This window comes from Rhinoraja longicauda, chromosome 5, assembly GCF_053455715.1.
Source record: "Rhinoraja longicauda isolate Sanriku21f chromosome 5, sRhiLon1.1, whole genome shotgun sequence".
NCBI classification, from domain to species: domain Eukaryota; kingdom Metazoa; phylum Chordata; class Chondrichthyes; order Rajiformes; family Arhynchobatidae; genus Rhinoraja; species Rhinoraja longicauda.
The window spans coordinates 68,800,762-68,934,865 of NC_135957.1; the positions used below are offsets into that span (position 1 = coordinate 68,800,762).

General features: G+C 41.3%; 2 protein-coding genes across 2 annotated transcripts; one reads left to right on the forward strand and one right to left on the reverse strand.

The window, feature by feature from the left end:
• Positions 1-20,748: 20,748 nt before the first annotated feature.
• Positions 20,749-67,949, reverse strand: eif2b4 (eukaryotic translation initiation factor 2B, subunit 4 delta). Its single transcript, XM_078399720.1, has 13 exons — positions 67,833-67,949; positions 63,775-63,806; positions 54,740-54,878; positions 52,438-52,614; positions 51,332-51,414; positions 49,232-49,323; positions 44,635-44,749; positions 40,394-40,470; positions 39,435-39,537; positions 30,795-30,922; positions 26,905-27,079; positions 24,296-24,476; positions 20,749-23,565 (listed from the first exon to the last, which is right to left on the reverse strand). The coding sequence occupies exons 1-13, from the start codon at positions 67,906-67,908 to the stop codon at positions 23,366-23,368; spliced, it is 1,578 nt and encodes a 525-aa protein (XP_078255846.1). The 5' UTR covers positions 67,909-67,949; the 3' UTR covers positions 20,749-23,365.
• A 7,201-nt stretch (positions 67,950-75,150) lies between these two features.
• On the forward strand, positions 75,151-119,633 carry snx17 (sorting nexin 17). The gene is made up of 15 exons (XM_078399721.1): positions 75,151-75,300; positions 83,585-83,659; positions 84,882-84,999; positions 86,215-86,279; positions 88,705-88,815; positions 93,784-93,874; positions 94,875-94,962; positions 99,872-99,941; positions 100,566-100,658; positions 101,007-101,210; positions 103,729-103,848; positions 107,107-107,184; positions 108,185-108,259; positions 111,072-111,113; positions 113,142-119,633. Exons 1-15 carry the CDS (start codon positions 75,241-75,243, stop codon positions 113,259-113,261), a joined length of 1,410 nt encoding a protein of 469 aa, XP_078255847.1. The 5' UTR covers positions 75,151-75,240; the 3' UTR covers positions 113,262-119,633.
• Positions 119,634-134,104: the final 14,471 nt, after the last annotated feature.

The following is a 134,104-nucleotide window of genomic DNA, read 5'->3' on the forward strand; positions in this document are numbered from 1 at the left end:
ATTGAGCAATTTATATGTGCTGGCCTTTTATGTGAAAATCCATGTATCTTACGTGATTCTAAGTTCCTGTTACCAAAGTATAACTTAAATTACCACATAATGTGAAAAATTAAAGAAGTAGATTACTTCATAAAGTACAGTTACACTACAGTTATTAATATGCCTATTACGCAAAGCTCCAGGGCTAACATGGTTTTCATTATGATTTTATAGGATGTTAGAACTGCTTTTAATTCCCGTTCTTTTCAAAGATGTTTAGTGAAATCGGTGTAAAAGGGTGTTTTTCCAAGTAAATTTAACCAAGAAATCATTGCTGAATTTTGAAAAAAATTAATTTCATTGATTAATGTACATGCTTCTATAATGCAAATTTTGGATTTATTTAAGAATTGAGTCCAAACATTTATGGATAATTCTTAGCAGTCTGAATCGTTGAATGTAGTCATTCTGAGAAATATCTTTATATCAAACTGAATATAAAATTAGAAAAACAAAAAACAGAGTCTGTTTTGGATAGCTTCAAAGCAGTATTCTCAAATGGATTAGTATCAAATGTAATGATTGCTACATTTTACTCATGACCAGAGCACTAGCAAATGGAAACTTATCCTGATATGTGGGACATGATGTATATTGGGATGACCAATAAGGCTGGGAAATATACAATGAATGGTGGGGACCATTGAAAAGTGGTGAATATGTGGAATTCATTGCCACAGACAGCTGCGGAGGCTGGCTTTGAGTATTTTTAAAGCAGTGAGTGGCAGTTTGAAGAAGGGTCTCGACCCGAAACGTCACCCATTCCTTCATTCCAGAGATGCTGCCTGGCCCGCTGAATTACTCCAGCTTTTTGTGACTATTGACAGGTTCTTGATTAGTAAGGGTGGCAAAGGTTACGAAGAAAAGGCAGGAGAATGGGGTTGAGAGGGAAAGATAGATCAGCTATGATTGAATGGCGGAGTGGACTCAATGGGCCGATTAGCTTAATTCTGCTTTTATGACTTATGAACGTATTGTGGAACATAGGACGCATATTGTACAATCCCATAAATCCCTGAAGATTGAGGCACAGTTAAATAAGTTGGTGTAAAAGGCACACAGGAGACTTGCCATCATTAGTTTAGTTTAGTTTTCTTTAGTTAGTTTAGTTTATTGTCACGTGTACTGAGATATAGTGAAAAGCTTTTGTTGCATGCTAACCAATCAGCAGAAAGATAATACAGTACATGATCACAATTCAGCCATCCACAGTGTTGCAGATCAGAGTAAAGATTTAAATGAGTGAAGTGATTGTCATGCATGATTGTAGATCTACTTCTGGAGACTAGCACACAAAGAGTTGCCTGGCTTGGGTGCCATCTTGGATCAGTTGGCACATACAGTATAAGAAAAGGGAGGTTGTGAGGAGAAAATACATAAAATGTTGGCAACAATAGAGTAGTGTGTGTAGTTCTGTTCACCACACTGCAGGAAGGATGTATTTGCACTGGAGAGAGTGCAGAGGAGATTCACCAGGACATTGCCTTGGATGGAATGTTTCAGTTATGAGCAGAGACCAAGCAGGCTGGGCCTGTTTACTTTGGAGAAGAGGAAGCAGAGGGGAGACCTGCCGGAGGTATAAAAAAAAATGAGGGGAAAATGTAGGTCAAATAATTAGAAGCCTCTCAACAAAGCAGAGTTGTATAAAAGCAAAGGACATAGATTGAACCTAAGGATGAAGAATTTGAGAAGATATGTAAGGAAGATTTGTGGTTTTCTCCGAGAGGATGCTTCGATTCAAGAAATCACAAATTAAGCGGTGGTGATGGCAAGTACTCTCACAAGATTTATAAAGTAATTAAGTTGCTAAGGCAATTAAGGTTATGGGCCAAGTGCTGCAAAATGGGATTATTACTGGTGTGTGCTCAATGGTCATTACAGTCATGGTGAACTAAAGCCCCTACTGCTGTATTATATGATTCCATAACAATTTCAACAGGACTGAGACTCCTGAAAATGTGAGTAAGAGCTGGATGTTGTGATCATTAGAGTTTCAATGCTTTGTTCTAACAATTAGGATATTTTGTGTGACTTTAGAAATCAATCCCAGACAACGCATCGAGTTAACAGGATGTTAATATTTTATGCCCTTGACAAATATTTGTGATTGCACCCATTTTTGTAAATCACCTTATAATATTTAGGAGTGTGCAATCTAGGTTTGACGATCTCTAAAAGATTGTGATCCCAAAGATAATTTATTTTAGTCTGAGGTTCTGCCATGGAATGTTAATATATGAAGGCTCAATAAACTTATGTTAAGTTCCTTTCTTAGCTATTTTAATATTGTTTTTAACTGATTTGGACCAACCCTGTTTTGTGTGATGGTGAAAGAACTAGCAGCCTCTGGTTTTTATTTCCATGGAATTCAACAGATTGACAATTGAGATGTAAATTAGCCTCTGACGACCATATTATAAAAATAAGGTCAGGATCTTTCCCATATTTTATATTAATTAATACCTCCACTAGATGGGAGGAGAGAAATTTGAACAACTGTATTAAACTTAAATACATTAACATCCTCTGGCTGAATTTCAGGCCCTTTCCCTTATAAACTATTACTGGAGTTATTGGTTTCTAAAAATATATATTTAAAATGAACCATTGCATTGATGGAAAGCAACAATGTTCCGAACACAATAAATTGGATTCAATTGTCATTGTGACAGAAAGTGATGTTGAAGATATAGTTAAAATTAATTATATTTGTTCTATGTTTCCATTGTGATTCTCAAATAATTTGCTTAAGAGAATGCATGCATTGTTCAGTATGTTTCTCGGGGGAACTATTATAGCAAGATTGAGCATGGCAAAGATACAGCAATGTGGAACAAGAGGTACGATGTGACTGCTAGATCCATTGATGTACTGTATATCATTTGGATTTCGACAGCTTCTATTACAGATATATCCTCCAGCAGTCATAAACCAAGCTGGTTGATAATTGAGGAAAGTATGGCGAAACCATTTGGTCCTTTGTGCCTTACTTTGTAAATCAATGCTATTTGGAAAGCTGCATAATCCAATTTTATATATTGCATGCAAACTCTTTTAAAGAATATAATTATCTCATAGGTTGCAGATTTAGTCTGGCATGAGACAATTCAAAATGGTGATATAGATTGGATGTTTTTCAATAGACTAACAGCAATGTAAAGATAGAAGAAGCATTTGTAATATTAATGGTCTTTATACTGTAGAAATTACATTTGAAGACAACCTGTGCACCACTCAAAATAAAATATTTATGAATTTTTAAAAGGAAATTGTATTCTGTCTAAAATTTATGAGTATTTTGTGAACAGAAACATTAAACTTACGTAAATATGTAACCATTCTATTGGCCTAAGGTTCTAAATATCATTATTTTGAAAAATACAGCAAAATGTTCTCTAGACCTAAATCAACACAGTTTAAATTATTACATTATGCACATTGGAAAAGGCACGACATATGGTTACAGATTGCCTGATAATACATTACCAGCTGTGTTGTGATGTCCATACAATAAAATTCAATATTTTCTTCACACCCAATTATTGAACCTCAGCCAAGGTGACAGGATACAAAGCAGTAACTGTTCACAGTCTGCTGTTTTAGGAAGGAAAACCACTAACAAAGATTTTGCTACTCTACACCCTCCAGTGACCGGACCATAGAAACATAGAAACATAGATGCAGGAGTAGGCCATTCGGCCCTTCAAGCCAGCACCACCATTCAATATGATTATGACTGATTATCTAAAATCAGTACCTCTTTCCTGCTTTTTCCCCATATCCCTTGATTCCTTTAGCCCTTCGAACTAAATCTCTCTCTTGCAAAACATCCAGTGAATTGGCCTCCACTGCCTTTTGTGTCGTTCCACAGATTCACAACTCTCTGGGTGAAAAAGTTTTTCCTCATCTCAGTCCTAAATGGCCTACCCCTTATACTTAAAACTGTGACCCAGGTTCTGGACTCCCCCAACATCGGGATTTTTTTTCCTGTATCTAGCCTGTCCAATCCTTTAAGAATTTTATATGTTTCTATAAGATCCCCTCTCATCGTTCTAAATTCCAGTGAATACAAGCCGTCGATCTATTCTTTCATCATATGTCAGTCCCACCATCCCGGGAATTAACCTGGTGAACCTACGCTGCACTTCCTCAATACCAATAATGTCCTTCCTCAAATTAGGAGACCAAAATTGCACACAATACTCCAGGTGTGGTCTCACCAGGGCCCTGTACAACTGCAGTAGGACCTTTCTTGCTCCTAAACTCAAATCCTCTCGCAATGAAGGCCAACATGCCATTAGCTTTCTTCACTGCCTGCTGTACCTACATGCATACTTTCGGTGACTGATGTATAAGCACACCCAGGTCTCGTTGCACCTCCCCTTTTTCTAATCGGACACCATGCAGATAATAATCTGCCTTCCTGTTCTAGCCATCAAAGTGGATAACCTCACATTTATCCACATTATACTGCAACTGCCATGCATCTGCCCACTCACTCAACCTATCCAAGTCACCCTGCAACCTCATAGCATCCTCATCGCAGCTCACACTGCCACCCAGCTTTGTGTCATCCACAAACTTGGAGATGTCACAGTTAATTTCCTTGTCCAAATCGTTAATGTATATTTTAAATAACTGGGGTCCCAGCCTTGCGGCACCCCACTAGTCACTGCCGGTCATTCTGAAAAGGCCCCGTTAATCCCAATTCTTTGCTTCCTGTCTGCCAACCAGTTCTCTATCCATGTTCTCTATCCTACCCCCAATATCATGTGCTCTAATTTTGCACACTAATTTCTTGTGTGGGACCTTGTCAAAGGCTTTTTGAAAGTCCAGATGCAACACATCCACTGGCTCTCCCTTATCCATTTGACTTGTTACATCCTCAAAAAATTCCAGAAGATTAGTCAAGCGTGATTTTCATAAATCCATGCTGACATTGACCGGTCCTGTCACTGCTTTCTAAATACGCTGCTATAACATTTTTAATATTCGACTCAAGCATCTTCCCCACTACTGATGTATAACTAGTCTATAATTCCCTGTTTTCTCTCTCCCTCCTTTCTTAAAAAGTGGAGTTACATTGGCTACCCAGTCCACAGGAACTGATCCAGTGTCGAGAGAACATTGGAAAATGATCACCAATGCATCCACGATTTCTAGAGCCACCACCTTGAGTACTCTGGGATGCAGACCATCAGGCCCTGAGGATTTATCTGCCTTCAATCCAAACAGTTTATCTAACACCATTTCCTGATTAATGTGGATTCCCTTCAGTTCCTCCCTCCCGCTAGATCCTCGGTCCCCTAGTATTTCTGGGAGATTGGTTCTATCTTCCTTAGTGAAGACAGAACCAAAGTACTCGTTTAACTGTTCTACCATTTCCATGTTTCCCATTATAAATTCACCTGTCTCTGATTGTAAGGGACCTACATTTGGCTCCACTAATCTTTTCCTTTTTACATATCTAAAGAAGATTTTACAGTCAGTTTTCTTTCATGACCAAAAATAGGGGTTCAGCTATGATTGCCTCATGTGAGATAACTTCTTGCACACTTTGACAAGGCTTGCACATTTTTTTTAAAAACACCATTTAAATGACAAGCTGCAGAGTTTGGGGCAACTCTAAATTTGTACCCCAATATAGAGTCATAGTCATGGAGTCATACTGCTTGGAAGCAAGCCTTTCAGCCCAACTTGCCCACACCGTTCACATGTCCCACCTACACTCGTCCCACTGCCTGCGTTTGGCCCATGTACTGCAATATCTTCAAGAAATGGATTCCAAAAAAGAAAGTTGGAGAAAATAGTAACTGAAAGCTAAGTCTAATCTCTTCTCTTGGCAGCGTGAAGGATTGATGTGTGAGCTCATTTCATGCACTGTGCACTCTGCTGTGACACTTTTGGTACACCTGTACTGCCACACATGCATGGCTCCTGATTGTGATACATATATTTACATTTTCAATTGTTTAAGCAGTCAGGTATCAAAATGTGCCTGTCAAACTCTCATTAACAATAAATTGCTCATGACACCTTGGTTATTGCATATTCCATGCACACACTGTGGTGTAGAATTATAAATAAAAGTTGTGCTTTTTCAACCCATGTGAAATAAATTGATATCAGAATCTTGTTTAGAGATACAGCATGGGAACAGGCCCTTCGGCCCTCTGAGTCTGCACCGGCCAAGAACCACCCGTTCATAGTAGATCTATCCTGCACACTAGGGGCAATTTATCGAAGCCAATTAACCTAAATACCTGCATGTCTTTGAAGTGTGGGAGAAAACCGGAGCACGTGAGGAAAACACACAGAATCATAGAGAGAAGGTGCAAATTCCACACAGACAGCACCAGTAGTCAGGATCGAACCCGAGTCTCTGGCGCTGTGAGGCTGCAGCTCTACCCCCTGCGCCACTGTGGGTGATGAAATCTCATCCAAAAGACTTGTTTTATTTGGATGACAATAAAGGTAATTCTGATTCTGATTCTGATTCTGATTATATATAATCTGGCAAAGTTTTCTATCTTAAACTTGCGCCTTTCTTTTTCATTCAGTGGTTGACAATTTAGCTTGGTAGTCATAGTGTTTTCAAACTTTTATTTTAAATTTCCAGCTTTGGTTTTTTTTTCAGTTTAATCCACTGAAGTCTCAGTCGAGCCATCAGAGAGACAAAGTTGGCAATGGACCATCCTAATAATAAGTAAAGAACATAGAACAGTACAGCATAGGAATAGGCCTCAGGCCCACAATTGCTGTGCCGACCATGATGTCTAATTAAATTAATCCCATCTGCCTGAATATATGCATATCCCTCCATTCCCTGCATTTGTATTTGCTTCCACCATATTCCCAGGTGGTCTATTCTAGGCACCTACCACTCTTTGCAGCAAGATAAAACAACCTCACAGATCTCCTTTAAACTTTCCTCCTCTCACCTTAAACAACTGCCTTCAAATGTTTGATAATTGGCAGTAACCACACTATTTATGCCTCATAATGTCATGAAAATTCTATCAGGTCTCCCCTCAGCCACCGACTCTCCAGAGCAAATAATCCAAATTTGTCCAATGTCTCCTCACAGCTAATACTTTTTAATCCAGGCAAAATCCAAGTGAAGAAGGATCTGAAGAAGTGTCCCATCCTGAATTGTCACCTGTGCATTCCAGCGAAATTTATGGTTAGCCATGTACATGTGATGTTTCTGAAGAAAGGTCCCAAACCAAAACATCACTTATCTGTGTTCTCCAGAGTTGCTACCTGACCCATTGAGTCACTCCAACACTTTGTGTCTTTTTTTTGTAAAGCAGCATCTGCAGTTCCTTGTATCTAATGTTTTGTCCTGTCAGTTCACATGATGATAGTATTAAAGCCACAACCTTACTTCTATTTAAGTAAAATAGAAGCACTTTCAACACGCCCAATTGAGGCAGTTGACATATATGTCCTTAACAAACATCCACCATCATTTGCTATTAAAGAACATTTTCTTGGCAGTCAAAAGACTTAGAGGCTGTGTTTTGAATTATACTATTTTTGTCAACAATATGGAGAATAAAATACAATTTTTTTAGTAAACCTTCTGCAGTTCCTTGTGTTAATGTCCTGGTGAATCTCTCGTGCGTCCTCTCCAAATTCTCCACATCCTTCCTGCAATGCAGTGAACTGCACAGAATATTTAAAATGTGACCCAACCAAAGTTTTATACAGCTGCAACATGACTTCATGGCTTTTATACACAACGCCCAGACTGCTGAAGTTGAACTTACCATATACCTTCTTCAACATCCTATCTACATATATCAAAAATCTTCTAACCCACCACTCTATCTCCAGGTCCCTCAGGTCGGCTGACTTGGGGCTTCTGACTATCCCGTGGTCTAGGCTTAAACTCAGTGGTGACCGCGCTTTTGCGGTTGCAGCTCCTAGACTGTGGAACAGCATCCCTCTCCCCATCAGAACTGCCCCCTCCATCGAATCCTTTAAGTCCAGGCTCAAAACCTATTTCTACTCCCTAGCGTTTGAGGCCATCTGAGGGGGCGCTGTGAATTGTTTATGTATGTGCTGTTATGTTTGTGTGCCATTGTATGTTCGTTCTTAGTACCTGAACTGATGTACCGCACTTTGGTCAACGTGGGTTGTTTTTAAATGTGCTATACAAATAAAATTGACTTGACTTGATATAACCACTTGTCCTGTTGCCACTTTCAGGGAGCTATGAACTTGCAGCCAAAGATTCTTCTGTATATCAATACACCCTAAGGCTCTTGCCATTTCATGTATCCTTTCCCCTTACAATTGATCTCCCAAAATGCAACACCTCACACTTAAAAGAAGGGAAAATTAATGAGAGCAGTACCTCAAACTTGTTCCTGCCTAACAGGAGCAAACCTGTTCCTGAGTACAGGAACAAAGAAGTCCTTCTGCAGTTGTATAGGGCCCTGGTGAGACCACATCTGGAGTATTGTGTGCAGTTTTGGTCTCCTAATTTGAGGAAGGACATCCTTGCTATTGAGGTTCACGAGGTTAATCCCTGGGGTGGAGGGACTGTCATATGAGGAAAGATTGGAAAGACTAGGCTTGTATTCACTGGAGTTTAGAAGGATGAGAGGGGATCTTATAGAGATGTGTAACATTATAAAAGGACTAGACAAGCTAGATGCAGAAAAAAATGTTCCCAATGTTGGGGGAGTCCGGAACCAGGGGACACAGTCTAAGAATAAAGGGGAGGCCATTTAAAACTGAGGTGAGAAGAAACTTTTTCACCCAGAGATTTGTGAATTTGTGGAATTCTCTGCCACAGAAGGCAGTGAAGACCAATTCACTGGATGAATTTAAAAGAGAGATAGGTAGAGCTCTAGGGGCTAGTGGAATCAAGGGATATGGGGAGAAGGCAGGCACAGGTTACTGATTGTAGATGATCAGCCATGATCACAACGAATGGCGGTGCTGGCTCAAAGGGCCAAATGGCCTCCTCCTGCATCTATTTTCTATGTTTCTAACTCTGGAAGGTAGGTGAGTAGATCTGACTGTGTCCTGATGTGGGAGTATCTAAGTCCATCTGAGTGCTCTTGACTCCAAGCGCCATTCAAAAACATTTTCCACTTCTGTGGCATTTTTAATGTGACAATTAAAAAACAAAAGTTGACAATATACAATTTCAAATCATGAAATCCAGCTTCATAAAGGTGCAATATTACCAGCCAAGAAGAACAAGGTTAAAAGCCACAGCTATAACTAACTTAGGCGTCTAGGAAGTTCAGGAAGAAGAATATGAAGCTGTGAAATATTTTCAAGACTTTCAACTCCAAGCATCTTTTCTTTACTCAGTGATTCAGGGTAACGTCATGCTGATGCTATTCGATTAAAAACAATGAACCCCACAGCATGTCCCTCAGAGCCCTGCAGCATGAAAAATGCCACATACAAATTGGCTGACCTGATTATAAGGAGTCACCCTGTTACGAGCATCTGTCAGATACGGAATTGCTAACTGGGCTATAGTTTAGTTTAGATTAGTTTAGAGATACAGCGCGGAAACAGGCCCTTCGGCCCACCGAGTCTGCACCGACCGGCGATCCCCGCATATTAACACTATCCTACACACATTAGGGACAATTTACACATACACCAAGCCAATTAGCCTACATACCTGTACGTCTTTGAAATGTGGGAGGAAACCGAAGATCTCAGAGAAAACCCACGTGATCACGGGAGAACGTACAAACTCCGTACAGACAGCACCGTTAGTTGGGATCGAACCCGGGTCTCCGGCGCTGTAAGCTTTGTAAGGCAGCAACTCTACCGCTTTGCCACCATGGCCGCCCTCAGTCTTGCAATGGTATACACACACAAAACTAAGCTTTAAAGCACATGAATCATCTCATCTAAACAGTTGCTGGTAAATTCAGCATTCGTAAAGTGTTCCAAGCTTTGATGGGAGCTGTCTCTAGCCTCACAGACGAGCTCTCTGTTGAACATAGTACAGGTCAGGTTCAGGCACAAAAAACCCTTGTTCAATGCAGCCATAATATTTATTACAGGACAACTATGAAGGGCATTAAAGCCAGGTGAACACACGCCATCATTTTCACTTTCAAGGGCAATCAATAGAAGGGGATTTTTAAGAAACGGATTTATTTAACAGAAAGTTTGCAGTTAGTCAAATAATATGGAATAAAAATATGTACTATAAAGGAACCTACATTGAAATGCTAATTATAATTATTTTTAAATGGAAATAAAGTGATGCAATAATTTATTAAAGAATGGATAATTTAAGAATTTAAATTAAACAATATGTAGACGACATCATCTTAAGAAATAATTGAATTAATTGACCACGACAGTTGAATGACCCTGACCCTGACAGTCCTTTCAGGTGAGGCAGAGGTTCACTTGCACCTCTACCAACCTCATCTACTGTATCCGCTGTTCCAGGTGTGGACTCCTATATATCGAGACCAAACACAGGCTCGGTGATCGTTTCACTGAACACCTCCGTTCTGACTGCCTAGATGATCTCCCAGTTGCTAAACACTTTAACTCCCCCTCCCATTCCCTTACTGACCTTTCTGTCTTGGGCCACCTCCACTGTCAGAGTGAGGCCCAACGCAAATTGGAGGAACAGCACCTCATATTTCGCTTGGGCAGCTTACAACCCAGCAGTATGAATAATGACCTCTTGGGCAGCTTACAATCCACCTACCTACCAAATAGTTAACATTTCAGGTCCAGGACTGTAAGTGAGCCAGGGAAAGTTGATGGATATCAGTCACAGAGCATTTTATTGGCAACAATCATAATTCAGTTAGATTAAGCATGGTTATGTATGAAGATAAACTATTGTTATTAGGCCTTTAACTGCCTTAAACTGTTGCAAATAAATTATGTTGCAAAAACAATTGTTGACAATGTTATTACTTTAATCAAGCTAACTTCAAGAACGCACTTGTTAGATACCATCTCCTGTCCCATGCAGGGTATTAATACTGCTACACCAACATCAAGTACGCCCATTGCTCCAACTCTTGCCCCCATTTTGACCAGTCTCTTCATCTGCTGGTGCTTTTCCTGTTGGCTTACAGAAGGAAATACGTTGACAACTGCATTCTGACAAAGTCAATCGGGATGTATTGTAACAAGAAACCTTAGGCAGATCGGCAGATTCATTCTCTGCTCAAGTCCAAATCTAGGACTTACAAGAAGGATGTTCACCTACTGTACGAGAAAGCTAAGTATGAAAGAGACACAAGAACTGCAGATGCTGGAATCTTGAAAGAAAAACACCAAGTGCTAGAGTAACTCAGCGGGCCAGCCAACATCTGTGGAGGGAATGAATAGGTGACGTTTCAGGTCAGGCCACCTCTTCAGTCCGAAAAAGGGTTTCAACCCGTAAACGTCACCCATTCCTTCTCTCCAGAGATGCTGCCTGTCCCACTGAGTTACTCCAACTTTTTATGTCTCACTTCTTCAGATTTCAGATGTAATCTCTGCAAGGCTACCAAGGACGCCAGGGGAGGATTTCAAAACAAACTGAAGGCTCGATTCCAATTAATCTGATGTCAGACGACTGTGGAAGGGCCTGAATACCATCACAGACTCCACAGCAAAATCAGAGATGGTCTCTGACAATGACACACTTCTACCAGGTGAGGTCAATGCCTTTTGTACTCACCTTCATGTGAACAAGGAATTTCATTATACCCTTGTGTGTATGACAATAAACTGATCTATCTGACAAATATCTCAGGATGTTTAAGAAGATAACTGCAGATGCTGGTACAAATCGAAGGTATTTATTCACAAAATGCTGGAGTAACTCAGCAGGTCAGGCAGCATCTCGGGAGAGAAGGAATGGGTGACGTTTCGGGTCGAGACCCTTGATGTTTTCTACACTGGGGCAGCTGGGTCATGAATACTCCCAATACAGTAAATGCCTACTCACTAATAACATATAAAATAAGCATTACTTTATTATTGTTTTCTTTATACTCCAGTACCTGTAAAAGAAGTCCACCATGGGAAATGTTTTGAATATTCAAACCTCCCGAAAAGCGGTTGGTGCTGGTTTCTTATATTCCTTGAAAAAAATGTGCACATTATTCACTAAAAAAAAGGTATTAAAGGATCGCTGGGAGGCACCGGAACCAAAGGAGATACAGAAAAAAAAAGAAGCAGAGTTTTCAATGTCAAATATCCTATTTTTATGCTGTAACAATCCATAACTTTGCTACTTACTTTAGAATTAGCTGCATCAACACACAAAGCAAGGAAATCTATCAGTGTGGTTATAATGACTTCATTCCCAGAGCCCTATTTAAAATAGTAAATGCACAGATTATCTCTGAAATATGACATTTATGACCTGATATAAAATTATTTGAACAAGTTCTGAATTGCTATTTGGCATAAATCAGGTCTTCCTCAGCAGGTGGTTAAATCTGAATGTTAGAGCATACATTCTCAGAAAAATAGACTTAAACTGCCAAATATGTTTCTCCTTACCTTTCCCCCGAGGAGGTGCTTGTTGGGCAATTTGATTGACAAAACTTCCCCCCACACACCCAACATTTTGATTGTGCCATTTTGCCTGCTTTTCTCTCAGTTTTTGTAAGAAATGGGACTTTCTCTCCTGTAACGGTGAATCAACCCATTGTCTGCTCGGCCTCAAAACCACTTGGATGCACAAATTACAGTTCTTTCCCTCAGTTCACAACCTGTTTCTGAGAAGAAAACACAAAGTTCTGAAGGAACTCAGCAGGTCAGGCAGCATCTGTGGAGGGGATGGATGGACGAGGTTTGGGTTGGGATCCTTCTTCATACTGATAGGAGTAGAGAGGAGAGCCGGAAAAGAGAGGTAGGAGCAGGACACAGCCTGGCAAGTGATAGGTGAATGCAGGAGAGGGGGGGGGGGTTCAGTGAAGTGGCAAGGGCTCGAGGTGAAAGGGGACAAAAGGATGTCAGGGCGGCACGGACTTGGAGGGCCGAAAAGGCCTGTTTCCGGCTGTATATATATGATGATGATATGAAGAAGAGAAGAGGAAGAGTGAATTGTGTGGACAGAGAAAGGGATGGGTGGAAAGGGACGGGGAGGTGAAAGTGGGGGGATAAAAGGGAGATGGGTGACTCGGGGATGGCAGACGGGTGTACGAAGGAGAGGAAAATCGGTTTATTAATTTATTTAAAAGCCTTTCGATACCACGCAGAATGCTAGGTTAGAAATTTCAGTCAATGTCCGTTTATCACAAATTACATTCTCTTGCGGCAAGTTTGGCTACAGTTTCAAGCTCTTTGCAATGTTCCGATGTTATAGAGGGTACAATATAAATCCAAGTTCTTTTGTACTTTCCTTGCTTAAACATTCTTCTTTATTTCCAGAAAAATAACAATATGAACGTCAAACTGGCATTAACATTTGAAAAGAATCCGCTTTAACAAAGTTAATGAACCTGAAGTGTTATTAATCCACTGTTCTTTACTCAAGAACATTGAGTGCTGAAACAGTAAATGCATGAACCATATTTTTTTGTTCTTTGGAATTCCAAGTTCTTTGGAATCAGATATTATATCAAAGGAATGATAAGTGGAATTGTAATAATACCAGACCAAAAGTGAATAATAAATCCTGAAATTATGGAGTAGTTAGGAATGGAATATCTAAAGGTTTCAGCGTGAAAGTTTCAATGCAAGGTAAATATTTCCTGATTGGCATCATGTAAATTGTGATGTATATTGCTGTTCTGCAATGGAATATCTTGTGTTTACCACTTATTTAAATGATTTGGACATGCTTAGTGAAGGTACAGCAAAATTAGTGGCAAAACTATATGTGAGGAAGATTGCAAGAGGTCATGGGAGAACATAGGGTGACATGGTGGCGCAGCGGTTAAGTTGCTGCCTTGCAGCGCCAGAGACCCGATTTCAATCCCGACTACAGGTGCTGTCTGTACAGAGTTTGTACATTCTCCCCATGGACAGATGATGTTTCACAAATCGATACAATGGTTCCTGGCTTTTCATCGGGTTGAAACATTGTCTATCCATTTCGTTCCCCAGATGCTGCCTGACCCGAGTTACTCCAGCTCTTTGCATTCATGAAAGAAGTGCTATAAAATAAAGATTTTGCATCACTCCCTTTCCTACAGGATTCTTCCAATTCATGAATTAAGGTCAGTCGCAGTAATAATGAGCAGTCTGCAGCTAGAAACCTCAAATACATTCTGGACAGGGTTACTACCACAGGCCCTCATCTGCCATTACTCAAATTGCTGAGCTAGCAGATTTCTAAATACTCCATTGATTGATTATTTTATAAGTTGGTCATGCATTGTGGATAATTCATTCCAGCTTTGTCCTGATTTTGGTTTAAAGCTCTCATTTCTGTCCACTGTTGTCATTTCCGCAAGAGTACTTCTGTTCCAAGATGAATGGCAGTACTATAATGTTGCCACTTGGGGGCAAAACTCTACTAACATTTCACTTTGTTACACCAACTAGGAATTGCAGACAGAACACACCTTGGCACTAAGATAGACACAAAAAGCTGGAGTAACTCAGCTGATCAGACAGCATCTTGGAGAAGAGGAATAGGTGACGTTTCGGGAAAAGAGACTGGGTGGGAACGATTATTGCAGCTTCATTTAATTCAAAAGCGAGGGGAGTTGCAATTTTGATCAATAAAACATTACCAATCAAAATACAAAATACAATTATTGATCCTGCGGGAAGATATGTGATTATACATTGCCAACTCTTTTCGGAATTATGGACCTTGATGAATATTTATGCACCAAATGAAAATGATATAAAATTTATATAAGAAACATTTTTGAATCTGGCCGATGCCCACGATAAAATACTAATAGGTGGAGACTTTAATTTTTGTTTAGACCCAGTTTTAGATAGATCAGTTAGGACAGTTACAAAAACTAAAATAGCAAAATTAACTTTGTCATTGATGAAAGATTTAAATCTAACCGATATATGGAGAAGACTTAACCCAAGAGAAAGAGATTATTCTTTTTACTCATATAGACATAAAACTTATTCGAGGATTGATCTCTTTTTATTATCAACAAACATACAGGACAGAGTGAAAAATGTTGAATATAAAGCAAGAATATTATCAGATCACTCCCCTTTAACAATGTCAATGGTAATGATGGATAAAGAGGAAATGACTTATAGATGGAGATTTAATTCAACATTATTAAATCGAGAAGATTTTTGTGAGTTTATGAGAAGACATATTCAATTTTTTTTAGATACAAATTCCAACTCAGTTGATGATAAATTTGTTATATGGGATGCAATGAAAGCATATTTGAGAGGACAGATAATAAGTTATACTTCCAAAATTAAGAAAGAATATATGGCCGAAGTAGAGCAATTGGAGAAAGAAATTACAAAATTAGAAAAAGAATCTCAAAGGTATGTAACGGAAGAGAAACGAAGACAACTTATCAATAAGAAGTTACAATATAATACATTACAGACATACCGAACAGAAAAAGCAATTATGAGAACTAAACAGAGGTACTATGAGTTAGGAGAGAGATCACATAAGGTCCTTGCCTGGCAGTTGAAAGCCGAACAGTCTTCGAGAACGATTAACGCCATTAGAATAAATACAAATAAAATTACTTATAAACCTTTAGAAATTAATGAAACCTTTAAAAAAAAATATTCTGAACTATATCAGTCAGAACCTCCCAGAGTCTTTTACGACAGCGATTTTAACAGTAATACCAAAAAAAGATAGGGACCCTTTAAAACCAACATCATATAGACCTATATCTTTGCTGAATACAGATTATAAAATAGTAGCAAAAATTTTATCTAATAGATTGTCTAAGTATTTACCAAAATTAGTACATATGGATCAAACTGGATTTATTAAAAATAGACATTCTGCAGATAACGTAACTAGGTTACTTAGTATAATGCATTTGGCACAAAAGAGGAATGAAATAAGTGTAGCAGTAGCTTTGGATGCAGAAAAAGCATTTGATAGGTTAGAGTGGGATTTTTTATATAAAGTATTGGAAAAATATGGGTTAGGAACAACTTTTATAAACTGGATTAAAACTCTAAATGTGAATCCCAAAGCTAAAGTAGTGACAAATGGCCAAATTTCAACACCGTTTCAATTAAAAAGGTCAACTAGACAAGGATGCCCATTATCACCTGCTTTATTTGTCCTGGCTATAGAACCGTTAGATGAACTAATTAGAACTGACCCAGATATTAAGGGTTTTAAAGTCAATCAGGAAGAATTTAAGATTTACTTATTTGCAGATGATGTTTTGATATACTTAACAAAACCATTAGATTTGTTGCGCAAACTATCTTTTAGATTAGAAGAATATGGAAAAATATCAGGTTATAAAATAAATTGGGATAAAAGTGAAATTCTACCCCTTACTAAAGGAGATTACACTCAATGTCGATTACTAACCCAATTTAGATGGCCATTAATTGGTATAAAGTATTTAGGTATAAGAATTGATAATGATATGAAAAACTTATATAAATTAAATTATTTATTATTACTAAGAAAAATAAAAGAAGACCTTGATAAATGGATGACATTACCAATAACATTAATAGGAAGAGTTAATGCCGTTAAAATGAATATATTTCCGAAGTTACAATATTTATTCCAAACATTACCAATACAAGTACCACAGAAGTTTTTTCAAGAGTTAAATAAATATGTGCGGAAATTTCTCTGGAAAGGTAAGATGTCAAGAATATCGTTGGAAAAATTGACATGGAAGTTTGATTCAGGAGGATTACAACTTCCGAACTTTAAGAATTATTATAAAGCAAACCAACTGAGATTTATTGCATCTCTTTTTGAAGAAAAAAACCCGGCATGGACAAGAATAGAACTAGACAAAATAGGAGAAAATATACCAGAAGACTTTATATATAAATGGGAACCTAAATTGATACGGGGACTGAAAAAATCTCCATTATTAAAATACTTGATCGGATTATGGAATAAGGTAAATTTTGAGGATGAAACAAAAAAATCTTTATTAGGAAAGACTACTTTGATTCAAAATAGATTGATACCTTTTACAATGGATAATCAGCTTCTATATAGGTGGCATCAAAAAGGGATTAGATATATAGGTGATTGCTTTGAAAAAGGTATATTGATGTCATTTGAACAATTGAAAAATAAATATCATATATCAAATAATTCTCTTTTCTGTTACTTTCAATTAAGAGCTTATTTAAAAGATAAATTGGGTCAAACAATGTTATTGCCGAAATCTAAGGAAATTGAAAACCTAATTCAAAAAGGACAAATTAAAAATTTTACTTCTATTATATATAATCTAATTCAAAAAAAGGACCCTAAACAAGGAATTCATATATCAAGGCGAAAATAGGAAACGGATTTGAATATTAATATTGATGGAACAAATTGGTCAAAACTATGCCTTGACAGTATGAAAAATACAATAAATGTTCGGTTTAGACTAGTACAATATAACTTTCTGCATCAATTATATATCACACCACAAAAATTAAAGAGAATAAATTCAAGTTTATCTGACCAATGTTTTCGGTGCAATCAAGAAATTGGTACTTTTTTTCATTCTACTTGGTCCTGTTCAAAAATACAACCTTTTTGGACAAATTTAAGAAGTTTTCTAGAACAGATTATCGGAATACAACTTCCATACAACCCAAGATTTTTGTTATTGGGTGATGTTGAAGGAATAAGACCACAACTTAAAATGAATAAATATATCAGAAAGAATTGATAAAAATCGCATTAGCAGTAGCCAAAAAAACTATCGCAGTTACTTGGAAATCAGATTCCTATTTAAGTATGGACCTTTGGAATAATGAAATTTCTAACTGTATCCCACTTGAAAAAATTACTTATAACTTAAGGAACAAATATATACTTTTTAAAATATCTGGCGTCCTTATCTACAAAAGAGGGGCCTATATATATAGAAGAATTGTTCATATTCTCAATGGTTCTTTTGGGAGAGATGTACATATATATGCAGTTCATTCTGTTTGGAATTCCATGGGGCGTGTGCAGGACCCCCAACACCCAGGCAATCTTTAATCTTTTTTTCTTTTCTTCTTTTTTCTTATTTGGGGTTAGTATAAGGGGGGTGGGGGGAAGGGTGGGAGGGCTTGTTTTCTAAAAAGTTCTGTAAAAATAAAAATAAATTAAAAAAAAAATTTAATAAAATTTTAAAAAAGACCCTTTTTCAGACTTCGACCCGAAGTGTCACCTATTCTTCTTCTTCTCCTGTCTATCTTTGGTATAAACCAGCATCTGCAGTTCTTTTTCTCCTGAGTCTATCTTCGGTATAAACCAGCATCTGCAGTTCCTTCCAACACATCTTGGCACTTTTCAACACAAATTGAAGCAATCAGCTTTTCAACACTAATTGATGCAATGGCTCCTGGTCTCTTGTAGGTCAGGTCAGATGTAAATCACATTTATTCTATGAACTACATACCTGTTATTTTGTATTAAAATTTACATTATTCACTATACATTAGGCGGGGAGCCTGCGGACTTAACATCGTGCACCTCGCGATCCCTTGGTTAGGGATCGACTTCGGGAGCTCCAACCGCAGGAGCTTCGACCGCCCCGATCGCAGGAGCTGCGATCGCCCCGACGCGAGAGCTGCAATCGCCAGCTGCTGGAGCTTCGGCTGCTCCGACCGTCGGAGAAAAGGAGGGAAGACGATAATACGTTATTGCCTTCCATCACAGTGCGCTGTGGTGGATCTTTGTTAATTTTTATGTAGTTTTGTGTCTAGTTGCTTTTTTGGCAAATCTAATTATTTGTATGTTTTTACATACTTGGCTAATAAATTAATTACAATACAATACAATATATGGAATGAGCTGCCAGAGAAAGTAGTTAAGACAGGTACCATAACAATATTAAAAAGAAATTGGACAGTTACATAGATAGATAGATTTAGAAGGATGAGGGCCTATTAAAGGCAGATGGAATTAGCGTAGATGGGGCATTTTGGTCAGCATGGACAAGTTGGACCAAAGGGCCTGCTTCCACACTGTATGCCTCTATGATTATTAATATTTTTCATAATAAAACAATTTATAACTTTTGGTTAATTTACCTTGGATTGTACTGGTGGTGGTAAAGATGATGATGGAGATAGTGTCAAAACTGCATTTGTTTCCCAGTTTCAGAAGTCAGAGACATATAGCGTGGAAATAAGCCCATCGTTCCAACTTGCCCACACCGGCCAACATGTCCCATCTGCACTTGTCCCACCTGCATGCGTTTGACCTATATCCCACTAAACCTATCCTATCCGTGTACCTGTCTAAATGTTTCTTAAATGTTTCGATAGTACCTGCCTTATCTATCTCCTCCGGCAGTTTGTTCCATATACCCACCACCCTTTGTGTAAAAAGGTTACCCCTCAGGTTCCTATTAAATCTTTCCCCCCTCGCCTTAAACCTTTGTCCTCTGGTTCTCTGGATGATCCTGGTCTTGTGCTGGATGATCCCGGTCTTTCCCATGAATAACAACAGTTTAGGTGACAGTCATCTCAAATAATGTTGTCGAGGGAGTTACAGGAATGAAGGATCAACCAAGTCCTGGTGTTGCATGATTTATAAGTGATGTGTTATATTTCTGTGCAGGTTCTGCTCAGGGGAAGAGATTGTAGGCTAACTAAAATGGAAACTAGTGGAAATGATATACTGGTGAATACGGCAGACCTCTGAAAACTTCAGAAAGGCTTTAGTGCAAAGTTCATGTTAATCATTCTGAATGAAATACACAGCTTTAATCATGTGATCAAATGAGGCCATTCTGCCCATCGAGTCTACTCCGCCTTCAATCATGGCTGATTTATCTTCCCCTCTCAACCCCATTCTCCTGCCTTTTTCCCTATAACCTTTGGCACCCTTACTAATCAAGAATCTGTCCATCTCCGCTTTAAAATTACCCGATGACGGCCTCCACAGCCATCTGTGGCAATGAATTCCCCAGATTCACCACCCTCTGATTAAAGAAATTCCTCCTTATCTTCATAAAGGTGCGTCCTTTTATTCCAACAAAACATGAAAGCCTCCATGGAAATCTCCACTGCTATTGAAAACATGGTTGCCATCTGCTGGAGGAACCCTCTACCTGCAACCAGTTATCGATAAAGGCAATTGTGTTAACCTTTAATTCAAAAAGTTAACTTGACTTGCAGCATCAAAAATATTGCCAATGCAGGTATTTCAGACAACTCATCTCTTAATAGTGAATTGATTGATTGCACCTCTCTTTCTCTCAAATGATTGAAGTGCAAGAGAAAAATGAAAGGAAAAAATGAACAATTTGGAGAGAAAAAATTACCAGTTTAAATTTTTTTTAAAGTAACTTGGGGAAAGGTGCTCTTCCATTTTCACATTGTCTTTTTAAGTTAATAACATTCTTTTAGCATGCAGCATAAATTTTCCTAAAATAGACAAGGCAACTCAATATATTAGCTGCTGTTAAACCAATCAGTAATACATAATCAGTGAGCATATGGTCTCTACATTCAACTTTACATCTGTATTTTAGCCTCCATATTGTTGATAAAAATAGTGGCATTCAAAGCACAGCATGAATGCCAAGAAAATGTTCTTCAATAGAAAATGATGGGTGATGTTTGTTAAGAACATAAACATGTGAACTGCCTCAATTGAACATATTGAAGGTGCTTTTATTTTACTTAAATGGAAGCAAAATTGTGGCTGAAATACTATCAATATAGAACTGACAGGCTAAAACATTAGATAAAAGGAATTGCAGATGCAGCTTTACCAAAAAAGTCACAAAGTGCTGGAGTAACTTAACAGACCAGGCAGCATCTCTGAAGAACACAGATAAGTCGCATTTCGGGCTGGGACCCTTCTTCAAAAACATTACATGTATATGGCTAAGCAAAAAAATGGCTAAAATTTTGCAGATTGAGAGTAAAATGGCAAATCCAATACACTGTTATTTCTCCGCACAATTCATAGATGTGATCAGAAATATCTAAGCATTTCCCATAGAACATAAGGAACACCGACAGCTCTTGCCTGAGTGGTGAGAATGAATGTTTTCAATCATTAACAGATGATGGGAACATGACTGGAGAATGCTTGTTAATAGCACATTTGTCTCAAATAAACTATAAACAGTCACAGCATCTAATAGAGTTGAGAGCAATTTATTGTAATGGCGAGTCCATCTTCTAAATCACTATTTATCTTGCCTGTATTCTTTGCAACTCTCCAAAACAGCTGCCTACTTTTGTGCTTTCACAAAGTTCCAATAAAACATTTATCTCTATTTCTTTTGAAAGCTGTAATAGTGTTATAGCGTGGAAACACTCTTCAGCCCAACTTGCCCACACCGACCAACATGTCTCACCTACTCGTTCCGCCTGCCAGCGTTTGGCCCATATCCCTCTAAAAATGTCGTATCCATGTACCTGTCTAATTGTTTCTTAAATGTTGCAATAGTCTCGGCCTAAACTACCTCCTCTGGCAGGTCATTCCATGCACCCACTATGTAAAATAGTTACCCCTCAGATTCCTATTAAATATTTCCCCCTCACCTGAAACATACTTCCTCTAGTTCTCGATTCCCCTACTCTGGGCAAGAAATTCTTTGCGCCTATCCGATCATGATTTTATCCACCTCTATAAGATCACCCCTCATTCTCCTGCACTCAACCTCTATATAGCTCATACCCTCGAGTCCTGGTAAGATCCTCGTAAAGCATTCCACTTTCACAAGTGAACATTACACACAATGTTTCAAATTTCACATGCAATAAAACTTTTAATTTCACACGCGTGTTTCATAGACATACATAGTTTCGGACTTTGTTGGTGCCAAACGAGCAGATCTTCCAGATTAATCGGATTTATCAACCGCACCCTTAATACAAAAACTTTTAATTCACCTTTTTGAGAATTTACAGTGAATTCGGTGAACTGAAAGGGAGTGCAGGAAATGTCACCCGATGAGGCAGGCAGCAAACTTTGGCATATGTTTTAATTTTGTTTGCAGTATCGGCACTTTCAAACTCTAACCATCCCTTTTCACTCTATCCTCTTGAGAATATTCCCTATCTGCACCAATGACTGAATCTGCTGATAGAGCCCATCATTTTTCATACCATAGCTATCTATCTATCTATTTATATATATATATGAGAGTTTTACAAATCGCAAATCGAAACTAAAACTCTCATCTTGTATATTTGTGGGTTAGTGGATATACTTGTTTTGTGGGTTTGTGGATATATTTGTTCCCGAAATACAACCGAAACAGCTCAACAATTTTAGGCCCACCTTACTGACCATTGGCCTACGGTTCAAATGGTTATATTTTAAAAGTTATTCACTTTTTAAACTTTAAAAATCACTTTTTAAACTTTAATAAATCCCTTTGCCACTTGCCCTTCACTTGCCCTGCGCAGCAATACCCCCGTGTTCTACGTCATAAAGGGAACCCAACGGGTCAGCGCCTGTGCAGTTGGGGCCAGTTGATCTAATACTTAAGATGGCCGCCTGATCTGCACGTGCGCTCAAAGCTTGCTAGTTGTCTGCCGGGGCTTCTTCCCGCTCAAAGTAACGGCCGTCGCCGTCGTGCTGCCGCAGCAGGAGAGGTTTGCACCCCACGGGTCGCTCTGGATGCCGCGATGGCCGCCCGGGGGCCAGGGTCAATGGCTCCCTCTCCCCTTTCCTCTCCCCCCTCGCCTGCCCCTGGCCCTGGGGGGAGGGGGGGGGTTCGCAGGAGAGGTTAGGACTCAATGACTCCACACCCGTCTAGTATTATCTTAAAGCCCTCTTCGATTTGCAAATCTTTATTCGATACGATGTACTTTAACTAATAAATCTTGGAATGTTTTCCTGTACTGTAGATATCTGAGAAGAGCAAGATTTTGTTGATGTAATGTACTATGGGGCTGTCACTCACCTTGTGCAAATTTCTCAAACCTCCCTGTGGGCAAGTTGCAAAGTCACATTGTTGGTATTGTTGAGGCACGTCTCCAGTCTGTACTCTCACCCAGAGAGCAGTGATTTTATCCTCAACCCAAAGAAGAGGTTCTTTCGTATGGGTTGGGAAAAAAAAAGTCATTTGGGACAGAAGTATGTTGAAATAAATATCTTCAGTTCGACAAACTCCTTAATCATCGTGTCTCATTTCACAGAAGCACACAAGAATGAACCAAATTATTATGTTTTTTATTACATGCCAGGGAAAATGTGAAAACACTGGAACCATCGTCATCGCTTTTCACCGGACGGTTTCACAAAGTCCTAATATTCCTCGTTCTTTACTCGCAGTACTACTGGAACTGAAGTGCAGGGGATCATTCCCAAGTCTGTGATTACCAAATCAACAAAATCAGGCGATGTCACGTCGTATACCAAGTTAAGAAGGCGCAATTTGGGATTTGCCTGCCAATCCTGAAGAGGAGTTCTTCCACGTCGGGTCACCAAAAGATCATCAGGGTCATCTGCAAAAGACCATTTTGAAAACTTGCAGTAATTGTTAACTACAAGTAATTGTATTTCAGCAGTCATTAAGCATTTTCAGATACCCAGAGTTCATGAAAAGCATTGCATTGCAAGTCAGTCATCTGGGTCCATCAGCTGATTCAGTCATTGATGCAAAAAGGGAATATTCTCAAGAGGATTGTGAGCAAATGGGTGGGGTTAACACAAGAATATCTGATTGCCACAATGTTTTTTCATATAAAATAATTATTTGAAGAAAAACACATTTTATCCTACTTATAATATATTTCATTGTAGGCACATAATCTTGTCTAGGTACAATTGTCGTTGATAGCACTGAGGTGGATTACTTAATATTTTTGTAAAAAATTAAGCATATGCTGATGTTACAAAATCAAACTTCACAGAGCTGGCAATAGTGAAAAAAAACCTTTGAAGTCACGTTTCAACCAAGTATCAATTTTTTAGTATTGCTCTCACTTTCAATAGGGACAACTGGATTTGGTGGGCAGAGGACGGCAAGTACGTTTCATGCCTTTAAGAAAATGGGTGCAATACATTGAATACAATGGGTGAAGAAATGGATTGAAAAGGTAGAAAGGAAAGACCCTTCAGCCCACAGGTCTGTGCCAAACATGAAAAACTGTCTATCCTACATTCTCACAATATGAAGTTCAGCAATGATGCTTTTTAAGTCTCCTCATTTAAAATAATAGATTAAAAACTTACCCAGTTCATTCGATACAAATGAATCTGTTTGAACTCTTTCACAAAACTTGTGTGTTTCACAGCATACCAGGACTGGTACATTGAATGCTTTTGCCACAAGAGCTATTTGTGATGTTCCCACACGTGACATCACATAACCATTAGCAAGAAGGGCATGGGCTCCCAAGAACACCTTAGAAACCTGTGTAAAAAAATGCAATGAATAGCTTAAAGGAAAAAAAATAATAATAATCGTCTCAATTAATTGATGCCAGTAAGGCAAGAACTTGTTGGCACTATTTAAACCCTGTACTAACTTTATCAACCACAGAAAAATGGGCACCCACATGAACGATACAATTTCTCTTGTATTTTCCAGACTGTGTAATGCATTTAATGTTGACAATAGACAATAGGTGCAGGAGTAGGCCATTTGGCCCTTCGAGCCAGCACCGCCATTCAATGTGATCATGGCTGATCATTCTCAATCAGTACCCCGTTCCTGCTTTCTCCCCATACCCCCTGACCGCTATCCTTAAGAGCTCTATCTAGCTCTCTCTTGAATGTATTCAGAGAATTGGCCTCCATTGCCCTCTGAGGCAGAGAATTCCACAGATTCACAACTCTCTGACTGAAAAAGTTTTTCCTCATCTCTGTTCTAAATGGCCTACCCCTTATTCTTAAACTGTGGCCCCTGGTTCTGGACTCCCCCAACATTGGGAACGTGTTTTCTGCCTCTAATGTGTCCAACCCCGTAATAATCTTATACGTTTCGATAAGATCCCCTCTCATCCTTCTAAATTCCAGTGTATACAAGCCTAGTCGCTCCAGTCTTTCAACATATGACAGTCCCACCATTCCGGGAATTAACCTAGTAAACCTACGCTGCACGCCCTCAATAGCAAGAATATCCTTCCTCAAATTTGGAGACCAAAACTGCACACAGTACTCCAGGTGCGGTCTCACTAGGGCCCTGTACAACTGCAGAAGGACCTCTTTGCTCCTATACTCAACTCCTCTTGTTATGAAGGCCAACATTCCATTGGCTTTCTTCACTGCCTGCTGTACCTGCATGCTTCTTTTCAGTGACTGATGCACTAGGACACCCAGATCACGTTGTACGTCCCCTTTTCCTAACTTGACACCATTCAGATAATAATCTGCCTTCCTATTCTTACCACCAAAGTGGATAACCTCACACCTATCCACATTAAACTGTATCTGCCAAGCATCCGCCCACTCACACAACCTGTCCAAGTCACCCTGCAACCTCTTAGCATCTTCCTCACAGTTCACACTGCCACCCAGCTTTGTATCATCTGCAAATTTGCTAATGGTACTTTTAATCCCTTCATCCAAATAGCTGCGGTCCCAACACCGAGCCTTGCAGTACCCCACTAGTCACTGCCTGCCATTCTGAAAGGGACCCATTTATCCCCACTCTTTGCTTTTTGTCTGTCAACCAACTTTCTATCCATGTCAGTACCCTACCTCCAATACCATGTGCTCTAATTTTGCCCACCAATCTCCTATGTGGGACCTTGTCGAAGGCTTTCTGAAAGTCGAGGTACACCACATCCACCGGCTCTCCCCTGTCAATTTTCCTAGTTACATCCTCAAAAAATTCCAGTAGATTAGTCAAGCATGATTTCCCCTTCGTAAATCCATGCTGACTCGGAACGATCCTGTTACTGCTATCCAAATGCTCCGCAATTTCGTCTTTTATAATTGACTCCAGCATCTTCCCCACCACTGATGTCAGATCACTGAAAGTCAATTCAGCAATACTGAGATCTAAAGTAAAGTTAAGGAGAAGAATACTAAATGCTCTCTTTGCTTGTCTTTCTTGCTCCAGCTCCATTTGTTTCAGGTCTTCTGACTTCCAATTATATCTTTCAGTGGATCAGTTGTAATTCTGTGTTTTTCCGTTATGCTTTCTGCACTCTTAACATTCCATTTTTCACAAGTCCATCTCTTCTTACTTGAATCATATACATATTTTTATAAATGTATTCTATCTTTTTGCCGGTATTCCTTTTTTTAGCTCGTTGCATTTCTCACTGCTGGAAAAGAAGCATTACCAAACATGCACTAATATCTTTCTCAGATTTGAAATCGCAACCAACTGCACCTTAATATTTTTCCCTCAGAAAACTACACAACAGATAGAGCCCGAGAAAACTCCTCAGAAGCTAACTATGGAGAATTTAAATATGTTCACCTATAGATCCAATTTGCTGGTTATGCAGCTAAAAATATTTCACTGACCTAGGCTAAGTAAAATAGAGGAAACTGTGTTTCGAGTTACTTCTGTTTCATAACACAATTAACCTCCTGGCCTATAGTGTCAGTAAATGAAAAAATTCTAAAAACTGCAAATGCTAAAAATTTGCAAACAAAAATGCTGAGTGGTCTCAGCGTTTTTCTAGTTTTGATCCTTTAGTATCAGCTACATAACTTAAATACAATGGGAATCCCTCTTATATTTATTTATTTTGTAGAGTTGTTTGTGTTCTACTACTTTTGCCTATGTTCACATGTATTAATAATTCAATTTTCCAAACAGGATTTTTATAATAAGACAGCCATTTCTTAACGATAAATAGATAGCAAAGAATTTAATAGCGCACCTCAGGCAGAATATAGGACACAGCACCAATAAGAACATAGGTGCAGTGAATCCCATTCTTTACTAGTCTCCGGAGTGTCTCTCTTCCTTCTAGTTTAGGCCTGCTGTCCACCACTACTACCTTGAACTTTTTCCGCTTGTGGGCATCACAAAGGATGGAGGTTACTAACGAAGAACTGAGAAAAGAAAATGAACTTTTTAAAAAGGGATCACAAAATGCTGGAGTAACTCAGCGGGTCAGGCAGCATCTCTGGAGAGAAGGAATCGAGACCCTTCTTCAGACTGATTTAAATATGTTCAGCTATAGATCCAATTTGCTGGTTATCCAGCTAAAAATATTTCACTGACCTAGGCTAAGTAAAATAGAGGAAACTGTGTTTTGAGTCACATCCGTTTCATAACACAATTAACCTCCTGGTCAGTAAATGAAAAATTTCTAAAAACTGCAAATGCTAAAAATTTGCAAACAAAAATGCTAAGTGTTCTCCGCGTTTAACTTGCCGCTCATTAAAAAGGGAAATCATTTACATTGTTTTGCAATTTACATCTCAGTGACACAAAGGAACATAAGAAACAGCCATGATGGCCCAAATGGCTTTCCTCTATGCTGTTTGATTCTATCATTCATGCTTCCATTTTTCAGCAAGTGTAATAAACTTCAGTCAAATCAAGTGTTGTCATTCAATACTCCTATTTTGTGCAGCAAAACCTCCTCAAGTCACACATCATTTCCCCCATGGAGGCAGCCCTTCTCCAAAAATGCAACTACCTCCCAGGTTGTTGGTGCTACTTTCATTAACATTTTTGGACAGTGAGAGAGGAACATGGTGGATTCTAATATGTTCGAAAATATTAAATGAGCAAATGTATTTAAAGCATTTAAATGTATTTAAATGTATTTAAAATGAGTAAATGAGCAAATGTCTGAAGAAGGGTCTCGACCCAAAACGTCACCCATTCCTTCTCTCCTGAGATGCTGCCTGACCTGCTGAGTTACTCCAGCATTTTGTGAATAAATATATTTAAAGAGTAGTTAACCATTAGAACATAGAACAGTGCAGCACAGGAACAGATCCAGAGCAGGTAATTTCAAAACCCTTCGGGGCCAGCCTGCAACACATACCTTCAAGGTCGGCAGAGAAGCGGCAGGTGAAGGAGCGAGTGCGGGGATTGGCTGCAGAAGTTAAAGCCTTGGTGAGTTTTTGCCAGAGCGGGTCATTTAAAAACCGGTAACCAAATTTCTAAATGAGCTAATTGGTTAATTGAACAGTAAGTAAAAGTAGGGCTTGCTCTAGGGGGAGCAGCCTGTTGGGGAGTGGCCTTGTTGTGGTGAAGTGCCTTGGTGGGTAAAGTGCAAGTCTTTGGCTCAAGTCTTAAGTGCCTTGGTGAGTAAAGTGTGAGTCTTTGGCGAGGAGGCTGAGGCAAGGAGGCTGAGGCAATTTTGTCTCGAAATTTGTGATTTTTTTGTCCACTTAAGAAATGGCAGGCAAGTTGGTACAGTGTGTTTCTTGCAGGATGTGGGAAGTCAGGGACACCGTTAGTGCTTCTCACAACTACACCTGCAGAAATTGTGTCCAGCTGCAGCTCTTGAATGAACGTGTTGGGGAACTGGAGTAGCAGCTGGATGACCTCAGGGCCAGCAGGAAAACGAGTGTTTACTTTTGTATGCGAATAGAAGGAGCTTGACGTTGATTCTGTACCGTACTGGGAGCCAGTGGAGAGAGGCCAGAATCGGGGTGATGGGGTTCCTTTTACGCGTTTTCGACCAATTGCAGGCGGGACAGGGATGATTGGCTGATCCCAGTGTATAGGGAGTTGCAGTAGTCTAGGCGGGAGGAAATGAATGCGTGGATGATTTTTCAAGATTGTCAAATTGGAGGAATTGTTTGATTTTAGCTATGGTACGAAGCTGGAAGAAACTGGCTTTTACCAGAATTGACGTTTGTCAAACTTTAATGCAGAGTCAAATATCACGCCAAGGTTTTTGACATGCGGTTTGACTAGGAAGGATAGGCTTCCAAGGCTCCCTGTTATCATTTTGATGGAGTCGGGGGGGGGGGGGGGGGGGGGGGAATAGGATGACCTCAGACCTGCTCTCGTTTAGTTGAAGGAAGTTCTGTGCCATCCAACATTTTATGTCCTCAAGGCAGTGCATGAGGCTGATGAAATTTGACTGGTTGTTTGGTTTCAGGGGGAGATAAAGCTGTGTGTCATCCGCATAGCAGTGGAAAGAAATGCCGTGCCTTTGAATGATTTGGCCGAGGGGTTGCATGTACAGAGAGAAGAGAATGGGGTGGAGCCTTGTGGAACCCCGCAGGAGAGGCTAGCTGGGGAAGAGGAAAAATTGCATATGTTGATGGAGAAACTCCTATTTTTGAGGTAGGAAACGAACCAGCTCAGGGCAGTGCCATCAACGCCAACCCCGTACCGGAGACGGTCAATTAGGATGGTGTGGTCCACTGTATCGAACGCTGTGCTGAGGTCGAGAAGGAGCAAGATTGCACAGTCGCCAGTGTTGATGGCGAGAAGCAGGTCGTTGTGTACCTTCAACAAGGCAGACTCTGTGCTGTAGTGGGCCCTGAAACCTGACTGGAAACTTTCCAGGATGGTATTTTGGTGTAGTAAGGCAGTAGTTGATTTGGAATTACCGTTTCAAGGACTTTTGACAGGAATGGTAGTTTGGAAATGGGTCTGTAGTTGCTAGGCAAGGTGGGGTCTAGGTTAGGTTTTTTTCAGGATGGGCTGGACCACCGCGTGCTTGAAACAAGTTGGAACGGTGCCAGTGGCCAGAGAACTGTTGATGATAGAGAGGATGCTGGTGATATAGGCCGGTGAGCTTAACATCTGTCGTTGGTAAGTTACTGGAGAGTATTCTGAGGGATAGGTTCTACAGGCAATTGGATGGGCAAGGGCTGATTACAGATAGTCAGAGGACATAGGTTCAAGGTAAAGGGGAAAAGATTTAATAGGAATCCGAGGGGTAACATTTTCACACAAAGGGTGGTGGGAGTATGGAACAAGCTGCCAGAGGAGGTAGTTGAGGCTGGGACTATTCCATCATTTAAGAAACAGTTAGACAGGTACATGGATAGGACTGGTTTGGAGGGATATGGACCAAACAATAGACAATAGGTGGAGGAGGCCATTCGGCCCTTCGAGCCAGCACCGCCATTCAATGTGATCATGGCTGATCATTCTCAATCAGTACCCCGTTCCTGCCTTCTCTCGATATCCCCTGACTCCGCTATCCTTAAGAGCTCTATCCAGCTCTCTCTTGAATGCATTCAGAGAATTCGCCTCCACTGCCTTCTGAGGCAGAGAACTCCACAGATTCACAACTCTCTGACTGAAAAAGTTTTTCCTCATCTCAGTTCTAATTGGCCTACCCCTTATTCTTAAACTGTGGCCCCTTGTTCTGGACTCCCCCAACATTGGGAACATGTTTCCTGCCTCTAACGTGTCCAACCCCTTAATAATCTTATACGTTTCGATAAGATCTCCTCTCATCCTTCTAAACTCCAGTGTATACAAGCCTAGTCGCTCCAGTCTTTCAACATATGACAGTCCCGCCATTCCGGGAATTAACCTAGTAAACCTACGCTGCACGCCCTCAATAGCAAGAATTGAAGAACGAAGGCAAGTGGGACGAGTGTGGCTGGGACAGTGTTGGCCGGTGTGGGCAAGTTGGGGCGAAGGGCCTGTTTCCACACTGTATCACTCTATGACAGCAAATCGAGTAAAACTGACCTATTTCTGTACATAACCAGTTTGGTTTTCATTTTCCGTGGGGAGGAGAGGAAGGTGGGGTGGATAATACTTTCTGTAGCTGCTATAACATTTCTAGAACAACACTGAACATGGGCAAATGTTTTAGTACTTATTGTAACTTACCATGCGTACACCAGAATGACATCACCTTCATTAATCTTCTCAAAAGCAGATTTTGATATAGCTTCCGCAGCCAAATGAATCTTCTCCTTTACATATTTATCTATACATTCAAACAATATGGCTTTTGCCTAGAAGTAATACAGGAGGTCATGTTGTAGACAGATTGGAAGAAATAATTATCCTTACATCAAAACTGAAGCAATAAATCCTCATGAATTGCCAATTAAAGCAAATAGAAGGATGTGCATTATGTCCAGATCCTCTTTCAAAAAGGTCAAAAGCAAACAATAATGTAGAAACAAGGAATTGCTGATGGTGATTTACAAAAAAGGACACAAAGTGCTGTAGTTACACAGTGGGTCAGGCAGCTTCCCTGAAGAACGTAGTTAGGCAAATTTCCCGCTTCAGGACCCTTCAGACTCCTGAAACTTTGCCTATCGATGTTCTCCAGAGATGCTGCCTAACTGAGTTACTCCAGCATTTTGAGTCCGTTTTCAGACAAGAATAAGCTTTTAAACAACTCATTGTTCTAGATTTAACTAAAATGATGCAGCATACATAGAATACATTGTGGGATCCTAAATTATGACACCAAGTCATAACAGGGTAATGCAGAATGAGCCCAGGAAAAATACTAGAGGTAGAACTATCCCAAATACAAGTGCGCTCTTGAAAATATGTTCCAATCAAAGGAGGAATCAATAAACAAGATGAATCAGTTAATCCGGTGCGGTAGTAAGAGAAACTTGCTACTTTCATGCATTCCATCTTATTTAAGTGGAATATATTTAGTATGAACTCGTCCTACCAGATCCATACAATTTGACCAAATATTGGCTGCTTGACAACCAAAATACATCATGTGAACGCATGCACAAAACTGATTAAATCAGCCCAGTAGTGAGCTTGTCTGCTCACGTATCTGCAATGACCTTTCCAAAACAGAGCCATGAATCTGCCTGTGTCAAAGGGTTTTAAAAACTTTATATAAACAAATTAGGGAAGTCAAGCAAACATATTTATCCGATGAAAGCTTCCTGTGCATAAGCAAATCCACCCATCTAATTCCATCCCCAAGGCCAGAAAATGATGGATTGGCGTCAGCATGGACATCTGACAACAGAAAGTTCTGCCAAGTCATCCCATTGAAAATACCACAGTCAATAGGGATGGAGAGAGATCTGCGATAGCAACTGGGTGGTGCCAAAATGAGTGGGAAAAGTGTTTAAATATATATTTATGTGTGTGTGTGTGTGTGTGTATATATATATATACAGAATGAGCCCAGGGAACATACAAATAGAACTATCCCTAATACAAGTGCTCAGTGTATGTGTATATAATATATATGTATATATATACGAGCACACACGCATGCACACAGATACAGAATAGCACAGCAGTTCAGCCCACAATTGAACGTGACCTGGGTTCAATTCTATCCTTCAGCGCTGTTCATGTGGAGTTTACACTTTTTCTGTGACCACATGGATCCATCCAGTACGCTCCAGTTTCCTGCCACATGCCATAGATGTACCAGTAGGTTAATTGTGTAGGAAAATAACTGCAGATGCTGGTACCAATCAAAGGTATCACAAAATGCTGGAGTAACTCAGCAGGTCAGGCAGCATCTCAAGAGAGAAGGAATAGGTAACGTTTCCGCTCGAGACCCTTCTTCAGACTGATGTCAGGGGGGGCGGGACAAAGAAAGGATATAGGTGGAGACAGGAAGACAGAGAGAACTGAGAAGTGGGGAGGGGAATAGAGGGACAGAGGAACTATCTAAAGTTGGAGAAGTCAATGTTCATACCGCTGGGCTGTAAGCTGCCCAAGCGAAATATGAGGGTGCTGTTCCTCCAATTTCCGGTGGGCCTCACTATGGCACTGGAGGAGGCCCATGACAGAAAGGTCAGACTGGGAGTAGGAGGGGGAGTTGAAGTGCCAGAGTGGGAGGGGGAGTTGAAGTGTCCGACTGGGAGTGGGAGGGGGAGTGGAAGTGTTTCAGACTGGGAGTGGGAGGGGGAAGTTGAAGTGTTTCAGACTGGGAGGGCGAGACCAAACTCAGGCTCAGCCATCGTTTCGCTCAACACCTTCACTCAGTCCGCCTTAACCAACCTGACCTCCCGGTAGCTGAGCACTTCAACTCCCCCTCCCATTCTTTCTTTGTCCCGCCCCCCCCCCCGACATCAGTCTGAAGAAGGGTCTCCACCCGAAACGTCACCCATTCCTTCTCTCCTGAGATGCTGCCTGGCCTGCTGAGTTACTCCAGCATTTTGTGATACCAGTAGGTTAATTGGCCACTCTGAATTACCACAAGCATAAGTGGTGAATACTAAGAGAATCAGGGTGAGCTAGTACACATGTGAAAGAGAACAAGTTACAAGTTAGTAAGTGTCTGAAGAAGGGTCTCAAACCAAAAAGTCATCTATTCCTTTTCTCCAGAGATGATGTCTGACCCACTGAGTTACTCCAACTTTTCGTGTCTATCTTCGGTGTAAACCAGCAATGGTAGTTCCTTCCTACAGCTAATAAGTGTAGGAATTGGATTACTCTGAGAGCTGGATTAAACTCAAATGGCCAAATACATAGAAGATAGGTGCAGGAGTAGGCCATTCGGCCCTTCGAGCCAGCACCGCCATTCAATGAGATCATGGCTATTTATCCACAATCAGTACCCCGTTCCTGCCTTCTCCCCATATCCCTTGATTCCGCTCGACCTAAGAGCTCTATCTAACTCTCTTTTGAATGCATCCTGTGAATCGGTCTCCACTGCCTTCTGAGGCAGAGAATTAAACAAATTCACAATGCTCTGGGTGAAAAGGTTTTTCCTCCTCTCAGTTCTAAATGGCCTACTCCTTATTCTTAAACTGTGACCCCTGGTTCTGGACTCCCCCTACATCGGGAACATGTTTCCTGCATCCAGTGTGTCCAATCCCTTAATAATTTTATGTGTTTCTATAAGATCCCCTCTCATCCTTCTAAATTCCTATGAATAGAAGCCCAGTCGTTCCATTCTTTCATCATATGACAGTCCCGCCATCCCGGGAATTAACCTCGTGAACCTATGCTGCACTCCCTCAATAGCAAGAATGTCCTTCCTCAAATTGGGAGACCAAAACTGCACACAATACTGCAGATGTGGTCTCACCAGGGCCCTGTACAACTGCAGAAGGACCTCTTTGCTCCTATACTCAAATCCTCTCGTGATGAAGGCCAACATGCCATTCGCTTTCTGCATGTACCTGCATGCTTACTTTCAGTGACTGATGTGCAGACACCCAGTCGTTGCACTTCCCCTTTTCCTAACCTGACACCATTCAGATAATAATCTACCTTCTTGTTCTTGCCACCAAAGTGGATAACCTCACATTTATTCACATTATACTGCATTTGCCATGCATCTGCCCACTCACACAACCTATCCAAGTCACCCTGCATCCTCATAGCATCCGCTTCACAGTTCACACTGCCACCCAGCTTTGTGTCATCTGCAAATTTGCTAATGTTACTTTTAATTCCGTCATCTAAATCATTTATATATATTGTAAAAAGCTGCGGTCCCAGCACCGAGCCTTGCGGCACCCCACTAATCACTACCTGCCATTTTGAAAGGGACACGTTAATTCCTACTCTCTGTTTCCTGTCTGCCAACCAATTTTCTATCCATGTCAATATCCAATACCCTATCTGAAAGTCCAGATACACTGGCTCTCCCTTATCCATTTTACTTGTTACATCCACAAAAAATTCCAGAAGATTAATCAAGCAAGATTTCCCCTTCGTAAATCCATGCTGACTTGGACCGATCCTGTTACTAGTATCCAAATGCGCCGCTGTTACATCTTTAATAATTGACTCTAGCATCTTCCCCATCACTGATGTCAGGCTAACTGGTCTATAATTCCCTGCTTTCTCTCTCCCTCCTTTCTTAAAAAGTGGGATAACATTAGCTACCCTCCAATCCACAGGAACTGATCCAGTATCTATAGAACATTGGAAAATGATCATCAATGCGTCCACAATTTCTAGAGCGACCTCCTTCGAGTACCCTGGGATGCAGTCCACCAGGCCCTGGGGATTTATCATCCTTCAGTTTCATCAGTCTACCCAACTTCATTTCCTGACTCATGTGAATTTCCTTCAGTTCCTTCATCACCCTAGATCTTCTGTCCCCTAGTACATTTGGGACATTGCTTCTGTCTTCAATAAGGAAGACACAAACAAAGTACTTGTTCAACTCGTCTGCCATTTCCTTATTCCCCATAATAAATTCACCTGTTGCTGTCTTTATGGGACCCACATTTGTCTTAACTAATCTTTTTCTTTTCACATACCTAAAGAAGCTTTTACTATCCTCCTTTATATTCTTGGCTAGCTTACCTTCGTACTTTCAGGTTTTCTCCCCATATTGCCTTTTTAGTTACCTTCTGTTGTTCTTTAAAAGTTTCCCAATACTCTGGCTTCCCGCTCATCTTTGCTATGTTGTACGTCTTCTCTTTTAGTTTTATACTGTCCTTGACTTCCCTTGTCACCTACGGTTGCCTCTTACTCCCCTTAGAATCTTTCCTCCTCTTTGGAATGAAATGATCCTTCATCTTCTGGATTATTCCCAGAAATTCCTGCCATTGCTGTTCCACCGCCATCGCTGCTAGGATCCTTTTCCAGTCGACTTTGGCCAGATCCTCCCTCATGCCTTCATTGACCCCTTTGTTCAACTGCAATACTGATGCTTCTGATTTTACCTTCTCCCTCTCAAATTGCAGGTTAAATCTTATCATATTATGGTCACTACCTCCGAATGGTTCCTTTACCTTGAGTTCCCTTATCAAATCCGGTTCATTAGACAACACTAAATCCAGAATTGCCTTCTCCCTGGTTGGCTCCAGTGCAAGCTGCTCTAAGAATCCATCTCGGAGGCACTCTACAAACTCCCTTTCTCGGGGTCCAGGACCAACCTAATTTTTCCAGTCTACCTGCATATTGAAATCTCCCATAACCACCGTAGCATTACCTTTGTTACATGCCAATTTTAACTCCTGATGCAACTTGCACCCTATATCCAGGCTACTGTTTGGGGGCCTGTAGATAACTCCCATTCGGGTCTTTTTGCCCTTACAATTTCTCAGTTCTATCCACAATGACTCTACATCTTCTGATTCTATGTCACCCCTCGCAAAGGACCGAATTTCATTCCTTACCAACAGAGCCACCCCACCCCCTCTGCCTTTTCGAGGAATGATCTCCTTTTATATAAAGAAATACTTTCTGGTCACCGGCTGCAGTTTTTAAATGCTCATATTAATACTAAAAATTACTTTAGTAAAAAACTAAAGTAGGTAAGAAATGAATATTTGAACATCCCGATCAGACACCTGTTTGAGACTTAAGGGCCTGTCCCAGTTGGGCGATTTTTAAGGCGACTGCCGGCGACTAGGCTGTCGCCGCACGTTCGCCGCGGTGTCCCCGGCATGATCGTGAGTAGTGTCCAATGAGACTTAGCAGATCTCGGGTGGTCGCGGAAAATTGATCGTGTTCTAAATTTTTTGGCGACAGCTGGCTTGTCACCAATGATCGTAGCTTGTCGTGGGCGCTGTCGCAGGTTGTTGCCAGGTGTGGTAGGTTGTCGCCAGTGCTGAGGACAGATGAATTTCATTGGCGACTACCAACGTCAACCAGTGACAGGTACCAGGATCAGGAGAAGATAAGTTGCGACAGGAACTGTCAAAACCCGTCCACAGAAGTTCAGCTGCAACAGCCAGCTGTGGAATGGGGGCGGAGACCGCGATGCTGTCAAAGGGGGGCGGACCTAACCATACCGACAGCAAGGTCCGGCCAGACCACTTTTTAGGTTTATTTTGTAATTGTTTGAAGTTTAAAAAAAAAAGATTTTTGCGTGTAGTTATCCACCTTTCATAGGAATATAGTTTGTTTGAATAAAGTAGATTTTGGACATTTAAAAAAAAAAATTGGGAGTCTGAAGTTATTGCATTTCTATGGCATCTTTTTCAAATATTCTAGTTTCATCTATTTTGACCAATGAAATAAACACTGACACAGGCATTGCACTGCTTTTAAAAGAGAACTCTTTTCATTTATTTAGATCAATGAAGCAAACACAAAGACAAGCAATTCACTGCATTGAAAGGCAAAGTCTTTTCATTTATTTCCATCATTGAAACAAAACCAACAAAACCAATGCACTGCATCAAAAAATAAACTCTTTTGGGAGGGTGTGGGGGGCACTGAAAAGGGGCTTGGGTTGTGGTCTTTTGGGGGCTCTCTTCCTGGAGTGGTGGACCTCTGCTTGTGGAGTGGGCTGTTTGCTGCTGGTCTTCAGGTAATGTCATTCTGCCATGGTACGCTGCCTAGTTCGGAGTTACTAACAAACCCCGAGAAGGTAGATTGGCAATGACAGCATCTTTGATCCGTGTCTTGATCTTTTGTGGAACGAATTGAGCAGAGGTTCCCAAAGCTTTTCATTAAAGTAGCACAGTGGCGTGTGTGTGCAGAATGTGAAGAGATATGCTGTTGTGGACATCGTGTTCTTAAATGGGACAGACTCGATCTAGTCTACGTATTTCCATCTGACGACACCAAATCACCCCACTCTCAATATTCACTGTGCCTCCAAGGGCCCGTGTACATAAAACCGAAGCAAATGCCGAGGCGCGTTTAGTTATAACTGCTCGGCAAAATCCAAACTTTCACAATTTAGAGCATGTCCACGGGCCTATATGATATTTATATATCATTTATTTCATATCCGTTTTTCATATCCTTTTAAAAAATTCTGCCAGTCTTCTTTTAACTTCACGACAACCCAATACTTCTCGAAATGTATGATTAATGGTCAGATCACTTAAACTAATCGGCGGGGAGAACCCAAATGCAGAAGGGACAAGTACCAGTAAAATTAACAACCAAAGTCGGAGCATTAGACGGATGCCAAGTAAAGCGAGAGGTTATTTGGAATCAGGGGACTGCTAATCCCAAATACTTGCAGGTTTGTAGGTCAATGTGCATCTGTAAAATTGCTCCTAGTGTTGGCAATGGATGGGAAAGTGGGGTAACATATAACCGATGTGAATGGGTGATCGAGTGTCGGCGCGGACCCGGTGGGCCGAAGTGTCTGTCCCCATGATGTAGCTTTTAATCATTCAATCAATCTGCAGGGGGAGGGCAGATGGGGGGGGGGGCGGAGAAGCGATGTATCGGCGGTGTCTTTCACTGCCACAAAGTCTGTGATTTTCACCTCTTAAATGTAAAACCCAAGTGGTCATTAGTGAATTTCCACCGAGCCATGAAGCGATGTGGCTTGATGCTGCTGAACCTCACTCGTTGAGACATTCACCACTTAAACGGGGCGTCCACTTGCCATGGCAGATCCCGCTATCCAAGAAACTCGTTGTGTATTCATCTTGTCCCCCGCACCGCAAATTCAGCACTGCCCTGTCTTACACTCAATCCATAAACTTTTTTTTTGTAATGGGAAAATCAGAGTTATTGCATTTAAAAAACAAATTGACCTAGCTGCCAAAGAATGTGTAAACAAAATAAAACTGAAGTGTGACTTTTTAATCTTCAGTTGGCATTAAGGGTGCTATAGGAACTTGTAAGACGGGCAGAAAAAAAAGATGTGTCCAGGGCCATATGTTTACTTCGAATGTGCGAAATTCTAAATGGCAAAACATTTAACAGCATCTTTGGCACATAATTACACGGAGTGTTTAAGTGCAGATTGACGTCGGTTGTCATAGTCCCTGTCGTAGTGGACGTCCTGGGTCGCGAAGACTGGGTTGCCGGTTGTCGGCAGCTTGCCGTCACCTAGGTGGTAGGTTGTCGTAGCTTGTCGTGGGCATTGTCGTGGTCATTGTCGTAGACATTGTCGTCGGGTAAAGAAAATTTAAGGTTTTCGGCGATCTGCTACGACTTTGACAGTCGCCGGCAGTCGCCTTAAAAATCGCGTAACTGGGAAAGGCCCTTTAAGCAATCCTTTTTCTTTCCCTCAGCAACATAACACATGTTGGAACACATTTGCTTCAGCAAAATTTTTCTCCAATGACATTTGGGTAATGATTTTTTCCTTCCTATTCAAAGCAAATGTCAATTGCCCACAAGCTAAAACATGTAGGTTGCAAAGCTGTACTCTTTTGATAAAGTAGCCTAATTGGAGGGTTTCAGCATTTAAATAGTATTAAGCATTGATGCATGTGGATATGTAGGGAATGGAGGGGCATGGATCATGTGCAAGCAGATGAGATTACTTTATTATGGCATCTTGTTTGGCACAGGCTTGTTCCTGCACTGTACTTTTCTGTGTTCTATTTCTATATAAACAAGATAATAATTCTGCATGTTCACATTGTGAAAATACATTGAGGATTGGCAACTAGATTTATTTTTGACTCGAATAAATAAGTCTTGAAAAGTCGAACTGGACATAGAATCAATACTTAATGAATTCTCGACCCGAAACGTCATCTATTCCTTGTCTCCAGATACATCTTATGAGTTGAGACTTTTTCTCTGCTGAAAAGTTAAATTCCATTCATAATCTGTCTTAAGTCCAATCAGCATTTCTGAAATTGAAAGTACCTCTGCTTTTCCTCTAAAAATAAATGTGTAAAGTAATATTCTCACCTCATCTTCTCTCTTGCTTCCGGCAATATTTGAGATTTCCTTTTTTATGAACTTTATAGCATTGCCCATACTTGCTGAGAGTGATCGACACTGATTCAAAAAACTTGAAGAGAAAAACACATAATCAACAAACAAAAAACTTAAACTATTAATTTTCAACGAAGATTATGCTGGCTAGTATGCCCCCCTCCCCCCACCACCCTACGGCTCCACAATTCACAACTCTTGAATGTTTTTGGCTCACACCTTCTGTTTTTTTCATCTCTAGCCTTTGTCCAACCATCTGCCTATCAAAATCCCCACTCCATGCATTCCTGTGTTCACCTGCTATGCTTTGTCCCACCTCTCCTCTCTTCCAGCTTTCTTCCCCTCCCACATCAGTCTGAAGAAGGGCCCCGATTCGAAACGTTCATGTCCTCCAGGAATGCTGCCTGAACCACTAAATTACTCCAGCAGGTCAGGCAGCATCTCAGGAGAGAAGGAATGGGTGACATTTCGGGCCTGACCTGCTGAGTTACTCCAGCATTTTGTGAATAAGTTACTCCAGCAATTTGTGTCTGTCTTTTTTTACAAAGCAGCGCCTGCAGTTCCTTGTTTCTAATATTAATGAATGCACCTAATTCTCCCCTCCTGTTCCCCTTCTACTTACATTCCTTCTTCTAGCATCACAATTCGCAACTCTTCAATCCTTTCATACCATACCTTGTCTTTTCATCTCTGGCCTTTGTCCAACCATCTCCCTATCAAAACCTCCCTCACCTGTATCCACCTATTTCTTGCCAGGATTTGTCCAGCCCCTCCTCTCTTCTAGTTTTCTTACCCTCATCCTCCACCTCAATCAGTCTGAAGAAGGGTCCCAAACAGAAACATAATTTATTCGTGTTCTCCAAAGATGCTGCCTGACCCGCTGAGTAACCCAACACTCTGTCTCTTTTAATGAGTATTCAATAAAGAAATACCTGATGTACGGTTTGAGTTTATTGACCAAATCTCTGGACAACTCTTCATTGGGTGGAGTTGAGTAATCATGGATAACCTGAAGAAAGGCAGCAAAAGCTAGTCACTAATTGTATTTGAAAAATAACACCAAATACAAGAAAAACACAAATAGCCAACTAGTTTTATCAAGATAATGCAGACCCGCCCCCCTCATTTTGTTTGTTCTAGATACACAGAATTTGATAATATATTGATCTAAACTCAAAGTGTTGCTCTGCTCTGGTACTGTTCACAGATGAAATGTTATCAAACGTTGGATGGAACAAAAATGCCACAGCAAATAGCTGCATATTTTGAAAGTCACACTGGTGGGTCTCTTGTCTTCAGCAAATGATAACCACAAGATCATAGCAACAATATAAATTCAAATACTGTGTGGATATAGTCAATGCTTTTACTAATTTTACCCCAAATAAAAAATAATATGGTTTCACATCAATAGTTTTGTTCTCTTCTGTAATTTAATCTCCCTGTGTACCACTATAATAGATTTATTTTTAAACTGCAGATGCTGAATATCTGAAACAAAAACAGAAAATGATGGAATCATTCATCAGGTCAAATCAGCATTCTATGGAAAGAAAAATCAAATCTACATATTTCTAATAATGCGTCTTCGACCTGGGAAAGTAAGAAAATTAGTTTATTTTACATTTTGGAAAGGGTGGGGGTGTGATAATTCGCACACAGGAGGAGGCCAGAATTGTCATGGTAATATGTTGTTTATGAAGCCATCTGGCTGATAACTTAGTGAAGGCAATTTAAAAAAGAGAGAAAAAGAAGGGCTTATAAAAAGCAAGACAGACTTGTTACAGAGAATTGAATCTAAAACAAGAATGTTAGAAAAGCTTAACAGATGGGATAGTGCTTGTGGAGAGAGACAAAATGATAATATACCAGTTGGATAACTTGACCGGTTCTGACATGCTGGGTCTGTAAAATTATTGCATTCCATCTCAAGTCCCGAGGGCTGAAACAATGTGTTGTTGGAGTAACAGAGGAGGCCAAAGACGGAAGAGATTCGAGTTGGTGTGGGATGGCGAATTAAAGTGACAGCCAACTTAAAATTTCAGTGTTGTCCCCGAGGACTGAATGCAGGTACTTTTTTCCCCCCAATGTGCTCTTTGTTTCTACAGTGTAGATGAGGACAGGAGCGCTAATTGTAATAAAGTAAATTGGAAGTGTGTGAGTCGCTGTTGTCTTATCCATCACGCCTCTACCCTCTCTGCAACTCAAAACTTTTTTTTTTGCACTTGACCAGTTCAGATGAATAGCGTTTGACCAAAAGCAACAAAAGCTTTTCACTGTACCTCGGTGCACGAGACAATAAACTAAACTGAACTGAACTGACCTGAAACATTAACTCAATTTCTCTTTCCAACCCGTCAAATGCTTCCAGCATTTTCTATTTTTATTCCCTTTGAACTAATTTGTTCCTTCAGTTTTAATCCTTCGTCATCAAATCTACTGACAGGATACATAGTTATTTGAAGAAGTGATCTCAATAACACACGGCATTCTGCCACCTTTTATGACTCCTCCGTTTTCCTGGGGCCTTAACTCTGCCACAAAATATTTTAAAGACTGCATCAAAGCTCATCCATTCGGGTGCTCTTCTTCCCAGAGCTTCTAACCTCAGATTTGCCATCCTGTGGAGCTTCGTTTGAGCTGCGTCTCAAAATAAATAAGCAAATCTCTTCTGGTCGATTGAACATTTTAGTTTATTTCAGTTCAAGTGAATCATTTTCTTACCACACTGCTAGGTGTACTATTTCCCTTGTCCATTTCCTTAATTTCTAGCACAATACACTTCCAATTCCCTCTGTAACTCTCGTCATTTTAGCACCTCAGGCCATTATTGTCTATACCTTAGTATAATTACAACCCCTCAACACCTCAAAATCTGGGCTGTCGTTTTCTTTACTGAAGAACTGCCCAACCATTTTCCATTCATTACTACCTTCCTTCATTTCCCCGAACTCGCTCTTATCTTGAAGATCTTCTTTTCACATCAGTCATATATTTCAAATAATGAGAACTTAAATAGATGTCAAACTATCATTTTGCAGTGTATTTTACTCTGGTTTCACTTCAGGCCTTTTCTGATGCTACCGTGATGCATGTGGTCTGTACTTATTCTGATCTGGAAAAATTCAACACTCTCTCTCCCCCTCTCACACAAACACACCCTTCCAAGATTTCTTGTACTGTACCTCTCACTGAAATTTATTACAGACACATTGATATCTAAAACCAAATAGAATATGTCCCAATCGTTTACTCTATCTTGCATAACAGAGCTTCCAAAATTATTATATACTTAAAATATCTACCAAAGTTTCCCTGCTACAGTGAACAACTCTCATTTTTTGGTTTTATTAATATGCCAAATATGACTTTCACCTTTCAGTTTCAAAGAAAAACCTGGTGTCCTTCTCCTTGGTTTTGTTTCTTTTTAGAACTCCAGAAAGTTCATACTAATATTTTTAACTTTAAGGAAATTAGTGCATGGCACAATCCAGAGTGTTGGACTTGTAAATCAATGTCCGAGCAAAAAACAATACTTTCTGTAGAGGAAAGGATGATGCTGGTTTAATACAAATTGACACAATCTCCTTAACAAAATTTTAAAAATTGCAATTGAAGTGACAGTAATCCACGAAAGTAATATAAACAAAATTCTCATCCAAACATCCCAAGAGCAAAGCATGGAAAATGGAAATGTTGAGAATGTAAATATGCTGTTAAAATGGCACAGATGGAGCTCTGCAATAAATTTGCCAAATAAAAGAGGAAATATGGCATTGCAAGAGTTTACCACAGGACTGAAAGAGTTCTGCTCAGCAGCACACAAGTTCAAGCACAAAAACTTAAACTATCCCATCACAGAAAGTTACTCATAGAGATGAAAAGTTAAAACTGCAGACAAACACAAACTGCACCATACTTTTGGTGGTCTCCTTTCTGTGGGTTGCAAAGCCATTGTATACCTATTGTACAGCTATTCCATCCTGCACTCAAATTCACTTGCACCCTCTCCGACATCTCCCTACTGTTTCTGGATCTCACCGTCTCCATCACAGGAGACAAACTATTGACCGACATCCACTACAAACCTACTGATTCCCATAGCTATCTAGACTACACTTCTTCCCACCCTGCTTCCTGTAAAGAATCTATCCCCTACTCCCAATTCCTCCGTCTATGCCGCATCTGCACCCAGGATGAGGTTTTCCATACTGGATTATCAGAGATGTCCTCATTCTTTAGGAAATGGGGGTTCCTCTCTTCCATTATAGATGAGGCTTTTACTAGGGTCTCCTCAATATCCCACAGTTCCACTCTTGCTCCCCCTCCCCCCATTCGCAACAAGGACAGAGTCCCCCCTGTCTTCACTTTCCACCCCTTCAGCCGTCACATACAGCATATAATCCTCCAACACTTTTGCCACCTCCAATGGGATCCCACAACTGGCCACATCTTCCCATCTCCACCCCTTCACAACAGAGACCGTTCCCTCCGCAACTCCCTGGTTAACGCATCCCTTCCCACCCAAACCACCTCCTCCCCAGGCACTTTCCCCTGCAACCGCAGGAGATGCAACACCTGTCCCGTTACCTCCCCCTCAATTCTATCCAAGGACCCTACAGTCTTTTTACGTGAGGCAGAGGTTCACTTGCACTTCCTCCAACCTCATTTACTGTATCCGCTGTTCCAGGTGTCAACTTCTGAACTTCGGCGAGACCAAGTGCAGGCTCGGCGATCATTTTGCTAAACACCTCCCCTCAGTCTGCCTTAACTTACCTGATCTCCCGGTTGCACAGCACTTCAACTCCCCCTCCCATTCCCAATCTGACCTTTCTGTCCTAGGCCTCCTCCATTGTCAGAGTGAGGCCCGGCACAAATTGGAGGAACAACACCTCATATTTCACTTGGGTACCTTACACCCCAGCGGTATGAACAATGACTTCTCCAATTTCAAATAGCCCTTGCTTTCCCTCTCTCTACATCCCCTCCTCCTTCCCAGTTTCCCACCAGTCTTACTGTCTCCGACTACATTCTATATCTGTCCTGCCCACTACCCTGACACCAGTCTGAAGAAGGGTCTCGAACCAAAACGTCACCCATTCCTTCTCACCAGATATGCTGTCTGTCCCACTGAGTTACTCCAGCATTTTGTGTCTACCTTTGTATTCCATACCTGCTTAAAAGCATGTAGCAATGCTATACATCGTGCATTCGATCCTGTGATAATGCCTTGAGAGTACTGCAATCCTAGACGCACAATAGCAGGATGAAGCACAGTTGAAGGCGTGCTACACAGGATCAAAGAAAAATTAGATGCATAAGTGTTTTATGTATATGAATCGCAATATATTAAGGAAATGAGCCAAAGGCTCAATACTAACAGAAACAGTACACTTGTGTAAGTCAATTACTAAATTGTTTGTTCAAATGAGCTAAGTACCAACCCATCCAGATGAAGTAATAAAATATAGTGTTAATTTACAAATGCACCAGTGTCATTATAAACTACAATGCCCTCCATAACGTTTGGAACAAAGACCCATCATTTATTTATTTGCCTCTGTACTCCACAATTTGAGATTTGTAATAGAAGTTAATCACCTGTGGTGAAAGTGCACATTGTCAGATTTTATTAAAGGGTATTTTTATACATTTTGGTTTCACCATGTAGAAATTACAGCTGTGTTTATACATAGTTCCTCCATTTCAGGGCACCATAATGTTTGGGACACATGGCTTCACAGGTGTTTGTAATTGCTCAGGTGTGTTTCATTGCCTCCTTAATGCAGGTATAAGAGAGCTCTCAGCACCTAGTCTTTCCTCCAGTCTTTCCATCACCTTTGGAAACTTTTATTTCTGTTTATCAACATGTGGACCAAAGTTGTGCCAATGAAAGTCAAATAAACCATTATAAGACCGAAAAACAAGAATAAAACTGTTAGAGACATCAACCAAACCCCCGCTTACCAAAATCAACTGTTTGGAACATCATCAAGAAGAAAGAGAGCACTGGTGAGCTTACTAATCGCAAAGGCACTGACAGGCCAAGGAAGACCTCCACAGCTGATGACAGAAGAATTCTCTCCAAAATAAAGAAAAATCCCCAAACGCTTGTCCGACAGATCAGAAACACTCTTCAGGAGTCAGGTGTGGATTTGTCAATGACCACTGTCCACAGAAGACTTCATGAACAGAAATACAGAGTCTACACTGCAAGATACAAACCACTAGTTAGCTGCAAAAATAGGATGGCCAGGTTACAGTTTACCAGGAAGTACTTAAAAGAGCAACCACAGTTCTGGAAAAAGGTCTAGTGGACAGATGAGACAAAGATTAACTTATATCAGAGTGATGGCAAGAGCAAAGTATGGAAGAGAGAAGGAACTGCCCAAGATCCAAAGCATACCAGCTCATCTGTGAAACACGGTGGTGGCCCGGGCATGTATGGCTGCTGAAGGTACTGGCTCATCTTCATTGATGATACAACTGCTGATGGTAGTAGCATAATGAATTCTGAAGTGTATAGACCAGGGGTGTCAAACTCATTTCAGGTCACGGGCTGGAATGGGCAAAATGCAACTTCATGTGGGCCGGATCAGTTGTGCACGCACGAACGCACGCGTGCGTGCTCCCACAGCTTTTGTTGCCTTCATTTTTTTCAACCTGCTCTCATGTGTCTCAGTCTCTGCTATAACTACAAAGTGTTGCACTTTACGAATTTTGTTTCTTATGAAAAAGAATGCCTAGTAAGCATTACTTTTATGATCAGTCTGAAGAAGGGTCTCGACCCGAAACGTCACCCATTCCTTCTCTCCCGAGATGCTGCCTGACCTGCTGAGTTACTCCAGCATTTTGTAAATAATTACTTTTATGATTAGTATCTACACCCTAGATAGAGTGGATGTGCAAGTAATGTTTCCGGTAATAGGAGCGTTTAGGGCCAGAGGTCACAGCATCAGAATAAAAGATCATACGTTCAAAATGGAGATGAGGAGGAATGGATGGTAAATCTGTGGAATTCATTGCTAGAAACAGCGGTGGAGGCCAGAACATTGGGTATTTTTGAGGCAGAGATTGATAGGTCTTGATTAGATTACAGGGAAAAAGAAGACAATAGAATGTGGTTGAGAGAGAAAATAGATCAGCCATGGTTGAATGGCAAAGTAGACTTGATGGGCTAAATGGCCTAATTCTGTTCCCCTGTCTTATAGTCTTCCTACAGTGTTTATGTTTTGCCCACCATGGGCTGGCTGGGTGGTGAACAGCCAAACAGCAGCTACCTGGCATGGTGAAAGATGGTCTGTCCATCATCTCACCTGAAGGCCCTGCTCCCCATCCTTCTCCTTCTTTCTTCCTTCCCCTCACATCCTCTCCCCTCACCTTTCATGTCCTTCTCTACCCTCACCTTCATCTACCCTCTCCCTTTCCTCAGCCTATCCCTTCTCTCATCCCCACTTCCTTCCTTCCTAATCCCCGACTCCCCTCCCTTACCTCATCCTCTCTCTTTCCTTATCTCATCCCTATCCCCTCCCTTCCGTCATCCATAAACACCATTCCTTCTCTCATCTGCTCCCTTACTCACCCCCTCCCTCTCTACTTCCTTTCTTTACCACCTACACTCCCACTCCCCTCCCTTGACACCCTCTCTTCCCCTCCTCAGACCCTAAACACCCTCCCTTCCCTCATCTGCTCCCCCTCCCCTTCCTTTACCACCACCTTCTCCCTTCCCTTCCCTATTCCCGCATACCTACCAGCACGTCTTCCCACCTAACCTTAACCCAAATCCAGAGCCCCCACCCTGGAGAGCAGCTCAGATTTTGGATCGCTGGCTGTGGCCCCATTCATAGTGCAGCGACTTCCCACCCACTCACCTGGGTCTCAGGTACATGGTGGCGGTCTCCGTGGCGGCAGCCCAGGCACTTCCCCGGTGTACACAACAACGCTGAGACTCCCCACCTTCCCCAGCGCCGGCCCCTTCCCGAGAGAGGGCGGCGAGAGAGAGAGAGAAGCGAGACAGAGAGAGAGAGAGCAGAGAGAGAGAGAGCAGCGCGAGAGAGAGCGGCGAGAGAGAGAGAGAGCAGCAAGAGAGAGAGAGGCGAGAGAGAGAGAGAGCGGCGAGAGAGAGAGAGAGAGCGGCGAGAGAGAGAGAGAGCGGCGAGAGAGAGAGAGCGGCGAGAGAGCGGCGAGAGAGAGAGAGCGGCGAGAGAGAGAGCGGCGAGAGAGAGAGAGAGCGGCGAGAGAGAGAGCGGCGAGAGAGAGAGCGGCGAGAGAGAGAGAGGCGAGAGAGAGAGCGGCGAGAGAGAGAGAGCGGCGAGAGAGAGAGAGCGGCGAGAGAGAGAGAGAGCGGCGAGAGAGCGGCGAGAGAGAGAGAGAGCGGCGAGAGAGAGAGAGCGGCGAGAGAGAGAGAGCGGCGAGAGAGAGAGAGCGGCGAGAGAGAGAGAGAGTGGCGAGAGAGAGAGAGAGAGAGCGGCGAGAGAGAGGCGAGAGAGCGGCGAGAGAGAGAGAGAGCGGCGAGAGAGAGAGAGCGGCGAGAGCGGCGAGAGAGAGAGCGGCGAGAGAGAGAGAGCGGCGAGAGAGTGCGGCGAGAGAGAGCGGCGAGAGAGAGAGAGCGGCGAGAGAGAGAGAGAGAGAGCGGCGAGAGAGAGCGGCGAGAGAGAGAGAGCGGCGAGAGAGAGTGTGGCTGCCGTACAGATATATAATAAATGGTCGCGAATATACTCTTTTCCCGCCCAAGTCAGCCAGTAGTTTGACACCCCTGGTGTAGACACATCCTATCTGCTCAAGTTCAAACAAATGCCTCAAAACTCATTGGCCGGCGGTTCATTCTACAGCAAGACAATGATCCCAAACATACTGCTAAAGCAACAAAGGAGTTTTCAAAGCTAAAAAATGGTCAATTCTTGAGTGGCCAAGTCAATCACCCGATCTGAACCCAATTGAGAATGCCTTTTATATGCTGAAGAGAAACTGAAGGGGACTAGCCCCCAAAACATGCATAAGCTAAAGATGGTTGCAATACAAGCCTGGCAGAGCATCACCAGAGAAGACACCCAGCAACTGGTGATGTCCATGAATCGCAGACTTCATTGCATGCAAAGGATATGCAATAAAATGCTTACATGACATCGCTGTGTCCCAAACATCATGGTACACTGAAATGGGGGGACTGTGTATAAACACTGCTGTAATTTCTACATGGTGAAACCAAAATGTATAAAAACTGCCTTTATTAAAATCTGACAATGTGCACTTTAAGCACATGTGATTTTTTTTTTCTATCACAAATCTCAAATCGTGGAGTACAGAGGCAAATAAATAAATGATGGGTCTTTGTCTCAAACATTATGGAGGGCACTGTAGAAATCCTCAAGACTATTCTTTTTAATTTCTTTCATGAAGCTACTAGAACCTACTAGATCGTCATAGTGATAGATCAACCTGCCACCTTTTCCATGCATACCAAGTTATGTACAAACAGAACTGGAAAGGACTAATATAGGACTGTATTGTCAGTGGATATTCCTGTGCTTGCATCCCCAAACAATATGTTATATTATTTATAAAAATACAACTTTCCAAATGGAAAAATAATCTTTACTTGTTATAATTAATATTATTATAAACTATGATCCATAAAAAGGACATTTCTAGTGGATAGAAATAGCTGTCACAATATATATGTCAGTAAATACATCATGGCTACAACTTAATTGAAGTAATTTCTAATACCACATTCAGCCATACAACCAATATATTAAAACAAATCTTACGTTAATTGTTGGGTTAGTGGCATTTTGCGGCTGTACTGGTGCAAATGTAAAAACAGACCAACTTTATTTCCATAATCTTGCCTCAGTGGAACCTGTAAATAAATGGAAGAAATACTTTTATATCCATTTATAACGTCAACATATTTGTGATACCTGCTAATCAAATCACCACCAAAGAACATTGAACAGGATATCACAGGTAACTCGCCTGTACTTCCTAATAATGCTCACTGATCTTTTATTTCTACCTCAGAGAGCAGACTGTGTCTTCATTTACCATTTCATTTTGGAAAAATAACACTCTTTCAGATGCTGCACTTCATAAGATCATAAGTGATAGGTGTAGAATTAGGCCATTCAACCCATCATACCTACTCTGCCATTCAATCATGGCTGATCTATCTCTCCCTCCTAACCCATTCTCCTGCCTTCTCCCTCTTCCACCCATACTAATTAAGAATTTATCTCTGCCTTAAATATATCCACTGCCTTTGCCTCTGCAGCCTTCTGTGGCAAAGAATTCCAGATTCACCACCCTCTGTCTAGAGAAATTCCTACTCATCTCCTTCCTAAAAGAACGACCTTTAATTCTACGGCGATTACCTCTGGCCCTAGACTCTCCCACTAGTGGAAACATCCTCTCCACAACCACTCTATCCAAGGCTTTCACTAGTCTGTACGTTTCAATGAGGTCCCTTCCCCCTCATTCTTCTAAACTCCAGCGAATATAGGCCCAGTGCCATCAAACGTTCATCATACGTCAAGCTCATCACTTGAGTGCCAACCAAAGATTTTTGTGTCCAAACTTTCAGGGTGGGACTTGAATCTACAAACACTGGTTCAAAGTCAAGTCTGCCCCAAAATGTTCTAGAATTGACCTTGAATTTCAAACTATTTACATGGAATACCAAACCCTGTGCACCTTAAATATGGACTTTTTGTTCCAAAATCCCTGCAAATTACATAAGTATTCTATAACATGACTTTCATTCTGATAAAATCTGAGAAAGTAAGATCATAACACCAGATAACTGGACAAAAATCATTGTCGTTTTGCTGCACTAACCCATTGAAACATTTCAAATACATTTGGCGGGGAGAGGGACGAGGGAAACATTAATTGAAATAGCTATGCCCTAACTATACCTGAGAATATTGTACATGAAGACATGAATTCTATTCTCTTATGATTAGAGGGAGGTCTAAAACAACTAGCTCTGCAAGGTTAGGGAATCCCTGATCAATTATTATCAGTCAAATAAGTGAAAAGGGCAAAAAGTAAAAACAAAATAACTACATATTACATCATTGTAGTAAATATTATTGAGTAGTCAAAGAAACAACACCTATTTTTGAATCTTGTTTTCATCCTCGACACTTTCCCTCACACCTAAAATCAGCAAAAAGATTCCCTTGCCTACCTTTCTGCTGACCTACCATGAAACACAATGGTTTATCTTTTGCTATTTCCAGCATAAGCCGTTTGATGCCATAACTAAAGACATCTTCCTTTTTCCCTTCTGGTTTTCTGAGGGGACAGTTTCCCCCTTCAACATACTAGCTGGCTCCTGATTATCATATTTCCCTCCATTCCCTTGTTGCTACAAGTCCACCCAAACTAACGCTTACATAATATACATATGGTCTCCCCATTTTAAATTAAAGGGCTGAAAAGCTGATGAAAAATCATGTCAGTAGTCTTCATCATCTGGGTGGCGCAGAGCCTGGAAAGATGCCAACACCAACAACGGAGAGGTCATCACAGACCCCAGAGTGAAACCACCGGGATTTGACCTCCATCGCAAGCAATGGCTAACCCTGTGCAGCCCATCACCTGCACAAGTGGGGAAGCTTGCGACTGGGAAGATCCACACCAGGCCATCCCACACGTCGTGAATGACTGCTCACTGAGGCTTTTCTCTGGTGGCATCAAGGCCATCCATCCAGCAACTGATGCTGCCCTGGCCTGGATGTCTAGCCTTGACCTACGACTTTAGGCTGTGCACTCCATACCCAAGAAGAAATTTAATAACCGAAATACAGTTGTATATAAGTTGTATATAAGGAACACTGGATTCAAACAAAATATTGAAAAGATACCTGTTGCCGTTCCAATTTTTTGGCCAACTTTTTAAGAGCCGCGGGGTCATCTGCCTGAACATAATCTGGGAGTCGCTTTACTACTACAGAAAAAGAACACAGCTTTTTCATTGCTCAGGACAATGACAACCACAATTATATAAAACAGTAAAATATACACTAGGTTTTCAATTTCTTCTTTTACAACCTCAAAACAAACTCATTGTATTCTCTGGTATCATATAATAGTCAATTAAAATAAAGTTTTCATCATAATGGCAGAACATAATATAAATCTCAGGTCTGAATTAAAAGCCATAAACATTTCATCTTCCACGTTTTATCATGGTCAGTTCAGAACTCTCAGAAGCACATTGGCTTTTAACTACATATGAAACATGTTTTATAGGAGTACAAGGCAGAAATAATATGTTGCTTATTGTGCATGGCTTGTATTAATAACCAAAACAGTTAATGAGGCTAACTACCTAATGTTATATGATAGTAAAGATATTGACATTCTGGCAGAGACCCAATAGACCACCTGGCCTCTTCCTGCGACATGTTTTTTGATTTCAACATATCATATCAGGATCATGTTGCCTCCATCACAGTGAGGGGGTGTTTGGAGTCACTGTGATGGACGTTTGTGTTGGGGCTATGTGTCTTGTGTTCTTTTTTTTCTATGACTGCTATGTAGTTTCGTTCGGTACTTCGGTACCGAATGACAAATAAAGCTCTGTTATACTGTTATATATATACAGCGCGGAAACAGGCCTTTTCGGCCCACCAAGTCCGCGCCGCCCAGCGATCCCCGCACATTAACACTATCCTACACACACTAGGGACAATTTTTTACATTTACCCAGTCAAATTAACCTACATACCCGTACGTCTTTGGAGTGTACGGAGTCTTTGGAGTCTTTGGAGAGAGCTTTACAGCAGATAAGTGCAAATTGGAATGGAACGGCTCAATTCTCAAGCTATTCAGCAGTAATTGATAAACAAGGCACAATGGTGACAGTGTAACTTGTTCCGATGTTAGCAGAAAGTTTGCAATGATCTAATTTCTACTTTTTTTTCTCAGTATACTCCAAAATGATTGCACTTGATGTTATTTTGTTTACCTTGCTGTGGCTCGCTAGGGACAGGCTTTGTCTTCGTTGAAGCAGCAGGCTGGCCCTGATCCAATTTCTTAGATTGTTTTGCCTTGCGCTCTGCTTTTAGTTCATTTTTTGCTTTTCCAGTCAAACTTTTCTCATTACCAATAGGCGTGTCGCCTGATGCTGAATTTGTTGCTGCATCTGGAAAAAAAAAGATTATGGGGTCAAAGCTAATCACAATGTTTTAAATTTAGCTTTAGCAAGTAACTTACATTTTCCAACAAAGTGAAAAAATATGATATCTAAATGGTGATTAACCTTCACTCCCACAAGTATTTCATGAAATGTTTTTCAGATATGATCAATGGACATCCTTTCAATTCTTCTAAGACAAACCTAATAAACATCACTGGACAAAAATGTAAGCAAAAGGGGAAAAAATATATAAAGTGCTAACTTCACTTGCCACTGCAAAATCAAAATTAGGAACGATCCTGAAATTCATCAGCAGGCTCTATCATTTTGCCATGCTATTTCAAATTTTTTCTTCGCTTTTAGGCGATGATTAAGTCAACGAGTGCTCACCCTCTAACAAAGTCTTTCCAAACTGCCTGCCAAGAAGAAAGAGTCCGTGCACATGACCTGACAAGGTTCATCTGTTTCTTCTCTTTACTCCTGCTAGGGGTAAACATGATAACTACGCCTCAAGGGAAAATACAACATTAAATCATTAGTGCTGAAGTTACAAGTATGGACACAATCTTCCTCTCCGAAGCAAATAAGTTACTAATCACAGCACAAGAACAAACTCGACAAGAACATTTCAGCTTTTTGAATTGTTACCATTGCTACACAACTGAGACAGATCGAGTTTTACCATTTTAACAATCAACATATATTTTACCATACTCCCAATAGTAAATATTTTAAATCTACTCACCACCACAAAGCTCTGCACAATACAAATTTAAGCATTGAAGCTGACCAGTGAAAGTTTTCTTGGAAGCACAAAGAATTGCAGATCCTGGAATCTTGAGTAAAACACAAAGTGCTGAAGTAATTTAGCGGGTCAGAATCTTTCTTCCTTGGTTTTCAAGAAGAGTTCCGACCGGAAACGTTGCCTATCCATGTCCTCCAGGGGGTTCTGGTCGTCCCATTACAGGAAGAATGTGAAGGTTATAGAGAGGGTGAAGAGGAGGTTTATCAGAATGCTGTCTAAATTAGAGGGTTTCAGCTACAAGGGGATGTGGGATAAAATTGGATTGTTTTCTCTGGAACATTTAAGGTAGAGTATATACAATTCTGAGAGGTAAAGATAGGGTAGACGGTCAGAATCTTTTTCCCAGGGAGGAATTGTCCAACACTAGAAGGCACAGCTATAAGGTGAGAGGGGGAAAGTTTTACTCAGAGAATGTTAGGGGACTGGAATGTATTGCCAGGAGTGGTGATGAAAGTAGTTACAATAGTGGTGTTTAAGAAGCTTTTAGATAGGCACATGGAAGTGCAAGGAATGGAGGGAGTTTCCTTCTCCCCTGACTCGCAGCCTGAAGAAGGGTCGAAACATCACCTATTCCTTTTCTCCAGAGATGCTGCCTGACCCGCTGAGTTACTCCAGCATTTTGTGTCTATTTTTGAGAGATATGCATCACGTAGAAGCAGATGTGATCAGTTTAACTTGGCATAATGCTCGGCACAAACATTGTGGGCCAGAGGGCCCATTCCTATGCTGCGCTGTTCTATGTTCTAAAGCACGGAAAAATTGTGAAAAGTGGAGCAATTTTTAAGCTTTGTTTGACCCGAATCTATACTGGGATTGGATATGTGATATGTGGTGAAGCCCATTATTTAGTAACAATTTAGTAACCTTGCATGCTATCACTTATGTATTTGCAGATTTAAACAATGAACCCTAAACAATAAGAAGTCATCCATTTTAAATATTTTCTCAGTGGATCATGAGAACGTGGAACTCTGTTTCTATTATCCTTTCAGGAAGAGAGTCCTTGAATATGTTTTATTTTACCGAAGAGGTACACTGGCTCTGGCTAGGAGGGTGAAGGGTCTCTTGGGGTAGATGGAAACAGTGTTAAGGTAACAACCAGATCATCCATGATCTTATTGAAATGAGCCGGACTGAGGGTTCAAGAGGCCCTTTTCTCATCCATATCTTTACAATGTGGTGCAGACATTTAGCAGACACCTCCAAGTTTGCTCTGTGAAAGGTTTTACATTATTATTGAGTAAGATAAAACACACTTTTTCCTCATCCTTAACACCGTAAAGCTAACACTGTGCAAAAATAAATGAATATTAGTAGAAAACGTACCTTTCTGTTGTTTTTTTGGGACCTCTGTTGTAAAATAATTTCCCACATCTGCAATCGTGCCTTCCTTCCTGTTTTTCTTACGTTGCTTTTTCTCCTTCCTTAATTGTTGTTTATCTTCTTTGGACAATTCTTGACCCGACTATGAAAAAAGAAAAGAAAAATAACAACTGTTACATGGCAATGGATTTGTTTGGTCGAAGAGTTATCTTGTTGATGTATTTCCTATGGTACACCGTATTATTCAAGGCTGAGACTTGGACTCAATTCACTAAACTACCAGAACATAACAAATCAGTAGTGAGCAAATGGAATAACTCAGTTTTATCTTTTATTAAGGGACAGAGATGAATGGAGAACATTTGAAGAATAACAGTAAAAGAAAATCTGCATCTAGTTATCGTGTCACATATCACTCATTAAACTTTTAAGATATCATAAACTTTAAGATATATTGTTTAAGATAAACTGAGCATCCTGGACAATACAGCTCACCCCTCCATGACACACTGGTCAACCTGAGCAGTACCTTCAGCAACAGTGGTTCCACCAAGATGCAGGACAGAACGCCACAGGAGATCCTTCTTCCCAGTGGCTATCAAACTGTACATCTCCTCCCCCTTCTGTAGTGGGGTAGACTGAGACTGACTCCGCTCCCCTCCCCCCCCCCAAAATCTTTGCACATCCCCAATCCTTTCCACATCACTTTAATTTCATGTATTTTGGTTTTATGCCTGTTGGCAGATCAATTCCCTTCCTGGGATAAATGTAGTTCTATCATACCGCATCGTAGATCTCTGATATTTTAAAGTTTAATACAATACAATACAATATGTCTTTATTGTCACTGTACAGGGTACAACAAGATTGGGAATGCGACTTCCATTCGATGCATCAAATTAATTAGTCCAGAGAAACAAAATTAGAAACAGTTAAAACAGTATAAAGTGCAATTGTCGCTGTGCGACGTGACCATTCGAAGGACACAGTTCATGGGGGGCGCCCTCGGCCGGACCGGTTCAGAGCAGCTATAGCCCTGGGGATGAAGCTGTTCCTAAGTCTGGAGATGCGGGCTTGGAAGGCCTTGTAACGTCTTCCGGATGGTAGAAGTTCGAACAGACTATTGCAAAGGTGTGAGGAGTCTTTATGAATGCTGGTGGCTTTCCTGAGGCATCGTGTATTGTAGATGCCCTCCAAGGCTGGAAGCTGCGTCCCGATGATCTTCTGAGCTCTGTAAACTACTGGCTGAAGAGCTCTCCTCTCCGCCTCCGTGCAGCTGAGATACTACACAGATGCCATGCGTTAGGATGCTCTCTATGGTGCAGCGGTAGGTCGTCAGCAGCTGCTGGGGAAGACCAGTCTTTTTCAGTGTTCTTAGGAAAACAGTCGTTGCTGTGCCTTCTTGACCAGCGCAGCAGTGTTAGTGGACCATGTGAGGTCCTCCGAAATGTGTGTGCCCAGAAACCTGAACACTCTCTCCACACTGTCCCCATTGATAAAGCGTGTTCCCCATTATGTGACCTCCTGAAGTTGATGATCAGCTCCTTGGTCTTAGAGGTGTTTAGGGACAGGTTGTTATCTGAGCACCAGTCCGCCAGGTTCTGCACCTCCGCTCTGTATTTTGTTTCATCACCGTTGGTGATCAGCCCGATCACTGTTGTGTCGTCTGCAAACTTAACAATGGTGTTGGTGGCGAATGCAGGAACACAGTCGTGTGTGAAGAGGGAGTAGAGCATGGGGTTCTACTGAGTGACTAATGTACTCACTAATGAGTGACACATGACACTTGAGGTGCATTTGCTGCATGCTAACTTTTGTAAATGTTTTAGTTTATTAAATGTCAGCACTCTAAAAAAGTTGATTTTTAGCTTATGATGGCGTAATGCATTCAGCTGTAAAGTCACACATTTTATGAAGTCATTGTGGACACAAGGAGTTGCAAATGCTGGTTTACAAAAAAGGACTAAGTGCTGGAGTCACAGGAAAAAAGAGTGCTGGAGTAACTCAGCAAGTCAGACAGCATCTCTGGAAGATGTGGATAAGCGATGTTTTAGCTCGGGACCCTTCTTCCAACTCATTGAAGCCATTGCATGTTTTGGGGGCATACGTCGGGCATTTTACAAGTCCTTGCATCTGTCTCCTTCCGCAGTCCCTCCAGACTGAAAATGATTTACCTCTACACCAGTTTTTGTTGGGTTTCAGGTGAATCATGAGGCTAACATGGGAACCAGAGACTTTTCCACATATGGGACAAAATAACAAGACAAGGCAGGCTAGCAGGTAAATTGTAAGGTAATAAAAACATTCCATGTAAGGGTTCTGTGTGCTCCCAGTACATGTCAGATTCTCACTACCATCTCAAAGTTTCCAAGATCTGGTCGAAGAATAGTGATCACCATTTTTGTCTTAATTGTGTGATTCTTCAATTTTAGACCGCCTTCATTTTAGATATGCCCATAATTAGAAACATCCTCTTCATATATATTCTATCAACAAATCACATACATGTTTCATTCAAATCTCCTCTTACTGTTCTAAATTGCAGTGGATACAAGTCAAAGCTGTGCAATCTTTCCCTGGAAAACAATCTGCGTCCCAGGTGTATGGATTCCTTAGAGAAATCTGTTGCAGCAGACCAAAATACTCAAGTTTCACGTAATTATCTTTTGTAGTGTTGTATAAATCATCACTCCCCACCCACCCTCCAAAAAAAGCCACTTTCTTAAAAATTGATGAAAAACTCAAACTCCTGGTGCTTCCAGCATTTTTCTATTCTTGTTTGGGATTTCCAGAGTATGAGTTTTTTTATTACTCCAATCACTATTCAAACTGATAGTTTTGAAACAAACCATTTGATTTTGCACAGGTTTGTTTAGAGATAATAGTTCTCAAAGGATGTCATAAACTGATTTTATTTATGAAAGGCTAAGATAGGCTTACAATAAATGCCAAAAAGGTTTTAAACAAGGTTGGTTAACATAAAAACGTACGTTAGTCATTCAATAAGACATTCCAAGCAAAAACTATTTTTTTGCCCTCTCCCCATATCTCTTGATTTTATAAATATCCAAAAATATTTCAAGCCAAATCAAGTTCTTGTCATGTGCACAAGTATTGTGAAGTACAGGTACAATTAAAATCTCGCCTTCAGTAGCATAGTGGACACATAGACATGGGCAACACCCAGAATCATAAATTATATATAAATTACACAAATTCTGCAAGACAGCAAAAAAAACCCTGCAAAAAACAAGACATGAGTAGGAAACAAATCCATGGTAGTGTAAGAGGTGGTCCGCAGTGTTACATTGGCAAAGTAGGATTAAGGTTGTGCAAGTTGATTCAAGGACCTAATAGTTGCAGGTAAGTAGCTGTTCCTGAACTGATGGTGTGTGACTTCAGGCTTCCGTACCCTCTGCAGTGAGAAGAGAGTCTGGCCTGGATGATGTGGACCCTTGATGAAAGATGCAGCTTTCTGAGACAGCATCTTATGCAAATAATTTCGATGGTGGGGAATGCTGTGTCCATGTTGGACCCACCCGAGTCTATTGCTCACTGTGGCTTCTTACGATCTTGTGTGTTCGAATGATCAATCCATGCCCACCAGACGTGCATCCTCAGTTCAATGTAATCAATGACGGACCCTTCGCAGTCCTCTGAGGTAGGCAATTCCAAAAGTTCACAACCACTTCATGAAGAGATTTCTCCTTGCTTATTCCTTATTTTGAGACTGTGTCCATTGCTTCTAAACCCCGCGGCCAGGAGAAGCATCCTCTCCACATCAGTCAGAGAGTTGTAAATCTGTGAAATTCACTGCTTCAGAAGGCAGTGGAGGCCAATTCTCTGAATGCATTCAAGAGAGAGCTAGATAGAGCTCTTAAGGATAGTGGAGTCAGGGGGTATGGGAAGAAGGCAGGAACGGGGTACTGATTGAGAATGATCAGCCATGATCACATTGAATGGTGGTGCTGGCTCGAAGGGCCGAATGGCCTTCTCCTGCACCTATTGTCTATTATCCACCTGGTGTTGAGACCTTAATAAAGTATATTCTTCCAGTCTTTAAAAGATAAAGGCCCAGGATACTCAATTTGCTCTCTTATGTCAGACCTGCCAGTCCTACTGGATCGCAACTTCAATCCTTCTGAAACAAATATAGCTTTTTTATAGGCAAGGAGTCCATAGCTGCATACCGTACTCAAAAGGTCACACCAAGGCCTTGAGTTTTGCAACAATACATCTGTACTCTTGTCTTCAAAACTCTGGCAGAGGCCAACATATATTTTGCCTGCTTAACCGCTGCACCTGCACCCTGTCTTTCAATAATTTCTGTATCCATTTTCCTTTCAACATCAATTTCACTGTCAACTTTTTAAAAAAAAACAGTATTTCTGCCTTTTATCTACAGAAACAGACTCGCGTTTCTCCACAGTATTTTCCATTTGCAATGTGACTGCATAGTCACTCAACTTGTTTGTGTCCTTTTGTAGTCTTCCAAAAGGGGGCAGAATCTACAGGCAGTCGACAGCTTTACTTATCTGGGTAGTACACTCTAGCGAGTGGTGAACATTGACGCTGAGGTCAACAACAGGATTGCCAAGGCCAGCGCTGCCTTTGGGCGACTCCGTGAGAATGTTGGGGAGTGGAGAGGACTCAGCCTTACCACCAAGCTGAAGGTCTACCGTGCAGTGGTACTCACCACTCTTCTCTATGCCAGTGAGACCTGGACTGTCTACAGCAGACATGCCAAACAGCTCAGCCACTTTCACTTGAGCTGCCTACGCAGACTCCTTCACATCAGGTGGCAGGACAAAATTCCCAACACAGAGGTCTTGGAACAGGCCGGAATCCCAGCGTCCACACCATCCTACGGAAAGTCCAAGCCAGATGGGCAGGCCATGTCGTCAGAATGCCCGAGAGTCGACTGCCAAAACAGCTTCTGTGTGGAGAACTGTGTCAGGGTAAGCGCTCAGTAGGAGGACAGAAGAAACAGTTTAAGGACTGCCTCAAAGTGTCCCTCAAAGACTTGGACATCAACCTCAGCACTTGGGAGTCTCTTGCTCTGGACCGTCCTACCTGGCATAGCAAGCTCAACACAGGAGCCCGTGCAGCAGAGAACAGGCGCATTGCAGAGGCCCAGAGGAAACGCACCGCGCGCAAGGCCAGGGCTACCTCCATTTCCACTGCAGCACCCATCCACTTGTGCCCTACGTGTGGGCGTGCCTTCCGAGCCCGGATTGGCCTCACCAGTCACTTCCGGACCCACAGTCACCAATCCTCCAACTGAAAGTGAAGTCATGGTCTTCTTCGAACCCGAAGGACGAACAACAACAGTCTTGTTGCATTCTCATCACTACTCACAATCCTACTTAGTTCCATGCCATCTGCAAAATGTAAATGTTATGTTTGGTCCATTAGCCAAATTTTTGATCTAGACTGTGAACAGTTGGGTCCCAGGCACCATTCCTACTAATCATAGGTTGTCAATCTGAGAAGGTCCCTATTTCTGATAGCTGACTCTTGATCCATGCTTGTATATTTCCTCCAATTCATATGCTCCACAACAACCTCCCATGTGGGATCTCATCGATGGCATTGCTAGCACTGAATCTGGAAGCAAGCAAAGGGAGAACATCCAGAAAACAAATTCAGCCAAGCAAAGGGAGAACATCCAGAAAACAAATTCTTAAAAATCACAGTGCTTAGACTAGTTATGGAAAAGGATATAAACCACTCCGTGGGTAAAAGCAGGAAATTGAGCAGGTCCAGTTTCCGTTTCAGCTTCAATGGGTGAACACAAGGAAATTGGAAGTGGAGTTGGCCACCAGACCTCCTTGAGCATCACAAGTCATTCAATGAAGGCCTCAACTCCTCGTCTATTACAATTCACCACAGTCTCAATTGCCCTATCATTCAAAAGTTTATCTATCTCCAGACTATTGTTTTTATTATTGCACTATCATTGTTTGTTTGTTTTTCATGTGTACGTATGTGCATGTGTGTGTATGTGTGTGTATATGTGTGTGTGTGTGTGTGTGTGTGATCTGTATATATGTGTATATGCCAGTATGTGTATCTATACGCACACTGAACTTTTTTTCTCATTTATTATATAGTTTACAGTGTACTATGTTTACATATTCTGTTGTGCTGCTGTAAGTAAGAATTTCATTGTTTTATCTGGGGCATATGACAATAAAATACTCTTGACTCTTGCCTTAAATACTTCAACATATCTTGCCTCCACAGATTTAGCCCAGGTAAAGATTAACAGGCAAAACTATACAGTGGGAAGGCTTCTAAAGTGACAATGTTGTTCTGTTCTACGACTTGTTGTGTGCTTTACTAGCTCCAGGGACAACTTCAGACACGAATAAAGAAAATCTTAAATTATTCAAAAGCATCCAAGATAAAAGAATACAAACTATGAACATTCCATTGTACATTCCTGATAAATGAACAAACAACTGTTGAAATAAATCATTTACTTAACCGGAAACATTCTATGGGAGGAAGGAAAACGACTTTCAGCATGATATCCCCAAAGATACAGCACATTCAATCATTTACATTACTTCCATCAGAGGAGAGTTCCTGTTTGCAGCCTTTGACAATTTATCAAATAAGCATTATGCTGAAAGCTGCCCAAAGATAGAAAGCCACATATAGTCTGGTTGAATACTATCAGTTGCAAAAAAACTGACATTTACATTATATCTTAAAGATTACAAAGGCCACCCCCAAAAATAAAAATAGAAAATTTCAGCCCATGAAATCATAGACTGAGTTAAGACTGAATACATAGTCTTTTTTTAAAAGTGTAATTTAAAAGGTGGAAATAAAGATTGAAGATTTAAGGAAATAAGAGCAGAAATAAAGCCATTAGTTGTTGACCTACCATTATTGATCTTATGAAGAGAGATAGAGGGCAAATAAATATTTTATTTTATTGTGATCTGGGCATTGCTTGCAGAGCCAATATTTTTTACACATCCCTAAAATATTGTTCTGCCACTAGGGTGTGTTTAGGCCTGAATGTGTACGAGGTTGCAGAGAGAGGAGCAGATATAACATGTAAAACTAAAATGTGAAAAAGTAACCTGCCCCCCAAAAAAGATACTGTTTACTGTGTTTCTTCAATGTCCTGCAATTCAGCTCTCCATCCCCCTTCTCCCAGAAGAAAGAAGAACACATTCTCCAACAGGTCCCATGGACAACACTGTCGGTGCTGAACATGATGTCACGACCAATTCATATCTGCCTGCACATATTCCTCCATTCCCTGCATATCCAATTGCCTATCCAAAAGTGTCTTAAATGCCACAATCGTATCTGCATCAACCACCACTCACCACCCTCTGTGTAAAATACCTTGCCCTCTACATCTCCTTTAAACTTTGCCCTTCTTATCTTAAACCTTTGCCCTCTAGTATTTGATTTTTCCATCTTGGAAAAAGGGTTCTGACTATCTTTCCTATCAATGCCATTCATAATAGTATTTTAAATATATTTCTGACCAATTTTTGAATGTGATCCAAATTTGATGCGATCAACAAATGTAAAACAAAAGTAAATTGAAAAACATAGAAACATAGAAAATAGGTGCAGGAGTAGGCCATTCGGCCCTTCGAGCCATAAAATATTTTAAAATAATTTTAAAAATACAGCCAGCAAGACCTGGCTGGTTTCCCTAATCCACTTTGGAATCACTTTCCTCTCTTTTTTAACATTGTTGCTGTTCTAAAGATGATGAAACTGGGAACACAAAACCTCGTACCACAACCAGAGAGTAGTGCTAAACTACTATCTACCTCTTTGGTGACCCTCGGACCATCCTTGATCGGACTTTGCTGGCTTTACCTTTCATTTAACGTTATTCCCGTATTTACATGCTATAAATGGCTCGATTGTAATCATGTACTGTCTTTTTGCTGACTGGACAGCACGCAACAAAAGCTTTTCACTGTATCTCGGTACACGTGACAATAAACTCAACTCAACTCAACACAAGACCTTAGTTAATGTCAATTGTAATGAAGTCAATTTGCTTGTCCTATCATCTAATGCCATATCACATGACTGCTCATTTACACAATAACAGGCTTTGCAGGGATCAGATAACCATGCACAAGAAACGTCTGCTTTATCTTATCCATCCAGATAAAACCTAACCCAACGACAAAAGCCAACTGGTTAGTAAATAGGTTATTCCATGGTTAAAAATCCCTTTGTTATAAAGCTGTGCCTATGGCAAAATGCACATACGATCTTTGTTTCTGCTACAGTTGGATATATTGAGTACACTCAATTGGAAAATGTTTATAAATGATTGGAGAAATGTATACATTTTAACCATTTCTGCATATTCATAAAATCATAATAACATGGAACAAACCATTTACTCCATTGAGGAATTTTTGGAATGATTGTCAAACAGCAAGAGCTCATGAGGTGCAATGGGAAATATCTCAGCAACTCCTGGAGGTTCTTGCAAAATTACCTTCAATATATTTCAAAGGTATTTATTCACAAAATGCTGGAGTAACTCAGCAGGTCAGGCAGCATCTCGGGAGGGAAGGAATGGGTGACGTTTCGGGTCGAGACCCTTCTTCAGACCCTTCTTCAATATACTTCAAATGCACACGATAAAAAAGGGAATACACCAAAATGAGAAGAAAACTTTTTTTACAAATATTATTATTAATTTTCTCCAGACAACAGAATCGTTACTATGCAAATAGGAAAAATGAAGTAGAATTTCAAATGGTAATCATGTAGATTCAGCACAAAAGTGAGTCGCTGTACTTTTCATTTCTATGGAAACTGTTATTGTATCAAATACACCACACATTTGGTTGAGATTTCTTATGGTTAATGTATTAACACAAACAATTCTTCTGAATTCAAAGTTTACCGACATTAAAATAGAAATAATATGGTCATGTCAGCAGATGGAATATAAACATTTAGTTCCAGCAATTCTGGCCCAACTGCTCAATCACTCTCCCCAGTCCCAAGGCTATGTTAATTTTAAAACCTACCTTTTGTTGCAGGACTTTCTTACACTCTCCATCTAAAATACACAAAAGCATAGAAAATATTTATTAGTATGTGGCACCATACACATCTTGTGCACAAAGAAACATGGATAAGATAGGGCTCTTAAGGATAGTGGAGTCAGGGGGTATGGGGAGAAGGCAGGAACAGGGCACTGATTGAGAATGATTTTTAAATTTAGAGATACAGCGTGGAAACAGGCCCTTCGGCCCACCAGGTCCGCGCCGCCCAGCGATCCCCGCACATTAACACTATCCTACACACACTAGGGACAATTTTTACATTTGCCCAGCCAATTAACCTACACACCTGTACGTCTTTGGAGTGTGGGAGGAAACCGAAAATCTCGGAGAAAACCCACGCAGGTCACGGGGAGAACGTACAAACTCCGTACAGATGGCGCCCGTAGTCAGGATCGGACCTGAGTCTCCGGCGCTGCATTCGCTGTAAGGCAGCAACTCTACCGCTGCGCCACCGTGCCGCTCACATCAGCCGTGATCACATTGAATGGTGGTGCTGGCTCGAAGGGCCGAATGGCATACTCCTATTGTCTAAAACACAGGCTATTTTAAAAGAACCTTATAAGTGTAAGGTTTTTTGACTTATTTTGTCAATTCTTAAAAATCAAACTAAACCAATCACATTCATTTATAACCCCATTCTCATGCCTTCTCCCCATACACTTTGATGCCCTTACTAATCAAGAACCTCTCAATCTCCGCTTTAAAAATACCCAATAAACTTGGCCTCCACAGCTGTGTCTGACAATGAATTCCACAGATTCACCACCCTCTGGCCAAAGAAATTCCTCCTCGTCTCTATTTCAAAGGTACGTCCAGAAGGTATAGGGACAGATTTAGGCCAGTCTTCATCAACGCGGACAGAGTGGTGAGAGTTTCCAGCTTCAGGTTTCTGGGCACACATATTTCAAAGGACCTCACATGGTCCACTAACACCACTGCGCTAGTCAAGAAAGCACAGCAAAGGCTGTTTTTCCTGAGGACGCTGAAAAAGGCTGGTCTGCCCCAATAGTTGCTGATGACCTTCTACTGCTGCACCACAGAGAGCATGCTGACATACGGCATCTATGTGTGGTATCTCAGCTGCACAGCAGCGGATAGGAGAGCTCTTCAGTGGGTCGTCTGCAGAGCGCAGAGGATCTTTGGGATACAGCTACCAGCCCTGGAGGACATCTACAACACACGCTGCCTCAGGAAAGTCACCAGCATCTACAAGGACTCCACACACCCATGCCATCGCCTGTTTGAACTACTTCCATCTGGCAGACGTTACAAGGCCTTCTACGCACGCACCTCCAGACTAAGAAACAACTTTATTCCTAGAGCTATAGCTGGTCTGAATCGGACCTGCTGAGAGCCCTCCATGATCTGTCTCTGCCCCTAGGGTCATCTGGCACAACTGACCCTGCATGAACCTTTTTTGCACTTTACCTTGTTTCCTATTTTTCCCCCTCTCTTTGTTGTTTTTGTTTTCGCCGTGATTTATTTATTTTATTGCATCGATTATGGAAGTGGCATTCCTAATCTCCTTGTACTTGTACAATGACAATAAATATATTGTATTGTATTGTGTTATGCCCATCAAGTCGACTCCACCATGCAATCATAGCTGATCCATTTTTCTCTCTCAACCCCATTCTCCTGCCTTCTCCCCATAACCTTTTACACCCTTTTTCAGTCAGAGGGTTGTAAATCTGTGGAATTCTCTGGCTCAGAAGGCAGTGGAGATCAATTCTCTGAATGCTTTCAAGAGAGAGCTAGATAGAGCTCTTAAGGATAGCGGAGTCAGGGGGTATGGGGAGAAGACAGGAACGGGGTACTGATTGAGAATGATCAGCCATGATCACATTGAATGGTGGTGCTGGCTTGAAGGACCGAATGGCCTACTCCTGCACCTATTGTCTATTGTCTTACTAATCAAGAATTTATCAATCTTTGCTTTAAAAATGTCGGCCTCCACAGCCGTCTTTGACAATGAATTCCACATATGTTACCCCAATCATCCCAGGGATAATTCTCGTAAATCTCCTCTGGACCCTCTCCAACACCAGCACATTCTTCCTCAGTATGTAGCCCAAAACTGCTCACAATATTCCAAGTGTAGCCTGATCAGCACCTTATAAGACCGCAGCATTACATCCTTGGTTTTATATTCTAGTCCTCTAGAAATGAATGCTAACTTTGCACGCCTTCCTTGCTACTGTCTCAACCTGCAAATTAACCTTTTGGGAATCCTGCCATAGAACTCCCAAGTCCCTTTGCACATCCAATTTATGAATCCTCTCCCCATTTAGAAAATATGTCTTTATTCCTTCTACCAATGTGCATGATCGTCTACTTTGCTATGCTGCATTCCAATTGCCACTTCTTTGCCCACTCTCCCAACCTGTCCAAGTCCTTCTGCAGAGTCCCTGCTTCCTCATCAATACCTGCCCCTCGATCTATCTTCATATCATCTACAAACTTGGCGACAAAGCAATTAATTCCATCATCCAGATCATTAACATGCAAGGTGAAAATACCCCTGTGGATCACCACGTCACCGACTGCCAACCAGAAAAGTACCCCTTTATTCCCACTCTTTGCCTTCTGCCAGTCAGCCAAACTTCTTTCCATGCTAGTATCTTGCCTCTAATACCACAGGCTTCTATCTTGTTTAGCAGCCTCACAGGCGGCACCTTATCAAAGGCCTTCTGAAGTTGCGATTAAATGAGATCTGCTTTGACCTTATTAAATGGTGGGGGAAGCTTGAATAGAGTGATCTAATATTAGTCCTTATTTGTATACTTGTATGTACGGTTTCTTACTAAACACACTTGCTATACCTCCATTTCATCCAGGGCCTGCTTCACATTTTAAAATTTACATGATCCTCCCTTCCCAACTTTCTTTCACCTTCCATACTATTTTGACAAAGGGAAACAGTCAGAATATTTTCCAGTACAGAAATGTCAAATACGGAGGGCATAGCTTTATGGTCAGAGTGGGAATGTTTAAAGGAGGTTCTTGGTTCTTGGTCCTCCAAAATATTCCAAATGGAATTTAAACTGGAGGTGGCGGAGTATGGCAAGAAGGGCTTCTTGGAGAAGAAGAGCTGCCTTAAATTTAGTTGCGTCTGGTTGAGTAACTATAGTAGGGTGAAGACTATTCCATGCTTTAATTGTGCGAGGGAAGATGTACAGAGGCGTACAGAATGGGTTTTATTTTCACACAGAGTGGTAGGTAGTTACTCAAAACACTTTGCCAGATATGGTGGTGGAAGCAGATATGACAGTGACATATGTAGATTATGCATAGGCAGAAGGTAATCGTTTAATATGGCATGATGTTCAGCAAAGATATCATCCTATGTTGTACTGTTCTAAACATATATTTCTTCTCATCATGCTGATTGCCTTGTGTATTCCTTAAATCATTTAACCATCTCCTGTTCTCCATTGAGATAGTCATTCCCCATTTTTACAAGTATATTTTTCCCCTTCTCATTTTATAATTTTCGTTTTTTGTATATCCCTGCTTAGCTAAATTATCGTAGCAGAAGCTCGTTACATCCACCCCTCCACCCCCCCCCCCCCCCCGTGGAAAGTATTCTCCCCGGTTTATCTCTCTGAAAACATCAGTAGTGGGTTGAAAAGCAACAAAATCGCTGTCCACCAAAAGCAAGTGAGACGGTCTACAAAGTCCCGACTCAATTCAGCGGCGTCAGTCTCAAAATGTTTCATGGGTTGAATCTTACTAGTGAAAGCTGTGAGACTGTAATTTATTTATTTTTGCAGAGCATTCGTTGCCTGCTGCTCTTTCCACGTTGTAGCTGGAGAAGAGGGGACTGGGGCAAGCTCCACACACTGCCCGTCAGGGAGGGCCATGGCATTGCATTGCATCACCTTCCGGTGATCAGGCCCAGCCCCACGACCACGCTGCCTTCAGAATACGAAGACAACATTAAACCCATCCTTTACCGTCCACATTTTTTTTCTCTCTCCTTGGCCCGAATTAGTGACCGGCAATAAAGACAGCCTTACCCGGGGCTGGGCTGGCGTTTGTGGCGCTGCTGCCGCCGCCCGATGTTTCCGAGGACGGCCCATCTCTGTCAGACATAGTGTACAGTGCTGGCTACTGCGCCTGCGCATTCTCACCCCTTCCACTCCACACTGAGTGGGCAACCAGGATCATTCACACAGGCAGCAACTGCAGATGCTGGTTTAAACCGAAGTTATACAGACACAAAAAGCTGGAGTAGCTGACTAGTCTGAAGAAGGGACTCAACCAGAAACATCACCCATTCCTTCTCTGGATGCTGCCTGTCTTGCTGAGTTACTCCCAGCTTTTTAGACAATAGGTGCAGGAGTAGGCCATTCGGCCCTTCGAGCCAGCACCACCATACAATGTGTAGTATAAGAAAATAACTGCAGATGCTGGTACAAATCGAAGGTATTTATTCACAAAATGCTGGAGTAACTCAGCAAGTCAGGTAGCAACTCAGGAGAGAAGGAATGGGCGACGTTTCGGGTCGAGACCCTTCTTCAGACTGATCATGGCTGATCATTCTCAATCAGTACCCCGTTCCTGCCTTCTCCCCATACCCCCTGACTCCGGGGGGTCTATCTTCATTTGTGTCTATCTTCATTTATTATGTCTCTATATTCAGGTTTATATTTAACTAGACCAAGTGGACCCTTTGGGCACAAACCTCTCCTGCATTGGTGCAGCACCCTCTCCTCCCCCACTCCCCTTCACTTCCCCCTCCCCTTCACCCCCCCTCCTCCCCCTCCATCCCCCTCAACCCCCCTTATCCTCCCTTCTCCCCCCATTCACCCCTCCCCCTCCCTCCCTAGGAGATAGACTTAAACTTTAAAATGTGAATAACTTAAAAAAATATAACCGATTTCAATTAAACTTCTTCCATTAGCACCAAATGGACGACGGTGAGTAAGGTGGGCCTAAATCTGTTGTGCTATCGTGTACCGTTTTGACTGTAGTTCAGGAACAAACAAACGAGAGTTTTATAGATGCCATAACATGGTCCATGACGCCTCGCAGAGAGTATAAAACAAAGCATAAACTGGTGGAGAACTGAATGAAGAAGGGAGACAGACACAAAATGATGGAGTAACTCAGCGGAGCAGGCAGCATCTCTGGAGAGAAGTAATGGAGTGATGTTTCCTGACGAGATCTTTCTTCAGACTAAGAGTCAGGGGGGAGGAAAACTAGAGATATGGAAGAGTAAGGTATGAAAATGACAGATCAAAGCAGACACTGTTCAAGGACATGTAGAATGGTTCACTGCTGGCTGAAGTGAAGGTGACAAAAAAGCATACTAAAATTAATCAGGAGTACAGTGAAACTAGTCGAACTAGGTTAGGGGAGGGACAGAAAGCAAGGGTTACTTGAAGTTAGAGAAAACAATATTCATACTGCTGGGTTGTAAGCTACCCAAGCAAAATATGTTCCTCCAATGAAGAAGGGTCCAGACCCGAAACGTTACCTTGAAAATATTATCCAAAGATATTGCTTGACCTGAGTTACTCCAGCACTTTGTGTCCTTTTGTTTAAATCAGCATCTGCAGGTCTACATGGGAAACTCAGAGGACCGTGTAATATTATGGAGGGAAGGGGATGGTCTATGTTGCAGGTCGAGAAACTGCATCAGGACTGAGTACAGTCAAGAAGGAAGATAAGCAGTCCATAGAATAGGGATGAGATAATGAAACCTGGAACCTTGAACATGAAGACACAAGAGACTGCAGATGTTGGAATCTTGTTCAATAACAAAGTACCGTAGAAACTGAGTGGGCCAGGCAGCATCTGCAGGGAAATGGAGACATTTTGGCTCGGATTCTTCTTCGGGGGGGGGGGGGGGAGGGGGGGGAGGAGGGGGATGATGGAAACATGGTGCCAGGTTGCTGAGGAGACACCGATGAGTGCAGGTGAGGGAACAATGATATCCTGGAGAGCATCAACTTTACAAAAAAAACCATGTTCAAGATTTTGAAAAGGTTTAAAGATGGATAAATCCCAGGCTTAACCAGATGTATCCTCTGATGTATGTGAAACAAAATAATCAATTAATGGAGCCCTGGTGGTTTTTTAAAATTTCTTTGTTGGCCACAGGTGACTTACTGGAAGACTGGAGGATAACTAATGTTCTGCCTTTATTTAAGAAGGGCAGCAGGAAGAAGCCAGAGAATTACAACCCAAATGCTTTCCATCAGATAGACACAAAAAACTGGAGTAACTCAGCTTTAGCTGGAGTAACAGGCAGCATCTCTGGAGAGAAGGAATGGGTGACGTTTCAAATTGAGACTTTTTCACACAGTAGTGGGAAAGTTATTGGAAAGGATTTTGAGGGACATGATTTATTTATTTGTATTTGGAAAGGCAAGGACTAATCAGTGACAATTAGCATCGCTCTGGGCAAGGGAAATCATGTCTCACAAATTTACATGCTTGTGACATCCTCTTGCTACAATAAACCAAACAACTGTGAGTCGTTGTGGCTTTCCCTCGAGGTCGAGGATGATGGTCTACGTTTCGTTGTTTTTATGAAATCTCAGGTGGCTTATGAGTCCAATCCTGGTTTTGAAAGTTCTTTGGCATTCAGGGCAGGTAATTCCAGATGTCAGATCGGGTTTAGGTTGTTGATGCCTCTCTTTCCGTTTACTTCTCTTTTCTTCTAATTCTGCGCAATGTGTCGGCTTCGAAGGTCGCTGTTCCCTTTTGGATGATGGTTCGCCAGAGTTTCCTGTCCTTGGCATCGGTTTCCCAATTGTCGATATCGATTTCACATTTCTTCATGCTGGCTTTTAAGACATCTTTGAATCTCTTCTTTTGTCCGCCTCTTTTACGTTTGTCTTCTTTAAACTGGGAGTAGAATGTTTTCTTTGGTAGACGCTCGTCTTCCATCCGAACATAACCGCTCCATCTTAGTTGGTTCTTGATGACAAAGGCTTCGATGCTTAATGTTTTTGCTTCATTCAGCACGAAGTTGGTTCTTCTATCTTTCCAACTGATATTTAAGCTACTGAAGACTTTCAAGTGTTTTCAGATGGCGTCGGTATGTTGTCCAGGTTTCTGGTGCATACAGGAGCGTGGAATCACCACTGCTTTGTACCAACATTTTGGTGTCTGTTCGGATGTCACGATTTTGAAAGATTCTCTTTCAAAGACGCCCAAAAGCTGTTCCAGCACACTTAAGATGATGTTGAATCTCGTCATCAAGGTTGACATTGGAGGAGAGGTGACTTCCAAGGTACCAAAAGTGATCCACATTTTTCAGGGTTGTTTCACCAAGTTGAATTGATGGTTCTTTCCGATTTGTCTCAGTTGGTGACGATTGGTAGATAACCTGAGTGTTCTTGTTGATGGTAAGTCCAAGTTTTATGTATACACTGTTGAAGGCAGTCAGGATCTGTTGCAGATGAGTTTCTGAGAGAGCTGCAACACAGTTGTCGTCTGCGTATTGGAACTCCATGAGGGAGCTCGTAGATGTCAGTGTTGGACCTGAGATGAGCAAGATTGAAAAGTCTGCCATCTGTTCTGTAGACGATTTCGATTCCTGGGGGTAGGTCATTCTTGATGATGTTGATGGTTGTTGCAATGAAAATGGTGAACAGTGTTGGGGCAATCGCGCATCCCTGTTTCATTCCTGATCTGATTTGAAACGGCTCACAAACTGTTGCTGGCCATGACTGTGGCAAGCATGTCATCGTGGAGGAGTCTCAGGATTCAAATGCACTTTTCAGGACATTCATAGGTGGATAGGACGTCCCATAAGAGTTCCCTTGATACCGAGTTAAAGGCAGCAGTGAGGTCGATGAATGCCATGTACAACGGTTGAAGTTGCTCACAACATTTTTCTTGTAGTTGATGCATTGTGAAGATCATTTTGGCTGTTCCACATGATGGTCTAAAACGGGCTTGTGTCTCCAGAAGGATCTTCTCGGCTAAAGGCTTGAGTCGGTTGTTCATGATGTGGGCGAGGACCTTGCCTGCTGTTGCTAACAGGGAAATACCACGATAGTTTCCGCAGTCAGATCGATCGCCTTTCCTTTTGTAGATGATAACGATTGCTGAGTCTCTAAAGTCTCCTTGTACATTTTCATTTATCCAGATCTTGATGAGAAGTTGATGTGGTTCTGTACATGGTTGATGTCTTGAAGGACGCCAACATTGAGTTTCTTGATAGTGTTCTGGTTTTGATGTTTCCTTTTGGGCCGAATCTTCATTCTCATGGTGGACAAGGTGAGATGATGGTCTGTCCAGCACTCGTCGGCACCTGTAACGGCTCTTGTTTTCAGTACATCCTGTTGGTCACGGGATCGTACGATGATGTAGTCGATGAGATGCCAGTGTTGCCAGAAGACTTTGTGCCTGTTTTTCTGGTGAAATAAGGTGTTTGTAATCACTAGGTTGTGTTCAGCACATTTGATGAGGAGGAGTGTTCCATTGGCGTTGACCTTGCCAACTCCTTCCTTGCCGATTGTTCTGGTCCAGAGCCTATGATCTTTCCCGACTCTGGCAATGAAGTTTCGTAAGAGAATGATCTTGTCGTCGTTGGGAACAGAGGAAAGGACGACATCAAGTTGGGCGTAGAAGTTCTCCTTTACTTCGTCTTCAGGATCCAGAGTTGGAGCATAGGCACTGATGATGGTGTATTGGTTCTTGACAAGCTGGATTCGCAGAGTCATAAGACATTCGTTGATCCCCAGTGGTTGCTCTGTCAGCTTCTGAAGTAGGCTGTTTCGGATGGCAAAGCCCACTCTGTGGATCCTCGGTTGTTCAGGATCAAGAACGTTCCAGAAAAAGGTATATTGACCTTGTTCTTCCTTTAGTTGCCCTTTTCCAGCTCTGCGAGCAACAATGTCAAAGCCGAATTTTTGGAGTTCCCGAGCAACAAAGACACGTTGCAGGAAACTAAGTATCATTTGATGTAGCGTCAGAGACTCATTGTGACTAATACACACACAGACATACATCAAATGCTACTGGAAGATCAACAACTTGGTGAATGACGCTCTTTGGTCTGCCTGAAACCTGTTAATCTTCCAGTATAACCAGATGTCTATGAGGAAATGTTGCTGACTGGTACATTCCAGCCTGCAGGAGTATGTGCTGAGGAATGCACTGAAGCTTGCTGCAGCCAATGCATAAGCTCTGTGAGGAAGGACTGCACTCTAGGGTCATTCTGCCACAGGACATAGAGGAGCTGTGTGGAAATCTCTCAAACAAAGGAAGTTTGCATACATCTCACTATTGCTATGTAAACAAAAATGTGCTTACACTACCAATGAAAAAAACCATGGCACTGTACCGTATTGCCAATATGGATATAAAGAACTATGTACTATATTTTCCTCTTTTGTACATCTATATTTTCACTGTGAATTAAGTTTATTTTTCAAATTAGACTGGGCTACAATTGGCTCAATTGTAATTGTCAATTATTTGAGATTACAAAGTTCCATAGGCAATTTTCTATCTTGGGCATTTGCCAGTGTTGCAACCAGCTCTGGAGCACAGGGCTGCAGCACCACAGCCAGGATGTCGTTGTGATCCACAGATGTTGCCATATCAAGTGCTCCCAGCCGTTTCCTGATATCACAGGGTTGATTGAGCCGCTGAGTAGGAATGAGAAGTTGTGATGTTTATAAATGCCAACTTTGAAAGACTCTGCTGGGGTGGCACTGCGACTATGTGTTTGAAGCTTCCTCCCAGAAGAATGAATATAAACCCCAGCGCATGGCGAAAAGATTCAATCCCATGGGGATAAAAAAAATAATCCTGATTATCTCCAAAATCGTGAACTGTGAAAAAAACGTTATACGTTCAGACACAAACGACCATCTGTTGGAAGCATGTAGAATGGAACGGCAGATAGACACAAAAAGCTGGAGTAACTCAGCAGGACAGGCAGCATCTAGAGATGCTGGTTTACACCGAAGATAGGCACAAAATGTCCTGAAGAAGGGTCTCGACTCGAAACATTCCTTCTCCCCAGAGATGCTGCCTGTCTCGCTGAGTTGCTCCAGTATTTTGTGTCTATCTATTGGAAGTGGTTCTTTGTCATTGTCTAATGGGCTCTGCCCCCACTACTCTCCCCCCACCCTCCTGGATTAAACAATGTCACTACCTGGCGAGCCCTCACTCACATGGATTAAATCATCGGGGAGAGGATTGAGGTGTCGTTGACATCAAAGTAAATAGACACAAAATGCTGGAGTAACTCAGCAGGACAGGCAGCACCTCTGGAGAGACGGAATGGGAGACCTTTCAGGTCGAAACCCTTCTTCAGACTGAGCATCATGGGAGAGGACGACACAGATATAAGTAAGTGTAAGAGATCAAAAGAGATGCAGATCAAGGAAAATGTAGAATAACCATTGTTAGCTCGGAGAAGTGTAGGAAGGAGCTGCAGATGCTGGTTTAAACTGTCGGCACAAAATGCTGGAGTAACTCAGCTGTACAGGCAACATCTCTGGATAAAAGGATTGGGCGACGTTTCGGGTCGAGGCCCTTCTTCAGACTGACAGGAAAAGGTGACAACAAAGCATACAGAAATATAATGTAATCAGGGGGACAGTCAGACTGGTCGGTGAACTGAGAAGGGGAGGGATGGAGAGAGAGAAAGCAAGGGATCCCTGCCCCTCTAGAGCATAACAGGCAGCGCCTCCGCCAGTGAGCATAGTAGGAAAATAGGTGGCAGGAGTAGGCCATTCGGCCCTTCGAGCCAGCACCGCCATTCAATATGATCATGTCTCATCATCTACAATTAATACCCCGTTTCGGCTCCCCCCCACACACAATCCCTTGATGCCTTATCCCCGATCCCCGGCCCTCCCACTCTCCACCTACCCCCAATCCCCACAGAGCATAACGGGCAGCGCCTGCATCAAGGAGCAGTGGGCGGGCGGCCGCCGGGATCCCCACATCTCACTCTCCGCCATCTCCCCCCCCCCCCCCTTACATTGCAATAACGGGCAGCGCCTGCATCAAGGAGCAGTGGCGGTCGGGCGGTCGTCGGGATCGCTGTCCCCCGTCCCCACACATAGAGCACAACTGGCAGCGCCCCCGTCAAGGAGCGGTCGCCGGGATCCCCACATCTCACTCTCCCCCGCCCCTTATAGAGCATAACTGGCAGCGCCTGCATCAAGGAGCAGCGGGCGTGTGGGTGGGCGGGCGTTCGCCGGGAGCCCTCCCTCTCTCCCTACAGAACATAACGGACAGCGCTCGCGCTGCTCCTCCACCAATGCGACTGGCGGCTGCGAGCAGTGGGCGGATCACGCTCCTCCCCCAGCCCCTTCCCCCCCCCTGAGCACTCGCACTCTCAAGATGGCGGGCGGCGGCAGTCGTTGAAGCGTCCCGGGCCGCTTTGGCGTTGACGCTCAAACTTTTGGCCAACTCGTTTCCCCCTCCGCTTAATCCTCGGTCACGATGCACTTCTCCATCCCCGAAACGGAAGTGGTGAGCAGCGAGAGTGGCTCCACGTACGTGGTGAGTACGTACACTGGGGAGACAGAAAGGGGTTGAAGGAGTGAGTGGGGCGAGACGGCGGTCGACCGCTACTGTCTGCGGCGGTTAATGTGGGGTTTCGTACCCGTCCTCTCCCTCCCTCCCTCCTCCAGGCCTTGTGGATTCCTGAAACTGGTGAAGTCTCCCTTCTCTCTCCCCCCACCTCCTTCAGCTTCCTTAGGGTCGGGGTTGTTCAGTGGGGAAGGATCATGGATCTCTACAAACTATGGATCTTCACTCAAACCTGACCCAAGAAAGAATTCCCGACGTCAGTTGATCACGGGTGCTGAGATAACATCTCCTCATCCGCAACCCAATTTGTATCGTGCGGATGAAACGTCTGCAATGCCTCTCATTTAGTAAACACGTCGGGGAGGGTGGGGTGGTGAGGGAGAAATGAAGAAAGTTACCAGATTATTAAATCCATTGCCAGCGCTTTTTTCCCCCCTCACTTAAGCGTCCTTTACACTAGCTTGCAGCACTGAGGCTGTTGTGTTATTCTTGGCTGGGAGTTATGCAAGTGCAAATTGTAAACAATCAGCAAAGTGCACTATTAGTAAGTACAGCAATACTCCCCGAAGGAGCGGGAGAGTCGTTTACAGCAAGTTTTGGGCGGATCCACAGTGTGAGAGCGGAGGATTAGGCAATTGGTACGAAAAGATCTTTTTGAAGATATACGAAGTAGGAAGTGGAATAGAAAAGTTAACAGCGAGTTCCTTCAAATTGCCCATGGCTGTGCAGGTTAAATCTGTGGATGTAGTTCAAAACAATAATTCATGAAACGTCACATATCCATGTTCTCCAGAGACATGCTGAATTACTCCAGCCCCCTTGTGTCCTTTAAGAATTAACGTGTCCTTGTTAAAACTAAGCTAAAAGCTTCGGTAAGATTGTTGCGGTTTCTTGGTTTCCATGTTTAGTTTTGCTCGTGCCCTGTTTTGTCTACAGATTTTGACAACATACTCCTCCACCACCCAGTTGTGAATGAAAAAAAGTTTGATTCCAATATCTGCTCTGAGGAGAATATGCAATGGTTTATTTGATAATAAGTGTGGGGTCATACTTTCTTGAACAGTCTATTGTGGGATGCCTTCTGAAAATCTTATGGAATGGCGGAGCAGGCATGAGTACTATTTCTCAGATGACCCCCCCCCCCACCAAATATATCCTGGAGCGCTGTGGAATCTGTCCTCTTCATCATTGTTTACTCCAAGACACATTATCTTCAAGATATACTTAAATGACTTGCTTTACTTAATTTTGTGATTTAAAAACAAAATATCTGATGATTATTGTCGAATGGATGGACATGTCCTCAGCTAATTTTGGGAAGGCAACAACCACTTTTGATTCAGTCACAAAATTCTGTTCTCTCATCATGACCCCCATTCCTCCCCTGACATCTCATTAATACTGAACCAGATTGTTCACAACTAATTGACTTTGGTGCTGAGGTTTGAACTACATATCTTTGTAACTCCTAGGCTGCTATAGTTCCACCAAGCTAACACTGCACCATTTTGCTCTTACCTCAGTCCATTCTAGGCACTGTGGCTTGTAGAAATAACCATGCAAGTCTCCCTTGTTCCATGAACTTCGGGTCATCAAAACTCTTCTGCTTACATCTTAAAATTCTTTGTGTGCTTGCTTTATTTTGCAGCTATACAAAACTTTGGCTGGGGCACATTTAGAGTATTGTGTGTGATTCTGCTCACCAAATAATAGGAAGGATCTGGAGAAAATGCAGAAGAGGTTCACCATGATGTTGGCTAGAGTATTGGTTATAAGCAGAGGTTGGAAAAACTTGGATTGTTTGTTCTGGAGGGTCAGAGGCTGAGGGGTGATCTGATAGAAATATATACATTTATGCAATATATAACATGGGTATATAGTCTTTTACTCCCAGGCTGGAAATATCAAATACTGGAAGACGGGTCCAAGGTGAGAAGAGGAAAGCTTAAAGGAGATTTGTGAGGCAACTTTTTTTCCACAGAATGGAGGTGGTAGAATCAATTATGAGCAACATTTAAGAGGCATTTAGACAAACACATGAAAATGTTGGGAATGGAAGGATGCGGGGTGATGGAATTAGTTTAGTTTGGCATCATGGTTAGCTGGGACACAGTGGGCCATAGGGCTGGCTCCTATGCTATACTTTTCTAAGATGACACATAAAGCAAGCTTCCTTTAATCAGTTCCAGCCTTTTAACAGAAGGGGAGAAGGAATGACTGCATTGGGGCAAGTCTTTGATTATGTTGGCTGCTTTTTATGGCTACGTGAAATATAGATGTAATCAATAGTAGGGAGTCTAAGGAAGTAGAGATGTCAGGTTGCTTTCTTGCCTGTCGCTTCATTGTGGTTGGTCCAGAATAGAATGTTGGTAATATTAACGCTGAGAGACTTGAAGCTCTCGGTTATTTCTACCTCCATTTTAAGTGATCTCCGACAGTGATTTCCATGATTTGGGGGATGTTGCAGTTCTACAAGGAATACTTCCTTGATTTTTGATTCCTGACAGTGGTTGCTAGGGCTGTATGTGATTGGACAATGAGAACCTGGGTATACATTAACTAGTTTAGCAGAAGTTCAAATGATTTTCCAACAGAGTTTGCAAGACTTATAAAATACAAGCTTGAGCAAACAGAAAAATAGAACAGTAAGCACGAGTATAAACCTTTCGCCCTTCAATGTCCGTGCCGAACATGATGCCAGGTTAAACTAATCTTCTCTGACTGCACATGACCTATATCCCTGCAAGTACCTGCTCGTAAAAGCCTCTAAATGCTACTACCGTCTCTGCCTCCTCTACCGCTGCCACCACCACCATCTCTGGCACCATGTTCCAGGCACCCACCACTTTCACCCTGCATATACAGTGATAGTGTGGAAGCAGGCCCTTTAGCCCAACTTTCCCATACCTGCCAATGTCCCGGCTACACTAGCCCACCAACCAACATTTAGTCCATATCCCTCCAAACCTGTCCTATCCATGTCCCTGTGTAATTGATTCTTAAATGTTGGGATAGTCCCTGTTTGAACTACCTCCTCTGACAGCTTACATACATCCATCACCCTTTATGTGAAAAAGTTACCCTTCAGATTCCTATTAAACCTTTTCCCCTTCACCGTACCCTGTTCTCGATTCACCTACTCTGAGCATGAGACTGTGCATCTATCTGACCTATTCCTCTATGATCTTATACACCTCTAAGATCACCCCTCATCTTCCTGCGCTCCAAGGCATAGAGTCCCAGCCTACTCAACCTCTCCCTATTAGCTCAGACCCTCTAGTCCCGGGAACATCCTCGTAAATCTTCTCAGTTACCCTTCCTTGTACAGAGTCTGAGGAAGGGTCTCGACTGGAAACATCACCCATTCCTTCTCTCCAAAGATGCTTGCTGAGTTACTCCAGCATTTTGTGTCTATCTTCTCTGTACCCTCTCCAACTTGACAACATCTTTCCTATAACAGGGTGCCCAGAACTGAACACATACTCTGAATGTGGCCTCATGCATCTTCTCCTTTAAAGGTTGGCCCTCATTTTAAATATATGCTTCCACCCCCAGGAAAAAAGATTCTGACTACCAATGTTATCTACGCCTCTCATCATTTTCTATACATTTATCAGCCCCCCCTCAAGCTCTGATGCTCCAGAATAAACAATGCAAGTTTGTCTAACCTCGCCTTTTCGTTAAATCCTCCAATTCAGGCAGTATTTTGGTTAACGCTTCAAAGGCCTCCACATCCTTTATGTAATGGGGCGACCAGACCTGCACATATGAAGCCTAACCAAGATTCTGTGTAGCTGCATCATGACTTCCTGACTCATTGCCCTGAGCCAAGAAGGGAAGCATACAATCTGCGTTCTTTCCCAATCTACCTACTTTTATTTACCACTTTTAGGATTTAGGTTTATTATTGTCACATGTACCGAGGAACAGTGAAAAGCTTTGTTTTGCATGCTATCCAATCAGATAATATTGTACATAAATACAATCAAGCTGAACTTGAGGACAGTAGGAAGAATGAGTAGAAGGATACAGAGTGCAGAATACAGTTCTTAGCATTATTGTGCAGCTGTTCCAGCGACAGTCTAATACCCACAATACGGTAGAGGTGAATCGGACTGTACCTTAGCTTATGGAACGATCGTTCAGAAGCCTGATAAGAGGGGAAAGAGCTGTCCCTGAGTCTGGCGGTATGTACTTTCTAGCTTCTCTACCTTCTGCTGGATAGGAGCAGGGAGAAAGAGAAGTGATCGGGGTGGGGGAAGTCTTTAATTATGTTGGTTGCTTTTCCAAAGCAATGCGAGTGTAGATGGGGAGTCTGATCTGTGCGATGGACTGTACATGCACACCTCTCAGCATTTTATTATGGTTGTTGTAGAGCTGTTCCCAAACCAAACTGTGCTGCCACCCGACAGTGTGCTTTCTATGTAGGAAAGAACTGCAGATGCTGCTTTAAATCGAAGATAGACACAAAAAGCTAGAGTAGCTCAGTGGGACAGACAGCATCTCCAGAGAGAAGGATGGGGTGATGTTTTTGGTTGAGAACCTTTTTCAGACTGATCTGAATCTTGATAAAGCTATCAAAAAAGGCTAAAAGAGACTTTCGCTCTAAACTGGAGGATGAGGCAGATGTTCGGCAGCTGTGGCAGGGTTTGCAGACCATCCAACAAGGCAAAGCCAGGGGACAGCTCAAGTGACAGCAAAGCATCACTCAGAGACAAGCTCAATGCGTTTTCTATGCAGGCTTCGATGGGGAGAACGCTGATGTGCCTTCCCAAACCGCATACAATCTCATTCACACAGACCGACCTCAGAAGATCCTTCAGGAAGGTGAACCCTCAAAGAGTCTGAACCTGATGTATACCTGGTCATTGTCTTAAAACCTGTGCAGGCCAACTGGCTGGAGTGTCTGCAGACATCTTTAATCTCCCATTACTGAGGTCTGAGGTTCTCGCGTGGTTTGAAAGGGCATCAATAATGTAGGTGCTCAAGAAGAGTAAGGTGAAGTGCCTCAATGTCCTCGGAACGATGGCACTAATGTCCGTGGTGATGGTGTGCTTTGAGAGCTTTGTATATCAACTCCTATCTCACCAAGAACCTTGCCCCTAAATTTTGCCTAACATCACAACAGGTCAATGGGGGATGCAATCTCACTGACTCTCCACTTTGCACTTGACCACTTAGACAATAAAAACACATGTCAGGATGTTGTTCATAGACCTCTGCCCAGCATTTAATACAATCACCCCCTCTAAACTGATTACCCAGCTCACAGAACAGGGTCTCTGCATCCCTCTGCAAGTGGATCCCCTACTTCCTAATAAACAGACCACAATCTGTACGAATTGGAAGCAACTTTCCTTCTTGATAACCATCAGCACAGGAGCACCTCAAAGCAGCATGCTCAGCCCCTGCTGTACTCACCCTATACTCATAATTGTGCAGATTTTTTTTTAGATTTTTAAATATTTTTAATTAGATTTAGAGATACAGCGCGGAAACAGGCCCTTCGGCCCACCGAGTCCGCGCCACCCAACGATCCTCACACATTAACACTATCCTACACATACTAGGGACAATTTTTACATTTACCCAGTCAATTAACCTACATACCTGTACGTCTTTGGAGTGTGAGAGGAAACCGAAGTTCTCGGAGAAAACCCACACAGGTCACGGGGAGAACGTACAAACTCCGTACAGATGGCACCCGTAGTCAGGATCGAACCTGAGTCTCCGGCGCTGCATTCGCTGTAAGGCAGCAACTCTACCGCTGCGCCACCGTGCTGCCCCAGACACGTTACCATTCCATCTTCAAATTCATCGATGATACCACCGTTGTTGGACAAATTACAGGTGACGATGAGTCAGTATAGGAGGGTGATCAATCGACTGACCAAACGGTGCCAGAACAACAATTTTTCTCTCAATATCAGTAAAACCAAGGAACTGATTGTTGACTTTGGAAGATGAAGGTTGAGGATCCACAAACCTGCCTTCATGTGGTGGAAAGAGTCAAAAATATAAAATTCGCGGACACACATATTTTTGAAAATCTGTCATACAGTGTGGAATCAGGCCCTTTGACCCAATTTTCCCACTCCAACCAAGTCCTATCTACACTAATCACACCTGCCTGTGTTTGGCCTATATCGCTCTAAACCTATCCTATCCATGTTCCTGTCCAAATGTTTCATAAACATTGCGATATTAACTGCCTCCACTATCTCCTTGGACAACTCATTCCATACACACACCACCCTTTGTGTGAAAATGTTATGTTGTAATTGCATTTAGAAACATATAAAATCTTCTCTCGTTACCCTCTATTGTGACTTTCAATCTGAAGAAGGGTCTTGACCTGAAACATCACTCATTCCTTCTCTCCAGAGATGTATTCTGCCCACTGTTACTCCAGCTTTTTGTGTCTATCTGTTGTTCTTGCATTTAGAAACAATTCTTTATGTGGTACAGTTTTAATTGAGTAGTTAATAGTTTCCCATTTTCCCGATTCCTACTACTTTGATACAGAAATAAATTTGTGGCACAGTAATCCAGTTAAATGTTGCAATGGCATGACTGTACTTAAAATAATATTCTTGCATAATTTGCCTTTTGAACTATCTTGAATTTGGTGTTGGTAGAAAATAAAGTGCCAACATTATGCTAAAACCTGTTTGTGGTTCCATAATACATTTAATAGCTGAAAATTAGAAAGCCCTTTATAATTTTGCTGATTATTTTGACCCCTTGACAGCTTTTTCTACTGAGAGTAAGCAATGAAACTAACTGAAGGCATTCTGTTTCGAGCATGCTGTTCTTTAGTTTTAGCATTTGATAAAAGTCAGAATGTGAATAATTAACTCTGCAACCTTGAATTGTGCAAAAATTTCTGAAATGAAAAATGGTGTTCCATTTAAAGTCTGTCTTCATTTATTGCAGTTCAAACTTTTTGCAAATCAAGCAGTCAAAATTTCCTGTTTTATCATCAATGATTAAATAATGTATTATGAAAATATTTCAAACGGTTTATTTGAATCTAAAAAAATTACAAGATTGCTTAGTTATGGAAAATACAGGTTGGGGAATTCTACGATAACACGATAATTGCTTTCCTATCAAACCTTATGTTTTAGAATTTGTGTTATAAAAACAATGGAATGGACGGGGTTTAAGACCTGGTGAGTTTCAGTCACAGGGATAGGAAATTGGTCTCTCGGCCCAACATATACATGCCAACTAAGATGCCCCATATACGCCAGTCCTATTTTACTGTGTTTGGCCCATATCCTTTCAAACTTTTACTATTTATGTATCTGTCTTAAGATCTCAAATGTTAGTACCTGCCTCAACTGCTTCCTCTGGCAACCCATTTCCAGATACCCACCACACTTTGGGTGGAAAAAGTTGCCCCTTATTAAATCTTTCCCCTCTCACCATAAACCTATACCATGTAGTCTCATGGTAGGCTAATCCAAAAGATTAATTTGCATGGATTGGTTGCTTGGATTCAGAACCTGCTTACTCATAAAACACCCAGAATTATGGTGAATAGATATTATTCTAGCTTAAGCTCTGTAAACAGTGGCCCTAAGCAGGAATCTGTGCTGGTGCCTTTGTTGTTTGTGATTAGTATAAACAACTTGGATATAAATGGGTTGGTTATTAAGTGTACAGATGGCACCAAAATCAGTGTTAGGTACAATGAGGAACCTGTCAAAGTACATAACAGGATTTAGATCAGCAACAGAAATGGGTGGAGAAATGGCAATGTTGCACTTTGGGAGGTTGAAGGTAAGAGGAAAATTTACAATTAATAGCAAGACCCTTTAATATCATTGATGTATGTGGGAACCAAGCCATTGCTGCCTCTCATTTGGGATCAGCAGAGATTTTTTGTGCTCTTCCTGTTACCACTCAGTACCTGCGAAACCTCATGCCTTAATATTCAAATCCTCAAAAGTGGATCCTCTAAAACCTCTGAAAATTCTCTAACAGTTCTCTAAGTGTAGACTTCATTCAGGGTTGTGTAGTGTTTGAAGAGATTTCTCCCCATCTTAGTACTGAAGGAATGAAAAAGTGGAAATGAGGGGTGTAAAAATCAGAGCTCAGTTCATAAGAATCGGAGCTTAGCATACACAGTGTAGACACGCAACATAAAGCTGAAGTTAATGTATGACTCGCAACCTGAAATGAAAACAATGCTTGATTGTCTGATTATATTAAATTTATTCAACAAAGTCCAATGTTACTGTTGCAGGCTTACAGTATTCATGTAAATGGAGTATTGCATTGTCGAGTTCGATACAGTCAACTCTATGGACTACATGAGCAGGTGTGTTATTAGATTTTATATAGCATAAGGAATGTTGGTTTATAGTGAGCTGTCTGCTAAATTCATAATATGAATGGCATGTCCTGTGGACTTTGATCCTTTATAAATTATGGTCATATTGGGATTGAATCATGGTTTGGGATTTTTTTGGCAAATACCAGTTAAAAGTTACATAAAAGAGATGACTATTTATGACAAATGAATGGAGGGGAGTTCAGAGGGTTCTCAGTGTTATAGTTGATGAATTATAAAGATTAGGGGATAGGTTAAAGCAACAAATGGCATTTTCGCCTTTATTGCGAAGGAGTAGAAGAAAAGAGATTTTGTTAGTTGTATAGAATGTGGTGAGGCCACTCTGGAATACTCCGCTCAATTTTTTTCCCGCTTTCCCAAGAAGTATAGCGTAGCATTGGAGGCAGCCCAATGCCAATTCGTCAGTCTTATTTTTGGATGAGAGGTTCATCCAATCAAGAGAGGGTTGACAGTTTGGTTCTGTACTCCTGAGAGTTTAGAAGAATGAGGGAGGACCTTATTCATACATAAGATCCTGGCAGACTTGACAGGATAGATATTGAGATGTTTTTACTTGTGGACGTTCATTTTACAAATTGGCAGTTACAAAATAACCAGTCATTTAAAACTGCAGTGTGTAGCAAATTTTTCTGAGGGTAGTGAATCTCTGGAAATCTCTGCCTTGGGGATGGATATATTTTAAATGGGGATAGGATATTTGAATGATTGGGGAATTGAGTGTTATGGGATATGGCACAGAAAAGGAGTTGATGCCAGCATAGATCAACCATGATCATATTGAATAACGGGGCAGGTTTGAGGGGCGGTGGATATTCTCTTGACCTGTGTAAGTTGTGCATCTTGAGAGCAAATGATTGCCAATGATTCAGAGTCAAGACAATATTTTGGCAAAATATTTACCAGATTGTCAAGTAATGGTTTTGCATCACAAATAAGTAGAAATAATTGTAAAATAATTTTATGAATGATTTAGCAACAAAAAAAAAATTGTTAATAATATTAATAATAAATAGTTAATAAATAATAAATAGTTTTCATACAGAAACTAATATGGTGAATATTTTTGTTAAAAAACTCAGCAGAATCATTGGCAAAATATTTACCAGATTGTCAGAACCAACATATTCAAATAGAAATTACAAGAACATTCAAGTATCAGTTCTCATTACGTGCTATATTTTGTTTTCAGCTGAGAAAGGAATATGGGAACAATGTGCTTCCTCACTTTCCTCCTAAAAAGATATTCACTCTAACCACTGCAGAAGTTGAACAGCGTCGTGAACAATTGGAGAAGTATATTCAGAGTGGTAAGAAAAATTTCTTTTTCACCTGTGATTATGCCAAAAACTGTAAATATTTAGACTTCTTCATACAGTAAAGTGATTTATTTATATTGTTCAGAAGGGATGAAGATTTTTATTGCCGTTTTAAATACCTTAAAAGTTTGCCTTCGTGTGATTAAGATTCTACATTTGTTCCACTTCGATCTTCCAGCAGTAATTCCTTGCTCTCTCCTTTTTGTATATGCACACTTTTAGTTAGTTGTTGAAAACTTGCAGTAATAAAGTCTCATTTAACTCCTCATCTCAGCTTGTAAATATGGTTGCTATATATTTAAGAGTCAGATAAAATCTAATGTACATATTTCAAACCTCAAGGAATATTTTCACTCGATGTTTGCAGCTGCCATAGGAACCACTAATCCTTTGTTTGAGCAAGGTTTAAAAAATAACATGACCTGGTTGTGTAAAGATTTAATAAGCATTAATGTCAGTAATTGAGGCCAGCGCTCCTTTTTGTTAGGTTTATTACCGTCACATGCCGTGGTACAGTGCAAAGATTTGTTTTGCACGCTATCCAAACCGATCAGATAATACTATATCTGAATACAATCAAGTCGACTCATCAACAATAGATAAAGCAAAAGGGAAGAGAGAGTGCAGAATATAGTTCCCAGCATTGTAGCACATCAGTTCCACAGACAAAGTCCAATGTCTGCAATGGGGTGATTTGAACAGTACCCTACCTTATGGAAGGGCCGTTCAAAAGTCTGATAAGAGTCATTGAAGACATGCCAAATTTTCTCAGTCTTCTTGACTGTCACTCAATGTGGGTGGACCACGGTAGATCGTTGGGAATATTGACGCCAAGGAACTATTCAACAGTCGTAATAAACGATAATTGCAAGATTATGTTGCCCCAAAAATGCCAAAAATAACTTTTTGTGAATAAATTGTCTGGTTTGACCTAAGAATTGAATAGCCTTTGATGGAACAAATGATTGATTATCCTTCTCTCTAGACTTTTATCCCGACTAGTGTTGGTTTTGGCTACATCATCTTTTCTTTTGCAGTTTCTGCAGCCTGTATATTCTATATTTCCATTGACAATTTGCTGGCTTCAAGCTAAAATAGTCACTAGTTCACTTTCAAGAGTAATCCAATCCTGAGAGTGTATGCATCTACACAACTTTTATTTAGTGACAATTTCAGCTATTTTACTGATTCTTATCTTTGTTTTAGTGCGCCAAGATTCCTTGCTTGGCAGCAGTGAAGCGTTCAACAGCTTTCTCAGAAAAGCACAGCAGGTATGTTAATATTCATGATTTATGATCTAGTCTGCCAATCTACTTTCCTTTTGATAGGGTAATATTCTCACCTCTATCTGCCTGGTCAGATGGTTTTCAAAGAAGAATGGAATATTTTAACTTTGTCTTCATGCACATTCTCTGGAGCATTTTGCTTGTTAATGGTAAGAGGAAGTCATTTCAGCACGCTCTTGTCCATGCATTCATTTGAGTATAGTCAAGAATGTTAATTGTTATATGTACTGAAATGAAATAATGAAATTCTTACTTGCAGCAGCATAACAGATCTTTGAACATAGTGCTCAATAGATAACAAAAATGTTTTAAAAAACAAACAATATTAGTATAAAACAAAATAAAAGCCTAAAGTCTCTAGTACAACCATGTCAATTGGAAATTTAGTTAGTGTTTGTGGTGTTCAATAACCTGTTATTTGTTGGGAAAAGGCTGTTTCTGAACCTGAAAGTTACGTTTTTTAGACTCTTACGCCATAGTGTTATTTTGAGTTTCCTTCAAAGATGTGAGCAATTTTGTTTTTTCTTGGAACAATTTGTAAGTCAAAATAAAATACAATTATTTAATTTTACATTTTCATTTTATTGCTTTAATTTTTGAGGCATTGTTTTATAGTAGGCACAGTAATATACAAAAAGTATACAACACTGACAAAAAGTTCCATTCTTGTCACTGTTGTTGCTAGGTCAAAGAACAGGCGAAAAGCATGGTGTCTTTTCGCCTTTAATAGTGCTGCATACTTGCCTTTGTCAGATGGTGCATTTAACTAGTTCTTTTAACTTTACACTTTTGATAATGAACGACAAAAGAAATTATTTTATTTTCAGTCTCTTGCAAAACCCCAGCTAAAATCTGTATTTGTAATCATGAATTATCTTTCCGCTAACTGGTTAGCAGGCAACAAAAGCTTTTCACTGTACCTCTGTACATGTGACAATGAACTAAACTTAACTTGACTCAAACTAGTTCAGCCTATAAAGGGTGTGATTCCTCCAAAATGGGGAGAAATGGTGTAACTTGCATTTTTGCTTTGTTCCATATTTCCTTATGATATAGAAGGCCATTTAGCCCATTGTCTGTGCTGATTGAGTAATCCCATTCCCCCATTTAACTTTGCCATCAACCGCGCATATTCCCCACACCCGCACCTCAATTCTACCAGGAGACGACTGGAACATGGGGCGGCATTTGTGCATCCAAAGGCAGACTACGCAAACATCATGCAGCTGGTGCTAGACTTGGAGTTTAATTTGGGTTGCTGGAGCTCTGAGGCAGCAGCACTATATGACAATAGAAAATATTTTGGATGTGATGTTGCAAATATAGTACAGGTGCTCCTCAACTTACGATTGGGTTACGTTCCAAGAAACCCATCGTAAACCGAAAATATCGTAAGTCGAAATGCATTTAATACACCTGATCAAGTGGCCGGAAGCGAGCTGTGGCTCGCTACGGGTCACTGCTGTTTGCACCATCGCAAAATCGAAATATCGGAAGTCGAAGCATCGTAAGTCGGGGAGCATCTGTATTCAAAAGTTTTTAACCAGATGTTTTCAAACGAAGAAGGTTTTCAAACCGATCCATGTTTTCCCGAGATGCTGCCTGACCTGCTGAGTTACTGTGTCATTAGATGTTTTTAAATGTTTGTCTTTCAAAGTGATGTAGGATTATTGATTTTGGTATTGTAATAAATATAGTAAATAGACAAAATAAACTCTGCAGGTTTATAGTTTACTACTCGCTGAGATAAAGTCCAGTGGCATTGTTCTGGCTCGTAGGTTTAATTGCAGACTTAAAATTAACTGATTCGAATATCTCTATATATATATATATTTATATATATGTCTAAAACTCACAAACTCTTATCTTGTATGTATGCATGTTCCCGAAGTGCAGCCAAATCGATACACGATAGCGCAACAATTTTAGGCCCATCTTATTCACCATTCGCCTGCGGTCTGCATTGATCAAGTTTCGTTACATTTTAAAAGTAATTAATTTAATAAACTTTAACAAATGCATCCCCATCCCTGCGCAGCAGTGCTGGGAGGACCGGTGCCCGTCCCGGCATGTCCCGTGCCTGACCTTCCTCCCGTAGTGCAGCGTGGCGGCAGAGGATCAAAGAAGATGGCTGCCGGCAGGACGAACATTCGGTAGCGCCTTGCGGCCGATCTCCTGCTAGCCGCCCGGGACCGGGTTAGTGGCTCCCTCACTCGCCTGGCCCCAGGGGAGACGCCCCAGCTGGCAACAGGCCTGCAGGAGAGGTTTGGACCCCACAGGTCGTCTATCACTCTCCTGGTGCTGGCCTCCCGGGGATTGCTCAATTACCAATCTAAGAGAGATCATTATTTTTTTAAACAAAAATATAGCGATTCTGTTCTTTATTGTATCAACTCTTTGTAACTTTTAGGAAACCCAACAGATTCCAACACAAGAAGTACAGCTGGATGTCTATCTGTCCAATGGGCAGAAAGTGAAAGTCAATATTTTCAGCTCGGATCAGACCGAAGATGTGTTAGAGGTAAGAATAAATCTTACTATATTTAGTCACTTCAGAATAAATGATTTGGATCTTATCTAATTTGCAAAGTGTATTCAATGTGATATCCTAAAAAAAAAGCTATTTGCTAATAAATACTCTATTTTTAAGCAGCTTTTCTGAACTGCAAGTAATTTCTGTACCTCCCAAATAATTTAATTTTGAAAATTAATAAACATCCATGGTTGTTCTTCCATTACATCTGAAGTGTTGCCATGATCAAGATTATAGTTGTACCTTGTAAATGCAGATATGGTTATGTTATGATAAATAGGGCATTTATTGTGATGGGTGGCATCAAATGAAGAACCTATTTTTCCAAAATCTTAATGCTGCCCATTCTGCCGCACCAACATCGAGCAAGATCAGGTCTGTTTTTATTCTACATCAATTATTCAGTAAGACAAAGGCTGATCTTTTACTGCAGTATCACACAGTTGCACTAATCTTTTCTTTGATTCCCATAAATCTATAAAAATGTCAAATCTCATGCCTCCATAGCCTCCTTGGGAGAGAATTGCAAAGATTCATTGGCCTTTTAGAAACATAGAAACATAGAAAATAGGTGCAGGAGTAGGCCATTCGGCCCTTCGAGCCTGCACCGCCATTCAATATGATCATGGCTGATCATCCAGCTCAGTAGCCTGTACCTGCCTTCTCTCCATACCCCCTGATCCCTTTAACAAAAAGGGCCACATCTAACTCCCTCTTAAATATAGCCAATGAACTGGCCTCAACTACCTTCTGTGGCAGAGAATTCCACAGACTCACCACTCTCTGTGTGAAGAAATGTTTTCTCATCTCGGTCCTAAAAGACTTCCCCCTTATCCTTAAGCTGTGACCCCTGGTTCTGGACTCCCCCAACATCGGGAACAATCTTCCCGCATCTAGCCTCTCCAACCCCTTAAGAATTTTATATGTTTCTATAAGATCCCCCCTCAGTCTTCTAAATTCCAGCGAGTACAAGCCCAGTCTATCCAGTCTTTCCTCATATGCAAGTCCCGCCATCCCAGGGATTAATCTGGTGAACCTTCTCTGCACTCCCTCTAAGGCAAGAATGTCTTTCCTCAGGTTAGGAGACCAAAACTGCACACAATACTCCAGGTGCGGTCTCACCAAGGCCCTGTACAACTGCAGCAGAACCTCCCTGCTCCTAAACTCAAATCCTCTTGCTATGAATGCCAACATACCATTCGCTTTCTTCACTGCCTGCTGCACCTGCATGCTTGCTTTCAATGACTGGTGCACCATGACACCCAGGTCACGTTGCATCTCCCCTTCTCCCAATCGGTCACCATTCAGGTAATACTCTGCTTTCCTGTTCTTGCCGCCAAAGTGGATAACTTCACATTTATCCACATTATATTGCATCTGCCATGTATTTGTCCACTCGCCTAATCTATCCAAGTCACTCTGCAGCCTCCTAGCATCCTCCTCGCAGCTAACACTGCTACCCAGCTTCGTGTCATCCGCAAACTTAGAGATGTTGCATTCAATTCCCTCGTCCAAATCATTAATATACACTGTAAATAACTGGGGTCCCAGCACTGAGCCTTGCGGTACCCCACTAGTCACTGCCTGCCATTCCGAAAAGGACCCGTTTATTCCTACTCTTTGCTTCCTGTCCGCCAACCAATTTTCTATCCACCTCAACACTGAACCCTCAATACCGTGTGCTTTAAGTTTGTACACCAATCTCCTATGTGGGACCTTGTCGAAGGCCTTCTGAAAGTCCAGATATAACACATCGACTGGTTCTCCCTTATCCACTCTACTAGTTACATCCTCGAAAAATTCTATAAGATTCGTCAGACATGATTTGCCTTTGGTAAATCCATGCTGACTTTGTCCGATGATTTCACCACTTTCCAAATGTGATGCTATCACATCTTTAATAACTGACTAGCATTTTCCCCACTACCGATGTTAGGCTAACTGGTCTATAATTCCCCGTTTTCTCTCTCCCTCCCTTTTTAAAAAGTGGGGTTACATTAGCTACCCTCCAGTCCTCAGGAACTACTCCAGAATCTAAAGAGTTTTGAAAAATTATCACTAATGCATCCACTATTTCTGAGGCTACTTCCTTAAGCACTCTGGGATGCAGCCTATCTGGCCCTGGGGATTTATCTGCCTTTAATCCATTTAATTTACCTAACACCACTTCCCGACTAACCTGGATTTCCCTCAGTTCCTCCATCTCATTAGACCACCGGTACCCCGCTATTTCCGGCAGACGGTTTATGTCTTCCTTAGTGAAGACAGAACTAAAGTATTTGTTCAATTGGTCTGCCATCTCCTTGTTCCCTATGATCAATTCACCTGTTTCCGACTGCAAGGGACCTACATTTGCCTTAACTAATCTTTTTCTCTTGACATATCTATAAAAGCTTTTGCAGTCTGTTTTTATGTTCCTTGCCAGTTTTCCCTCATAGTCTATTTTCCCTTTCCTAATTAAGCCCTTTGTCCTCCTATGCTGGACTCTGAATTTCTCCCAGTCCTCTGGTATGCTACTATTTCTGGCTAATCTGTATGCTTCATCTTTTGTTTTAATACTATCCTTGATTTCCCTTGTTAGCCACGGATGCACTACCTTTCCTGGTTTGTTCTTTTGCCAAACTGGGATGAACACTTGTAGTTCATCCATGCGACCTTTAAATGCCTTCCATTGCATGTCCACCGTCAACCCTTTCAGCATCAATCGCCAGTCTATCTTGGACAATTCACGCCTCATACCCTCAAAGTTACCTTTCTTTAAGTTCAGAACACTTGTTTCTGAATCGACTTTGTCACTCTCCATCCTAATGAAGAACTCTACCATATTATGATCACTCTTGCCCAAGGGGCCTCGCACAACAAGACTGCTAACTAACCCTTCCTCATTACTCAATACCCAGTCTAGAATGGCCTGTTCTAGGAAACCCTCCCATCGTAGTCCTGAGTGGCTTAATTATTTTGAGACTATGACTCCTGGATAGGCACGCCATCCATGGAGAAACATTAACTCTGCCTCCACCCTTACGAATTTTGTATGTTTCAGTTAGATCATCTCTCATTCTTCCAAACTGTTTAATCTACAACCAGCACACCCTGCCAGGAGTAAAACTGGTGAACCTTTACTGCACTGCCTCTATCACAATCATATCCATCCTTACCTAAATATATCCATCCACCTAAAGATAGCAGAGTCAAGGGATATGGTGAGAAGGCAGGAACGGGGTAATGATGGTGAATGATCAGCCATGATCACATTGAATGGCGGTGCTGGCTCGAAGGGCCGAATGGGCTACTCCTGCGTCTATTGTCTATTACACCAGACACACTGAGCTTGCACAAAATTTCAGGTGCAGTTTCAAAATGGGATCAAGACATCTTTTTAACTAAATCCTTTTGCAGTAAAGGCCAAAATACAATTTGATTTCCTAATTGCTAATTGAATCTGCACATTGACTTTGATTGATGTACAAGGATACTTAAGTCCCTATGAGCATCAGCAATATTTGGTCTGTCATATTTAAAAAGAAGATACACTGTCTTGTAGTGTCACTACTGAAGAGGATGATGTTATACTTCATCTGTTGTGATCCTTTCCCATTCACTCTCCTCTCTTTGTCCTCTTTGCAAACCATACAGACACCTAGTTATATATCATCTGGTTCAATGGTTCTTTATTGTCATGTATGCAGATCTGTAAACTGATATATTACTCTTAATCCCCTTGTCCAAATCATTGGCGTAGATTGTGAAAAGCTGCAGTCATTTGGCCATAACTCCCAATCTAAAAACAATCTGATTATTTCTACTATTTTCTATCTGTTGGCTGTTTCTCAGTCCATTCCATTGTAGTCATGTCGGGTTTGTCATGTGTATAAGATGTACACAAGTACTGTGTTACAGTAAAAAAAAGGTTGCAGCAACACCACAGGAACGTAGACTCAGACAACATAAAAACACAATTTATGCCCAGCAGTGACAAGAAACAGATTACAAAACAAGACACCAGTGTCAAATCACCATTAGAAAACAAGTTCACGGAGGTGATCTGGTGCCAAATTAGGATTAGGGTTGCGTTGGTCAATTCAAGAACCTGATGATTGTAGGGAGTTACCTGTCCCTGAACCTCGTGCTGTGGACTTCAGACTTCTGACCTACTGTCTGCCAGTAGAAACAGTAGTGGGCATGGTGGAGATGGATTATACTTTGAAGGATGCTCCCATCTAGAGGCAGCGCACTTGTTTAGATGCTTTCCATGCTGGGGAGGGCTGAGCCCGTGATGGTCTGGCTGAGTCCGTCATTCTCTGTCTTGAATTCCTGTACATTGGAATTGTTCTACCAGGCCATGATACAACCAGTCACGATACTTTCTGCAGTCTATCCCTCAAAGTTGGTTATATTATATGGAGACTTGCTGAATTTTTTTTTACTTCTGAGAAAGTTATGTCACTGGCATGCCATTTGTAATTGCAGCACAATTTGAAATTTGAAATATAATATGCTCCAGTTTAGTTTAATAATCTCCATTTGGCACCTTATCTAGGCCGTTGGAAAGCCCAAATTCATGTTAAATTATTCCATTAATTTTCTAATTTACTTCTGTATGCCTGGAGGATAATATGAGCAGCCTTTTAAGCCTTTAAGGTGTCATGTTGTGTAATGTATTCTGCATCATTCTAGTGATTTAATTTTTAATTATCAAAGTTCCATAGTTAACAGTTCAAATGTAGTTTATTGCTTTGATCACTCATAAATACAGAGGAGGCCTGAGACCATTAAAGATTCTTCATTCAGAATCTTGTTTCCTTTGCGCATCTTGTAGTCCAGTTTTCATTACCATTGCTCTGCCCTTACTTAATTTATTCACTGAGTTTGGTGTAATCACTTACAGGTGTTTGGAATCGTTCCAATATCTTGATTTAACATAAATATTCTGACATTTTTATATCATTCTTAAAGGCAGTTGCTGCAAAACTAGATCTTCCTGATGACCTAGTCGGATACTTCAGCCTTTTCCTTATTCGAGAAGGATGTGATGGTGGCTGTTCTTGTAAGTTTATTGATTAAATTCCAAGGTTGAATGTCCATTTGCTCTTAATTGTGTGGCATGGAGTGTCACAAAAATGAAACACACAAAATTAATACTTGAGTGTATAAGCTACTCCCCACCCCTCCCAATGACCCCCAAAAATGTACACCTTCGAGAATTTTGGTGTGAAATTATCTTGAAACAGATCAAAAACTGAGAGCACCAGTTTTATTGTGTAAGTAATTAAGCAAATGGATTTGCTTCTTCAGTAATTGCAACACTATCTTTCACCTCCCTCCTGATTCAAATTTCAGTTCCAGTTGAAAGTGAGCCTTTTCCTGTCAGCTGTACAGGCTCTGCAAGAAATGATTGTACACAAAAGAGTTCCCAATCTTATTCTACCTGGCTTTAAGATGAGCAGTGTGAAAAGTTGTTCCATGTTATGCCGTGGACTTTGAATGCAAATAGAAAACCTTAGCAAATATTTAATTAGACTTTCAGAAATGTTCAATTTTTTAAAAAAAAGGCAACTTCACAGATTTCACAACCAGGCACAGCAGTCCTGTTAATCTATTTCGCAGTGTTTAATAGTGTTTATAATTGTTGTTAATACAGTTATTGTATTGGGTATAGTATGATGACTGTAAAAAGATCTGTGTCCTTCAGGAGCAAAGATTTATAGGTTGCATCTGACTTGGGGTGCATTTTAGTATTGCATCATTATTGATTAGGCATTCTACTAAAATGTCATCCAATTTATTTATGTCATTCTTCCACCCACTGCCCCTCTGTCCTTCCTTAACCTCCATTCTTTCATCTTTCCTTCTTCCCATTTGCCCAATAAATCATTATGGTTTTTAATCTGACGTTGACTAGTAAGAAATATACATAGAAATTGGATGGAAGGATCAAATACATAATGTGAGAAATGAAAAGCTATGGTCAATTGAAATAAATATATTGTTTTAAACTATTTAATTTTGGTATTAACTTCAGTTTTATGATTTGTTTTGTTACTCAGTTGTACGAAAACTGCAGGAGTTTGAACTGCCCTATATTTCAGTCACGAGCCTGAAGAATGCAGAATATAAAATAGTGCTACGAAAGAGGTAAAGCATGTCTTTATTTTAAGTTCTGTGGAGAATTAAACTGGTTTATAAACTTTAATATGCCCGAAATTTTTTAATTTGGTGCCCTCTAAGGAAGGAGTTTAGAATTTTAAATGTTGTGTTGTAACTACTTGGGTTAGGCACCATCTGTGGTGAGCAAACCAATGTTTTGGCTGGACAGTCTTCCATCAGAACTGAGAAAAGTTTGAAATTGATTGGAATTCAAAAATACTTTTTAAGCTGCAGAGCAGGGGAACAATGGATTTCTCTGAGATTACAGCAGAGATCAAAAGCGACTGATCAATACATATGGTGAGGATGCTGATAATAGTTGGTAAAAGTTTTTCAATTGTATCTAGTATTTTTAGGGGAGGGGGGGATATAAATAGGAAATGAATATAAATAGGAAATGAATAGAGCAAAGAGAAGAAAAAGACATTGCTAAAATTGTTCGATGCAAAACACCATTGTTTTGGAAATCTGAAATCAAGGATTTCGGTTATAGCAAACGGACCTGATGATGGTACCCCGGCTCGCACCACCTCCACAACCCTGGCTTTAATGCCACCGCCAGCTCGCGAAGTGCACCAGCGAGCCCTTCTTCAACCACCGCTCAGTTCCAGTTGATGTGGCTGTTGTCCACTTGGCCTCTTTCTAACCCACCGCCACATTATCCTCCTCCCCCGGAATTGCCTACAGACTCCACCTTGGAAGATGTTGGCGCAATAGGCCCAATTGTAACATGTGACCGATATTACATGTTGGAAGATGTTTTTGCATCTCTAATATTAATCAATTCTTTGGATTTCTGGATGAAACGATAACTGATACTTCTGATAAGTAATGCAATATGATTTAGTTTTGCTTGTAAACCTTTTAGTAAGTATCCCACCTTATAAGACTAAATACTGATTTAGTCTGGGGGGCCATGAAGCCATGTTATCTTAACTCCATCTGCCCACACATGATCCATAACTCCTGCTTGTGCCTATCCAAATGCCTCTTAAATGTTACTGTCATATCTACTCAACAGCCAAAAGTCTGTAGCGTCCTTGTGCTCTGGTATTATTTCATTCTTCACATGTTTAAATCATAATGTTTTATTTTTAAATGCCTTCTGTATATCGTGTTGTTACTTGCGAGCAAAGAACCAAGGCAAATTCCTTGTATGTATACATATTTGGCTGATAAAAATTATTCAATTCAATTCAATTTTGTTATGTAAACAGTAAAATTAATTAAAAGATTCACTGTTTTTCTTCTCTAATATGTTCTTAAGTACATTTGGGAGAAGATATAATATTTTCATTTTCTGATGAGAGAAACAGAAGAGACATTGAGCAGTAGTAGGGAACATAGAACAGTATCACACATGAATAGGACCTTCGGCACACTGTCTGGGGGGCCATGATGCCATATTAACTTAACTCCATCTGCCCACGCACAATCCATACCTCTCCTGCATGTGCCTATCCAAGTGCCTCTTAAATTTAAAAGAGAGTTTAAGTTTGAATTTAAAAGAGAGTTCGATAGAGCTCTAGGGGCTAGTGGAATCAGGGGATATGGGGAGAAGGCAGGCACCGGTTACTGATTGTGGATGATCACAATAATGGTGGTACTGGCCCGAAGGGTCAAATGGCCTCCTGCACCTATTTTTGATGTTTCTAAATGTTACTATCATATCTGCTTCCACCACCGTCCTTGACAGCACATTCCTGGAACCGTTCATTTTTTGTTTTAAAATATCTTGCATCACACTTCCCCTTTTAACTTTCCCTCACCGACCTGAAAGCCTTGCTTCGAGTATTTGACATTTCCAACCAGGGAAAAGGACTGGCTTTCCACCCTATTCATTGAATTGAATAAGTTTATTGGCCAAGTATGTACACATACAAGGAATGTGCCTTGGTGCTCCGCTCGCAAGTAACAACGCGAACATACAGTAAACAATTAAGAATAAAGCATAATGTAGCGGGTGAGCGAAAAGGGTCCGGACTGAAGGCGAGGAGCCAGGTAAATTCCCTGAAAGCCTTTTATTGCTCACGAACACACTGCTCTCTACTTCAGTACTAGACTGAAGACTGCCTCTCGCGCTAAAACCCCAGCTACTTAACCCCGTAGTTGGGGGCCGTCCCCAGACCTGTCCATCACCGTGCCGAGGGGTTCGATGTAGGAGTAGCCTGACCCTTGGGAGCCGCCACAGGACACCCCCCCCCCCCAAGATCCGGAGGCACGAAACGGACCGGCGGACGCACAAGCCGGCCGGATCGCGTACGCGAGTCAGCCGACGCAGGGGCCGTCGAACGCACAGGTGGAGGAGCCGAGAAGGAGGACGGCCTCGCGGCCGAGGCTGGGTCGATGTCCAGATGTGCCGGCTTCAAACGAACGAACAACTGGGTCTCACGCCGGCCCCCTTTTCCAGCACAAAAGTGGTTGGTCCATGCTTTAACACCCGGAACGGGCCCTCATACGGCCTCTGGAGCGGCGTCCGGTGGACATCATGGCATAGGAAGACGTAGGGGCAGTCACGGAGGGCCAATGGTGCGGGCGGAAAGCCCCATGGCGAGAATTCGGCGTGGGCGCGAGCTTGCCAACTCGCTCACGGCGGTTCCTGTTGCCCTGGCGCCGATGGCAGGAACTCCCCGGACACTGAGCGACGATCCGTAAATGAGCTCTGCTGAGGATGAGCCCAAGTCCTGGAGATTTCTAGCTTTTCTGTTTCCTGAATAGCTTCTCCACCTCCTCAATTTCTATTGTTGGAGATGGAGAAGTGGCCAGACTGATGTTGGGCAGCAAGGAGGGGGTGTGTAGTGGACAAGGGCCCAGTCTTTGCAGAACGGACTCGGGCTGTGAGTAGGTGTGAAGTGGTGATTGGGGGAGGTGGGGGTCCCAGGGTTATGTTTCTGTTTCTTGAACCTGCAGTAGAACTCGTTCAGGTTGTTGGTCAGTTGACAATTGTCCAAGGAGCAGGAGGTTTTCTTCTTGTAGCTGGTGATTTCTTGCAAGCCCTTCCAAACTGAAGAAGAGTCATTAGCTGAGAACTTGCTCCTCAGCCTCTCAGAGTATCTTTCCTTGGCAGCTATGATTCCTCGTCTCAGCTTGTACTTCGCCTGCCTGTAGAAGTCTGTATCCCCGTTCCTATAGGCCTCATCTTTTGACTGGCGGAGCTGTCTGAGTTCTGCTGTGAACCAGGGCTTGCCGTTGTTGAACCAGATCCGGGTCTTAGTGGGAATGCAACTGTCCTCGCAAAAGCTGACAGTGTCTGTGTAGTCATCGAAGCTTGTGGTTGCTTCCCTGAACACATTCCAATCAGTGCAGTCAAAGCAGGACTGTAGTTTTTCAATGCCCTCGCTTGTCCACCTTTTCGTCGTTCTGACCACAGGCTTAGCAGATTTTAGTTTCTGCCTGTAGGTCGGAATAAGGTGAACTAAACAATGATCGGAGAGACCCAGAGCCGCCCAGGAACAGAGCGATATGCGTTCTTGATTGAAGTGTAACAGTGATCAAGTGTCCTCTCCCCTCTGGTGCGGCAGGTAACATGAAGTCTGTACTTTGGGAGCTCACGACTGAGGTTAGCCTTGTTAAAGTCCCCCAAAACAATGACCATGGAGTCCGTCAAGTCACTCTATATCCTCAACACCTGGTCAACGAGTTGTGTTTGTGCCTCACATACGCAGGCTTGGGGGGGGGGGGGTGAACTCCAGGAAGAATAAAAGAGGTAAATTCCCTTGGAGAATAAAAGAGTTTGCAGTTGGTAAAGAAAGATTCGAGATTGGGGGAACAGGGGTTAAATAGTACCCTGATGTCGCTGCACCAGTCCTGGCTAGTATAGAAGCATATTGCACCTCTTGTTTTTCCCTCTGCCTCGCGGTCCGCTCTGTGTTGTTGAAAGCCAGCCAGTTGCAGCCCGTTGTCCGGGGTCAACTCACACAGCCAGGTCTCGGTGAAGCACAGGGCAGCGGCTTGAAAGAAGTCCTTGTTTGTATGGCGCAGGAGTTGCAGTTCGTCCACTTTGTTGAGAGAATGTAGATTTCCGAGGAATATACTCGGGAGCGGTGTGCGTAATCCTCGTCGCCGGAGTCGAGTGAGTCTCCAGAGTGCTTCTCACGTGTCCTTCCACAGCCCCGCCGACGAGTATGTCCAAATAATTCAGCGAGTGAGAGAAATCTGGAACGATGTTTGAAGGTACCATATGTCTGATGTTAAGGAGTACCTCATGAAAGTGATCTTTGTGGGATTTTCACAGACGACACAAACCAACAAACACATACAAAACAGCAAAGAGCAGTACCGTGGCAGCCATCGTCGGCACCATCCAGAGTGTAATTTAGGCCTCATAATTGTATATGATTGTACCGTTTAATGCCATTTGTAAATCCCAGTTGAGCCATTATAGGAAATGGTTCAGTTATTATTAAATGGGAACACAATAATTTCCTGCAGCTAAAGAGGATATATTCATGATGGTTAACCTTACTTCCAAGTTTTCATTCTCTAATCTTTGTTTTGACTTTTTCCTGCTGAAACAAAAAACAAATATTACACCATTGAAAACTTAACTGCAGCATTTTATTTTGTGTTAATTTGTTATAGATGAGTATTCATTTATTAGCTGTTGGATCTCTAACAAATACTGACCAATGCTACCAAGAGTTTCAAAGTGTGTAATGTTTACTCGTTAGTATTTAGTAGGTAAAGTTAGCATAAGAACAAACTTAACTACTGGACTGAAGAAGGATCTGAACAAGGGTTTCGACCCAAAATGTCACTTATTCCTTTTCTCCAGAAATGCAGCCTGACACGCTGAGTTACTACAGCATTTGTATCTATCATAACTACTGGACAAGATTGATATGAAATGCATGTAATTAACTCTGTTGTACTGATAATGTTGCTTTTTTTAATATAGCTATTGGGATTCTGCATATGACAACGATGTTATGGAAAACAGGATTGGATTGAGTCTGTTATATGCCCAGGTAATAACGGTCTTTATTACTAAATATATTTGCATCCAGGAACAGAATATTTGTCATCTCTATGTTTATAAATTCAATATTACAAAATCTCATTCTCCTAAATGTGATTTTTTTTTAACTTTACACTTTCCAAAATCTCATTCCACTTGAATTTAATGTTTTGATTGATCCTGCACCCCGGGCTATTTAATGCCATTATTTGCCCTTTAATTGAAGAAGATAAAACTTTCGAGCAGTCCCTTTTTGCTCCATTGACAAATATTAGTTACAATTTTTAACTAATATAAACCAGAACAACTGAGCACCAAAATACCTCTGGATATTCTGTCCCTATCCAGTAAGACTTGAGAGCTGTGTTAGACTCCATTCGAGGAACATTCTAGTTAACCTACAAGATGTGATGAAGCAGAATAGTCAATGTAATGCCAAACATATAACAGATGAATCAAGAATTAAAAGGTGTTAGAAACATGGTATATTTTAGCTAGTCTTGCTAAAGCATAATGTTTTTGCATGCCATCAAAGTCACAAATTTTCTAGTGTGATAGCTTAAGTTAAAATATTGTCAACTTATCCAAAATAGAACTACTTTTTTCATTAATTAGACAAATTCTTATGTCACAGACAGTGGCTGATATTGAACGGGGGTGGGTCCTTGTCAACAAGGAGCAGCACCGACAGTTAAAATCACTTCAAGAGAAAGGTTCAAAAAAAGAGGTGAGTTGTACTATATGGAATATGGAAAAATGGAATGGACATGAGAAAAAAAAGCTACACAGTTCCATTTATTATTTTTGACAGCAGCATATTAGTATCAAGTTACATTTTTCATCTACTTGTAGACTCGTTTAAATGTTTGACTTTATCGAGGTACACTTCACAATTCTCCATACAAGATTAGCAAAAGAGTATAGAATTAGAAATCACCTTTTAGTTGGAAATTGGTAAGCAAATAGGAGACAGAGAAAGGAATGTAAAAAGGACGTTATTTCTTTCAGTCTTAAAAAAGTGCTTCTGCTTGTAAATAGTCTAGCTATGAAGATAAATTATTGTGTTTCTGTGCAGTTTATCGGCCTGGCACAAACATTGAAGTATTATGGATACATCAAGTTTGATCCGTGTATCACTGATTTTCCAGAGAAAGGTTGCCATGTAATAGTCAGCGCTGGCAACAATGAACTGAATTTTCATGTCAAGTTGCCGAACGAACAAATCAAAGAAGGCAGCTTCAAGGTCACACGCATGAGATGCTGGCGTGTCACTTCCTCGGTGAGTATAATGGAACGGTCTTGAAAAATCTCAATCATTCATTGTCGAAATATTGATATAATACAAGATTCTACACTTGATTATTTTTTAAATACTGCTATTTAAATAATAAAAATTTAATAGCCTGAAATTTGTTTTCAAGTATTTAGGACATTTGTAGATCATTTTAAAATACAATAACCCTCATTATAATGTACCATATGGGGAGACTGGTGTCTGTTATTGCTGATTATTCATTTTTAAATGAGTATGTAGTTGAAACAAAAAACTGCAGATAATGGTTAATACAAAAAAGAGAGACAAAGTGCTGGAGTAACTCAACGGATCAAGCGGCATCACTGGAGAACATGGATCGGTGATGTCACCTGAGGACCCTTCCTCTGTCTGATTTAGTCTGCTGAGTTACTCCAGCACTTTGTGTGGTTTCACCGTAAAACTAGGCGCTAACACCACTGGTCTGCATCAGCAAGTCCTTCACCGGTTCACAGTGCACCTTGCAAGTCGGGTGACGTTGAAAGCCAGTGCTAGCCTGGGGTTGGTCAGCAGGTCCATTCACAATATCTGAAATCCATTAAAATATGGTCTGTTAAAATGAGGCTTTACTGTAATAAAATTAACGATTCATTTAAATTTTCTGACTTTCCTGTCACTTAACCTTTTTGTGTCAGCATTACCTCAATTATACCTAGCCTTTTTGTTAATACAAAAATTGTTCAAGCATCATTCCAAAGACGGACAAGCTTATCTAGAGTGACATTTTGATGCAATGCTGTGATGGTCATGCATAGTTTCTATAGTTGCGACAAATCTAAAATGAAAAGCAAAAAAATGGTGTAAATACTCAGAAGATCAGATTGCAACTGCAGGGAGAAGCAGAGTTAATTTTAAAGGTCATGCAGTCAAAGACCCTTCATCAGAACTGGGAAAGAAAATAAATTTGATATATTGTAGCGGATTGCGGAGGAAGTGGGCACTTAGGTTGAGATGAAACTGGAATGACAATGGGGACAGGCTATAAACATGGTTATCAGGTTATTGAATGAATGTGAGCAATTCCGTTTTTATGTTTTAGTTGTGCGTTAATGGAATTAATGCTTTTCCTTTGACTTTTTAAAACCGTATACTAATCTTTGACAGCGAAAACATTAAGTAACTGTCAAAGGTGCAAGTTAGCATTGGCTTAAAACATGGAACAGTCCCTTCGACCCACAGTGTCCTAGGCATACACTATGCCAGTTAAACAAATCTCCTCTGCCTGCATGCCTGTTTTTAATTGGCTCTAAAGTAGTGTTCAAGGTTACTTTGGAAAATTTGCTGATGGGAGCAAAACATTTAGATATGGATTTGAATTGAGATTTAAAAAAAAGAAAATAGCTGCAGGAGGCTGTCATTCGGCCCTTCGCGCTAGCACCGCCATTCATTGTGATCATGGCTGATCATCCACAATCAGTAACCCATGCCTGCCTTCTTCTCATATCCCTTGATTCCGCTAGCCCCCAGAGCTCTATCTAACTCTCTTTTAAATTCCTCTAGTGAATTGGGCCCTCCTGCCTTCTGTGGCTGGGAATTCCACAAATTCACACCTCAATAGTCAATAGTCAATAGTCGTTTATTTGTCACATACACATAAATGTGTAGTGAAATGAAACATTACCCGCAGTTGAAACACTAAGACCAATAAGAATAATCAATAAAAATGCAATAACGCATACAATCATACACTAACACCAAACAAAAGAAACATCCATCACAGTGAGTCTCCTCCAGTCCCTTCTCACTGTGATGGAAGGCCAGAATGTCTTTTCTCTTCCCTGCCGTCTTCTCCCGCGGTCAGGCTGTTGAACTTGCCACGTCGGGGCTCCCGACATTGGAGCGCCGCGCTGGACGGTGAAAGGTCCGCGGCCTATTCCAGGCCGCGCCGGACGGTGAAAGGTCCGCGGCGGGCCGACCCAAGCCCCGCGATTCGGGGCGGGCGAACACGCTGCCTCTGCCGCTGCCGGTGCTCCCGATGTCGGCCCCCACCCAGGGGCCTGCGGGCTTCCGACGTCCACGCGGCCCGCGCCGGAGCCTCCGGAGACGAGTCGCAGCCGCTCCCGCAGCATCCGCAGGCAGCCAGCGCCGCAGGTTGTGAGTCCGGGCCGTGGGCTCTGCGAACCAGAGCCCCAGGTGGTCCCAGGTGCATGGCCAGTGGCAGGCCGCAGCGGGAACGGAGACACGACACAGAAACAAAGGTCGCGTCTCCGTTCGGGAGAGAGAATTTTTTACAGTTCCCGTTCCCTCCCACCCCCTCCCCCAAACATAACATACAAACACTACACCATATTAAAACTACAATTCATACAAAAACAACAAACAACACAAAAGACAGACGGACTGCAGGCAAGCCGCAGCTGTGACGGCAGCGCTGGCTCCTCACCTCTCTGGGTGATTTACAACACTCTGGGTGACTTGTTTTAGACTACGTGGACTTTGTATTTTTTTTTATTTTTTTTTGATAACTCATTTTAAATGTTATCAGGTACCACTGACGAATGGCACAGCAAGCAGCCCAGGAAAAACTGAGACCAAACTAGAATTGGCTTTCGAATATCTGATGAGCAAAGACCGACTCCAATGGGTGACAATTTCTAGCCCCCAGGTAAAACATATGGTTAATTTTGAGTGACTCATCTGTAAAACAGAGTGAGCTGATTATATTGTGTACACTTAATTGTATCACAGAACTTTTGGTGATATGCACATTTTCTAATCTGCATTATTGGGTACCATTATGCTTTGGTGACAATTTCATATTTTTTGAGTAACTAAAAGCATTGTCATTTTGTTTTGTTGGCATCAAAACTAACCACTTGCTCGTGAGCTTTTATCTGACTTCTTCCTCGAGAATCCTCTGGTATTTTGAGGGTTTTTTTCCATCTGATTGTGAATTAATTTTAGCACAACTATCAGGTTCAAGCCACAGGTTTTAAACTTAAGAAAAAACATATTAGTCATTCCTAACCTTTTCAATCATTGGAAGTCTGGTAAGGATTCAGCCAGAATGATTTGTTAAAGAATCTAAATCAGAAAAGGCGGTGGTATATATTTCTGCAATAGAGATTAGAAATTCTGATGAAAGGAATTGACATAATTTCATCAATACCCAACAATATACTGAACCTTTAGTCTTAGAATTTTCCCCCAAAAGCTTCATTAAGAATTTCATGTGCATGAATTTTGCATTGGCTGAAAATGCTGCTTTTTGATGCTGCATTTTGGCAAATCCAAATTACAAGTTCAAAAAATACTCACAAAATTGACTTGTACCCTGTGTTTCATAGTAGTTCATAAACATGGAACTGTGGATATTCACAGGAGGTATTTTGCCCAACTATTCTTGCTGAACAAGCATGGATTTTTAATTAATCTGACTTCCCAAATCTTTTTTGTTTTCTTCTAATCTTAAATTGTTACCCAGTGTGTATTTAAAAGTCACTTGGCCACACTCCCAAGTAAGTATTCCTTATCTGACTGGAAAGCTTTTATTAAGTGGGTTTGAGTGAATGATATTGTACTGGCACCAGTCATTAACAGGACCAGAATAATTTGCTATTTCCAGCAATCTGAAATTCATCATTATTCCCCAAAGTTGGGCCAGCTTCCCAGAAGCCTAGCAATTAACCCTTTTGGATTTCCGCTTAGTCAGTTTGTTTGAAAAGACAATTTTTTCTGCAACATCAATCATTTCTTAAAGGTAAATGAACTTCACACAGGCTTCTAGTGTTAATTTGGGCCTACCAGTATGGAGAACCAATTTTTCTACATCTTATGCCCGGAACTGGCTGAATTCTTGGCACTTTCAGACATCATAGCTGAGAATAAGAATCAAACATTGGGGCATTAAATTGCCTTTCATAGTGTAGCACCTTAATACTCAAATTATTTCAATCATGGAATACAGCTTGGAAACATTTTTTTCTCCAGTATGTACGTGCTGGCCATATAACCATATAACCATATAACAACTACAGCACGGAAACAGGCCCGTTCGGCCCTTCCAGTCCACGCCGACCACTCTCCCTGACCTAGTCTCATCTACCTGCACTCAGACCATAACCCTCTAATCCCCTCTTATCCATATACCTATCCAATTTACTCTTAAATAATAAAATCGAGCCAGCCTCCACCACTTCCACCGGAAGCCCATTCCATACACCCACCACCCTCTGAGTAAAGAAGTTACCCCTCATGTTACCCCTAAACTTTTGTCCCTCAATTCTGAAGCTATGTCCCCTTGTTGGAATCTTCCCCACTCTCAAAGGGAAAAGCCTACCCACGTCAACTCTGTCCGTCCCTCTCAAAATTTTAAAAACCTCTATCAAGTCCCCCCTCAGCCTTCTACGCTCCAAAGAATAAAGACCCAACCTGTTCAACCTCTCTCTGTAGCTTAAGTGCTGAAACCCAGGCAACATTCTAGTAAATCTCCTCTGTACCCTCTCCATTTTGTCGACATCTTTCCTATAATTTGGCGACCAGAACTGCACACCATACTCCAGATTCGGCCTCACCAATGCCCTGTACAATTTCAACATCACATCCCAACTTCTATACTCGATGCTCTGATTTATAAAGGCAAGCATACCAAATGCCTTCTTCACCACCCTATCCACATGAGATTCCACCTTCAGGGAACAATGCACAGTTATTCCCAGATCCCTCTGTTCCACTGCATTCCTCAATTCCCTACCATTTACCCTGTACGTCCTATTTTGATTTGTCCTACCAAAATGCAGCACCTCACACTTATCAGCATTAAACTCCATCTGCCATCTTTCAGCCCACCCTTCCAAAAGGCCCAAGTCTCTCTGTAGACTTTGAAACTCTACTTCATTACTAACTACACCACCTATCTTAGTATCATCTTCATATTTACTAATGCAATTTGCCACACCATCATCCAGATCATTAATGTAAATGACAAACAACAGTGGATCCAACACAGATCCCTGGGGCACTCCACTAGACACTGGCCTCCAACCTGACATACAATTGTCAACCATTACCCTCTGGTATCTCCCATTCAGCCATTGTTGAATCCATCTTGCAACCTCACTATTAATACCCAACGATTTAACCTTCTTAATCAACCTTCCATGTGGAACCTTGTCAAATGCCTTACTGAAGTCCATATAGACAACATCCACAGCCTTGCCCTTATCAATATCCCTGGTAACCTCTTCAAAAAATTCAAGAAGATTAGTCAAACATGACCTTCCAGGCACAAATCCATGTATACTATTTCAATTTTCCGAGTAGATTTTCACTGTAGATTTCTATTCAATGGCATTTCAAATATTCATTAGAATATTACCCTTCACTGCCCCTTTTAGTTAATGAGTTTAATTTAAACTGCCATCTACCCCAAAAAAATCTCAAATCCATTCAATCTCCTACCCCTTGCCTCCAAATGTATGCCCTCTTGTCATAGATGCCTCTGTCAAGAGGGAAATGGTTCTACTCTTCTTCTGGCTCTTTCAATTTTATGTACTTCACTTGGGTCACCCTCAACCTTCACCATTCCAAAGAAAACAAATTCATCATATTCAGTTTCTCTTCGTAACTGAAATGCTCCAATCCAGACAACATGCTTTGCACTCTTCAATGCACCTCATACCTGCTGTGTAGCAATCAGAATTGCGGACCATCCCCGGGTTGTGGCCTAATTAATGATTTGTGCAGTCGCACCATAATCTACCTTCTGTTGTATTTAATGTCCCGCCTAATGGCGGCAAATATCTGAGATGCCTCTTAAACATTTAACATTATTACATATGTTTAATTTTTTTGAAGATTTTGTTTCCTTGTAACATAACATAATAGAGGCTGAGATTTGTTCTGACTGGTGTTTGTTTATTAGGCAATAATGATGAGTATCTCTTTACAAGCAATGGTGGATGAGCTCATGGTAAAGAAATCAGGTGGCAATATAAAGAAGGTAAATTCAACATTTTTTGAATTGTTAGGCCAAAAACCTGTAAGCTTTTGATCTGTACTTTTGAAATATTTTGAGGCAAACAGTGATGAATGTGCATTTGATGGATCCCAGGAGGCATGTTTACCCATAATTCAGTTAAGATTAAGTTGGTTATTGCAAGAGGAAACAATTTGAATCAAGTTCTCCGAAGTAATACTTTATAAAATATATCCTGACTTTTGATTCATACAATGCATGCGCAGATAGTAAACCTGAAATTTATTGCCCTTTCATTTGTGCCCTTGGGAAAACGGTGAGGTGACATGCAACATTCTAGTATTTGTAAGAAATAGGCTTAATGTTTCAAATTTTTGCTTTGATAATGATTAAAAAAAGGTGATTTTTTTTCAGGATGTTGCGTAGCATAGAGGAGATCAGATTTCCATGCAGAATCCATGCAGTTGGAGCAATGAGGTCTTACAGCGTGCGGTCATGCATCTGCTGTTCCTTCCTACTCATTCAGCATGGAAAATTGTCTCTTTCAATTCAAAGTCCACATCAACTGTCCAACATCTGTTTGCACTAAACCCATTTTATTGTCCCCACACTTGCATCAGCTTCCTCCAGATTTTACACTGGAACAATTTACAATGGTCAATTAATCAACCAACTCGCACATTTTGGGGATGTGGGAGTAAACTAAAGTACCTGGACAAACCCTACAGTCATGGGGAGAGTATACAAATTGTATACATTCTAGGTCAGGATTGAACCTAGTTCATTGAAGCTGTGAGATAGCAGTTCTTCGAGATGCACCACTGGGCTGCACCATTAAAAGCCTTTGTTTACTAGAGAAGTGCTGGGGCAATGCATTCTGTAATTGGGTCTGATAGGGTTTAATGCCAGTACTTTATCCTAATTGATGTAGAACTTGATTTGAGCAAGTGCTGTGTTTTCCATCAGAATGAACAAGTTTTTGTGTATGTGAATCTTTATCTAACATTTTATCCCTGATCTGCAGATGCTGAAGAAGAGAATAAATGGTGCACTGCATCGATCAGACAGCCAGCAAGCTGTGAAGTCCCCTCCACTACTGGTTAGAATATTTACTTTGCAGTTTTATTTTCAAATTTGAATTGAATGAGTAGTCAATGAATTGGTTGTTGTATTCACTGGAAACTTTACAGCTGCCTACTCTTCTGGTATATACTACCACTATAAAGCATTAATGTGCACTGCAAAAAAGCTGATGTCAAAAATCAGACTCTTGCCTCATGTTGCATGTGGTGTTCCTTCCTGAATCTGATAAAAAATTGTAATTTTGAAGTTGATTTTTTTTCTCTCAATTCCTCTGCTTTTAAAAAAAAAAGCAAGTCTTTCTTACCTCAATGCCATCCCGAGCAAAAAGTACTGGTAAAATGCAATATATTTCTGAATAGTACTTGGTACATGGATAGGAAAGGTTTAGAGGGATATGGGCCAACATGGCAATTGGCACTCGCTTAGTTGGGGTATCTTGGTTGGCAAGGAGGCGTTAACCCAAGGACCTATTTCCGTGCTATGACTCTCTGAGTTTCAAAATTCTTTGCCAAAGGATCTCATCCATCCCCAAGAGGAGGGGTGGGGGTGTGTGTGTACAAAATAATTTATTTACATTTATCTGATCATTACACCATGAGGAGCACAGAAACAAATTGGACAAAATGGAGTACTCTATATATACTCCATATTGGTATTGGATTCTGTATCCATCTTAGCTAGAAAGAGTGCACATGACCAATCGTGTAACAAATCATTTGTTTGTGTTATCTGTGATCTGGTTTGAAATATTTAAATCGATGGAGGTTTTGGCCTTTCTTAGGAAAGGATTTGGGATTCAAAAACATGGAGGGTTTTAACTGTACAAGGTGCTGCAATATTTTTTGCAGTTTTGATCCCATTACCTAGGAAAAGATTGGAGGCCGTCCAAAGGAGATTCGCTATGCTAATTCTTGGGATGACAGGGTTGTACAAACAAACAAGGAGAGACAAATTGGGTCCGTATTCCTTGGAATGTAAAATAATGTGTGGAGATCTAATTCAAACATTAGGGGGCCTACCAGGGTACATGTTGAGATGTTTCCTCTAGTGAGGGAATGACAGACAAGGGGATCTGGTTACAAGATGAGTGTCAGCAACCGAGGTGCATGGAAATTTCTTCTTTGTAGGTAGTAAATCTTTGGAATTAGTTACTCAAAGGGTGGTAAATCATTACATTTTTAAAGTGGAAATAGTTAAATATTTGAAAGATTGAAGACTATGGGGATCAGGCACAAAAGAGCAGTTGAGGCTTGAGGAACTTGGTAGCCTACTCCTGCTATTTTCTTATAGAGTCATACAGTGTGGAAACAGGCCCTTCGGCCCACACTGACCAACACGTCCCATCTACACTAATTCCACTTGCCTGCATTTGGCCCATATTGCTCTAAACCTGTCTTATCCTTGTGCCTGTCTAAAACGTTTCTATCGTTTCTTAAACTTTGAGATAGTCCCTGCCTCAACTACCTCCCCCGGCAGCTCGCTCCATACACCCATCACCTTTTGTGTGAAAAAGGTACCACTCCGATTCCTATAAAATCGTTCCCCCTTCACCTTGGCAAGAGATTCTGTGCTTCTACCCAATCTTTTCCTCATGATTTTACACACTGTTGGGTTATAGTGGTAGGAATCTCTATAGTCAGGGGCATGGCAGCAAATGGTATTCCAGGATGTTGTGTTTCATCCCTGGTGCCAGGGTCCAGAACGTTAGGGTGAAGGGCAAGGCTGGCACGTTTTGGGAACTCTGCTTGACAAGAGATGTTGATGCGTTGTTCAGGATAATGGAGGAGGCATATTTCAGGTGACACCAAAATTGGTGGTATAGAGGACAGTGAGGAAGGATATCCAAGTTTACTGAAGGATTCAGCTTGGTTGGGAAGGTGGGCCCAGGAATGGTAAATTGAATTTAACTCTGACGAGTATGAGGCATTGCACTGTGGTATGTCAAACCAGGGCAGGACCTACACAGTAAAAGGTAGAGCCCTGGAGGTTGTTCCAAAACGGAGAACTGGGAGTACAGATGCACAGTTCCCAAAAAGTAGCGAGTCAGGTGGACAGAAGGTGGTGAAGGTGTTTGGCACACTTGCCTTCGTTGAAAGTGTATTGAATACAAAAGTTGAAACTATCATGATGCAACTGTACAAGTCATTGGTGACACCACACTTCGAGTAATGCCCAGCCATACGATGGATGTTATTCAGTTGGAAAGGATGCAGAAGAGACTCATCATAATGTTACCTGGGCTTGCAGGCTTGAGTTATAGGGAAAATTTGGATAGGCTGGGTCTTTTTTTTTTCCTGTGGAACTTAGGAGGCTGAGATGCAACCTTATTTAGGTGTACAAGAGGCAAGGATAAAGTGAACACCCATTCTTTTTCCCAGGCAGAGGATCCTAAAACTAGAGGGCATCGGCTTAGGTTTGAGAGGAGAGATTTAAGAGGGACCTCAGGGCAACTTTAGAAGAATAGTTCAATAATCCACATCTGGAATGAGCAGCCAACTGTACAAGTCATTGGTGGTAAACACAGATATAATTACGACTTAAACATTCGGACAGATATAGAGATTAGAAGGGTTTAAATGGCTATTGGTCAAATTCAGACAAATGGTAAGAGCCTAGTGTCCTAACATAATGTTAAACATTATCTGCATATCGACCTGACCTTGCAAGAATGTATTAAGGATCACTGATGTAGCAACTTTTTCAGAATCCTATCTGTTGGTAATCCCTTGGAACGTAATTGTGGCCTCCATATCACTACTATTTAAAAAAATGAGATGTGTTAAAATAGTGGAAGAACAATTTCAAATTGCTTTATATGTGTTTCTTAGGATTCACCTGATTCAAACAGAGATCCTATTGTCAAACTCTCGGTAAGCATAATTATTAATTCTGGTTTAAAATGTTTTAATTTTATCTATGTAGAAGTATTTGAGCACTTTCATTTCACCTCATCTGAACTGAACAAAGTTCTGTCAACATGTAGCGTAATGTAAAGGATGTTAAATCTGAAGAAGGGTCTCGACCTGAAACGTCACCCATCCCTCTCCAGAGATGCTGGCAGTCCTGCTGAGTTGCTCCGGCTTTTTGTGTCTATCTTAAGTAATCCCATGTTTGCTGTCTGGGAATGGAATGCTAGATACTATTAACCAGTGTTTTATTCCCAGATTTTGAAATGGATGTTGATACTGCTATCATTCACTATGATTACTCCATATGTAATATAAACTACGGGATTTCTATGCTTGTGCATAATTTGACATGCAATCCAATAGTTTCTGGCATTGATTTAACCCATCCACCCAGAGAGTTGTGAATTTGTGGAATTCTCTGCCACAGAATGCAGTGGAGACCAATTCACTGGATGAACTTGAGAGTTTGATCAAGCTTTCAGGGCTAGCGGAATCAAGGGGTATGGGGAGAAGGCAGGCACGGGTTACTGTTTGTGGATAATCAGCCATGATCACAATGAATGGCGGTGCTGGCTCAAAGGACTGAATGGCCTCCTGCACCTGTTTTTTTTTATGTTTGTATGCTGTGCAATGTTCTGCTCTTTATTGGATTCTGTTTTATCTTAGCTACTCTTGCTGAAATATGTAGCATGTATAAAGAAGCGAGGAGCGATGGATGGATGATGCCGGGTGGAGGAGGGGTGGTTGGAACTTGGAGGCTGGTCTGTGATGGAAGGAAGCAAAGAAATGTAGGGGAGGTGGAACTGGGGGAGGGAAGGTAAAGGTGGAAACAAACTGAATAATGAGCGGTGACAAAAGCTACAAATGCTGAAATCTGATTTAAAAGGAAGGTGTGAATGGAAGTCATCTCATGAGAGATAGGCAGATGGAACTAGGGAGATTAGTGAATCCAGTAGGTGGTGTTTGGCGACAAGGTGGGCTACTGGAATAACTATATGATGGAATTGAAGATGCTGGGATTGTTCTTTCATATAAAAAAGGCAATGGGCAATCTTCACAGAAGGATTCAACAATGATGGATTTGAAAGAGCAAGAGCAAGGGGCCACAGTTTAAGAATAAGGGGTAGGCCATTTGGAACGGAGATGAGGAGGAACTTTTTCAGTCAGAGAGTGGTGAAGGTGTGGAATTCTCTGCCTCAGAAGGCAGTGGAGGCCAGTTCGTTGGATGCTTTCAAGAGAGAGCTGGATAGAGCTCTTAAGGATAGCGGAGTGAGGGGGTATGGGGTGAAGGCAGAAACGGGGTACTGATTGAGAGTGATCAGCCATGATCGCATTGAATGGCGGTGCTGGCTCGAAGGGCTGAATGGCCTACTCCTGCACCTATTGTCCATTGTCTAAGAAGGAAGTGATTTGCTCTCGAGTCTGGTGAGCAAAGATCATCAATAAAAGTAATTTGGAAAAGTGTCAAGATTATAAATTACCAAGTTTCATAAACTGAATGGAAATTCCGTAGAAGCTTCCAAAAGGTAATTTGGGTGGAAAATAGAAGATTAATATGCAAGGTTTTGTGGGAAAAAGGCTGAGATGCACGATTAAATTGGACAGGCCTTGTCAATGGCCAGGAAAGGTAGATGGAATGAATAGCTAACTTATGAATTATGAGTTAAGATTTGTTGATTTTGTTTTGAGTTAGAATTTTGATTATTATTTAAAAAATGTGCATCTTGGATTTGAACCTGCTGCAGTGGAAATTTGGATTCCTTTTCAAATTGAGGATGCATTTCAATTCACATGTCTAGCTTAAAGATAAGAGAATGCCATGAAAATTCATTACACGCCCAATTATATATGTAGTTTACCATAACTTCTCTGTCATATGTCTGAAAAGAAATACTTTTAACATTATTAGTTTTTTAACTGATTCTTATCAATTAAAAATGGTATTTAATGCTTTTTTCCCCCCTTCCTCACCATCTCGACCTCTTGCAGAGTAAACTTTCTTCTGTGAGCATTCGAGGGATCAGCACTTCTAATTCCTCTGGTGACATCAGTGGTAATAACCTCCACGGTAACTATGCCTTTGAGGGAATCGGTGATGACGATTTGTGAAGTCAGTCAAGAGAACAAATCTACTTGGCTGGGGGTGAAACCAAAATCTTGCACTTGCATCTGATCAGTTTGCACTGAATCGAATCAGGAAGATTGAACCCTGACTGCTATTATGAAGATGCCGTCGTTGGTTGTAATGCAACCATGAATCAATGTTAGTCAAGATTTTTACAAACATGATTAACACCAAATTATCGTTTCCTATAATATTTTGCACAATGATTCAAATTTGTTTTGAAAATCTATAAGATCCTCGTTTACACAAATATCAGTTGAATTTAAGTATTTTTTAAACTATCTGAAATCAGTAGTAGCAGTGTGTTCAAAATGGAGCTAGCTTCTAATGTTAAATTTAAAGATGAATGACAAAATTAATTTGTTTACAGACAGGGGCAGAGTTTTGTAAAATATCCTATAACCAAACCATAGCATCCACCCAGTGTGGATACAAAGCATTTTTTAGATACCTGTACACCACGTTGATTATTTAGGTGTGAAAGCTCAAGTATGAAGTTGCAGAGAAAACCTCATTGGTCATTGTATGGCAAAATTACTACTCGTTCTCAATTGCCTTATTTCAGTGCAAGTTTGATATTGTTTTGCTATCTCTTTATTGTATTGCCTTTATCTAATGTTAATGGTTTATGGCTTGTATTATCACCTTTCCATCTATATAAATATATTAAGTGCTTCAGCAGAATACTATATCTATAAACCTATAATTTAGTGACCTGGGGCTATTGTTGCAAGTTAAATCAGATTAATTTCACCTAATTTTGATCCAGCACTCTGCTTTGATTGCAGAACATTGGAGGTTGTTTCTAAAAAGTTGCTCATTCATGGAGCAGACCAGCATTGAAACTAAATCATTCTCGGGTTATTTAAATCCTCCCAAGTGTTTTCTCTATTAACGTGTCCTAATCATGTTTGTACAATATACACAAGGTACAATGAAAACCAAACTAATTTGATCACAATTTTAGCAGAATTGTAACAGCTAAAAAGTACTGACCAAATATTCACCACAGCCTTGCCATAGGCAAAACTTGTAATGCTGTTGAAAGATTGCTTTGCAATTTTGCCAGTGAAAGTCCGAAAGAAGGTTTAATTAACTAGCCTAAATGTTAACATTTAGGATCATTTAGTATCAAACTAAACAATCTCGCAGATTGCTCTTGCCATACTTGCAGTGTCAAATTATCAGTTTGTGCTTTCTAGCCAATTATTGAAGATATGAAGTCAGCTGTTAACTTCAATAAATGAGAAGAATGCCATGTTCTCAATGTAACCATCCTCTTGAATATATTAACACACGATTACTGATGAGTCATGCAGCATTTGCACGCTAAGAATTAAAAGATCATTGCTTGGATGGTAGACAATTTGAGATTACAAGCATCCATGCAATTTAGTAAAAAGATTTAGGACTTTTTTTAACGTTTATCCCTAAAATGAGCATGTTTTCCCACCCATTGCAAAATGTTTTATTCATTGATTGCTTCCTATATAAATTTGGCCATCCTTAAAATTACACCCACCCAACAGTTTGCATTAAATAACTTGGAAAATGTTGAATTTCTCTGATTAAACAGTAGTTTAATGCTGTGTCTTTTCATACCAGCTTTCTGATAATGGCATTGTATTCTACTGATATCAATCATGGTTGATGTTACTGCTGTTAGGTTGTCTTTCCAGGTGACCCTTGCATCTGCAACTGCTTACATGGAATAATAGTTCTGAAATGGCTGATGCCTTCGATTTTATTTTTTGGCAATCTTATCAGAGCCATTTTAAATAGCCCAAAAGAAGAAAAATTGGCTATAATTGAATTCATACACCTGCGTTGCCCCAGATTTTAAGTCATTGATAAGCCAATGCAGTAATACTAAGACAGACTTTCAAAATAGTGACACTGAAAAACTGATTGCATACATGAGGATAAATACTGCAGAGGTAAAGGGACAGTTGAAAATGTGAATCTTAAAAGCAGGAAAAAAAAGCAAAAATACAGAGCAAATAATAGAATTCACAACCTTTTCACAGATTAAGGGATGATTATCATTTTGAAAAGGTCCTAAATGCTGCCTGGCCTGCTAAGTATTTCCAGCTTAATCTTTATTTCAGCCTCCAACTGATATTTTACAAATATAAACATGTTAGGATTAGAGTTGAATTAAAAATAGTTGGCAAGAATAAGCAGAATTACAGGAAGTAAACGATTAGATATATGTGGATGCATAAAAATCATAAATAATACTGAATTACAATATTCCAGCTGTGGGTGAAGCAAAAATCTTAACCCAGATTTGACAGTTTGAAGGTTATTATTTCTAGTTGCACCAGATATGTCTCATTAAAATGGTTGTCATAACTGGTCAGGACCAATTCCTAATATCCAAGATAATGCAGTTAATGCAATAGTTGTTATTTAGTAGCTGTTTTTCCTACTTTGTAAATTAAAAGAAAATAATGTTTTAAGAGATAATTATATCTGACCATCTATACAGCATCTCATTTTTCAGATGGTATGTGCAGAAACATACATTGGGAATTGCATCCTATTTCCAGTGAAATAGTTGCCTTCCTTCTAGTGACTGCTAAAATAACTTGAGAACATCTGAAGTAATTTATGGAAGAAGAAGAAAAAATTGTGTTATTATCTTTATGACATTTTTCTTATCCAGAAATTAATTCTGCTTTAGTATATGCCTTGTGGTCCGACTATGTATGCGGATAACTTCAGCTCACATGGACTAATATGGTACACTCTATCTCCTTGCTGAGGATTAAGTGTACATTAGAACTACTCGTATCTGAATTTCTGGTTAAGCAAGATGGGAAAGATAGAAACTTTTTTTAAAAAATCAATGGTGCAAAGTGTTTATTGGCTTTAGTTTTCTGGTATTCTGGGCAAAATTATTTGCTTTTGAAATATGCCTGCATGAGACGTCATCATAGTCTGCGGCTGATTATCTAAAAAAAAATACCCCAAAAAAACAAAAAAATACTAAACACCACGTGATACTGTAATATGTTCACTTTCTCAGCATTATGCTTTTTAATATTGTTTATAGAGAGCTTGAGTTTATTCCATCTTTTGAGTTAACTTTAGTTGGGTGAAATCATAGGAAGTCTCTGAAATATGTCAGGATATTTCTGTGGCAATAATATTGTACAACAGAGTAGTCTCCTACAGTAAATAAAATTGAAGACACAAGGAACTACAAATGCTAATTTACCAAAAAAGACGGTGCTGGAGATACTTAGTGGGTCAGACGGCATCTCTGGAGGAGATGGCTGGGTGACGTTTTGTTTCGGAACCCTTCAGACTAATTGTAGTAGCGGGGAGGAATGAGTTTCCATGTTTCTGCCTTTCATCAAGAGAACCTTGGAGATTCTTGTAAAAGAGAAGCAACTTTCATGAGGCCCTTCCACTGAAGTTGCAATAAGCAAGTAGAAAAATTCTGTTTCAAATTTCTGTCCCCGCCATTATCTCATAATACTTTAATCATCCACATTTGATATAGGCGATGGATGTACTTTCCAATAGTTATTAAAATTATTTCATTTAGATTTCCTTGGGTTGTATTCAATCTCCATTGCTGCAAATCAGGAGAGGAACAAGTTTTACCAAAAAATTGAGATCCCTTGTGGCTGTTTAAGTTGGTTCCCAAATGCAATAGATTCTTAAAATATTTTTGAACCTTAACAGTTATGGCCATGAAGCTACCTGCTTCCACTTTTGATAATAGCGCAATGTTTTAGTTATGTTAGTCATTCCTTTACAATTGTAAATATTACTGATTTAGTATTTGAAACATTCAGTAGTGGAAGTTCAATGCCTTGTATATCCTGCTATTCCTGTTTTTATTTCAATTAAAACATCTGCAAATCCTTAATGTAGGATTTATACATGGGAGTCAGGAATTTTAATGCTGTATTTAAAATTGTGATCCTTTGGGACTAAATTTTGAGTGATAAATGATAGCCTGATTGTATTAATTAACTTTGGAGATGCAAGAAAGCATTCCAATTTGGGTATGGAGAACCTGAAACATGTATAGAGAGTATAGTTGTGATTGTTATTGGTATGTATGGAGGGCTTAAGCAATCAAACTTGTGCTAAGCCCATAATTGTAGTCTTTGTATTTTTGCATACAATGTTGAAAGACATATAATTAGCCTTCTTAAAGGAGACCTTTTAATGAGGTGAATCTCCACTAGTTATTTAAACAAGATATTTACAATTATCTAACATGATTAAACATGCATTCATATACTTCTAATATTCCCTGCAGCAAAGTGCATGGTTATTCTGAGGTACTTAAGGAATGTCTTTTATTCTGTATATTGAAACATCTGTTTTCATTGCCATCTATAATATATAAACTAACTATTTTTGTACTATAGAACGTACAATTCTTTATTTTCAATTTCCATAAACGCAAAACAGTTTGGGCAAAAATGCATTATGTACAATGAAATATGTCTGCATTATAAACATGGATAATTATCATATTATAGCACCTTAAGTCAGTTTGTCTGAAAAAATTGATCTTAATATTTAGCTTTGTCTACATGTATCCTCTATCATTTGAATGTCTCCCTTTTAAATGTTGCAAGATTTTTTTTAAATGAATTATACAATGGTTGAACTTAAATACCAGCATGTACACCACTGCTTATTAAGATTGTTTTGATGTCAGTGTGAATCCACACTTGTTAGAAATTTACTGAAGACAAGGTGCATCTGAGGGTCCTGCATTTTTTCAAAAATTGACTTTTATTGTTTTTAAATCTTTGTTCATAAAGTAGTTGATAAATTATGTTACAATAAACATTTAATCTTGTCACTTTATAGAAATATGAGATCATGCATAACATCCAAATTATTTTCAGGAATGGAATAAATTTCTTGGAATTACATTGACAAATGTCACAATTTTGCAGCCTGCCCCTCCCCCTTGTAACTGAAGAGTCTTCATTACTGTGTTAAACTCTTTCACTACCAGACAAATCACCCTACTTAAGGGTTCAAAATCATACGTCACACTTTAAAAGTCCCCCCTCTCTCATCAGGGTCATCTTGTATTAACATTTTGGCATAAAAGATCCAAGATGTTTTGAAAGTCTTCCTTCAAAAACCTTTGGATACAAAGTGCAAGCTGAATGTTGCAGTTTTGAAGCACTTTACAAGTGACCTTTTTACAGTTTAAACTGACCATAATGCTTGAATTGTGAGGCACTTGTTCAAAATGCTTGCACAAGTTGGATGGCCAGTGCTGGGGTGCATAATGTTTAAATGAGTCGGTTGAGAATTATGCTGTGAATTTGCCAATCATATCATGAGCTTAGTCAAGATTCTGTCATTGTGTCGCTTTTGCCATTGAACATAAAATTCTGTTTCTAATATCATCCATTCTACTTTTTGATAAAAACAATGTGCAGTCTTAAACGAATATTCGAGTTGAAATCTGTTGGTTTCATCAAAGCAGATAGGAAAAAGTAAGAGACCATTTCCAAAGACTTTTACAATATTCACCCAGCTACAGCTGTAATCTTAGCTATGATAGAAGTTGTACCTGGGATCGAGATATCTTTTGAAGAATTCCGATTCTTCATTTGAATTAAAAACTGGTACACAATATTGATAATAGATCAACTAAAATATTATACATTTTATAACTGGAATCCTATCGATTAGTGTTTGAATTTTTCAGGATTAATGCATGGCCTATATATGAATTTCTCTTCACTTTTCACGATGTTAAGATTTGAAGTTTCCTATTTTTGACATTTGTTACTCACCAGGTTTAATACTCTGATCATGTTACACAAAATGTTATTGTTCTACCATGTTTAACCTTGCTGTCACACTGACCTTATGACTTAAAAGTTGCTTATTTTTTTCTCAGTACCCTGTAAATGCACCTTAATGCAACACTAATTGCCGAGTGTATTATAGCTTGTTTTCCTGTATGTATCTATACCAGCAGAAATCTGATAAGCAGATTTAATTTTTATATTAAAAAGCTTGAATTGTATAATATGCAAATAAAACTATTTTCATAATGTGATTTTATTTGACTATTTGCTTTTCATCAGTATAATAGGCCACTCATTGTAAAGAACTAAAACACGATTCAAATTAACCATTTCCCTTGCATCGTACAATGGTGAACAATGAAAGATATTTTTTGGATATAGCTTTTTTCCCCCCAGGAAACCTGTTGTAAATGCAGGGGAATTGTAGCACGCTCACACGGGAGCCAAACATGCGATATGGACAAGGGAGCTACCATGTAATGGCAGTTTCTATACCTTCTCAAAGTCCAACTTCGATAGCCATTACTGCTCGGGGATGGAATGGAGGTACAGCTTCTGCACGCATCGCACTCTGAGACAACAAAAATGAATCTTCCAAATGCTGTTTCGTGATTCTTTGGTCTTTATTAAAGTAGCACAAATCAAAAGAGTAATTCATAACTTTTCATTCTTATCAACTGTTTTTTCTTCAAACAATACAGTAAAAATCGTGTAGTCGTTACTGTGTGGTCCTTGGGAGTGTAGCTGGCGCGGGTGTGGCAGTCGTGAGTGGCCGACGGGAGTGTGACTGGCGCGAGCGTGGTAAAAAACTATTCTCTCCATCCTCTGAGACTAAACTGACCCACAATCTCTGTGGCTACGCTAGCCTCCTTCCATGTAGACACTCCCCATTACGTATCAAATCACACCCACAAGCATGCAAAAAAGACAGAAACTAGAAATATTAAACATAGCCATAATACAATGACAGTAACTAAATTAAGCGTAAATGGCTCCTACATACCAGTTTAGGTGAACCAGGCTACCAGTGAAGAGCTCCCAGTACATTTGAATTTGGCTTTCATACAAAGACATATTTTGAATGTTGTGTGTTCCTTGATAAAAGCAAAATGTGCAAAAGTTTGGTACTTGGAATGCAAATCTATTTTGGCTGATATTCTTCCCTATTTATGGTCTACCTGAAATTAATTTTCAAATTATAAATAGCAATTTGGGATCATATTTTCAACATCTGAACAACTTAATTGTGCCGTTAGGTTGATGCAGTTTGCTTAGGTACAGAATTTATAGCTGGGTATACCATGTCATGTAAACCTACAAGATTATTATGTTTATACTTTGGTTTGAATATAGTACTTCAGTAAAATGAGAATACAGAAGTAATTGTATTTCTTGCATTCAGGATCATTTTTGGTTTCTTGGTCTTCAGAGTACGATCCCAGATTGATTGCGGCAATTTTTTGAGGGCTGAAAGTTGCAATATAGGAAAAACTGCTTTAGATTGAATCAAGTGTTGCCTTGGTTCTACCAGTAGCATTCTTGCCTCTTAACTCGGGTGGCCATTGGTGCAAGCCTCGCATTTAGATTTGAGCATTTGGATTTGACAAGTAGGCTGACATTCCAGTGTACTACTGAAAAAATATTGTATTTTGAGGTAGATGCTTAAAAGAGATTTTGGCTTTGGGGTAGTTTGCATGCTATTAGTTGGAAGTTCAGAGGAGTAATCCTTTGCACAAGCAAGAAAAATACTTGTTTTCACTATTGTTCAAGAAACGGGCAGTGGCAATTGCTTACCACATCTCCAATCTGACAGTAACCACATTCAAGATGTGCTTCATTGACTAGTGTGCTTTTTGCCTGTCCTGAAATAGATTTGAACTTTATTCACAAATAGAAATGCTAATTGGCATATTATGTATTAACATTCGAACTACATACTCTATCCTACCTGGATAAATACCTGTGGCATGGGCTCCTAATGCATTTTTCCACGAATAGCAGCTCTACTCAATAACCAAAAGTCTAGTCTCTTTTTGCTCTGGTTTATTTCACTCATGTTTAAACTGTAATGTATTTATGTTTTATGCTTTATTCTTAATTGTTTACTGTATGTTCGTGTTGTTACTTGCGAGCGGAGCACCAAGGCACATTCCTTGTATGTGTTCATACTTGGCCAATAAACTTATTCATTCATTCATTTAATTTCCCAATGTATCTGCCTGGAGTTTGCAGTTATAAAGTCTCACATACCCCAATATAAAATCTGGGATAAATTCAGATCCAATACACTTTGTCTTTAGAATATGCAAAATGTCAACTGCATACTTTCAGTATGTACTTACAGATTAATTTAATTTTTCTCCCTAATATTAGAACAGTTAATTTCATTGACCCCTCCCAAAATGTTAATTTTGAATTAAAAAAGGGTGGGTTTTGATAATGTTCACATTATATGGAGCTTGGACCAACAAATACAACCATTTTTCTGTGCGAGATATGACTCCAGCCAATGGAATATTTCCCCCTTGATGTGCATTGAACTCAGTTCCACCAAGGCATCTGGATTCTACACTCGGTCGAACACTGCTTTAATGTAAAGAATAGTCAGTCTCATGTCGAGTTCAATTCTGGTCCACATAAAACCAGGAACCAAGTGGTTAAGGCAAAACTCAAACCTGACAGCAGTGGACGAGCAATTTGCGGATAAGATCCATTTGATCGCATTTGCTGATTTTCATTGTGCTGATGATGGAGATTGAGATGATTTTTGGAGACACAGTGGTGCAATGGTAGAAGAGCTGCTAGTGCCAGAGACCTGTGTTCGAACATGACCATGGGCACTGTCTGTGAAGAGTGTCCGTTCTCCCTGTGACTGTCCGAAGAAGGGTTTTGACGTGATACCGCCCATTCTTTCCAGAGATGCTGACTGTCCTGCTGAGTTACTTCAGCATTTTGTGTCTATGGTGTAAAGCAGCATTTGCAGTTCCTTCCTACACATTCCCTGTGCAAATGCTGCTTTACACCATAGGCACAAAATGCTGAAGTAACTCAGCAGGACAGGCAGCATCTCTGGAAAGGATGGGCGGTATCGCGTCAAAACCCTTCTTCGGACAGTCACAGGGAGAACGGACACTTCACAGACAGTGCCCATGGTCATGTTCGAACACAGGTCTCTGGCACTAGCAGCTCTTCTACCATTTCCTCCCACATTCTAACCACATGCAAACTTGACTTCAATGAATTGCCTCTAGTATATAGGGTGGGATAGTATAGAACTAGTCTATGGGTGCTCAATGGTCGGCGTGAGCTTAAGAGCCTCTTTTCACGCTGTATCCCTAAACTAAACATGCTGGATTGGATTTTCTTGCCTTTTGTGTGTACTAGAACAGGATGTTGGTATGTCCAGAGCTCAGCCATTTTTGGAATATCACAAGGAATGAATCAATTGACTGAAGACTGTCTTCCTGAAGCAGGTTATGTTGCTAGTGGTGGAATCTCAATGCAACTGGTGGATGGTGGAGTGAACATCTCAGAAATCTTGGCATGGAATGCCTCATCTTGAGAGCAGGTGCAGCAGAGTTGAAGAAACAGATGTAATCAGGTTGTGATTACAAGAGACAGGCTTAGAATCAGGATAGTTGTGGGAATCAGTTGATTTAGAGTAAATGTCTGGATAGTTTGTCTCTTGAGACGGTGACGGAGATCTAGAAAAGGAAAAGAAATGTTAGAAATCATCCATGTGTATTTAAGCGCAGGATGGAAGTCCCCAGTGAAGGCGACTAAAGATTTAAGTTCTGCAAAGGCACAGAAAGCAATGCAGTTAAAGACATTACAGAGAATGAGTTGAGGAGTGATCCAAGGTTTGGAATGAGGACCGTTCCATGTGGCCAATGAAAAGATGGGCATAGCTGGGGCTCGTGAAGGTGCCCACAGCTACGCCAATGATTTATTGGAAGTGGTCGGAGAAAAAAGAGAAATGGTTCAGGGTAAGAACTAATGCAAGCATGCAGGTGAGAGTGTTGATAGAGGCCAACTACTTGTGTCTGTATTGCTCACTAGCAGAGGGCTTTAAGACTTTCCTCAGAGGGAATGGGGATGTATCTAGATGACATTAATTGTGAAGATGAGGCATTAGCAGCCATGGAGTCGTAAGTTTTTTAAGTCTCTTAAGCATGCATGGTGCCCTGGATGTAGATTGGAAGAGACTGGACAAAGGGATTCACGATAGAGTTAAGGCATGAGGAGATAAATTCAATAGGACAAGAACAGGTGGAAACAATGGGCCTTCCAGGACAGTCCTATTTGTGGATCGGGTAAGAGATGGAAGTGGAACGTGCAGAGATGGGCCACCATCGGGTTGGGGAGCAGGAAGGAGATGTCCTGATGTGATGATATCTGTGACCGGGCGAGACACAGGTCTGGTGCTTCTTTCAGGTCTAGGTGCAGGGGTAGGTGTGAGGTTTTGCTAAAATCGCTTTACCATCCCTCTCTATCCTCCCTTCACAGTTCTCTGACCAGTCTGACTGCTTTGTTGTTATCATCTGCTAACTAACAATGATCTATTCTAAATTTTCTTTGATCTCCATCCCCTTTGTCTCGTTTCATACCTTGCACTTCCTTATGTCTCTATCCCCTGATTCGGTCTAAAGAAGGGTCTCGACCCGAAACATCACCCATTCCTTCTATCCAGAGATGCTGCCTATCCCACTAAATTACACCAGCATTTTGTGTCTATCTTTGAGACATGTCTAATGTTATTAAGTAAGCTTTTATGTGGCATCCTATCATCAACCAACTGTACAATACGACACGTACATCGGGTCTCCCACGTCAATTCTGCCAGTTACAAACTCAATAACCATAAATAGATACATCAATCTTGCTTTGCCGTTCATAAATCCACGTTGACTCAGCATAATGCCATTATGACCGTGCTCTGTTACTACAATTTTAATAAGAGTATTGTGCATTTTCCTCCTACTAATAAACAAACAAGTGGTCTATTGTCACCCATTTTGTCTGTCCTTTACTTGCAAATAGTAAGGATACTTCTGCAACCATCATATCTTTAGTTATTTGAGAAGATATAAAATTTTGGAAAACGACAACTTCTAAAAATGATATCTGTAAGGAACCCATTTATTCACAAAATGCTGGAGTAACTCAGCAGGTCAGGCAGCATCTCAGGAGAGAAGGAATGGGGAAGGATATAGGTGGAGACAGGAAGACAGTGGGAGATCTGGGAAGGGGGGGGGGGGAAAGAGAGGGACAGAGGAACTATCTAAAGTTGGAGAAGTCAATGTTCATACCGCTGGGCTGCAAGCTGTCCAGGCGAAATATGAGGCATGCAGAACTCACTGACTTCCTACACTTCACTTCCAATTTCCATCCTGCCCTTAAATATACCTGGACTATATCCGACATCTCCCCCCCCCCCCACTGTTTCTGGACATCTCCATCACAGGAGACGGACTATTGACTGACATCTACTATAAACCCACTGACTCGTACAGCTATCTGGACTACACTTCTTCCCACCTTGTCTCCTGCAAAAAGTCTATCCCCTACTCCCAATTCCTCCATCTGCGCCCGGGATGAGGTGTTTCACACTAGGGCATCAGAGATGTCCTCATTCTTCAGGAACCGGGGGTTCCCCTCTTCCATTATAGATGAGGCTATCACTAGGGTCTCTTCTACATCCCGCAGCTCCGCTCTTGCGCCCCCTCCCCCCATTCATAACAAGGACCGAATCCCCCTCGTTCTCACGTTCCACCCCACCAGCCAGCAGATCCAACAAATCATCCGCCAACATTTCTGTCACCTACAATGGGACCCCACCACTGGCCATATCTTCCCATCCCCTCCCCTCTGCGTTCCGCAGAGACCGTTCCCTCTGTAACTCCCTGGTCCACTCGTCCCTACCCAAACCACCCCATCCCCGGGCACTTTCCCCTGCAACCGCAGGGGATGTAATACCTGTCCCTTTACCTCCCCCCTCAACTCCATCCAAGGAACCAAACAGTCTTTCCAGGTGAGACAGAGGTTCACCTGCACCTTCTCCAACTTCATCTATTGCATCCGTTGCTCTAGATGTCAACTTCTTTACATCGGCGAAACCAAACGCAGGCTCGGCGATCGCTTCGCTCAACACCTTCGTTCAGTCCGCCTTAACCAACCTGATCTCCCAGTGGCTGAGCACTTCAACTCCCCCTCCCACTCCTAGTCTGACCTTTCTGTCATGGGCCTCCTCCAGTGCCATAGTGAGGCCCACCGGAAATTGGAGGAACAGCACCTCATATTTCGCCTGGGCAGCTTGCAGCCCAGTGGTATGAATATTGACTTCTCCAACTTTAGATAGTTCCTCTGTCCCTCTCTTCCCCTCCCCTTCCCAGATCTCCCACTGTCTTCCTGTCTCCACCTATATCCTTCCTTTTTTTCCGCCCCCCTGACATCAGTCTGAAGAAGGGTCTCGGCCCGAAACGTCACCCATTCCTTCTCTCCTGAGATGCTGCCTGACCTGCTGAGTTACTCCAGCATTTTGTGAATAAATACCTTCGATTTGTACCAGCATCTGCAGTTATTTTCTTACACTATCTGTAAGGAACCCATGTTAACTTCTATTTCCCCCGCCCTTTTCCTTACGGATTTCCAGGTTCTCTTTTGCTGAATTCCAAAATGTTCTTGATCTTCTGACTTGCTGCTTATAATGACCACACTCTTCCTTTATTTCCTTCGGACATCAGTCTGAAGAAGGGTCTCGACCTGAAAGGTCACCCATTCCTTCTCTCCAGAGATGCTGCCTGTCCTGCTGAGTTACTCCAGCATTTTGTGTCTACCTGTACTTTTCCTTTATTCTTGTAATTCTTTTTTTGATAGACATGGCTGTATCACATTTTCTGTTGGTCCTTAAAGGAATCTACATTTGCTTATGAAATAGGAATCAATTCCTTAAACTTCAGCCACAGATGAACTTTTAATGTCATATCTTCCTGAAAAACTGCTGACTGTTCCTACAACACATTTTTCCTATCATTGCTTTCTCTTTAATTTTAGCGAATTGCATAATGTGCCCCAAAACATTTCTAAAAAATCCAGTGCATTGTGAAAAAAATGACTTCCCACAGCTTCCTTTAAAACACAAATAACAATTGGATCAACTTGTGCCAGAGTTGTGCCAAATCCCTTTAACAGTGAAACTATGAGGCACAAGAGATCGCCAATGCTGGAACATTGAGCAAATTATAAACTGCTGGAGGACGTTAACAGGTCAGGCAGCATCTGTGGAGCAACGTCAGTGTGTGTGACTGGTCATAGAATCACAGCAAGGAAATAGGCTCTTCGGCCCAACTTGCCTATGCCGACCAACCTGCCCCATCTACACTAGTCCCACCTTCCGTGTTTGGCCAATATCCCTCTCAACCTTTCCTATCCATGTTTGTGTCCAATGTTTTAATGGTTGAGAATGTGGCCAATATTTTTGCTGGATGCATTAAGTGAAGACACTGGAAAAATGTCCATTCCAGTGGAAGTACAAAAACAATTCTTGAGCTTGGGCACAGGCCCTGAATATTTTGATTACCAGTAAATAATCAAACAACATGATCTCCTAAGTTGCATCTCTTTGCTAATTATTTACCCACAGTCCATTTTAACAGTTGTCTTCAATAACAGTACATTTGCCTGGGATTCCTTCCTGACATCAAGCTCATCAGCGTTGTAACAGTATTGAAAGCTGTATTTTGGGAAATTAAGATTCTGTATGAATGCAGTCATCGTCATGTAGCATAGAAACAGGCCCTTCGGCCCAGCTTGCCCATGCCAACCAAGGTGTCCCATCGACTTTAGTCCCACCTACCATGTTTGGCCCATGTCCCTCTGAACTTTTCCTATCCATGTACTTGTCCAAATGTCTTTTAAATGGTGTTATAGTTTCCTCCTCAACTACCTCGTTTGAATGTTAGACTTTAGAGATACAGCACGGAAACAGGCTCTTTTGCCCACGGAGTCCACACCGACCAGTGATCACACTATACACTAGCACTATCCTACTCACACTAGGGGCAATTTACAAATTTACCAAAGCCGATTAACCTACAAACCTGTACCTTTTTGAAGCATGGGAGGAAACTGGAGCACTCAAAGAAAACCCACACGGTCACAGGGAGAACGTACAAACTCCGTTCAGACAGCTCCTGAGGGCTCTGGGGGTGTGAGGCAGCAACTCTACAGCTGCACCACTGTGCTGCCTCTGGCTGCTCATTCCATATACCCACCATCCTCTGTGTAAAAAAAGTTGCCCCTCAGATTCCTATTAAGTCTCACCTTAAACCTATATCTTCTAGTTCTTGATTCCCTAACTCTGAGTAAAAGACTGTGCATCTATCCTATCTAGTTCCGTCTGATACACCTCTATAAGATCCCCTCGCATCCTCATACATCCCCTCATACACTCCAATGAGTAATGTCCTCACCTGCCCAACCTCTCATAGCTCAAGCCCTCGAGGCTTGGCAACATCCTCGTAAATCTTTCCCATAGTTGTTTTTAAACTTAAAAATTTGAAAAGTCGAAATCCCCCCTGAATTAATTCTGTAGGAAAGCAGCAGAGATGTTTAGTGCATTCAACAGAACTTCCATTCTCCACTGGGTTCACATAGATATTAATTCAATTACTAACCAATTTAATTCAGCAAAAATTGGTGAAATCCCTTGTGAAAAACCCCCAGAATTAAGTGGATACTAGGATGATTTATTTTTGAGTGAGTGAGGATGTTGGGCAAACCGCTGTGAAATTCTTGGCATTTTTCAAAAAGGGCAGTGATCTGCTTTATCGCTTCCTCCATCACAGCCAAGTAGAGCAGAGCTTCGTAGATAGGATGACAACAATAATTCACATCAAAGTCCCCACTCATTGGCTCCTCTAATTCAGGGTTAGGTTAAAGGCGCGAGGAACCAGGTTCACTTCAGTGCATGGGAAATGGTGTATAACATGGAAAAAATGTGAGATTGCCTATTCCGAAATGAAAATTTAAGAAAGGTGTAATCAAAATGGCAATGACAACCATATCAATATCGAGCTGCCAGCGGAATCTATAGAAGTGGATACAATTATGGCTTTTAAAAGACTTTTGGACCGATGTATGGATAAGAATGATTCAGAGGGCTATTTGCCAAATGCGACTAGCCCAGTATAGATGCTTTACGTCCTCGTCGTCCACCCTGGGTAGTTCTAAGGAACTGGCAACAATTGCAGCAAAGCGTCAACTACGGTACTCTGAAGCACCAATTGCCACTTTTGACTGTTGTAGTTGACAAACGAAAGAAGAAGAAGCCCAGTATGCCAACTTGGACAAGATGGGCCAAAGGGCCTGCTTTTGTGGTGCATGGTTATTTGACTCTGTGCTGACTTTATGGGACTCTCTGACTGAAAGATTAGTTACTGAATTTGCTGATGACACAAAGGTAGGAAAGCAAGTTGCCAAGAGGACAAAAATGAAGTTACAAATCAATAGATCGGTTAGATAGGCAGGCAAAGGATGGGAAATTCACCATTAGAGTCACAGTGGTGCAGTGTGGAAACAGGCCCTTCGCCCCAACTTGCCCACACTGGCCAGCATGTCCCAGCTACACTAGTCCCACCGGCCTGAGCTTGGTCCATATCCCTCCAAACCTGTCCTATCCATGTACCAGTCTGAAGAAGGGTCTCGCCCATTCCTTCTCTCCCGAGATGCTGCCTGTCCCGCTGAGTTACTTAAGCTTTTTGCATCTATTTTCGGTTTAAACCAGCAACTGCAGTTCCTTCTTACACATTATACATGTACCTGTCTAACTGTTTCTTAAACGTTGGGATAATCCCAGCCTCCTCAACTACCTCATCTGGCAGCTTGTTCGATACATCCACCACCCTTTGTGTGAAGAAGTTACCCCCCAGATTCCTATTAAATCATTTCCCCTTCACCTTGAACCTATGTCCTCTGGTCCTCAATTCACCTACTCTGGGCAAGAGACACTGTGCATCTACCTGATAAGAAATATAAAAGACATAATCCAAATGGCAAGAGACTGCAATTTCACGACATGCAGGGTCTCGACCCGAAACGTCACCAGAAAAGTCTTGACCCGAAACGTCACCCATTCTTTCTCTCCAGAGTTGCTGCCTGTCCCGCTGAGTTACTCCAGCATTTTGTGTGTGAGAGATTGCAATGCAATGTTGGAAGGATTTGAGTGTCTTAGTGCATGGATTGCAAAATGCTGGTTAGTAAGTGGGTACAGCAAGCAACTAAGAAATCTATCAGAATTTGTAATTGTTTATTGTGGGGGATTATTTTCAAAAGTAGGGAGCTCGTGTTTCTGTTTATTGTGGCATTGGTGAGACCACCCTAGAATGCTGTCTATCATGTTGGTTTCCTTATTTACCGAATGAGATAAATGCGTTGGAAGAAATTCAGAGGTTTACTAGGCTGATATCAGAAACAGTAAAATTTAGGCATGCTGGACTTGTATCCACTTGAGTTTAGAAGAGTGGAGGTGACTTGATGGAAAAATGTTACATCTGAGGTGTGTTAACAAGGTGGGAGAGTGTAGAATTGGAAAGTCCCTGTTAAAAATAATTGATCATCTATCTGTGGTAGATGCCAGTGATTTTTTCCTCCTCCCCGAGGGTTGAAAGTTTTTGCATTCACCATCCTTTTAGAATGGAGACGAGGAAGAATTTCTTTAGCCAAAGGATGGTGAATCTGTAGAATTCATTGCCACAAATGCTGTGGAGGCCATTATTGGGTATTTTCAAAGCAGAGGTTCTTGATTAGTAAAGGTGGCAAAGGTTACAAGGAGAAGGCAGGAGAATGGGGTTGATAGGGAAAAATGGATAAAACATAATCGAATAGCAGAGCAGACTTGATGGGCACTAAGGCATTCTGCTCCTACGTCTTATGGTCTTTGGAGGAAGAGACGTTCAGGTCTTTGAATTTTCTGTTATGACAATTAGGTAGATTCTTGATAAACGAGAGTTGATATTTACCATGAGTAGACAGGAGTACAGAGTTAAGGTTACAATTAGTTTGTCATTATTTTGTTTAATGGCAGGATCAAGAGTCTAGGTGGCCTTCTTCAAATTTCTATGCTTGTGTGACAGAATGCACATTTACAAAATACCACAAACAAAATCAAAACTTTAAAATGAGAAGCAGTTTGAAACAGTGAGAAATTAGGAACAATGGATATAAATCAATGGTGTGAACTTCCAACTGAGGTTTGCAAACTACACAAGCGCTGAGTTCCAAAGTCACACAACTTCCTGCCCTTTGTAGTTCAGTGGTGAATGGAATCATTTGGTGATGATCAGCTAAAAATGTTTTAGATGTAATAAAACAAGATGTTCCTAAAGTAGAAAATAAAAATTGTTTTAATAATACATAGAAACATTTTACAGCAGCTATTTAAAAATGCTTGCCCTATGGCATGGGTTGTAATAATGGGATAATGCAACATGAAATTAAAGTGACGAGTAGAAAATCCAGGCTTGGGGATGTGCAAAGATTGGGTGGGGTGGGGGGGGGGGGGAAGAGGAGAGTCAGTCTATCCCATGACAGAAGTGGGGGGAGTTGTACAATTTGATAGCCACAGGGAAAAAGGATCTCCTATTGTGTTCTCTTCTGCATCTTGGTGGAACCAGTCAGTTGCTGAAGGTGCTCCTCAGGTAGACCAGTGTGTCGTGGAGGGGGTGAGCTGTATTGTCCAAGATGCTCTGCAGTTTGAGGAGCATCCTCTCCTCCAAGACCACCTCCAGTGAATCTAACTCCACTCCCAGGATGGAGTCAGCCTTCCTGATGAGCTTGTTGATTCGGATGGCATCCGCGGCCTTCGCCCTACTGCCCCAGCACACGACAGCGTAGAAGACGGCGCTGGCCATCACCAATTTTTAGAATATCTGCAGCATCTTACTGCAGACGTTGAAAGAGAGCAGAACCTCCTCAGAAAGGAGAGACGGCTCTGTCCCTTCTTATACAGTGACCTAGCGTTCCTGGACCAGTCCAGTTTACACTCCAGGTAAACGCCAAGATACTTGTACTCCTTGGTGTACTTTACATCCACACCCTTGATGGAGACAGGGGTGTTTCTCTCCGCCTAATGTCCACCACTAACTCCTGATTCAGCCCGCACCATTCAACAAAGTCGTTGACTACACTTCTGTATTCAGCTTTCCTCCCCTCAATTATAAACTTGATTAATAAAAGTTTTATAAATAGGTAAGAATTTAAGCCACAGCTTTGAAGGGAGAAGGGGAGTCCACATTTTAGGTTAATGTTCTGACTTCTTATAAATCTCCACTGATTTAAAGCTGCACGGTGCTGTAGTGGTAGTTATTGCCTTACAGCGCCAATGACCCGGGTTCGATCCTGACTACCGGTACTGTCTGTATGGAGTTTGTACGTTACTCCCTGTGACTGCGTGGGTTTCCTCCTACACTCCAGACGTATAGGTTTGTAGGTTGTGGCTTTGGTAAAAATTGCTAATTGTCCCTGATGCGTAGGATAGTGTTACTGTACACCAGGGGTGTCAAACTACTGGCCCGCGGGCCGGATGCGGTCCACGAAGGGATCCAATCTGGCCTGCGGGATGATTTTGGGGAAAAAAAGCTGCGTTGCCAATCGTCCTGTGGAGGGCGGGCCGCATGTCAGGGGTTGTAGTTCGGGGCACGTGTGAGTGGTAGCCGGGAGGAAGGTTGCGGACTACAGTTCCCGGCAGGCAGTGCGACGGGAGGGAGGGAGGGTGTGGGCGGGGGCAGTGGCGGGGCTACAGTTCCCCACAGGGAGTGTTTGAGTAGATGGAGGATCAAGTGACAGGTTAAGTCCAATGGAACACTGCACACTGAAAGAAACTCAGCTTGGCACCAACAATATTCTTAAAGCTTTTCTTTTGATTTCTGTTTGGCCAAAGCAGATATAAATACTTCCTATATTGGTGTACATTTCATGCTACCTCGTGCAATGATTCTTCCACTAAAACTGTTATCATAACAAAGCAAGATTTAGAACCAGGAGCAGGCCACTCAGACCCTCCTGCTACTATTCAAAAACAGCATGGATCAGCTTTTATCTCAGCACCCCTTTCCTGAACTAACCCCATAACTCTTGCTTTCATCATCTATATACTAAAACTCTCGTTTGTTTGTTTGTTCCTGAACTACAGCCAAAACGGTACACGATAGCGCAACAATTTTAGGCCCACCTTACTCACCGTCGTTCCTTTGGTGCTAATAGAAGAAGTTTCTGGTGTTATTGGTGAAACTGGTGTTAAATTGGTGTTATATTTTGAAAGTTATTCACATTTTAAAGTTTAAATCTATCTCTCAGGGAGGGAGGGGGGATAAGGAGGGTTGAGTGTGGGGGGGGGGGGAGGGGAAAGAGGGGTGGGGGAGGAGAGCAGGGAGAGGGGGAGGGGGGGAGAGGGGAGGGGGAAAGAGAGGGTGCTGCACCAATGCAGGAGGGGTTTGGGCTCAATGGGTCCACTTGGTCTAGTTAACATCTAAAACCGACCAGTTGATCTCTGCCTTAAATATAAACTGTGCTGGGGGAGCTCATTCACTGTTTGTTTTGTCAGGTCTACATTTGTGTCTGCTAATGTTCGATTTCAAATGATTTATTAATGGAAAGGGTGTTGCTCCCGAAGCAACCTGAGCCAAAATAGCATTGTTTTTTCTCTCACTCTCATCACAACTTTCTTGTAGCCTACAACTGTAAGTTAATACCAATCATAAAAGTAATGCTTGCGAGGCACTCTTCTTCATAAGAAATGAAATCCGTAAAGTGAAACACTTTGTAGTTATAGCAGAGACTGAGGCACATGAGAGCAGGTTGAAAAAACGAAGGCAACGAAAGCTGTGGGAGCACGCACGTGTGCGTTTGCGCGTGCACAACTGATCCGGCCTGCATGAAGTTGCATTTTGCCCATTCCGGCCAGTGACCTAAAATGAGTTTGACACCTCTGCTGTACACAGATCGTGGTCGGTGCAGACTTGGTGGGCTGAAGGGCCTGTTTCCGCGATATATCTCTAAACTAAAGTAAACTGATGGTGCCTGAGTTGCTGAATATTTCCAACATTTTCCATTTTACTTTTGTGCGATTTGGCATCTTCGACTTAGTTGTAACTGATTACCAAATCCTTGGCTGTAGGTTTTTGTTATTCAAAAAAATTTAGCTTCTGTAAAACACTCCAAGTTGATTAACTTCTTTATTCTGCCACGGTGTAAACAGCAGGCATTTGGAGATTTTGTTCCAGCATAATGATGCATTTTCTCTTCCATGGAATAGAGCTCTTGTTAAACCATTAGAAAGCTCAGGTGCTTACTTGATATACTACCAGGTCTCCCCGCAATCTCCAGCATTCCAGATTTACTTGGGAATGCAGGGATTGGGGAATCGTGAGGCGTAAGTAAAATTTGTGCAGGGGACATAATTTCTCAGGTTTTTTGATGAGGTAGCTGAGAAAATTGATGGAGGTGGCACAGTATTATAAAAACCAGTAAGGCTTTTGATAAGGTTCTGCATAGAACGTTGGATCAGAAGGTTGAAGTGCAAGAGCTCCAAAGTGTGTTGGCAAAATTGGTCCAAAATTGGCTTTATGATAGGAAGCAGAGGGTAATAGTGGCTGGGTGTTTTATTGACTGGAAGCCGAGATTAGTACAGCGATCTATCTTTGTATATTGGATGAGAATGTAGGTGACCTGATTTGTATGTTTTGTAGACAACATGAAAATTGATAGTCTATATCTGTAGGTGGAAGGCAGAGGGGGTGAGGAGAAATAGGTGCAAGTCCAGGTGGGGTGGGGGGGACGTGTATATGGGGAAGAGAGAGGAGGGTTCTGTAGTTAACTAAAATTGGGGAATGCAATGTTCATAATACTTGGCTCCCCCAAGCAGAATATGAAGAGTTGTTTCTCCAATTTGTGTGTGACTTCACTCTGGTCACATGTGATTAATCACGTGCTTAAAATTCATGATCAATACAAATAGATCA

Excerpts from the sequence above, each read along its gene's own strand:
- eif2b4 (XM_078399720.1), bottom strand. The coding sequence starts at position 67,908 with ATGTCTGACAGAGATGGGCCGTCCTCGGAAACATCGGGCGGCGGCAGC. Across the intron at positions 49,324-51,331 it reads AAAAATTGGAACGGCAACAG|GTTCCACTGAGGCAAGATTA; the intron begins GTATCTTTTCAA and ends ATTTATTTACAG. Across the intron at positions 27,080-30,794 it reads GTCATTCTGGTGTACGCATG|TTCTTCGTTAGTAACCTCCA; the intron begins GTAAGTTACAAT and ends TTCTTTTCTCAG.
- snx17 (XM_078399721.1), top strand. The coding sequence starts at position 75,241 with ATGCACTTCTCCATCCCCGAAACGGAAGTGGTGAGCAGCGAGAGTGGC. Across the intron at positions 93,875-94,874 it reads ATGTGATGGTGGCTGTTCTT|TTGTACGAAAACTGCAGGAG; the intron begins GTAAGTTTATTG and ends TTTGTTACTCAG. Across the intron at positions 107,185-108,184 it reads CAGGTGGCAATATAAAGAAG|ATGCTGAAGAAGAGAATAAA; the intron begins GTAAATTCAACA and ends CCTGATCTGCAG.